Here is a 144,179-nt window from a genome sequence, read left to right as displayed (position 1 = left end):
AGTCAACCTAAAAGGCCTTGCCACATCAACTATGAAGCAAAAGCTGTGAGTGTGTGGGTGGATAGGGGGTTTAATTTGCATACGGTGCATCATGTTTGTTTCAGAATTACCAAGTGTTTTTCAAAATACATTACTGCACATGTTATCTTTTAGCTGATTGAAAAAATCCTGACTGCAAAGCCTGGAGGTGACCGTATCATGGAGGAGTATGCAAAAACAAAATCAATCACAGTTTCAACCCGAAGACGGCTCATCAACATACTTACCGCAGAAATGACGGAAACACATGGGTAAGTATGGGTCAAATGTGTTATCATGAGACATTTAAACATTATTGCAATTATTGTTTTGGTTATGTTGTTCAATGTTATCTAATAATGTTGATTATTGAATACACCAGGACCTCGCCGCCCCGGAGTGTGAAAGTGATGTATGCACAGGGGATTATCGCTCTGTTTCCATATCTTGAAGACCCATATTCACAGAATGGCTATGTAAGTAAAGGTTTTACGATATATTTGCCCTTCAAACTGTTGCTCGTATGAATGTATGTCTACATCATACTGTGCATACATTATACATAGGAACACTACTACGATCCGGAAAATGGTTCAGGATACATTGCATGGCGGTTGAAGACCATTCAATGAAAAGCTTCAGAGGAAAGAGGTCCAGCAGGTAGATCTCCTAAAGGTAATATTTATCATGAGGGTGAATTATCAACTTGTGAAATGTGTTTAAAGGAGGATATAAAACTGTGTAGTTCTAAACAGCAACAACAAAATTGTTTTGTTCTAAAGTTGGTGGGCCAGGCCATGGACGTACTAGACCCTTTACGGCCGAAGTCCTGACTGATGAGGAAGTGGAATCCGCTATCGCTGTGTTGAGACATTCTGCTGATGAGGAAACCATCCGTCAAAAGATGAAAATCACCTTCAGTTATCGCCACGCGATAGTCAATGATCCTGACAAATCAGCAGAGGTCTTCTCAGCTTTTCCACGGTTCCTGGACACACCAGGACTGGTAAGACATCTACATTCATTGAAGAGTGAGACGTATTGTACAATGTAGCACAAGGTACCAACTCCAGTTGTCCTCCTTTTTCTTTTTTTCTTTTTCAAATTACAGGTAGAGCAGGACTTCAGACTGATGTTTGGCGAGCAGACTGCCAATAAGTTCCTGGAGAGATGGCCTACCACTTTCAAAGCAAGAGTCATTAAGGAAAGCCATGGACTGGTCCCCTCCACAGACCTTCTTGATTTGATGCACAATGCTGAGACATCCACTGAAGTTGAAAATGGTAAGTCTTTGAATGTGGAGAAGTGTGTTGCTAAATATATTGAGGACGGTGGAAAATTATGGCTCAATGTTAACATGATACTTGTTGGCCTTTAGGCTGGGACAGTGACATGTCTGCCATCATACTGCTGCTACATCTGCTACCGCCATCCGCACAGGGACGAAAGAGGCCAGGGAAGATATCAGCATCTAATGCAGTAGATCACCTCATCAAATTCCAAAAGGTACACTAGACTAATATTTGATAATTAATCAACCCATCATCCATCCCACCACCCCTCCACCCTATCAACAACACTTCATACCCCATACATCACACCACCCCTCACCCCACCCTTGCCAACAACACCACATACCCTCAAACATCACCCCACTATCCCCCACCCCACCATTTAACACCACACCCTCTCAAACATCACACCACTGTACAGCCCACAGACACACCTCAAACACCACCTCACCTCACATTTATCACTCCCCCCCCAACCCACACACGCACAGCCTCAAACATTAGTCCACTATCGAGCCCACATCTTCAAACATTACTCCTCTACCCTTACACTTTCTAACATCATTTTACACCCGGTCACCCTCACTGTACTACCTCAGGCCAACACCACTCCACATCACACCCTCAAACCTGAGTCCACCGCTAGTAATTCTATGCATGTGACATAACATTCTTAAATCCTTAAATTGTTTAGAGTTGAGAGTGATGTCAATTGTTGAGAGGGATGTTATTGTTCTAATAAATAGTGTTGTTGAATGTGTTTTGTCATAGACGGGAACAAGCCTGCAGCAGCATCTAGACAACATCACTCAAAGCCGTCAGCCCTACCTCCTTGCACAGGGACCCACAAAAAGCAGCATTCACTCCTTCTTCATTGCCATCGATAAGCACGCACTTCCATGCCAAGCCAACACCTCAGTCGGAGCCCTGGATGAACTCTTCAGGGCCCACTTTGTCTTTGGTACATCTTACAGTCCTGTCTTGAACAACTTTTTCACTTTTCTCCAAACTTCCATTTACAACATTGACGTAGGGAAAACTAAGGAAACGCCAAGAATTGCAGAGTTGCGAGCTAGAATGGTGCGTTAGATTCAATTAAACAATGAGGTGCTTTCTTTGCAGTAATGATCTTGGTGAAGCAAACAATCTTGTAAAGCATCTCAAAGTAATACATGGGCTCTGTACGGGAAGGACTCTTTATCTTCAATGTGGCCAAGTGGGATGCTCACGTTTTTTCAATAGTTTTTCTGGTTTTAGGAAGCATCTGAACAAGTGCCATGTGAATAGTGCGTGTGATGTTATTGCTGATGCTGAACCACCACACTGTCAAAGTGTTTGGGATAGTGTTAATGCAAATCCAGCAGAAGAGCCATATGAGGCAGAGGTTGAGTCAGAGCCAGCATTATCCTCACAGCACCTTGTAAATAGTTGTGCCTCTGTCATTTCAGATCTAAAGGCAGCAGGTGTTGCCCAGTCTGTTGTTAATTCTGTTGTGACTTCTTTGGAGGATATTGTGCAGGACATTCATGAGCAGGCAAAAGAGTCAGTCATCCAGTGTGTATTTCGCGATCAAAGAGAAACTGAAACATGCAAAAATGTTGAGGAATGTCTTAACCAATTAGAGAATCCGTTTACAGCTCTTAATTCAGAATACAAACAGTCAAAATTGATGACCAGCAAGTGGGAAACTGTGGAACCAGTAGAGCTTGTAATTGGCTCAAGATTTGACTTGAGGCTGAACAAAAAGACAGGAACATATGACCAAGTAGTAGTTAAAGACACAGTTATGTATATTCCAATTTTATTGACATTAAAATCAATATTCAAAAGTGAACACGCCAGAGAAATGCTCAGAAGTCCACATATTAGTGATTCAAAACTCAGATATTTGTGACGGATCTTTCTTCAACACTCATCCTCTATTTTCATCAGAGAGACACACTATACAGATACAAATGTTTTATGACGACTTTGAGATTGCCAACCCCTTGGGTTCCAAGAGGGGAGTTCATAAAATGGGTGGAATTATTTTACTTTGAGGAATTTCTCACCAAAGTGGAATTCCATTTTGGCCGATATACATCTTTGTGCCTTGTTTCATGCGGCGGATGTAAAGCGTTACAGTTTTAGTGCAGTTTTAGATCCTATTGTTCGTGATCTCAAACAGTTAGAGAGTGATGGCATTGATATTCCATTGTATGGTGGTTGTGTTTGTGGCAGTGTCACTCCAAGTCACTGGAGATAATTTAGGCCTAGATAGTTTGTTTGGTCTGGTTGAGAGTTTCAGTGCAAGGTATTGCTGTAGATTTTGTTTAGCTGAAAAAGAGAACTTCCAAACTGAATTCTCTGAAGAGGCTCCAAAAATTGTGTTGCGCACCAAAGAGGCCCACAGTGCTCACTGCCAAGAAATGGCAAATAAGCCCTCTCTTCCTTATGTATTTGGTGTCAAGAGATCATGCTTACTGAATTCACTTACATATTTTCACACAACTGAGAACTACTCAGTTGATGTTATGCATGATCTGTTAGAAGGTGTCGTACAGTTTGAATTAAAGCAGCTGTTTTTGTATTTGGAAGAACATATTACACCGGCAGAACTGAATTTAAGAATATTAAGTTTTGATTATGGTTTCACCGAGAGATGTAATAGGCCAGTGGCTGTGAATTTAAGTGCAGAGTCTAATGATTTGGGACTAAACGCAATTCAGTCATGGTGCTTGCTGAGGAATGTTCCCCTTTTATTTGGAGATTTGGTAGCCTCTACAAACCAAAACTGGACCCTGCTTATTTTGTTATTACAGATAGTAAACATTGTATTCTCTCCGACGTTATCTCAAGGCCTGTGTGTGTTTTTGAAACATTTGATCGTTGAACATCACAAACTGTTTAAGGAGGTATATCCTCAGAAAAAACTTTTACCAAAGCACCATTTCCTGATACATTATCCTTGTTGCATTCAGAAAATAGGACCTGTACTCCATAGCTGGTGCATGCGTTATGAAGGTAAACACAATTTTTTCAAGAAACAGCTGAAGTCCTTTAAAAATGTCACAAAAACGTTGGCCAAAAAGCACCAAAATCATATGGCACACAAGTGGCGATCCTCAACAACCTTTATTCGCTTGGACATTGGTCCAGGAAAAAGTGTGCCTTTAAATATGATCAGTGGTGGTTCAGTGATTGCTATGCAGATGAAAATGTCCAATTGTGATAAGGTAATTAAAGTAACGTGGGCTAAGCACAATGGGTATGTATACCGCCGACACCTAGTCATTTGTGGTGAAGTTCTTAATGAAATGCCTCTGTTTTATCAGATTGAATCAGTTGTGATCATACAGGACAAACCGGTGCTGCTCACCATACCTTTATTTACAGTAGCTTTTCAAGAACATTTCTTTGCTTATGAAGTGACTCGGACAAAGCAAGATTTTGTTGCTTTTCATGTTGATGATCTTCCTTATCCAAGACCTTTTGATATACAAATGTCATGTGGAGAGAATGACACCACTATGTACATTGTCCCATATTGTTATCTCTGAGGAGTTATTAGGAAATAAATGGTGCTACAGTACTTTGATTGTCTGTATTGTCTTTTATTATAGCAGTTAAAAACATTACTATTTCAATAATATAAAATGAAATAAATATACACTATATAGTGTAATTTAAGAATGGAAACTACTCTATGTAGTGAAATAAATTTACTCTGGCAGTGTAAAGAGAAGTGTTTTTACACATTTCATTGTTAATTTTGACAATATAGAGTCAGATTAACTCTGAAAATCTTACACTATCTATAGTGTTAAATATTTTTACACACCTCATTGTTAATTTTGTTACAAAATAGAGTAAAATTAACTCTAAAAATCTTACACTGGCTATAGAATAAATTTTACACTGATTTTGAGTGGGACCAAATGTTATCTGACAGAGTTAAATTCAACTCTTAAAGAGTAAAATTGACACTATGATTTTTACTGTGCAGGAAAAGGAAAATACTTGTATACTTAACTCGTACATAAAACATACGTAAACACTTACAACATGTTGTGATATTGTCCATTGTAAGTGCTGTACAAACTAAATGTGTTGAGTTACAAAATGTGTGTGAGTGAGAGAAAGTGTTACACTGATGTAACACATGACATAGATGAGGTGTAGTGCATGAGTGGTGTGTGAGAGAGAGAGAGAGGGGGAAAGTATGTGCACTGCATATAGATATAGATGAGCTGTCGTCAGGGCCGGAGTGGGCCCTGTTTTCAGTCCGGGAGTTTAATTCACATTCAGGTCACTTTGAAATGGAGGAGGAATTTGAGTGCATTAAAAAAGATAAAACAAATAACTGTTCTTTCAGGCGGCACGGTGGTGTAGTGGTTAGCGCTGTCGCCTCACAGCAAGAAGGTCCTGGGTTCGAGCCCCGGGGCCGGCGAGGGCCTTTCTGTGTGGAGTTTGCATGTTCTCCCCGTGTCCGCGTGGGTTTCCTCCGGGTGCTCCGGTTTCCCCCACAGTCCAAAGACATGCAGGTTAGGTTAACTGGTGACTCTAAATTGAGCGTAGGTGTGAATGTGAGTGTGAATGGTTGTCTGTGTCTATGTGTCAGCCCTGTGATGACCTGGCGACTTGTCCAGGGTGAACCCCGCCTTTCGCCCGTAGTCAGCTGGGATAGGCTCCAGCTTGCCTGCGACCCTGTAGAAGGATAAAGCGGCTAGAGATAATGAGATGAGATGAACTGTTCTTTCACAATGCTTTTATTTGGTTTAAATTCAGGTAGTGACAGTATGTTGTTCGTCGTTCTCTGCATTACTTTAGGGTTAATAAAACTTCCATTACGCAGTAGTTTAATGACCACAAACGTAATGCAGAGACCGACGAACGATTTCATCTCGTATGAGACGGGGCTCCACTTAAAATTGGATGGTGTGTGGCCGCGTGTCTAATCCGCATATACATTTATCTGTGTCACCAACATGTCCCAAAGTTCCTTAGTGAAAATATTTGAAAACACATCCAAAGGACATGCATCTTCAGAAATCGGCATCTTCGGCCCGGGTGTGGGAATGAACTTTTACGTCGGGGGCGAAATCCAGCTGACTGCCACTCCAAATAGCAAAGCAGCGAGTATGGCTGATTGTTTCGCGTTATTTAAGACGAATTACACAACACATTTTTAGTCACATAGTCTTAAAATAACGAAAGCACCCATCTCGCGTGCATTTGAACCAATGCTTGTGCATTACATGCCGCATACGCCTCGAAATTAATGGCAAATCAACAATGCTGGGTACTCAGCAACCGGCAGATAAAGCGTGAGGGCGCATTAAGCAACTCAAAAATGGTTAAATGAAATGTAGGCTAAAGCAAGTGTTCGATTCTGCTTAGAATATTGGCATACGCATACACCTCTTCTAAGTTATATATTTAACAACAATTACACACACTATCTCTAGCCGCTTTATCCTTCTACAGGGTCGCAGGCAAGCTGGAGCCTATCCCAGCTGACTACGGGCGAAAGGCGGGGTACACCCTGGACAAGTCGCCAGGTCATCACAGGGCTGACACATAGACACAGACAACCATTCACACTCACATTCACACCTACGCTCAATTTAGAGTCACCAGTTAACCTAACCTGCATGTCTTTGGACTGTGGGGGAAACCGGAGCACCCGGAGGAAACCCACGCGGACACGGGGAGAACATGCAAACTCCGCACAGAAAGGCCCTCGCCGGCCCCGGGGCTCGAACCCAGGACCTTCTTGCTGTGAGGCGACAGCGCTAACCACTACACCACCGTGCCGCCTAACAACAATTATTTAACATCAAATATGACTTCTAGGCCTATGTGTTCATAACCACAATGTGCGCACGCCTGTGGAAATGCACGGTGTGACAGCAAGATGAAATAGGCTGGATGAGGAAATAACGCGCAACAGCACATTTGGGACCTGTTCATCTAAAATTGTTAATAACTGGGATGTAAAGCAATGTCCAGTTCTTCTTAGAATTAAGACATACACCACATCTATACCGTGTAAATTGCGAGATTTCACATGACATCAAAAAGCTGAATTGACATCGCAAACTATCGACACATTATAGGCCTAGCATAGACTGATAAAATCGACAAACAGGGTTATCATACTCCATATCTTTCGTAACCTACCAGCTGGTCTTGAGAACATATCTGTCAATTTGGTACATTTTGCTGCCACCCCACCTCCTTCCTTTTTTTAAGCTTCGCCCTTTCAGTTCCACCTGACCTCTTTCTGCCCTCCATCACTGACGCGCGCTGTTTCGCGCCAATGTTGTTTAAGTTCCCTGCAATACAGAAGAGGAGTCTTGGACCAAACCAACTGCAATAGAGGGGAGGGGAGAATTTCCTTATTTGGTAGCGCCTATTTAATCTGCTGCGATGCTGTCGGCGTCTGGGCTGCCATGTGAAAATGCAGAGTGCAGTTGAATTGATGATTAATGCAAGAATAAGATCAGTGACCAAAATTAGTGAAAATTATTTTCCCCATGCTCCAAGCAGGCCACCATTGATGGTTTGGGCCGGGGATGGTCCCGACTAAATATAGGGCCACCCCGGCATTGGCTGTAGTAGACAAATTGTGTGTGTGTGTGTGTGGGTGTGTGTGTGTGTGTGTGTGTGTGTGTGTGTGTGTGTGTGTGTGTGTGTGTGTGTGTGTGAGAGAGAGAGTGTATGTTCAGAGTGCATGAGTGTTGTGTGTGTTATATGTGAATATAGAAATGTAGTGCATGAGTGGTGTGTGTGTGCGTGTGTGTGTAAGAGAGGATGTGTGTTGAGAGTGCATGAGTTGTATCTTATAGTGAGTGAGAGAAAGACAGTGTGTTAAGAGAGTGAAGTACGTGTTCATATATGAGTGAGAGAGAGAGAGTTAAGAAAGTGCATGAGTGTTACATTTAAATATAAAAATTTAGTGCATGAGTTGTGTGTGTGTGTGTGTGTGTGTGTGTGTGTGTGTGTGTGTGTGTGTGTGTGTTGAGAATGTTACATGTAAATATAGAAATGTAGTGCACAAATCGCGTGTGAGAGTGAGATAGTGTGTTAAGAGAGTGCATAAGTGTTGTGTATGAGTGAGTGTGTTACATGTACCGTAAATATAGAAATGTGGTGCATGAGTGGTGTGTGTGTGTGTGAGAGTGAGACAGACAGTGTGTTAAGAGAGTGCATAAGTGTTGTGTATGAGTGGTGTGAGAGAGAGAGGGGTAGGGGGAGAGTGTGTGTGTTGAGAGAGGGGGTGGGGGGAGAGTATGTGTGAGAGAGGGGTAGGGGAGAGTGTGTGTTGAGGGAGAGGGGTAGGGGGAGAGTGTGTGTTGAGAGAGAGGGGTAGGGGGAGAGTGTGTGTGTTGAGGGAGAGGGGTAGGGGAGAGTGTGTGTTGAGAGAGAGGGGTAGGGGGAGAGTGTGTGTGTTGAGAGAGAGGGGTAGGGGGAGAGTATGTGTGTTGAGAGAGAGGGGTAGGGGGAGAGTGTGTGTTTTGAGGGAGAGGGGTAGGGGGAGAGTGTGTGTTGAGAGAGAGGGGTAGGGGGAGAGTGTGTGTTGAGAGAGAGGGGTAGGGGGAGAGTGTGTGTGTTGAGAGAGAGGGGTAGGGGGAGAGTATGTGTGTTGAGAGAGAGGGGTAGGGGGAGAGTGTGTGTTTTGAGGGAGAGGGGTAGGGGGAGAGTGTGTGTTGAGAGAGAGGGGTAGGGGGAGAGTGTGTGTTGAGAGAGAGGGGTAGGGGGAGAGTGTGTGTGTTGAGGGAGAGGGGTAGGGGGAGAGTGTGTGTGAGAGAGGGGTAGGGGGAGAGTGTGTGTGTTGAGGGAGAGGGGTAGGGGGAGAGTGTGTGTTGAGAGAGAGGGGTAGGGGGAGAGTGTGTGTGAGAGAGGGGTAGGGGAGAGTGTGTGTTGAGGGAGAGGGGTAGGGGGAGAGTGTTTGTGTGAGAGAGGGGTAGGGGGAGAGTGTGTGTTTAGAGAGAGGGGTAGGGGGAGAGTGTGTGTTGAGAGAGAGCGGTAGGGGGAGAGTGTGTGTGTTGAGGGAGAGAGGTAGGGGAGAGTGTGTGTTGAGAGAGAGGGGTAGGGGGAGAGTGTGTGTTGAGAGAGAGGGGTAGGGGGAGAGTGTGTGTTGAGGGAGAGGGGTAGGGGGAGAGTGTGTGTTGAGAGAGAGGGGTAGGGGGAGAGTGTGTTTTGAGAGAGAGGGGTTGGGGGAGAGTGTGTGTTGAGGGAGAGGGGTAGGGGGAGAGTGTGTGTTGAGAGAGGGGTAGGGGGAGAGTGTGTGTTGAGAGAGAGGGGTAGGGGGAGAGTGTGTGTTGAGAGAGAGGGGTAGGGGGAGAGTGTGTGTGTTGAGGGAGAGGGGTAGGGGAGAGTGTGTGTTGAGAGAGGGGTAGGGGGAGAGTGTGTGTGTTGAGGGAGAGGGGTAGGGGGAGAGTGTGTGTGTTGAGGGAGAGGGGTAGGGGGAGAGTGTGTGTGTGAGAGAGGGGTAGGGGGAGAGTGTGTGTGTGTGAGAGAGAGGGGTAGGGGGAGAGTGTGTGTGTGTGTGTGTGTGTGAGAGAGGGGTAGGGGGAGAGTGTGTGTTGAGAGAGAGAGAGGGGTAGGGGGAGAGTGTGTGTTGAGAGAGAGAGAGGGGTAGGGGGAGAGTGTGTGTTGAGAGAGAGAGAGGGGTAGGGGGAGAGTGTGTGTGTGTTGAGAGAGAGGGGTAGGGGGAGAGTGTGTGTTGAGAGAGAGGGGTAGGGGGAGAGTGTGTGTGTGTGAGAGAGAGGGGTAGGGGGAGAGTGTGTGTTGAGAGAGAGGGGTAGGGGGAGAGTGTGTGTTGAGAGAGAGGGGGTAGGGGGAGAGTGTGTGTGTTGAGAGAGAGGGGTAGGGGGAGAGTGTGTGTGTTGAGGGAGAGGGGTAGGGGGAGAGTGTGTGTGAGAGAGGGGTAGGGGGAGAGTGTGTGTGTTGAGGGAGAGGGGTAGGGGGAGAGTGTGTGTTGAGAGAGAGGGGTAGGGGGAGAGTGTGTGTGAGAGAGGGGTAGGGGGAGAGTGTGTGTTGAGGGAGAGAGGTAGGGGGAGAGTGTATGTGTTGAGGGAGAGGGGTAGGGGAGAGTGTGTGTTGAGAGAGAGGGGTAGGGGGAGAGTGTGTGTTGAGAGAGAGGGGTAGGGGGAGAGTGTGTGTTGAGGGAGAGGGGTAGGGGAGAGTGTGTGTTGAGAGAGAGGGGTAGGGGGAGAGTGTGTGTTGAGAGAGAGGGGTAGGGGGAGAGTGTGTGTTGAGGGAGAGGGGTAGGGGGAGAGTGTGTGTTGAGAGAGAGGGGTAGGGGGAGAGTGTGTGTTGAGAGAGAGGGGTAGGGGCAGAGTGTGTGTTGAGAGAGAGCAGTAGGGGGAGAGTGTGTGTGTTGAGGGAGAGGGGTAGGGGAGAGGGTGTGTGAGAGAGGGGTAGGGGGAGAGTTTGTGTTGAGGGAGAGGGGTAGGGGGAGAGTGTGTGTGAGAGAGGGGTAGGGGGAGAGTGTGTGTTGAGGGATAGGGGTAGGGGGAGAGTGTGTGTTGAGGGAGAGGGGTAGGGGGAGAGTGTGTGTTGAGAGAGAGGGGTAGGGGGAGAGTGTGTGTTGAGAGAGAGGGGTAGGGGGAGAGTGTGTGTGTTGAGGGAGAGGGGTAGGGGAGAGTGTGTGTTGAGAGAGAGGGGTAGGGGGAGAGTGTGTGTGTTGAGGGAGAGGGGTAGGGGAGAGTGTGTGTTGAGAGAGAGGGGTAGGGGGAGAGTGTGTGTTGAGAGAGAGGGGTAGGGGGAGAGTGTGTGTTGAGGGAGAGGGGTAGGGGGAGAGTGTGTGTTGAGAGAGAGGGATAGGGGGAGAGTGTGTGTTGAGAGAGGGGTAGGGGGAGAGTGTGTGTTGAGAGAGGGGTAGGGGGAGAGTGTGTGTGTTGAGGGAGAGGGGTAGGGGAGAGTGTGTGTTGAGAGAGAGGGGTAGGGGGAGAGTGTGTGTGTTGAGGGAGAGGGGTAGGGGGAGAGTGTGTGTGTTGAGGGAGAGGGGTAGGGGGAGAGTGTGTGTGAGAGAGGGGTAAGGGGAGAGTGTGTGTGTGTGTGAGAGAGGGGTAGGGGGAGAGTGTGTGTGTTGAGGGAGAGGGGTAGGAGGAGAGTGTGTGTTGAGAGAGAGGGGTAGGGGGAGAGTGTGTGTGTTGAGAGAGAGGGGTAGGGGGAGAGTATGTGTGTTGAGAGAGAGGGGTAGGGGGAGAGTGTGTGTGTTGAGGAAGAGGGGTAGGGGGAGAGTGTGTGTGAGAGGGGTAGGGGGAGAGTGTGTGTTGAGGGAGAGGGGTAGGGGGAGAGTGTGTGTTGAGAGAGAGGGGTAGGGGGAGAGTGTGTGTGTTGAGGGAGAGGGGTAGGGGAGAGTGTGTGTGAGAGAGGGGTAGGGGAGAGTGTGTGTTGAGGGAGAGGGGTAGGGGGAGAGTGTGTGTGTTGAGGGAGAGGGGTAGGGGGAGAGTGTGTGTGTTGAGGGAGAGGGGTAGGGGGAGAGTGTGTGTGTGAGAGAGGGGTAGGGGGAGAGTGTGTGTGTGTGTGTGAGAGAGGGGTAGGGGGAGAGTGTGTGTGTTGAGGGAGAGGGGTAGGGGGAGAGTGTGTGTTGAGAGAGAGGGGTAGGGGGAGAGTGTGTGTTGAGAGAGAGGGGTAGGGGGAGAGTGTGTGTTGAGAGAGAGGGGTAGGGGGAGAGTGTGTGTGTGTGAGAGAGGGGTAGGGGGAGAGTGTGTGTTGAGGGAGAGGGGTAGGGGGAGAGTGTGTGTTGAGAGAGAGGGGTAGGGGGAGAGTGTGTGTGTGCGAGAGAGGGGTAGGGGGAGTGTGTGTGTGTGTGTGTGTGTGTGTGTGTGTGTGTGTGTGTGTGTGTGTGTGTGTGTGTGTGAGAGAGAGGGGTAGGGGGAGAGTGTGTGTTGAGAGAGAGGGGTAGGGGGAGAGTGTGTGTTGAGAGAGAGAGGGGGGTAGGGGGAGAGTGTGTGTGTGTTGAGAGAGGGGTAGGGGGAGAGTGTGTGTTGAGAGAGAGGGGTAGGGGGAGAGTGTGTGTGTGTGAGAGAGAGGGGTAGGGGGAGAGTGTGTGTTGAGAGAGAGGGGTAGGGGGAGAGTGTGTGTTGAGAGAGAGAGGGGGGTAGGGGGAGAGTGTGTGTGTGTTGAGAGAGAGGGGTAGGGGGAGAGTGTGTGTTGAGAGAGAGGGGTAGGGGGAGAGTGTGTGTGTGTGAGAGAGAGGGGTCGGGGGAGAGTGTGTGTTGAGAGAGAGGGGTAGGGGGAGAGTGTGTGTTGAGGGAGAGGGGTAGGGGGAGAGTGTGTGTTGAGAGAGAGGGGTAGGGGGAGAGTGTGTGTGTGAGAGAGGGGTAGGGGGAGAGTGTGTGTTGAGGGAGAGGGGTAGGGCGAGAGTGTGTGTTGAGAGAGAGGGGTAGGGGGAGAGTGTCTGTTGAGAGAGAGGGGTAGGGGGAGAGTGTGTGTTGAGAGAGAGGCGTAGGGGGAGAGTGTGTGTTGAGAGAGAGGGGTAGGGGGAGAGTGTGTGTGTGTGTGTGTGTGTGTGTGTGTGTGTGTGTGTGTGTGAGAGAGACAGAAGGGTAGGGGGAGAGTGTGTGTTGAGAGAGAGGGGTAGGGGGAGAGTGTGTGTGTTGAGAGAGAGGGGTAGGGGGAGAGTGTGTGTGTTGAGAGAGAGGGGTAGGCGGAGAGTGTGTGTGTTGAGAGAGAGGGGTAGGGGGAGAGTGTGTGTTGAGAGAGAAGGGTAGGGGGACAGTGTGTGTTGAGAGAGAGGGGTAGGGGGAGAGTGTGTGTTGAGAGAATGCATGAGTGTTGTGTATGTATGAGTGTGACAATTATTAATCAATGTGTACTCCCACCAGTAACACACAACATCTCACACACATTAATATAAACATCACACAACATCTCTATATTTTCTCTCTGTCTATCTAGTATCTATCTATGTGTGCACACAGCACAAATCCCACTGTAGCCAGATATCTATAAAGACGCATATTTATCTATACGGTTGCATTTACATGTAAACGAAGGTTTCAGTCACTGAAAACGGATACTTTCGAAAACCCCGGGCAGAGTGGAGATTTCTGGAAACTCGGGAGATTTCTGGAAACTCTGAATTGTCTGAGGACAGAATTGTAACTGTATGTCTACAAAGTGAGAAAACTTGAAGAGAGTATAAGAGATGAATAACTTACATCCCAAATTAATCGCACGTTCACGTAGTTCGTAGGTTGTTCTGTTGTCGGACAAGAGCATGACTATCTGATACCACCACCGTCACGACAACCTGCTCATCCACCTGCTGCTTGAACGCGCCAAATGTTTGTGTGCTACGGTAATATGCATCCCCGCAGAAACCAAATAGGCGGAACAAAAATCCAGAGGGCGGAACTAACATTTCGTGGGACATATTGGCAGTGTTGGGCACGTTACTTTCAAAAAGTAATTAGTTATAGTTACTAGTTACTTTTCCCAAAAAGTAACTGAGTTAGTAACGGAGTTACTTTGTCATAAAAGTAACTAATTACCAGGGAAAGTAATTATTCCGTTACATTTTGTTCCCCCTCAAAAAAAAAATCAAATTCAATTAGTGTAATCATAATAAAAGTGAATGTTAAATGTGTTTAATGACTGAAATGGACACTTAACAGAACCAATTAGCAATGTTATCTACACTATATTAATATTTTTGTGGGACAATGTGAGATAAGACATCTATCAAATGTAATATATTTTTGTAGTTATTAAAATTATGTTACTAATTACTGGCCACTGACGAGGACAAACGCTTTGTTCCTCGACATAATGTGCATTGCACGTAAACACTCTTGCCTTTTATTTCAAGTAATGAAAAGTAATGGCTGTATTTCAAATGTGAAAGCGCAGTGCTGGGCTGACCGCTCGCCATCGCTGTGTCTTCCGATTGAAAGAGCGCGCAGTAGTGCAGTAGGCGTGGCCTACCTACATATGTTGTCCAAATCTACTCTGATTGGCTTACTGTGCCGTTGTCTCGCGTCTCCCCGCCCCACACGAAAGCAGAGTAAAGAAAGGCTGAACGAGCAGCGTGCCAGATGAGAACAGCTTTAATAAAGTAACGCATAGTATTTTATTATAAGTAACGGGAACGGCGTTATAACGATGTAAAAAGTAATTAGTTAGATTACTCGTTACTAAAAAAAGTAACACCGTTAGTAACGCCGTTTATTTCTAACGCCGTTATTCCCATCACTGCATATTGGTTTTATAAATTTTATTGTCCGGCCCTGGGGTGGCCAGGGCAGGGCGAAGCCGTGCCCTGGGGTGGTCACGCCCCCCCCCCCGGCCACCCCTTAGCTCCGCCCCTGCAAACCATTCATTAACTGCTTCCACAAATGATCACATTTTAAACAGATAATATGAAATTGTACCTTCTCAAAGTCTTTCAGAGGATTTTTCATGTTAAAATGAAACAAGTTCCCGAATATAGGAATAGGTTGTGGTCCAGGAGGGAAGTTCTTGGGTCTCTGGATCCTGATGAAGAGGAAAAGGAGGCAGACACAAACAACAGCCAGAATCCAGGAACCCAGCATGATGACTGCTGTACTGCTGCTCTATACTCTACAAACCTCTGGAATGACAGGTCCTTATAGCAAAGAGAGTTTGTTAATCATTTACAGAGCAATGTAACAGAACAAGGCAGCACGGTGGTGTAGTGGTTGGCACTGTTGCCTCACAGCAAGAAGGTTCTGGGTTTGACCCCAGTGGCCAATGGGGGCCTTTCTGTGTGGAGTTTGCAGATTAGATTAGATTAGATTAGATTAGATTAGATTAGATTAGATTAGATTAGATTAGATTAGATTAGATTAGATTAGATTAGATTAGATTAGATTAGATTAGATTAGATTAGATTCAACTTTCTCATTGCACATGTGACAGGCACAAAGCAACGAAATGTAGATTGCATCTAACCAGAAGTGCATAGCAGTAAATAACAAGTGTAATATACATAAATATAAATGTACAGGAATTACAAGGTATGGAATGGTATAATGAAAGCGGCTAGAGATAATGAGAATGAGATGAGATATTTACAGTATGTTCAAAATGTGCAATATGAATGAATTATAGTGCAATAGTATGATATATCGATATTTGCAGTATACAAAACAGGGTATGAATAAACAGTAGTGCAAATAGTGATAGTACAGTGAAATCAGTTCAAGTAAATTCAGTTTGCTCGGGGGGGTTGAGCATGTGTGTGTGGAGGGGGGGACCGTGGTGGGGTGGAGTTCAGCAGTGAGACAGCTGAAGGAAAAAAACTGTTCCTGAACCTGGTGGTTTTGGTCCGAAGACTCCTGTAGCACCTTCCAGAGGGCAGGAGAGTGAACAGTTTGTGTGCTGGATGGCAGGAGTCTTTATTGATGTTTATGGCTCCCCTGAGACATCGCTTCCTGTAGACATCCTCAAAAGCAGGAAGTGAGGCTCCCACGACACGCTGGGCGATTTTCACCACCCTCTGCAGTGCTTTCTGGTCCGAGACAGGGCAGTTCCCATACCAGACTGTAATACAGTTGATTAGGATGCTCTCGATGGTACAGCAGTAGAAGTTCACCAGGATGTCTGAAGAGAGGTGGTTTTTCTTCAGAGTCCTCAAGAAAAAGAGATGCTGGTGAGCCTTCTTGACCAAGTTGGAGCAGTTGGTTGTCCAGGTGAGGTCCTGCGAGATGTGGATCCCCAGGAATTTGAAGCTGGTCACATGCTCCACTGCTGCATCATTGATGTGGATGGGTGTGTGTGTCAGCATTCCTCCTGAAGTCCACAATGAGCTCCTTGGTCTTATTGGTGTTGAGCAGCAGGTTGTTCTCGCTGCACCACACAGCCAGGTGGTCCACCTCCTCCCTGTAGGCTGACTCATCATTGTCCTTGATGAGGCTTATCACTGTGGTGTCATCAGCAAACTTGATGATGGTGTTAGTGCAATGTACAGGTCTGCAGTCATGAGTAAAAAGGGAGTAGAGGAACGGGCTCATCACACAGTCTTGTGGTATGCCGGTGTTTAGGATGAGGATGGAGGAGCAGTGATGGTCTAAACGAACATGTTGGGGCCTGTTGGTTAGAAAATCCAACAATCAATTGCAGATGGGAGCACTGATGCCCAGATCTGTGAGTTTGGTGATGAGCTTAGAGGGGATGACAGTGTTAAATGCTGAACTGAAGTCTATGAACAGCATTCTGGCAAATGTGATTGCCATTATCCAGGTGTGAGAGGACAGAGTGTAGGGCTATGGAGACTGCATCTTCTGTGCTCCTGTTCTTGCAGTAGGCAAATTGGTGGGGGTCCAGGGTGGGGGGAAGACAGGATTTGAGATGTGCTAGGACCAGCTGCTCTAAACACTTTGTAATGATGGGGGTGAGTGCTACTGGACGGTAGTCATTGAAACATGCTGGAGTGTAGTGTTTTGGTAGTGGCATGATGGAGGTAGTCTTGAAGCAGGTTGGAACAACAGCATGGGCCAAAGACATGTTGAATAAGTTTGTCAGGACCCCCGCCAGCTCCTCAGCACATGCTCTGAGCACACATCCAGGGATGCCATCAGGGCCTGCAGCTTTATGTGGACTGATCCTGCTCAGCACTGCTTTGACATCAGTGGGGGAGAGTGTTAGGGGTTGGTGGTCTGTAGTCAGCCTTGCCCTGGATGCAGACTCCTGGTTGTCCTTCTCAGAGCGAGCATAGAAATTGTTGAGCTCGTTGAGAAAGGAGATATCAGAGGATGGGAGGGAAGGGTTGTTGGACTTGTAGTCGCTGATGACCTGAATGCCTTGCCACATACATTGGGGGTTGGAGTTGGAGAAATGCTCCTCAACTTTCTGTTTCTAGCAGTGCTTGGCCTTCCTGATGCCACACTTCAGGTCAGCTCTGGCTGTACTGTAGGCTTGTACATCTCCTGATCTGAAGGCAGTGTTGCAGGCTTTCAGCAGTAGACGGACATCTCTGTTCATCCAGGGTTTCTGATTTGGGTACAAGTTGATCAATTTCTGGGTGGTGACGCTGTCTCTGGTGGTGGTGATGTAGTCCAGTACAGAGGAAGCATAGCTCTCAATTGCCGCTTTTCCACTACCAACGCGGCTGAGCCATGCCGTGCTGAGTCAGGCTGAGTCGAGCCGAGTCGAGCCGAGTGGGGCTGTTGGAGTTGCATTTCGACTACAACCGCGCTGAACCGTGCTGGCTGGAAGTGGGTGGACACATTGGGTGGAGTTAGCGAAAGTGGGTGGACGTCAGGTGATGTCGTTATGCGGCGCAAACAGTGACATCAGTGACCTTTTAAGCGGTAGTCTCACAACCCGGATAGTAAACAATAAACATGGAGGACATGGAGTCGTTAGTGTTGCTGGTCTTGGTGCTGTGGCTTGTTGTCACCGACAACGCCAACAGATACTGGCAAGAGCGTATAGATGAGGCGAGGCGCATAAGGTTTCATAATTCTCGTAATTCGTAATTCTTCTTCCAGGTTTACGGTGTTTACAGATCCCAGCGTGCTCGTGGGGCGTGTGTGGGCATGTGAGGACACTCCTCCTCACCAATCAGCGCGCAGGGGAGTGTCTCCTCACGCCCCTAGCCTCACTAAGCTCGGTTTGGCTCGCTTCAGCCCCACTCCAAAACCGTGCGAGTTTTGGGGGCTAAGCAGGGCTGAAGCGAGCTGAGTCGTGCTGTTTTTGGATAGTCGAAACGTGAGCCGTGTCGGGCTGAAGTGAGCTGAAGCGAGCTGAAGTGAGCTGAAAAAGGGTAGTGGAAAAGGGCCAAATGTCTGTGTGGGAATGACAGGTTGCTTGAATGGCAAACATATTCCAGTCTGTGTGTTTGAATTGGTCCTGCAGCACAGAGTCTGTCCCTTCTGGCCACACTTTTATTGTCTTCATGATGGGTTTCAAATGTTGGATGAGTGGTGAGTACTTAGGGGTGAGAAACAGAGAAAGGTGATCTGATTGTCCTATATGGAGGAGGGGTGTAACTTATGTTGGAGTAAACATGGTCCAGTGTCTTATTTCCTCGTATGTGGCAGGTAATATGTTGATGCAGTCTGGGAAGTACTGTCTTCAAGTTGGAGTGATTAAAGTCACCCACAAAAATAAAGGCAGCCTCTGGGTGCATTTCCTACTGTTTGCTAATGGCTGCATGCAATTCTCCCATTGCAAGCTTAGCATTAACATCTGGTGGTGTATATACAGCAGTAACTATAACTGATGTGAGTTCTCTTGGGAGATAAAAAGGTCTACATTTAACCATGAGAAACTCCACATTAGGTGAGCAGTGTCTCTTGGCAATAACAGAGTTTGTACACCAAGCTCTCATCTCATCTCATTATCTCTAGCCGCTTTATCCTGTTCTACAGGGTCGCAGGCAAGCTGGAGCCTATCCCAGCAGACTACGGGTGAAAGGCGGGGTACACCCTGGGCAAGTCGCCAGGTCATCACAGGGCTGACACATAGACACAGACAACCATTCACACTCACATTCACACCTACAGTCAATTGAGAGTCACCAGTTAACCTAACCTGCATGTCTTTGGACTGTGGGGGAAACCGGAGCACCTGGAGGAAACCCATGCGGACACAGGGAGAACATGCAAACCCCGCACAGGCCCTCGCCGGCCCCAGGGCTCGAACCCAGACCTTCTTGCTGTGAGGCGACAGCGCTAACCACTACACCACTGTGCCGCCCAGAAATAAGTATTTTCAACAAAAACATGTGCCACTATTATTGGCACCCCTGCTTTTAATACTTTGTACAACCTCCTTTGGCAGTAAAACAGCACAGAGTTTCACCGACAACATTTTATAAGGTTGGAGATACAGAGCAGGGCATCTCAGAGAATTCCTCTTTACACAATCTCTCCAGATCATCCAGGGTCCTCGGCCCTATCTTGTGCTCTCTCCTCTTCAGCTTAGCCCACAGGTTTTCACTAGGGTTCAGCTCAGGGGACTGAGATGGCCATGGCGGAAGCTTCATTCTGTGCTCAGTGAACCATTTTTGTGTTGATTTGGACATTGGATCATTATCCTGCTAGAAGATCCAATGACAACTCAGTTTTAGTTTCACCCAGATTCTGATATAAAATGTCCTAGTATTTCATGGAGTTCATGATGCCATGGACCCTAACAAGGTTTCCAGGGTCTTTGGAAGAAAAACAGCCCTTCTGAAGGCCCTGGAATCCTTGGAGGCCTGGAACCACCATATTTTACAGGTGGTATTGGGTTCTTTTCATTATAGCCATTCTTCTTTTTTTACACCAAACCCACCACGAATGTTTATCGCCAAAAAGCTCCATTTCTCTTACCATAGAACATGATTCAATTGAAAGTTGTAGTGGTGTTTCACAAACTTCAGGTGCTTATGTTTGTGGTTAAATGACAGAAAAGGCTTTTTTCTGGAGTCTGATGGTGGTTTTGGAGACTTGGAAACCCCAAGATTTAACTTTTTCATCTAATTCACTAACAGTGATCCTTGAGGATTTCTTTTTGGCTCTCTTACCCTCCTCCTCACTGTACGTGGGGGCAAAATAAACTCAGGTCCTCTTCCAGGCGAGTTTGTAACAGTTCCAGTTGGTGTCTACTTTTTATTATTTTATCCATCATCTGTAGCCGCTTATCCTGTCCTACAGGGTCGCAGGCAAGCTGGAGCCTATCCCAGCTGACTATGGGCGAGAGGCGGGGCACACCCTGGACAAGTCGCCAGGTCATCGCAGGGCACTTATTATTATTATTATTATTATTGGGGCGGCATGGTGGTGTAGTTGGTTAGCACTGTCGCCTCACAGCAAGAAGGTCCAGGTTCGAGCCCCATGGCCGCCGAAGGCCTTTCTGTGCGGAGTTTGCATGTTCTCTCCATGTCCACGTGGGTTTCCTCCGGGTGCTCCGGTTTCCCCCACAGTCCAAAGACATGCAGGTTAGGTTAACTGGTGACTCTAAATTGACCGTAGGTGTGAATGTGAGTGTGAATGGTTGTCTGTGTCTATGTGTCAGCCTTGTGATGACCTGGAGACTTTTCCAGGGTGTACCCCACCTTTCGCCCGTAGTCAGCTGGGATAAGCTCCAGCTTGCCTGCAACCCTGTAGAACAGGATAAAGCAGCTAGAGATAATGAGATGAGATTATTATTATTATTATTTCATCTCATCTCATTATCTCTAGCCACTTTATCCTGTTCTACAGGGTCGCAGGCAAGCTGGAGCCTATCCCAGCTGACTACGGGCGAAAGGCAGGGTACACCCTGGACAAGTCGCCAGGTCATCACAGGGCATTATTATTATTATTATTATTATTATTATTATTATTATTTCTCTAACAGTAGAAATAGACATTTTCAAGCGAGTAGCTTATGAAAGTCAACAAACTTCTCCCTCATTTGGTTTGTGTGTTCACTTATCGTTCCCTTGTTGATGAATGACAAATGGAATTTGGCCTCTGTCACCTCATATGTACAGCCAATAAACCAGGATGTCATAGATTACAGCTTAAAAGTTCCTGTACTCTCCAAACAACTCAAAGACGTTCAACTTAAATGGGAAACATGCTTCAGTTACATTGTTTTCACTATAAGTTCCAGGGGTACCAATAATGGTGGCACATGTGTTTTTGTTGAAAATAAGTATTTCTTGATGAGGAATTTGTTTTTCTCATTATTTCACTGAGATGAAGCAACTTCACCAAAAGGTGGATTTTTTGTAACCTTTTACTTTTTTAAACAAATTTTTAGGAAGGGTACCAATTATTATAGAGGGCACTGTATATTTGCATTGGTTACATAACAAGCCTTGGGTTAAATCAGTAATCAGGACAGAGTCCCATTTCATTGCCATCTTTGTCATTTTGTAGTAAATGAGGACACTATACCATAGTTTTGTTTACTGAGTATTTGATGTGCTCTATTTTACTCTTTTTTTTTTTAAATAACATGAATAAAATTTATTTGTTATTTCAATCATTTTCAACACAGCATTAAACGCTGTAACAGTCATGCCTGCAAAGCTCATGGAATTGAATTATTCACCGTACAACAAATTTTAACTGTCTCTATCAAATGTACCTATCTTTATAAAATTATCATGGAAGATACTATAGACTACAGCCAACTGACCGTCACACACACACATATATGCGCTTGTTGAACATCTTGTTCCAGATTTATTCCCCCTTTGCTGTTATAATGACCTCCACTCTTCTGGGAAGGCTTTCCATTCAATTTTGGTTGTGGGGATTTGTGTTAATTCAGCCACAAGAGCATTAGTAAGGCCAGGTACTGATGTCAGGTGAGGGTGCAGTTGGGGTTCCTGTTTATCCCAAAGGTGTTCAGTGGGGATGAGGTCAGGCCTCTGGTTTCTGAAAACCATGTCAGCTTGCTTTTGTCATGCTGGAACAAGGTTTGGGCCTCTTAGACCCTGTTTACCCTTGGTTTTAAAATGCATCTTGAATGATTAGATCAGAAGTGGACTGCCGAGACACATCTCTGATGACACCTCTGTCTATCATGGATCTCCAAGGTGTCCAGCTGCCCCCTTGTGTTCAGGTTTCGTTACTGCCTTGACACCCTGTGCAATTATGTGCTTCCAAGGTTGTGGCAACTGTGGACAAGGCCTACATATGAGTGTGATGGTCAGGCATCCAGATACTTTTGATCATATAGTGTAAGTACTTTGTGAGTAAAGCTAAGGTCTCACATAGATGCTCAGAATCACTTCACGGTAGACGATTTTGAGCCTTCCAAGGGACAACCTGCACACATTCAGAATACTTGAGAGCCGGAGAGCTACCTTAACAACCAGGAGGGTGTGGATTCCATCCCCAGAAAGTTTTGTCATCTTGAAAATTGCTGTGGGTGAAGCATCCTTGAGGCATACGTGAGGCTTACATGGGCTACTGGGGGTTACGATAGTATTCTGTCACAACCATCGAGCTCAAAATGTTCATGGAACAACATTCTGCAGAAAGTGAAAAGTTTGCCGAGTGGGCATGGCTTATTTTGCTTTGCCATAGCTATGCTGTAATGCAGCCATGAAAACTGTACACACTGTTATCATTGCCATAAGGCCTTACATCACTATACGTCACTGCAGCCATTGGTTTTACGGGCATCTTCTGTCACTACCATTGTGGCTACTGTGGCTTCATTTGCATATTTACTCTGTTCAAATTCCTGCGATGGATCACCTCCAAAATCTGCTGGAATGGCCACGGTCGCCCCAGCCACGGTTCTCATTGATCAGCCGGCTATGTGTGATCTTCGCATAAATTTTCCACAATGACTTTGCTGAAGAAATATAGGAATATCTTTTGTTATCTTCTATTTAACAGTTATTCCACAAAATTGAGTCGTACATGAGCTGATAGCCGATGAGGCGTGTAGCACCGAGTTGGCTATAAGCCATGTACGACGAGATTAAGTGGAATAACTGTTTTATTCTGTCCACATTCACTGGATTTTGAGAAACAGATCATTTTTATTTTTGCAAATTCGATAAATAAAACTTTATACAAAATGTCTGACAAAATCATTTCCACTTCGAACCCAAACAAACTGGTAAAATGCCAGTAGCAATTTGTGAAAAATGTGATAATAATAATCCTTGAAAATTTTTTAAAAAGATACGCTCTTACCACCAAATACTTTTATTCCATATTTTGTTGCTTTGGGGTTTTTTTTGGGGGGGGTTGTTTTCGAGTAGAGTTTTTATTTCGTCCTCGGTTGGTTCAGCAACATGCTCTGCCATTTTGTTTTTCTCTACTCATGGTATATGAGATAATATCCTAGTCATAGAGTAGCCAATCAGAGCGCGTGATTGCTAATATTCAGTGACTGTGAATAGAATAAAATATATTATTATACATGCAGGACACTTTTTTGATGGAATAAAAATATGTTTTCTGTTTCCTTCTAGCGGGTTTCATTCATTTGGTTTGATAGCATGCAATATTGTTAGCATATTACTTATCCTATGTGTATTACGTCACTCTACCCAATGGAGAATGAGTGTTCAGGGGCGTAGCTGGGGGGGGGGGGGGTCCTGGGGTGCCCGTGACCCCCCCTTTGTCAGACCATACATTTTTTCAATAGCCACATAAGAATATTAAAAAGCGCCCACTGCAATTTTTCTAACATTTTCTTTTTTAAAACGAGATTGTCACCTCAGCCTCATTAGGGTTTCTATAACCTTGTTTGGACTTCCTGTGGTTTGGGCATGAAAACCCAGTTTGTCAGAGTGTGTGTGCGGGAGAGGCAGATGTAAGTGCAGATATGTTAAATAATACACAGTGCGATATGAGCATAAAGTGCATGAAACACACACAACAGGCAAACAGTCCGAAACATCAGGGAAAGTCATAATCGAGGAAACAGGCAGGAGGTCAATTGAGGCACGGACAGAATAACAGAGGCAAAACTATACAAGATCAAGGGACAAGAAACAGGAGTTGAAAAACCATGAGGTCAGCGAGGACAGGGAACAAGGTTCAGTAAAGTACACTAGACGCGGCGTAATACTTTGCATCGTCCTTGCATGGGCGCAGTCCTTAAATAGTCCAAACATAGTTCACTGATTAAAGACAGGTGTTCTTTGTTAATGGCGCCCGTGCCGGAGCCTTTGTTAATTGCATGCGTGCCTTCAGGTGCACGAGCCAAGGCGTGCAGGACTGACAGTTCTGCGCAAGCGCAACACAATCACACTAGAAAGCATAGTCAAGCTGCCAGTGTAGCTGCAGTCTCTTTAGTTGCGAACTACGAGTATTACCTCCTGTATTTTTGCCACATCAAAACAAGCGAAACTTTCCTCCTTCTTTCAACGTTTAGAGAGGTAAGCAATTTATTATATTTTTTTTCTATCAAAGTTGCATTTTGTGGCTTCAAAGCGAAGTTTTAGTGTGCCGTTTCTACAACACAACATCAAGAAAACGTGGAAGAAACAGCAATAATGAAAGAGCTGGTTTCTAAGCTACCTAAAACTAGCAATGTTAACTATTTTTTTGTTACATAATGTACTCAGGCTGCCAGTCAGTGTGTGACCCCCCCCCCTTTGAAAAATCCTAGCTACGCCCCTGGTGTTGAATATGGTTTACAATATTGCATGGTTGTCAAGACAACATGACGTCAAAAGTTGGAGACGTAAAATTTCCGCGCTAGCAAGTGACAGAAACAATTTGTAAACAAACATGGCTGCCAGGTTTGCATCATTATATATGGAAGATTTTGAGAGAATTTTGAAAGAGAAAGACATGGTTGAACACCTGAAGGGAATGTGTATGTATAATAATAATAATAATGATAATAATAATATTCGCTTTCGGGGCGGCACGGTGGTGTAGTGGTTAGCACTGTCGCCTCACAGCAAAAAGGTCCGGGTTCGAGCCCTGTGGCCGACGAGGGCCTTTCTGTGCGGAGTTTGCATCTTCTCCCTGTGTCCGCATGGGTTTCCTCCGGGTGCTCCGGTTTCCCCCACAGTCCAAAGACATGCAGGTTAGGTTAACTGGTGACTCTAAATTGACCATAGGTGTGAATGTGAGTGTGAATGGTTGTCTGTGTCTATGTGTCAGCCCTGTGATGACCTGGCGACTTGTCCAGGGTGTAACCCGCCTTTCGCCCATCGTCAGCTGGGATAGGCTCCAGCTTGCCTGCGACCCTGTAGAAGGATAAAGCGGCTAGAGATAATACAGAAAAAAACTGATTGTTATGGGAATCTTGTTCTTTCAGGATAAATGTGGTTATTACTCTGCTCCACTCTGAAGGGATGGCTTGAGTCTTCCAGGCAACAATCAGCAGCTTCCACAATAATTTCAGCAACATGGGGCAGTTCTTGTATACCCTGTATGGAACACCATTTGGTCCTGGTGATGAGGCAGATCTTGCCCTGCCTACCACCTGCTGAATCTTCGTCCATTTGGGTGTTGTTGTATTGAAGTGGGAACTTGGTTCAGCAGGATCGGGCACGTACCCTGGCGGGCCAAGTGGGACGTTCCTCTTACTGTCGCCTAGCTGATGTTTGATGTTCTCCTTGAGTTTCTGCTCCATGGCTTCCAGCTTTCCACTCTTTTTTTTTTTTCAAAAAACAATAAAACTTCTCAGTTTCAACATTTGATGTTTCTTTATACTATTTTCAATGAAATATGGGGTTTCCATGATTTGCAAATATTCACATTGTTTTTATTCATGTTTTTCACAGTGTCCCAACTTTTTGGGAATTGGGGTTCTAGTCATTATTATTTCTGCACCCCAAAAATATTATTTCTTTCACTTTTCCTTTTATGAGTATTTCATGATATTTACATGCATGACACTGGCACTAGGAAATAAAATGTAATGCATATATTTGTTTTTATATATTTACAATCATGGCATTTGGCATTTATATGCCAAACAAACATTTTGTGATGAATGCAACTTTTTAATCATTGTCAAACACTGAAAACAAGATCCAGATTTACTACTGGCAGTTTAATTTAACATGGGTTAAATAGCTGGAATTTGACTTGATTAAACCTCTTACATCCCTTTTTTACATCCTTTTTTTCACAGAATTACAGAAAAAATAAGGCACAATTTTAGATACAAGGCCATGAGGAAGAAAGTAATTAAATGTGAAACAGCCAATCACCATGTTAATTATAACGTAACATTAACACTAGAACAACTGTCACATGCTCATGAGGACAGGCTCATTTCTTCAATAGCCATAAAGATATTTTCAGTATACAGATATACTGTATACTGGGTCTACATTTCTCTTGCTGGTTCTCTCAGCCTGACTTCCATCCTGTACGGTTTGGGTGTTATTGTTAGCCCAAACAGGAGTGAAATCTGGTTCTCTTGCATCTTCAGGCCAAATGAACTGAAAGCGGCGCAGCAGAGTAACCAAGAAGAGGAAGAGCTCCATGCGAGCCAGACTTTCACCGAGACATACACGAGGCCCTACACATAGACAGAATAGATAAATGCAGATTTGCTTTCTGTCAAATTAATTCATCTCTGGTTTGGTTAAATAAGGTTTAAATGAAGTTTGCAGTGTCTTTTCACTCCCATGTTCTCACCAGACGAAAAAGGTAAGAAGGCCTCAGGCTTCTCAAACTGTCCTGCTCATTTAGGAAGTTTGATGGATTAAAATCACGAGGAAACTTCCACTGGCCTTCTTCGCTCAGCACTGAGGACAGGTTGGGAATGATCAGAGTTCCCTGGAACACAGGGAAATAAAAAAACAGAGATTAACGTGTAGCAGAACGGTGAAGCCAATGCAATTAAAATCGTCACCTTTGGGATGGTATAGTTCATCAGTTCAGTATCTCTTGTGGTACAGTGCAACACACTCAGAGGCACAGTGTTGGCAACACGTTGACACTCATGAATCACAGCTTGTATGTACGGCATGTTGTGTCTGTCCTCGAACGATACCTCAGATTTTCCCTCCAGAACCTCATCTATCTCTTGCTGGCATCTCTCTAGAAACAAAGCATGTATGGCACTATTATGAGATTCATTCAACCTGCCAATTTGGGCAATAATATCAAAAGTTCAACATTGATTTAATAAACAGGTTTAGAAGATAATGCAATGGACAATTTTAAAGTTCACACTCTGGATGTCCGGATGAACCATGAGGTAGAGAATTGCTGTAAGTAGTGTGTTGGATGTGGTATCAGTTCCAGCCACATGCAGATTCATAACAAATGCCACAAGTTGTCCGTCACTGAAAGTGGATTCACTGTCTCTCTGTTACAAACAAGACATAAAATAACACACATTAGCATGATTTGTCATCAGGCAAAACTGAATTGACTTAAATCACAAATACAAACCTTATCAAGCTCATCCAAATAGCAGTCGACAAAGTCTCTTGGTTTTCCTGGGACTCTTGTTGTCTTGTGCTTGTTGATCATGATTGCTGTCAAGCTTTTAAGTCTCCTGTAGTTATCAAAGGCTTTTTTAAAGGGAAGGGGCAAGGACCTCACCACAGGAAGTCCATCATAGAGCTATAAGAATACAGAAGATTTAGCTCTTGTAGTACATGCATTCAAAACCCCCCCAATCACATTTTCAGTTCATGTGATACATGTCCTTCATAGATGCATCTGTATTAATGAAATATCTCTAGCTGAAACTATTACATTCTCTGGATAGATGTAATAAACATTATTTAACAATGTCCCCATATTCATCTGATCGTTTCTACCACTGAGCATTAGGACTGTCCACTGTACATGGAGCATAGCAAAGGAGTAGATGTACCTGACTTCATCTCTACTGCACAGACTCTGGCTCCAAATTTTGACAACATGGTTCATTGGTTTCATTTCTGTAGAGTAGGAGGCAATGGAATCAAGCCGTCCATGTTTTCTCCAGTTGATGCCAATTCCCACCCACCAGTGTGTGTGTGTGGGGGGGGTGTTGTTATTTTAAAAATTTTGACTTTTCCATGTTTTGCCCCCCTAGAAATATGGAGATGGTCCATCTATGTAGGAAAATGTCAAATTTTATTAAATTGAACCTTGCTAACCCCCCTGTACGTACATACCCTCTGAAAGTTTCCATTCTTACAATATGACAAAATTACATTACAGTGCTCTTTGATATTAGAATGCTGCTTTTTTTAATGTGTTTTAAAGTTATAGATGAATGTGAACCTCTTCAGGTATGCCACTAGGTATGACTACAACATTTTCAGTGCAGATGATCATTATTTTAAGGTAATAAGCTTAGTGGTAAGTAACCTTACATTCAAGTAAATTAAACATATAGTAATTCTGCTCTTTTTCAGCAAGTTTTAAAGTTATTGTTGAATGTCACACTCTTCAGTAATACCTCAAATATGAAATATTTTTAAGCACAGAGGATCATTACTTAAGGTTACTAATTTAGTTTTAAGAACCAGTATGCACAAATGATTCATATCTGAATTATATCTCCCAATGTATTAAATAGTCATTATTTGTAATCTTGCAGGTAAATAATCACTGACAAATCAGTGCAAACTATGTAATTCTCTACTGATTGTCAAAATGGACATTTCAGACACAATTTCTGCCACTTAGCCTTATCTGTTGCATCTGAAACATTTCCAGTGCCTTAAACAACTCTTTTTGTGAGAAATAAATGTTATTACTGTGATTTTTTGATGTTATAGTATTTAAGAGTTATTTCCATTAAGGAATGCTTATATTAGTGAAAAAGGCAGTTTTTGACTATTTGGAGGGGTTATTAACTTCAGAGGGTATGTACAGGGGGGTTAGCATTTTTCAGTTGGCCAAATATTGGTATTTCCATACTTAGATAGATCATCTCCATATTTTGGAGGGGGTAGAAAAACATTTTTGGTCTAACACCCCACCACCACCAACACCACCACCAACACCACCACCAGCCAGTTCTTCCCATGATTTTATTATAGCAGCTACTCACTGGGGAAAGTGGTGCAAACACATGCTTCCTCAGAGACACATGAAGCCGTTCAACTACGTATTTTTTGAACCGCTACTCATGCTTGGTCATAGGGTAGTGTCACAAACTTGAAGGAAATTGATATCTTCCCTCTTTCATGTACATTAGCTCACAGATACCCATGATTGGTTCATGTTACTCTTCAATAGCATAGCCAGCTTTGTTCTCTTGTTCCTCTGTCGCATTGTTGCATTATGTTTTCGAAATAATTTTACTTTCCTCTTAGATGTTGCACAATTGTTAACCTTTACACTAAAAATGGAATATTTAAGAGACCAGATTATGTGTAGTTTAGGTAAAAAGACTTAGTTTCTCATGAAAATGTGATTTCATGAATTCTATATAATTAAATCAAGTTCCTAATTACTAGTTTGAATTATGTAGAGTATGATCAAGTGACATTGTATTAACACGATCCAATTATGGCCGGGTTCGATTTTGAGCTTGGGTGAGTGTGGCAGCAGGGGCATGGTCAAGCATTGGTCTGTGACCGGAGGGCGGAGTCAGGGAAGGTAAGTGGCAGAATCACTACACCTGATGTCAATTAACTTGTGTTTGTGTGTCTTCCCAGTGACCATGCCCAATATAAGGAGAGAGGGAGCAGAGGAAGAGAGCTCTCTCCCCAACCAGATGGCTGATGTGTGTGTGTGTGTCTGGGAGAGTGAAAGATGCAGAAAAGTGTTAAAGAGTTTTGGAAACTCAGTTCTGGCCTGCCGTACTTCTGTGCTCCACCCACACATGCAAAGTTCTACAGTGGTGCCGAAACCCGGGATCGGAGCACAGAGGAGAACAGCCCCATGGAGTCCTCCCCCTTCGTAGACCTGGTCCACGCCCTCGCCACGGCCCAACAGAGCCAGCACCAGGCGCTGCTCGTCCTCCAAAAGGAGCAAGAACAACGGTTCGAGGCCCTGGTGCTGGCGCAACAGGAAGATCGTCAGGCATTCCGGCACCTCCTCGCGTCGGCGGGGTCCACCACCTCCACCGCCGCGGGCCCACCCCACCTCACCCTAACGAAGATGGGCCCTCACGATGACCCCGAGGCCTTCCTCACACGATTTGAACAAGCAGCAGAGGCCTCGGGCTGGCCGGTGGAACAACGCGCGATGTGCCTCCTCCCCCTGCTAACGGGCGAGGCGCAGCTGGCCGCGCTACAGCTCCTCGCCGACAGCCGGCTGGTCTACGTGGACCTGCACCAGGCCGTCCTCCAGTGTGTGGGGCACACCCCCGAACAACAACGCCAGCGCTTTCGCGCTCTACGCCTAGAGGAGGTCAGCTGGCCGTTCGCATTTGGCCAGCAACTCCAGGATGCCTGCCAGCAGTGGCTGAGGGCTGACAACCGTGACGCTGAAGGAGTCATCGATCTGGTGGCACTGGAGCAGTTCATCGTCCGGCTTCCCGAAGGAACAGCCGAGTGGGTCAAGCACCATCGCCCGGCGTCGCTGGATCAGGCCATTGAGTTGGCGGAGGATCATTTGGCGGCTGTTCCCAGGCAGGACAGCAGATCTCCTCTTCTCCTCTCTCCTCTCTCTCTCCCCTTCCCCTTCTGTGTCTTGTCCTTGCCCCATTCCCACACCGCGGAGGCAGGGGCTGGCTCCACCCCAGCTGGCCCGCCACACCCGCAGTGCCCTCCCGTTTCCCGCTTCCGTGTCTGTCTCCCCCCCCTCAGGTGAGTGAGCCCCAGAGCGCCGGTGCAGAGAGAAAGCCCAGGCCGGTTTGCTGGCACTGTGGGGAGCCAGGGCACCTCCAGCATCAGTGCTCGGTAATGGAGGTGGGCGCAGTGGTCCGGATCTCTAACGCGCCAGGAACCACCCTCGATCAGGCCGGAGTGTATCGCATACCGGTGAGTGTCCAAGGGGATGCATATCAGGCTTTGGTGGATTCTGGTTGTAATCAGACCTCAATACACCAAAGCCTGGTGCAAGACGAGGCATTGGGGGGAGCACCATTCGTGAAGGTGTTGTGTGTGCATGGGGATGTTCACAACTACCCTTTAGTATTGGTCCACATTCTATTTCGAGGGGAGAAATCTAGTGGAAAGGCAGCGGTTAATCCTCGCCTTACCCACTCGATAATTTTGGGGACTGATTGGCCGGGATTTCGGGAATTAATGACTCATTTAGTAAAGAGTGGGTCCTGCCGTAGTTCAGCAGGGGGAGGTCCCGGAGTGGCATTGGCGGGAGCAGCTGTCACAGAGCCATCTAAGTCATCTTTGCGTCAGAGTGAGGAGCAGCAGGCTCCTCCTCCCTCTCTCGGGGAATCCCTTGCAGATTTCCCATTAGAGCAGTCGCGAGACGAGACTCTGCGGCACGCGTTTGACCAAGTGAGAGTAATCGATGGTCAAACGCTCCAACCAAATGCCACCCCATCCTTCCCCTATTTCTCCATTATGAGAGATAGATTATACCGAGTGATGCAGGACACTCAGACTAAGGAGACGGTCTCACAACTTTTGATCCCAAAGAGCTGCCGGGAATTGGTATTCCAAGCGGCTCACTTTAATCCCATGGCTGGACACTTGGGGCAGGATAAGACACTAGCCCAAATAATGGCCCGGTTCTATTGGCCAGGGATTCGCGGCGATGTCCGTAGGTGGTGTATGGCATGCCGCGAATGCCTGTAAGTAAATCCAACAGCCATTCCAAAAGTGCCTTTGCACCCTCTACCATTAATCGAGACCTCGTTCGAAAGAATTGGGATGGATCTCATCGGCCCATTAGATCGGTCAACATGAGGGTATCGCTTTATTTTAGTCCTGGTGGACTATGCAACGTGATACCCAGAAACAGTGCCTCTTCGCAATATCTCAGCACACAGTATTGCGGAAGCACTCTTCCACGTCATCTCCCGAGTCGGAATCCCCAAAGAGATTCTGACTGATCAAAGCACTTCGTTTATGTCATGCACACTGCGCGAACTGTATGGGTTATTGGGAATTAAGCCGATCCGCACCAGCGTTTATCACCCACAAATGGACGGTTTAGTCGAACGGTTCAATCGCACCTTCAAGAATATAATTTAAAAATTCATAAGCGAGGACACACGCAATTGGGATAAATGGCTCGAACCCCTGTTATTCGCAGTGCGAGAGGTCCCACAAGCCTCCACGGGGTTCTCCCCATTCGAATTATTATATAGGCATAAGCCGCACGGCATCCTGGATGTACTGCGGGAAAATTGGGAGGAGGGACCTTCACTGAGCAAAAATGAAATTCAATACTTTATTGACCTGCGCACAAAACTCCACACACACACACACACACACACACACACACACACACACACACACACCTAACCCAGGAGAATTTGTGGCAGGCTCAAGAATGGCAAATCCGCCTGTACGACAGGGGTACTTGCCTTAGGGAGTTCGCACCGGGAGATAAAGTACTTGTACTGTTGCCCACGTCAAGCTCCAAATTGATCGCCAAGTGGCAAGAACCCTTTGAGGTCACACGGCGAGTCAGGGACGTTGACTATGAGGTGAGGCAAACGGACAGGGGTGGGGCGCTACAGATTTACCACCTCAATCTGCTTAAACTCTGGAATGAGGTGGTCCCCGTGGCGTTGGTGTCGGTGGTTCCGGAGAAGGCGGAGCTGGGGTCCGGAGGTTCAAAAAGGAACATTGACATCGCTTACCTCTCTGGTCCCCTGTGGAGACCACCTCTCCCCGACCCAACTCATGGAGGTTGCCCAGTTGCAGACCGAATTTTTGGACGTGTTCTAGCCCCTGCCCGGCTGCACCTGCCTCATAGAACACCACATTGAGATGCCGTCAGGTGGTAGTGCATAGCCGCCCTTACAGGCTACCCGAACACAAGAAAAAGGTGGTTCGGGAAGAACTCAAGGCCATGCTCGAAATGGGCATCGTCGAGGAGTCCCACAGTGACTGGAGCAGCCCGGTGGTCTTGGTACCCAAGGCTGATGGGTCAGTCCGGTTCTGTGTGGACTATAGAAAAGTCAATGCGGTGTCTAAATTCGACGCGTACCCAATGCCTCGCATTGACGAGTTGTTGGATCAACTAGGCATGGCTCGCTTTTATTCGACACTGGATTTGACAAAGGGTTATTGGCAGATCCCCTTGACTCTATTATCCCAAGAAAAAAACGGCCTTTTCTACACCGTTTGGCTTACACCAATTTGTCACACTTCCTTTTGGGCTGTTTGGGGCACCCGCTACGTTCCAGCGGCTCATGGACAGGGTCCTCCGCCCCCACGCCACCTACGCGGCCGCATACTTGGACGACATTATAATCTATAGTAATGACTGGCCGCGGCATCTGCAGCACCTGAGGGCCGTCCTTGGGTCGCTGAGGCGAGCGGGTCTCACGGCCAACCTGAAGAAGTGTGCGATTGGGCGGGTGGAAGTACAGTATCTTGGCTTCCACTTGGGCAATGGGCAGGTGCGTCCCCAAATTAATAAGACGGCAGCGATTGCGGCCTGTCCGAGGCCCAAGACCAAAAAGGGGGTGAGACAGTTCCTGTGGCTGGCTGGCTACTATTGTAGGTTTATACCTAATTATTCAGATGTCACCAGCCTGCTGACTGATCTCACTAAAAAGGGGGCACCAGATCCGGTCCAGTGGACGGAGCAATGTCAGCGGGTTTTCTCTGAGGTGAAAGCTGCATTGTGTGGGGGGCCACTGTTACACTCACCTGACTTTTCTCTCCCCTTTATGTTGCAGACAGACGCGTCTTTGGCATCCACCCAGGCAATGCTGGTGAGTCTTGGTAACTTAATACAGGAGGTGGAAAATGCTAGCTCGGAGTATGACTGCTGTCTCTTGCTCGTTGATCAGAAATGTACAAAAATGCAGTCAGAAAATGAAGCACTTCATCTGAAAGTAACGGACCTGGAGGCTCACTCCCGGCGGCAGAATATTAAAATCATTGGCTTGCCTGAGAAAATCGAGAACGGACACCCAACAGAGTTTTTGGCAAAGTTCATCCCTGAGCTGCTGGGTGCTGATAACTTTCCCAGACTGCTGGAGGTGGACTGGGCTCATCGGCTGGGAAGATGGCTCTCTGGGGACGATGCGTGTCTGCGCGTAATGATAGCATGGATTCATCACTTCCAACTGAAGGAGAAAATATTACAGCTGGCCCACCAGCAGTTTCCAATGCGCTACAATGGTAAAGCGGTTCACTTCTTTCCTGATTACCCAGCAGAGGTGATGAAGCAACGGCAGGCATTTGATCCCGTCCATAAGCGACTCCGAGATGCAGGTGTGAGGTGCGGTTTCGTCTACCCGGCATGGCTGCGGGTCTCCAGTGGCACCATGGACAGAGTTTTTTTGTCCCCGCAGGATGCCGAGATGTTTGCAGAGACACTGTCTTGAATACTATCTGCCGACATGGCATATTTCAGTATACGATTCTTAAGTTGTTTGTGCACCTACCAGGACATTTATATGACAGCTTGTAAGGTATGTGTGTATGTATGTTAAAAAATATATTTATCGCTGTTGATTTTCACAAGCACTTGTCCTCATTAGTGGAGAGGGCGCAGGGTCCTTGGGTTAACTTAGTGGCTGGTTAGTTGTTCCTGTATGGTCTGGCAGCCCCTAAGAGAGTAGTACTGTAGGGTTTACAATCTCACTTTGTTTGGAAAACTGGGAGGGGGGAGGAGGGGGATGTTCTTGTTTGTTTTCATGTGTTCCTCTTGTCTTTACCATTATGAGTATCCTCTTCATTTTTATTGTACTGTCGCTTTCCTTTTTGTACTTTTCACTTTTGCTTTCCTTTTTCCATTTTTTTTCTTTCTCTCTCTTTTTTCAGAAGAACACCGAGACCGGAAGCTTTCTTTTTCTCTCCTCCTGTGTAAAGACCACAAGCGGAGGCCATCCACATCAGATCTGCTTTAATATAAACAGATATTCGATTAAGGTACGTAAATCTTTTCATCATGGCACACCTTCAGCCTGTTCAGTGTGCTGAGTGCAGGATGTTTAGTAATTCTTCCTCTGTCACTAGTGATAGCTTTATTAGCTTTATTTGTGATAAGTGCAGATTAGTTAGCTCTCTGACGGAGAAGATTACAATGCTAGAAGCGCATGTCCAGGCTTTAGAGAAGGTTAGTGAGCGTGAGAACAGTGTAGTTTCTGTAGGGGAAAGTCTGGATGCCCTAGGTGGAGTTAGTAATCCCCCAACTCCGGCATTAGAGCCCTTACAGCGGGGCGAATGGGTGACGGCTGGGCGGCATAAGCGTAGAGACAAAGCTACCACTGAGGCTCGCCCACAGGAGCACCACTCCTCTCCGTGTCACGTGCCGAACAGGTTTGCTCTCCTTAGTGATGCACCCACTGAGAAACCTGAAAGAGCTCTGGTTATAGGGGACTCTATCATACGGCACGTGAAATTAGCTCAGCCTTTAGGGGCACCAGCAGCTTTAGTCAGGTGTATACCGGGAGCCAGGGTGCCGGACATAGCAGGTAATCTTAGGGTCCTAGGCAAGCACAGGTTCTCAAAGATAGTTATCCATGCAGGAGCTAATGATATACGCCTTTGTCAGTCTGAGGTTACTAAGAGTAACTTTGTAGAGGTGTTTAAATTAGCGAAGGCGATGTCCAATGCTGTAGTATGCTCTGGCCCCATCCCAATGCGGCGTGGCGATGTAGCTTACAGCAGGTTATGGTCGCTGAACTGCTGGTTGTCCAGGTGGTGCTCTGAAAACAGTGTGGGCTTTATAGATAATTGGGCACTGCTGGCCTGTTAGGGCAGGACGGTATCCATCCCACTCGGGAAGGTGCTGCTCTCATTTCCTGCAGCGTAGGTCATAGTCTCAGAACAGGCCTAGTTAATTTCTGACAATCCAGAGCCAAGGCCAGGGAGCAGACGAACAGGCTAAACTGACTGTCTGCTAGCTGCACAGAGTTGTCACTCAGGGTCCACTACACTGAGACTGTGTCTGTTCCCCGAGCTCAACAAAAAGGTAGAAATTTTCAAAGAGTTTGTTCCAGTAACCTAATCAATATAAAATTAGATCATACTGACTGTACAGCTGCTGCCAGCACCTGTGATCTAAAGGTGGGGCTATTAAATATTAGATCTCTTACATCTAAAGTGCTAATGGTTAATGAACTCATTACTGATCAGGAGTTTAATGTACTTTGTTTAACTGAAACATGGATTAAGCCAAATGAATATATAGCATTAAATGAAGTGAGTCCTCCTGGATACAGTTATATACACCAGCCTCGTCTAACTGGCAGAGGAGGAGGTGTTGCGGTTATTTATAACGATTATCTAGGTGTAACACAAAAACCTGGTTATAAATTTAATACATTTGAAGTTCTTCATACTCATAATGTATGTAGCCCCGAAAAATAAGTCTACCCAGTTAATTCCATTGCTTATTATTTACAGGCCCCTGGGGCTATAGTCTGAGTTTCTTTCTGAATTTGCAGACTTTATCTCAGATCTGGTTATTTCTTTAGACAAAGCATTAGTTGTCGGAGATTTTAATATTCACTTCGATAACCCAGAAGACCCTTTAAAAACAGCATTTGTGTCCATCTTAGATTCAGTAGGGATTAATCAGAATGTCATAGGACTGACCCATAATGGTGGTCACACCCTTGATCTAATACTAACATTCAGATTAAACGTAGACAATATAGTCATACTTCCACAGTCTGAAGTTATCTCAGATCATTATCTCATCTCATTCAAACTATGTCTGAGTAATAATATATGCACCTCACCACGCTACTGTATTAAACGTACTTTCACGTCAACTACTGCACAGAGCTTTATAAATGATCTCCCAGAGTTATCAACTTTGATTGGGTCACTGTCAGCCCCTGCAGAACTTGATCAGGCAACTGAATGCTTAGAGTCAACATTCCGCCATACCTTAGATAATGTAGCTCCTCTAAAAAAGAAAATGGTCAGAGACAAAAAATTAGCACCCTGGTATAATGATGACACTTGCACTTTAAAACAGACCACTCGAAAATTGGAACGCAAATGGCATCAAACAAAATTGGTAGTGTTCAAATTAGCGTGGAAGGAGAGCTTCCTGAAGTATAGAAAAGCTCTTAGTGCTGCGAGATCAACATATTTCTCCTCCCTAATAGAAGATAACAAAAATAATCCTAGATTCCTATTTAATACTGTAGCAAAATTAATGAGGAATAAGTCCACTATAGACACATGCACACCTGCAGTATGTAGTAGCAACGACTTCATTAATTTTTTTAATGACAAAATTGAGAATATCCGACAAAAAATTCAAACTACTAATTTAAGGTCAGACAATGAAAGTGACCTTGTAGTTAACTATATAACTGTATCAGATCATCAGTTAGAATGTTTTACTCCCCTTAAAGAAACTGAATTACTTTCATTAATATCTGCATCAAAAGCCTCAGCTTGCGTACTAGATCCCTTACCTACACATCTATTCAAACAGATAATACCTGAAGTAATTGAACCACTTCTAAAAATAATAAATTCTTCTCTTTCGATTGGCTATATACCCAAATCCTTTAAACTAGCAGTTATCAAACCCCTGATTAAAAAACCTAACCTTGATCCCTGTCAGCTGTCCAATTATTGGCCAATATCAAACCTCCCCTTTATCTCCAAGATCCTTGAAAAAGCTGTGGCACAACAGTTATGCTCATATTTACATAGGAATAACATCCATGAAATGTATCAGTCAGGATTTAGACCTCATCATAGCACAGCGACAGCACTGGTTAAAGTAGTAAACGACCTACTGTTGGCGTCTGATCAGGGCTGTGTCTCGCTACTTGTGTTGCTTGACCTTAGTGCAGCATTTGATACCATTGATCATTCCATTCTTCTGGATAGACTAGAAAATGTTGTGGGAGTTAAGGGAACGGCCCTCTCCTGGCTCAGGTCTTATCTAACTGATCGTTATCAGTATGTTGATATAAATGGTGATATTTCTAGACGTACTGAAGTAAAGTTTGGTGTTCCACAAGGTTCTGTCTTGGGTCCACTGCTTTTTTTCTCTATATATGTTACCTCTGGGTGATATTATTCGTAAACATTGTATTAGTTTCCACTGTTATGCTGATGACACACAGTTGTATGTTTCTGCAAAACCTGATGAGAGACACCAGCTTAATAGAATTGAGGAATGTGTTAAGGACATTAGACACTGGATGCTTATTAATTTCCTTCTGCTTAACTCTGACAAGACTGAAGTACTTGTACTAGGACCACATAAATCTAGAAGCAAATTTTCTGATTACACAGTGACTCTAGATGGCCTTTCTGTTTCTTCACGTGCAGCAGTAAAAGACCTCGGAGTGATTATTGACCCCAGTCTTTCATTCGAAACTCACATTGATAACATTACCCGGATAGCTTTCTTTCATCTCAGAAATGTTGCAAAGATAAGAAATTTAATTTCATTGCATGACGCGGAAAAACTAGTCCATGCTTTCATTACCTCCAGGTTGGATTATTGTAATGCCTTACTGTCTGGATGTTCCAATAAGTGCATAAACAAGCTCCAGTTAATTCAAAATGCAGCAGCAAGAGTCCTTACTAGAACTAGAAAATATGACCACATCACGCCTGTCTTATCCACACTGCATTGGCTCCCAATCAAATTTCGTATTGATTATAAAATACTACTATTGACCTTTAAGGCACTAAATGGTCTCGCACCACAGTACCTGAGTGAACTTCTGCTCCTCTATGACCCGCCATGCCTACTTAGATCAAAAGGTGCAGGCTATCTGCTGGTACCTCGTATAGTGAAGGCTACATCAGGGGGCAGAGCCTTTTCTTACAAAGCTCCACAGTTATGGAACAGCCTTCCAAGTAATGTTCGGGAATCAGACACAGTCTCAGCGTTTAAGTCTCGGCTGAAAACATATTTGTTTAGTCAAGCCTTTTGTTAATGGTGTTTATGAGGTAAAGGTGTAGATCTAGATGGTCCTCAGACAGAGTGTTTTGGTAAACTGGGATGTATGGATGCTGTCAGTCCCCACTCGTTTGCTCACTCGAGTTTGTTGATGGTGTAGTGGCTGGCTGCTTTATGTCCCGGGGCTCCCTCATGCCTGTGTTACCTTCTGGCTCTCCCCTTTTAGCTATGCTGTCATAGTTAGTTGCCGGAGTCCCTGCTTGTACTCAGTACAATATGTATACTGTTCCTACTTATTCAGGTGACATTGGGCATACCTTACCACCTGCTTTTTCTTTCCCTCCCCCCAAAAAAAAATCTGTCCCTCTGAGTTACATGGAGTCAACAGAAAATCTTTTGGTGGAGAGGGTGGAGACCTCGACTGGCTCTTGTAGCCTGCAGGGAATTGGCCGTCAGACATTCTGTCGCATGTCCCAGACCCGGTGAAATGTAACTGAATTGTCTTGGCCAGCCCTAAGGGTCCCATCTGCATCTCATCATTGCTGAGGAGTGTTCTCCCATCACCCAATCAAGCATCCAGCCAGAGCAGGTCATGATATGTTTTAACCATCTTTTTAATTTTTAATTAAAGAATGAATCATATTATGGATGCTATTGCTCCTTTAAAAACCAAAAGAGTCATAAACAAAGGAAAAGCACCCTGGAAACTAAATCCAACAGTTAAAATGTTAAAGAGGGAATGTAGAAAGTCTGAAAGAAAATGGCGTAAATCTAAACTCCAGATTCATTATCAAATCTACAAAGGGATGTTATGTAAATACAACTTAGAAATTTCTAAAGCAAGACAGTCTTTTTTTGCTGACATTATTAATAGGAATATCAACAATACCCATGTGCTATTTTCTACAGTTGAAAAGCTAACAAACCCATCAAAACAAATGCCTTCTGAATTTCTCTCAGTTAATACATGCAACGACTTTACATCTTTTTTCAAAGGAAAGATTGATAAAATACGTATGAATATAGCCACACAGGTGCAAACACTTCAAAATCTGGAACCATTGGATAAAGAGAGAGAGGGTCGTAATACAATGTCAACATTTAGTTTAATTGATGTTGAGACTCTGAGAAAAACAGTACAAAGTCTCAGCTCCTCCACATCTGAACTGGACATTTTACCTACAGTCTTTTTCAAATCTGTTCTTCACCTAATATCAGACGAGGTACTTCAGATTATCAACACCTCCTTATGAACTGGCATGTTTCCCTCATCTCTGAAAAAAGCGGTTGTAAAACCCCTACTGAAAAAGAATAACCTAGATGTCTCAGTACTCAACAACTACAGGCCCATATCCAATTTGCCATTCGTTGGTAAAATAATTGAAAAAATTGTTTTTAATCAATTAACTGCCTTCCTGACATTAAACGGATGTTTTGATAAGTTTCAGTCAGGTTTTCGTGCCAATTATAGCACTGAAACAGCTCTTACTAAAGTCATGAATGACCTACGTCTTAATTCTGATGCTGGTAAAACATCAGTCTTGGTGCTTTTAGACTTAAGTGCTGCATTTGACATGGTAGATCATTCTATACTGTTACATCGACTGGAGCATTGGGTTGGATTTACTGGTATAGTAATCAACTGGTTAAAATCTTACCTACAACAAAGATTTTTTTATGTGGCCATTGGAGGCCACAGTTCATCACCCGTGTCCTTGAACTGTGGGGTTCCCCAGGGCTCAATCCTGGGACCATTACTATTCAACCTTTATATGCTCCCACTTGGACAAGTTATTAAGAATAACTCAATAAACATCCATAGCTATGCAGATGACACTCAGCTTTACTTAGCTATGTCACCTAATGACTATGCCCCTCTTGAGTCTCTTCATAGATGCATTGACCAAATTAACAAATGGATGTCTCACAATTTTCTTCAGCTGAACGCAGATAAAACTGAAGCAATTATATTTGGCAAAAAGGAGGAAAGGCTTAGGATTGCCACTGTTCTTGAAACTAATGCCACTTTTCCACTACAAACGCGGCTGAGCCGTGCCGTGCTGAGTCGAGCTGAGTCGAGCTGAGCGGGGCTGTTGGAGTTGCATTTCGACTACAACCGCGCTGAACCGTGCTGGCTGGAAGTGGGTGGACACATTGGGTGGAGTTAGCGAAAGTGGGTGGACGTCACGTGATGTCGTTAAGCAGCGCAAACAGTGACATCAGTGACAGTGGCGGAACAAGTCAGAGCCGGGCCGGGGGCGGGGCAAATGACCGGGCCCTTTATTAAAGCTTATCATAACATCATTTTAGGCTACAAAATGTCCGCAACTGCGGTGTTTACCAATTTCAACACTACCGGGTGCAACTATGTTATTTAGTACATCAAGTCCTTCAAACGAACATGTAACTCAGAAACAAAAAAACATTAGGATACTGTACATGGCTCATAATAAAACATCAATAGCCTATACTGCGCACATTATTTGAAGGGCATACGAATGAGCGCTCAGAGGTTGCAACGGTGACAGGAAGAGTCAGAAATAAAAGGAGGGCGGTGCAAACCTCACTGAATGCACTGTGTTTACCAATTTCAACACTACGGGGTGCAACTATGTTATTTTGTACATTAAGTCCTTCAAACGAACATGTAACTCAGAAACAAAAAAACATTAGGCGGCATACTGTACATGGCTCATAATAAAACATCAATAGCCTACTGCGCGCATTATTTGAAGGGCATACGACGAGCCTTGCACTCCGCGAACTCGTCCACGATGCTCTGTATGTCACTGATTCAGTGATCTTTTAAGCGGTAGTCTCATGACCCGAATAGTAAACAATAAACATGGAGGACATGGAGTCGTTAGTGTTGCTGGTCTTGGTGCTGTGGCTTGTTGTCACCGACAACGCCAACAGATACTGGCAAGAGTGTATAGATGAGGCAAGGCGCATAAGGCTTCAGAAATTCTCGTAATTCGTAATTATTCTTCTTCCGGGTTTACAGTGTTTACAGATCCCAGCGCGCTCGCGGGGCGTGTGTGGGCATGTGAGGACACTCCTCCTCACCAATCAGTGCACAGGGGAGTGTCTGCTCACGCCCCCAGCCTCACTCGGCACGGCTTGGCTCGCTTCAGCCCCACTCCAAAACCGTGCGAGTTTTAGGGGCTAAGCAGGGCTGAAACGAGCTGAGTCGTGCTGGTTTTTGGTAGTCGAAACGCGAGCCGTGTCGGGCTGAAGTGAGCTGAAGCGAGCTGAAGTGAGCTGAAAAAGGGTAGTGGAAAAGGGCCATAAGGGGCTTAAAGCAAAGGATACTGTCAAAAACCTTGGTGTCCTTATTGACAGCGAACTTAACTTCAACAGTCATATGAAAGTGGTAAAAAAGTCTGCATTCTATCACCTAAAAAACATTTTTAAACTCAAGGGTCTCATGTCAAAACATGATCTAGAAAAACTTATTCATGCTTTCATCTCCAGTAGGGTTGATTACTGCAATAGCCTTTTCACAGGTCTTCCAAAAAAGACCATCAAAGAGCTTCAACTAATCCAAAATGCAGCAGCAAGGGTTCTTACAAGAACAAAAAGGGTAGTCCATATCACTCCAATCCTAAGGTCTCTGCACTGGCTCCCAGTGAGCTATAGAATTGACTTTAAAGCGTTACTTCTTCTATTTAAAACATTACATGGGACGGGACCCAGCTACCTACTGGATATGTTTCAATTATATGCACCAACTAGGTCTCTAAGATCACAAGAGAAAAACTTGCTAGTAATACCAGCTGTCAAAACGAAGTGTGGTGAAGCAGCCTTTAGTTGCTATGCTGCTAAGCTTTGGAACCAACTTCCAGATGATATTAAAAATGCTCCTACTGTTGTTAGTTTTAAATCCAGGCTCAAGACAAAGCTGTTTTAAGATGCTTTCACTTGATTAATTTTTACCTAAAGTGTAATTAATTTCCTTTAATATAATTTCTTTTAATTTTGATTTTAATGATTTTACTTTATTTTAATTTCTTTTTAATCTTGGATTTTAATGATCTACTTTTACTTTAATTCTTTGTTACTGTTCTTATGCTTTTATTTTTTGTGAAGCACACTGAATTGCCTGTGTGTATGAAACGCGCTATACAAATAAACTTGCCTTGCCATATTAACATGCCATTGTTGTGTGTTATGCCTGATGTCAAGAGACTCGTCTCTGCGAGCCTACCACACAGATTTAATACTTGTGTCATTTTTAGGGCATACCTAACAACCTGTGTTTTCTTTCTCTCTCTTTCTCTCCCCCCATCTGTCCCTCTGAGTTACATGTTGGTCCTGGGATTGAGATGCTGGCCTCTTCTGCCCCTCGGACTTGCTTGATCCATCCTGGTGCCCTGTGTCTGGTTGGGGTTTTATCGCATCGCTCCTGTGGAGGACGGCCCCATGAGGACAGTTGAGGGTTATACCTGGAGAATGCTCTGGATTCTTACAGTAATGCTTTTATGGCTGAGGTCTACAGTTGACTTGCTAACTTTAGGACTGCAGTTGTCATGAACAGTTTTGCACTCAAGTTTCCATCAATGAAGAGTTATAACATCAATGAAACTGACTTCATGTTAAAACTGTTAATGTTATAGTCATGCTGTCTGTTGTTGCCCAAATGAGGATGGGTTCCCTTTTGAGTCTGGTTCCTCTCGAGGTTTCTTCCTCATGTCATCTGAGGGAGTTTTTCCTTGCCACCGTCGCCACAGGCTTGCTCATTGGGGATAGATTAGGGACAAAATTAGCTCATGTTTTAAGTCGTTCAAATTCTGTAAAGCTGCTTTGCGACAATGTTTATTGTTAAAAGTGCTATACAAATAAACTTGACTTGACTTATTTTATTAGGGCATTATGTTTGCACGCTGCTACTATGCAAAATCCATATGCATCCTAGTATGGACCCTTTTCACGTGACGTCACGACAAACGCGGCCGCCATTTTGGACATGTACTACCAGTAGTTTACCACAGCCAACATTGAGGAACGGCAGCAAAGAAAGTTTTTACTTTCAGCAAGACTTCCATCATGCCACTATATTGTTGTGCACCTGGATGTAGTAACCATCAACAAACAAGGCAAGGTTTATCATTTTATCGGATCCCGACGGAGAAGATGGATAGCGGCCATTAACAGGAAAGATTGGCAGCCCTCAGCATACCAACGCTTGTGTAGTGACCACTTTGTTGGAGGTAAGACGAATAAAATTAGCCAGAAAAGGCATTACATTGCTGTTAACATTCTGTGGCGGCGAGTGTGTAACCAAATAGGTTAAAATAACCCATTGTAACCTCTTTGTTCTTCTGTAGTAGCTATTGTTGACTAGCTAATGTCAACAACATAGTAGCTAGTATGTTACTGTAGCAATGTTTACATTCAGTCATTTGGATGACTGTTAAAACCTTTCAGTCTCAAGTTTTTCCTTTACTGTATTTACTAGTTTACTGTAATTATGATCCAGCAGCTATTTACACCGGATCCAGTGTAAATAGCTGCCGAAGTCAACGTCCGAGGTTCCGGAACTCGCTCCGGCTTGCTCCCCCTCAAATTAAGCAGCACGCTCGGCTTGCTCCTGGAGTGCTCCGGCCGAGGTTCCAGAGCGCGCTCCGGCTTGCTCCCCCTCAAATTAAGCAGCGCACTCCGGCTTCTGGAGCGCGCTGCTTAATTTGAGGGGGAGCAAGCCGGAGCACGCTGCTTAATTTGAGGGGTAGCAAGCCGGAGCGTACGTCAGTGAACAATCCTGGTGGAAGCAGGTAAACGTCATTCTCTAAGCCTGCTAACCTCAATTTTTGCAAATACCTCTCCCTCTGCTCGCCCTGTAAATGCCCTATGTCGCTGGATAGTGAAGGTGTTTTCTGCATCTTGCTCCTTTTTCTTTTATGTTTTTTGTTTGTCGCCTTCCTCGCATTCAAACTGATTCGAGCCGAAGTCCACTACATGTCCAAAATGGTGGTCATATTTATGAAGGTCACGTGACTGAAAAGGGTCTATACCTTCACCAGGTGGTGGCATCACTTTTACTAGTTGGAATGTGTGTGGGCTGGGTCATGTGCTCAAGAGAGCTAAAGTGTTCTCTCACTTAAAATCTCTGTCTGCTGATATAGTGTTGTGGCAGCGGGGGCGTGGCCAAGCAGCAGTCTGTGAATGGAGGGCAGGGTCGGGGAAGGTAAGTGGCTAGGTCATTACACCTGGTGTCAATTAATGTGTGTGTGTTAGTTTGTTTGTTGCAGGGATGGAGTATAAAAGGAGGGGGAGAGCAGAGAAGAATCTCTCCCCTGACCAGAACACATGTGTGTTGCGTGTGTGAGTGAGGAAAGCTGAAAAGCTAATGGAAACAGCACAATAAAGTGTCTGTGTGAACACTAACTCACGCCTGCCATGTTTCTGTGCCCTGCCCACATCAGGGATTACTACAGTGGTACCGAAACCCGGGACACAGAAGAGAACCACCCCATGGAGTCCTCCCCATTCGAAGGGCTCATCCTTGCCCTTGCTACCACCCAGCAGAACCAGCATCAAGCACTGATCACCCTCCGGAAGGAGCAGCAGCAGCGCTTTGAAGCCTTGATGTTGGCCCAGCAGGAAGATCGCCAGGCGTTCCGGCACCTGCTCATGCCAGCCGGGCCGTCGGCCACCACTGCCGCCACCCTCATGAAGATGGGACCGCAGGACGATCCGGAAGCATTCCTCGCTCTCTTTGAGCAAGCAGCCGAGGCATTGGGGTGGCCGCTGGAGCAGCGCACAGTGCGCCTCCTCCCGCTCCTGACTGGCGAGGCACAGCTCGCAGCGCAGCAGCTCCCTGCTGACAGCCAGCTGGTCTATGTGGGCCTAAAGAAAGCCATTCTGCAGCGGCTCGGCCGCTCGCTGAAGCAACGCCATCAGCGCTTCCGGATGCTGACACTGGAGGAGGTCGGCCAGCCGTTTGCATTCGGCCAGCAACTCCGGGATGCCTGCTGGCGGTGGCTGAGGGCGGAAGACCGCGACACCAAGGAGATCATCGATCTGGTGGCACTGGAGCAGTTTATCTCTCAACTTCCGGAAGGAATGGCAGAATGGGTCCAGTGTCACCGCCCAGCGTCGCTGGAACGAGCCATTGAGCTGGCAGAGGACCATCTGGAGGCGGCTCTGACGACAGGCATACGAGGCGTCTCCCCTCACTTCTCTTCCCTGTCTCTCTCTCTACCTCTCTCCCTCCTGTCTCTTGTCCCCCTCTCCACCCCGTTCCCCTGCCACGAAGGCGGCGGCTGGCTCCTCCCCAGCCGGCCCATCGCACCCGTGGTGCCCTCCCATCTCCCTCTTCTGTGTCTGTGTTGTCTCCCCCTCAGGTGAGTGACACCCATAACACCAGTGCAGAGGGAAAGCCCGGGCCGGTGTGCTGGCGCAGCGGGGAATCGGAGTGTCTCCAGAGTCAGAGCTCCGCAAGGGAGGTGGGTGCTGTCATCCGGATCCCCGACGCACCAGAAACCGCCCCCGATCAGGCCGGAACGTATCGCATACTGGTGAGTATTCAAGGGGATACATATCATGCTTTCGTGGATTCCGGTTGTAATCAGACCTCAATTCACCAATGCCTGTGCAAGGTGAGGCATTGGGGGGAGCACAAGCGGTGAAGGTGTTGTGTGTGCATGGGGATGTTCACCATTACCCACTAGTATCTGTCCATATTCTATTCCGGGGCCAAACGCATAGAATAAAGGCGGCGGTTAGTCCTCGTCTTACCCACTCATTGATTTTGGGAACTGATTGGCCGGGATTTAAAGCATTAATGGAGTATTTAACACGTAGTGGGTCCTGCCTTAGTAGGTCATGGGAAGATCCCGGTGTGGCATTGGCTGGAGAAGCTGTCGCAGAGCCGTCCACGTCGATACCATGTCAGAGTGAGGAGCAGCCCGCTCATCATCCCTCTCTTGGGGAGTCCCTTGGGGAGTTCCCGTTAGAGCAGTCACAGGACGAGACTCTGCGGCATGCATTTGACCAAGTGAGAGTAATCGATGGTCAAACTCTTCAGTCAAGCGCGGCACCGACCTTCCCCTATTTTGCCATTATTAGAGATAGATTGTACCAAGTGATGCAGGACACTCAAACTAAGGAACAAGTAACCCAGTTGTTAATCCCAAAGAGCCATAGGGAACTTGTATTCCATGCAGCTCACTTTAATCCCATGGCTGGACACTTGGGGCAAGACAAAACACTAGCCTGAATAATGGCCCAGTTCTATTGGCCAGGGATTCACGGGGATGTCCGTCGGTGGTATGCGGTGTGCCGTGAATGCCAATTAGTCAATCCTGCGGCCACTCCAAAAGCGCCATTGTGCCCTCTTCCTCTAATTGCGACCCCGTTTGAGCGAATCGGAATGGATCTCGTCGGGCCATTAGATCGGTCAGCACAGGGATATCGCTTTATTTTAGTTCTAGTGGACTACGCAATGTGATATCTGGAAGCAGTGCCTCTCCGCAATATCTCAGCACGCAATATTGCAGAGGCACTCTTCTGCTTTATCTCCCGGGTCAGGATTCTGAAAGAAATCCTGACAGAGCAAGGCACCTCATTTATGCCATGCACATTGCGCAAACTGTATGGGTTACTGGGGATTAAGTCTATCCGCACCAGTGTCTATCACCCACAAATGGATGGATTAGTAGAGTGATTTAACCAGACACTCAAAAACATAATCCGGAAATTCGTAAGTGAAGACGCGCGTAATTGGGATAAGTGGCTCGAGCCCCTGTTATTCGCAGTACGAGAGGTCCCACAAGCCTCCACAGGGTTTTCTCCCTTTGACTTATTATATGGGCATAAGCGGCGTGGCATTCTGGATGTGCTGCGGGAAAATTGGGAGGAGGGACCTTCACCAAGTAAAAATGAAATCCAGTATGTTCTTGACCTGCACGCAAAACTCCACACCCTCACGCACCTAACCCAGGAGAATTTACGGCAAGCACAAGAATGTCAAAGCCGGCTGTAATGACAGGGGCACGCACCTTAGAGAGTTCACACCGGGAGACAAAGTACTCATATTATTGCCCACGTCGAGTTCTAAATTAGTCGCCAAGTGGCAAGGGCCCTTCGAGGTCACACGGTGAGTCAGGGATGTTGACTATGAGGTGAAACAAACGGATGGGGTGGGGCACTGCAAGTCTACCACCTCAACCTTTTAAAATGCTGGAATGAGGGGGTCCCCGTGGTGTTGGCATCGGTAGTCCCAAAGAAGTCGGAGCTGGGGCCAGAGGTAAAAAAGATAACATCTCGGACCACTCCGGTCCCTTGTGGAGACCACCTCTCGCCGACCCAACTTACGGAGGTAGCCAAGCCACAGAAGGAATTTTCTGACGTGTTCTCACCCCTTCTGGGTCATACCCACCTCATAGAACACCACATCAAAACGCCCCCGGGGGTGGTAGTGCGTAGCCGCCCTTACCGCTTGCCCGAACACAAGAAAAAGGTGGTTCAGGATGAACTCAAGGCCATGCTCGAAATGGGCATAATCGAGGAGTCCCACAGTGACTGGAGCAGCCCAGTGGTCCTGGTTCCCAAAACCGATGAGTCGGTCCGGTTCTGTGTGGACTATAGAAAGGTCAATGCCGTGTCTAAATTTGATGCATAGCCAATGCCTTGCATTGATGAGTTGCTTGATCGGTTAGGTGCTGCTCGCTTTTATTCGACACTGGATCTAACCAAGGGATATTGGCAGATCCCCTTGACTCCTCTATCCCGAGAGAAAATGGCCTTTTCCACACTGTTTGGTTTACACCAATTTGTTACGCTCCCTTTTGGGTTGTTTGGGGCGCCCGCTACGTTCCAGCGGCTTATGGACAGGGTCCTCTGCCCTCATGGTGCCTCCGTGGCCGCCTATCTAGATGACATAATAATCTACAGTCATGATTGGCCACGGTACTTGGAACACCTGAGGGCTGTTCTAAAGTCGCTGAGGCGAGCGGGCCTCACAGCCAACCCAAAAAAGTGTGCGATTGGGTGGGTGGAAGTACGGTATCTGGGGTTCCACTTGGGTCATGGGCAGGTGCGTCCCCAAATTAACAAGATTGCACCGATTGCGGCCTGTCCGAGGCCCAAGACCAAAAAGGAGGTGAGGCGGTTCTTGGGGCTGGCTGGCTATTATCGTAGGTTTCTGCCTAACTATTCAGACGTCACCAGCCCACTAACTGACCTCACTAAAAAGGGGGCTCCAGATCCGGTCCAGTGGATGGAGTAATGCCAACAGGCCTTCTCGGAGGTAAAAGCTGCATTGTGTGGGGGGCCACTTTTACACTCCCCTGACTTCTCTCCCCTTTATTTTGCAGACTGATGCATCAGACAGGGGTCTGGGGGCCGTTTTGTCCCACGAGGTGGAGGGTGAGGAGCGCCCGGTGCTGTACATCAGCCGAAAGCTGTTGATGCAATGCAAGTACAGCACAATTGAAAAGGAGTGTCTCGCCATCAAGTGGGTGGTCCTCGCCCTCCGATACTACCTGCTGGGGTGCCCTTTCACTCTCTGTTCAGACCACGTGCCCCTCCAGTGGCTCCACCGCATGAAGGATGCCAATGTGCGGATCACCCGTTGGTATCTCACTCTCCAGCCATTTAAGTTCGAGGTGATCCACAGGCCGGGGATGCAGATGGTGGTGGCAGACTTCCTGTCCCTTCAGGGGGGGAGTCAGCTTCAGGCTGGACAGCTCCCCGGCCCGAGTCGGGTGGTGGGGGTATGTGGCAGTGGGGGTGTGGCCAAGCAGCAGTCTGTGAATGGAGGGCGGGGTCAGGGAAGGTAAGTGGCTAGGTCATTACACCTGGTGTCAATTAATGTGTGCGTGTTTGTTTGTTGCAGGGATGGAGTATAAAAGGAGGGGGAGAGCAGAGAAGAATCTCTCCCCTGACCAGAACATGTGTGTGTTGCGTGTGTGAGTGAGAAAAGCTGAAAAGCTAATGGAAACAGCAAAATAAAGTGTCTGTGTGAACACTAACTCTCACCTGCTGTGCTTCTGTGCCCCACCCACATCAGGGATTACTACAAGTGTATTTGCAAGAAATGCATATCAGACCCACAAAGGAAAAGTTACTTAGATGTAGCTGGGCCAATCAGATTTTTCATTCCACGTTTTCCAGTAAAGCCAGAGGAGTGGCAATTATGATCCGTAAGACTGTGCCTTTTAGACATTTTTCTACTGTGAGTGATCCAAATGGCCGGTTTATTTTGGTAACTGGCTACACTCACTCATTTCATGTTACGCTCCTTAATGTATATGGTCCAAATTTTGATGACCCAGCTTTTTTCCATAAGATATTTAACTCACTGCCTCATCTCTCGGATACATATTTAATTGTAGGTGGTGACTTCAACTGTGTGCTTGATAGCCATTTGGATAGGTCAGTCCAGCCAAATCAGTCATCTACCTCCTCCACGGTTTTAAATAACTTGATGTCTTCCATGAATCTAGTTGATATTTGGAGGCTTGGACATCCTACAGATAGAGATTATTCTTTTTTTTCACAAATGCACAAGTCCTTTTCAAGAATAGATTATTTTTTAATTGAATCTAAATTGACACCAAATGTGATTGCCTCAAAATATCATATTTTAATTTCTGACCACTCTCCAATTTCATTGGTGCTAGATCTTAATCACAAAAAACAGCAGTTTAACTGGTGTCTCCACCCTTCACTGTTTTCCGATGCATCATTCTGTCAATATATATCCACTAAGATCTCAGAATTCCTGGAGAGCAATGACAATTTGGAAGTCACAGACTCCATTTTATGGGAAACTTTTAAAGTAGTGATTCGGTGTCACATAATCTCTTTTGAATCTTCTCTGAAAAAGGAAAGGCGGAAGCGACTGTCAGAAATTGAAACTGAACTATTGCAGTTGGAACTTGCCTACAGGAGTTCCTCCAACCCTTCCACCTTACAAAATATTCTTAAACTAAAATATGAATATAACACTATCCTATCCAGTCAGGTATGCGATCAACTGTTTAAGATCAGGCAGAAACACTTCGAGTTGGGGGATAAGCTCCATAAATTACTGGCCCAACAGTTAAGAGGCTTGCAAGTTAGTAGAGCCATACACAAGATTAAATCAAAGACTGGAGAACTAATTACTGATCCTAAAAGTATAAACGATCACTTTAGGGAATATTATGCAGAGTTATACATGCCAAATGGAAAAGGGAATGTTTCTGATTGGTTGGACCGTCTAAAACTTCCTAAATTAAGTGAGGCTTCCCGTGAAGCTTTGAATTCTGTCATCGCCACGCTAGAGATTCTGGATGCTATAAAATCATTTCCCAATGGCAAGGCCGCTGGCCCAGATGGTTTCGGAATCGAACTGTATAAAAAAATTCTCTGAAGATTGCTCCCCTCCTTTTGAGGATGTTCAATCATTCATTTGGAACCCAGGAATTTCCGTCCACATTATATGAAGCCAATATTTCATTATTATTAAAAGAAGGTCGGGATGAAACTGAGCCTTCATCTTTCCGTCCTATAGCACTGTTGAATTCAGACATGAAAATTTTAACCAAGTTACTAGCAAATTGGTTAAATAAATACATATCATCCATCATTCACGCTGATCAAACTGGCTTTGTCCCAAATAGATTTTCCTTTTTTAATGTCAGAAGATTGATGAATATAAATCAAATCAAGTTTATTTGTATAGCGCTTTTAACAATAAACATTGTCGCAAAGCAGCTTTACAGAATTTGAACGACTTAAAACATGAGCTAATTTTATCCCTAATCTATCCCCAATGAGCAAGCCTGTGGCGACGGTGGCAAGGAAAAACTCCCTCAGACGACATGAGGAAGAAACCTCGAGAGGAACCAGACTCAAAAGGGAACCCATCCTCATTTGGGCAACAACAGACAGCCTGACTATAATATTAACAGTTTTAACAGGTATAACCCTCAACTGTCCTCATGGGGCCGTCCTTCACAGGAGCGGTGCGATAAAACTCCGACCAGACACAGGGCACCAGGATGGATCAAGCAGGTCCGAGGGGCAGAAGAGGCCAGCATCTCAATCCCAGGATCAACATGTAACTCAGAGGGACAGATTGGGGGGGGGGGGGAAGAGAGAGAGAAAGAAAAGACAGGTTGTTAGGTATGCCCTAAAAATGACGAGTATTAAATCTGTGTGGGAGGCTCGCAGAGACGAGAGTCTTTACATTAGGCATAACACACAACAATGGCATGTTAATATGGTAAAAAATATCATGACCTGCTCTGGCTGGATGCTTGATTGGGTGATGGGAGCACACTCCTCAGCAATGATGAGATGCAGATGGGACCCTTAGGGCTGGCCAAGACAATTCAGTTACATTTCACCGGGTCTGGGACATGCGACAGAATGTCTGACGGCCGATTCCCTGCAGGCTATGATAGCCAGTCGAGGTCTCCACCCTCTCTACCAAAAGATTTCCTGTTGACTCCATGTAACTCAGAGGGACAGATTTGGGGTGGGGGGGAGGGAAAGAAAACACAGGTTGTTAGGTATGCCCAATGTCACCTGAATAAGTAGGAGCAGTATACATATTGCACTGAGTACAAGCAGGGACTCCGGCAACTAACTATGACAGCATAACTAAAAGGAGAGAGCCAGAAGGTAACACAGGCATGAGGGAGCCCCGGGACATAAAGCAGCCAGCCACTACACCGTCAACAAACTCGAGTGAGCAAGCGAGTGGGGACTGACAGCATCCATACATCCCAGTTTACCAAAACACTCTGTCTGAGGACCCTCCAGATCTACTCCTTTACCTCATAAACACCATTAACAAAAGGCTTGACTAAACAGATATGTTTTCAGCCTAGACTTAAATGCTGAGACTGTGTCTGATTCCCGAACATTACTTGGAAGGCTGTTCCATAACTGTGGGGCTTTGTAAGAAAAGGCTCTGCCCCCTGATGTAGCCTTCACTATACGAGGTACCAGCAGATAGCCTGCACCTTTTGATCTAAGTAGGTGTGGTGGGTCATAGAGGAGCAGAAGTTCACTCAGGTACTGTGGTGCGAGACCATTTAGTGCTTTAAAGGTCAATAGTAGTATTTTATAATCAATACAAAATTTGATTGGGAGCCAATGCAGTGTGGATAAGACAGGCGTGATGTGGTCATATTTTCTAGTTCTAGTAAGGACTCTTGCTGCTGCATTTTGAACTAACTGGAGCTTGTTTATGCACTTATTGGAACATCCAGACAGTAAGGCATTACAATAATCCAACCTGGAGGTAATGAAAGCATGGACTAGTTTTTCTGCATCATGCAATGACATTAAATTTCTTATCTTTGCAATATTTCTGAGATGAAAGAAAGCTATCCGGGTGATGTTATCAATGTGAGTTTCGAATGAAAGACTGGGGTCAATAATCACTCCGAGGTCTTTTACTGCTGCACGTGAAGAAACAGAAAGGCCGTCCAGAGTCACTGTGTAATCAGAAAACTTACTTCTAGCTGTATGTGGTCCTAGCACAAGTACTTCAGTCTTGTCACAGTTAAGCAGAAGGAAATTAATAAGCATCCAGTGTCTAATGTCCTTAACACATTCCTCAATTCTATTAAGCTGGTGTCTCTCATCAGGTTTTGCAGAGACATACAACTGTGTGTCATCAGCATAACAGTGGAAACTAATACAATGTTTACGAATAATATTGCCCAGAGGTAACATATATAGAGAAAAAAGCAGTGGACCCAAGACAGAACCTTGTGGAACACCAAACTTTACCTCGGTACGTCTAGAAATATCACCATTTATGTCAACATACTGATAACAATCAGTTAGATAAGACCTGAGCCAGGAGAGGGCCATTCCCTTAACTCCCACAACATTTTCTAGTCTATCCAGAAGAATGGAATGATCAATGGTATCAAATGCTGCACTAAGGTCAAGCAAGACAAGTAGCGAGACACAGCCCTGATCAGACGCCAACAGTAGGTTGTTTACTACTTTAACCAGTGCTGTCTCTGTGCTATGATGAGGTCTAAATCCTGACTGATACATTTCATGGATGTTATTCCTATGTAAATATGAGCATAACTGCTGTGCCACAGCTTTTTCAAGAATCTTAGAGATAAAGGGGAGGTTTGATATTGGCCAATAATTGGACAGCTGACAGGGATCAAGGTCAGGTTTTTTAATCAGGGGTTTGATAACTGCTAGTTTAAAGGATTTGGGTACATAGCCAATCATAAGAGAAGAATATTATTATTTTTAGAAGCGGTTCAATTATTCCAGGCATTAACTGTTTGAATAGATGTGTCGGTAAGGGATCTAGTATGCAAGTTGAAGCTTTTTATGTAGAGATTAATGAATGTAATTCAGTTTCTTTTAGGGGAGTAAAACATTCTAACTGATGATCTGATACAGTTATATTGTTAACTACAAGGTCAGTTTCATTGTCTAACCTTAAATTAGAAGGTTTGAATTTGTCGGGTATTCTCAATTTTGTCATTAAAAAAATTCATGAAGTCGTTGCTACTACATACTGCAGGTGTGCATGTGTTGATAGTGGACTTATTCCTGGTTAATTTTGCTACAGTATTAAATAGGAATCTAGGATTATTTTTATCTTCTATTAGGGAGGAGAAATATGTTGATCTCGCAGCACTAAGAGCTTTTCTATACTTCAGGAAGCTCTCCTTCCAAGCTAATTTGAACACTACCAATTTTGTTTGATGCCATTTACGTTCCAATTTTCGAGTGGTCTGTTTTAATGTGCGAGTGTCATCATTATACCAGGGTGCTAATTTTTTGTCTCTGACCATTTTCCTTTTTAGAGGAGCTACATTATCTAAGGTATGGCGGAATGTTGACTCTAAGCATTCAGTTGCCTGATCAAGTTCTGCAGGGGCTGACAGTGACCCAATCAAAGTTGACAGCTCTGGGAGATCATTTATAAAGCTCTGTGCAGTAGTTGACGTGAAAGTACGTTTAATACAGTAGCGTGGTGAGGTGCATATATTATTACTCAGACATATTTTGAATGAGATGAGACAATGATCTGAGATAACTTCAGACTGTGGAAGTATGACTATATTGTCTACGTTTAATCTGAATGTTAGTATTAGATCAAGGGTGTGACCACCATTATGGGTCGATCCTATGACATTCTGCTTAATCCCGACTGAATCTAAGATGGACACAAATGCTGTTTTTAAAGGGTCTTCTGGGTTATCGAAGTGAGTATTAAAATCTCCGACAACTAAAGCTTTGTCTAAGGAAATAACCAGATCTGAGATAAAATCTGCAAATTCAGAAAGAAACTCAGAATATGGCCCCAGGGGCCTGTAAATAATAAGCAATGGAATTAACTGGGTAGACTTATTTTTCGAGGCTACATACATTATATGAGTGTGGCAGCGGGGGCGTGGTCAAGTGCCAGTCTGTGACAGGAGGGCGGAGTCAGGGAAGGTGAGTGGCAGAATCACTACACCTGAGAGCAATTAACCTGTGTTTGTGTCTTCCCAGTGACCGTGCCCTACTTAAGGAGGGAGAGCGAGAGCAGAGGGTCTCTTGCTGAACCAGACGCTGAGTGTGTGTGTCTGAAAAGTGCATACATAATTGTTAACCTGAAAAGTGTGGCAATAAAACGTGCTGTCAAACTGATCTCTGTCCTGCCGTCCTCTGTGCTCCACCCACGAACACTGAACCGTTACAGTGGTGCTGAAACCCGGAACCTAGAGCACAGCAGCCTCACAGCCCCATGGAGTCCTCCCCGTTTGCTGAGCTGATCCACGCCCTCGCCACGGCCCAGCAAAGCCAGCACCAGGCGCTACTCACCCTCCGAAAGGAGCAAGAAGAGCGGTTCGAGGCCCTGGTGTTAGCCCAACAAGAAGATCACCAGGCGTTCCGGCACCTCCTCGCGTCGGTGGGGCCCACCAGCGCTCCCACCGATGGCCCGTCTCCCCTCACCGTCACCAAGATGGGCCCGCAGGATGACCCCGAGGCATTCATCACGCTCTTTGAGCAAGTCGATGAAGCCTCGGGGTGGCCGATGGAGCAGCGCGCGGCGCACCTCCTCCCCCTGCTCACGGGAGAAGCACAGCTGGCCGCGCTACAGCTCCCCGCCGACTGCCGGCTGGCCTACGCGGACCTCCGCCGGGCCGTCCTCCAGCGAGTGGGGCACACTCCAGGACAGCAGCGCCAGCGCTTCTGCGCGCTGCGCTTGGAGGAAGTTGGCCGGCCGTTCGCATTTGGCCAGCAGCTCCGGGACGCCTGCTGGCGGTGGCTGAGGGCCAACAACCATGATGCCAAAAGAATCCTTGACCAGGTGGCACTGGAACAGTTCATCGCTCGCTTGCCAGCAGGAACTGCGAAGTGGGTCCGGTGCCACCGCCCGGAGTCGCTGGATCAAGCAGTCGAGCTGGCGGAGGACCATTTGGCGGCTGTACTGGCGGCAGGACAGCAGATGGCATCATCTCTTCTCTCCTCTTCTCTCTCTCTCTCCCCCTCCTCCTGTGTCCCGTCCTCGCCCCATTCCCCCTCCGCGGAGGCAGGGGCCGGCACCACCCCAGCCGGCCCGCCGCACCCGCGGTGCCCTCCCGTTTCTCCCTTCTGTGTCTGTCTCTCCCCCACCTCAGGTGAGTGAGCCCCAGATCACCGGGGCAGAGGGAAAGCCCGGGCCGGTTTGCTGGCGCTGTGGGGAGCCGGGCCACCTTCAACAGCAGTGCACGGCAATGGAAGTGGGCGCGGTGGTTCGGATCCCCGACGCGCCAGAGGCCGCCCTTGATCGGGCCGGAGCGTATCGCATACCGGTGAGTATCCAAGGGGCTACATATCAGGCGTTGGTGGATTCTGGTTGTAATCAGACCTCAATTCGCCAAAGCCTGGTTCAAAATGAGGCATTGGGGGGAGCACAAGGGGTGAAGGTGTTGTGTGTGCACGGGGATGTTCACAGCTACCCTTTGGTGTCGGTCCACATTATTTTCAGAGGGGAAAAATTTATAGTGAAGGCGGCGGTTAATCCCCACCTTACCCACTCTCTAATTTTGGGGACTGATTGGCCGGGATTTCGGGGTTTAATGACATGCCTAATAAAGAGTGGGTCCTGCCATTTAACAGGGGGAGGTCCCGGTGCTGCTTTGGCGGGAGCAGCTGTCGCAGAGCCATCTACGTCATCTCCGCGTCAGAGTGAGGAGCCACCGGTTCCTCCTCTCTCTATTGGGGAATCCCTTGCAGATTTCCCATTAGAACAATCACGAGACGAGACTCTGCGACATGCTTTTGACCAAGTGAGAGTAATCGATGGTCAAACGCTCCAGCTGAACGCCACCCCGTCCTTCCCCTACTTCGCAATTATGAAGGATAGGTTATACCGAGTGACACAGGACACTCAAACTAAAGAGCGTGTCACGCAGCTTTTAATTCCGAAGAGCCGCCGGGAATTGGTATTCTGGGCGGCTCACTTTAATCCCATGGCTGGACACTTAGGGCAGGATAAAACACTAGCCCGAATAATGGCCCGATTCTATTGGCCGGGGATTCGCGGCGATGTTCGTAGGTAGTGTACGGCATGCCGCGAATGCCAGTTAGTAAATTCAGCAGCCATTCCAAAAGCGCCTTTGCGCCCTCTTCCATTAATCGAGACCCCGTTTGAGAGAATTGGGATGGATCTCGTTGGGCCATTAGATCAGTCAGCATGAGGGTACCGCTTTATATTAGTTCTGGTGGACTATGCAACGCGATACCCAGAAGCAGTGCCTCTGCGCAATATCTCAGCACGCAGTATTGCAGAGGCGCTCTTCCGTGTCATCTCCCGAGTTGGAATCCCGAAAGAGATTCTGACTGATCAAGGCACTACGTTTATGTCACAGACACTGCGCGAACTGTATGGGTTATTGGGGATTAAGCCGATCCGCACCAGCGTGCATCACCCACAAATGGACGGTTTAGTAGAACGGTTCAACCGCACCCTCAAAAATATTATTAAAAAATTCGTAAGTGAGAGCACACGTAATTGGGATAAGTGGCTCGAACCCTTGCTGTTCTCAGTGTGAGAGGTTCCCCAAGCCTCCACGGGGTTCTCCCCATTCGAATTATTATATAGGCGTAAGCCGCGCGGCATCCTAGATGTGCTGCGGGAAAATTGGGAGGAGGGACCTTCACAAAGCAAAAACAAAATTCAGTACGTTATGGACCTGCGCGCAAAACTCCACACGCTCACCCACCTAACTCAGGAGAATTTGCGGCAGGCCCAGGAATGGCAAGCCCGCCTGTACAACAAGGGTACGTGCCTTAGAGAGTTCACTCCGGGAGATAAAGTACTCGTACTGCTGCCCACGTCGAGCTCCAAATTGATCGCCAAGTGGCAAGGACCCTTTGAGGTCACATGGTGAGTCGGGGACGTCGACTATGAGGTGAGGTGAACGGACAGGGGTGGGGCGCTACAGATTTACCACCTCAATCTGCTTAAACTCTGGAACGAGGAGGTCCCCGTGGCATTGGTGTTGGTGGTTCCGGAGAAGGCGGAGCTGGGGCCGGTGGTTCAAAAAGGGACATTGGCATCACGTACCTCTCCGGTCCCCTGTGGAGACCACCTCTCCCCGACCCAACTCACGGAGGTCGCCCAGTTGCAGACCGAGTTTTCGGATGTGTTCTCGCCCCTGCCCGGTCACACTAACCTCATAGAGCACCACATTGAGATGCCCCCAGGGGTGGTAGTGCGTAGCCGCCCTTACAGGCTACCCGAACACAAAAAAAAGGTGGTTCGGGAAGAACTTCAGCCCATGCTCGAAATGGGCATCGTCGAGGAGTCCCACAGTAACTGGAGCAGCCCGGTGGTCTTGGTACCCAAGGCCAACGGGTCGGTCCGGTTTTGTGTGGACTATAGGAAAGTCAACGCAGTGTCTAAATTTGATGTGTACCCAATGCCTCGTATTGACAAGCTGCTCGATCGACTAGGCACGGCTCGCTTTTATTCGACACTGGATTTGATGAATGGATATTGGCAGATCCCCTTGACTCCACTAGCCCGAGAAAAAAAATGGCCTTTTCCACACCATTTGGCTTACACCAATTCGTCACACTTCCATTTGGGCTGAATGGGGTGCCCGCTACATTTCAGCGGCTGATGGATAGGGTCCTCCGCCCCCACGCCACCTATGCGGCCGCCTATCTTGAGGACATCATCATATATAGTAATGACTGGCCGAGGCACTTGGAACACCTAAGGGCCGTCCTTAGGTCACTGAGGTGAGTGGGTCTCCCAGCCAACCCAAAGAAGTGTGCGATTGGGCGGGTGGAAGTACGGTCTCTGGGCTTCCACTTGGGCAACAGGCAGATGCGTCCCCAAATTAATAAGACCACAGCGATTGCAGCCTGCCCGAGGCCCAAGACCAAAAAGGGGGTGAGACAGTTCCTGGGGCTGGCTGGCTATTATCGTAGGTTTATACCTAATTATTCGGACGTCACCAGCCCACTGACTGATCTCACTAAAAAGGGGGCACCAGATCCGGTCCAGTGGACGGAGCAATGCCAGCGGGCTTTTTCAGAGGTAAAGGCTGCACTGTGTGGGGGGCCACTTCTACACTCCCCTGACTTTTCTCTCCCCTTTATGTTGCAGACCGATGCGTCGGACAGAGGGCTGGGGGCGGTTTTCAATCAATCAATCAATCAATCAAGTTTATTTGTACAGCGCTTTTAACAATAAATATTGTCGCAAAGCAGCTTTACAGAATTTGAACGACTTAAAACATGAGCTAATTTTATCCCTAATCTATCCCCAATGAGCAAGCCTGTGGCGACGGTGGCAAGGAAAAACTCCCTCAGACGACATGAGGAAGAAACCTCGAGAGGAACCAGACTCAAAAGGGAACCCATCCTCATTTGGGCAACAACAGACAGCCTGACTATAATATTAACAGTTTTAACAGGTATAACCCTCAACTGTCCTCATGGGGCCGTCCTTCACAGGAGTGGGGCGATAAAACTCCGACCAGACACAGGGCACCAGGATGGATCAAGCAGGTCTGAGGGGCAGAAGAGGCCAGCATCTCAATCCCAGGATCAACATGTAACTCAGAGGGACAGATTGGGGGGGGGGGGGGGAAGAGAGAGAGAGAAAGAAAACATGTTGTTAGGTATGCCCTAAAAATGACAAGTATTAAATCTGTGTGGTAGGCTCGCAGAGACAAGAGTCTTTACATCAGGCATGACACACAATGGCATGTTAATATGGTAAAAAAATATATCATGACCTGCTCTGGCTGGATGCTAGATTGGGTGATGGGAGCACACTCCTCAGCAATGATGAGATGCAGATGGGACCCTTAGGCCTGGCCAAGACAATTCAGTTACATTTCACCAGGTCTGGGACATGCGACAGAATGTCTGACGGCCGATTCCCTGCAGGCTACGATAGCCAGTCGAGGTCCCCACCGTCTCCACCAAAAGATTTCCTGTTGACTCCATGTAACTCAGAGGGACAGATTTGGAGTGGGGGGGGGGGGAGAAAGAAAACACAGGTGGTTAGGTATGCCCAATGTCACCTGAATAAGTAGGAACAGTATACATATTGCACCGAGTACAAGCAGGGACTCCGGCAACTAACTATGACAGCATAACTAAAAGGAGAGAGCCAGAAGGTAACACAGGCATGAGGGAGCCCCGGGACATAAAGCAGCCAGCCACTGCACCGTCAACAAACTCGAGTGAGCAAGCGAGTGGGGACTGACAGCATCCATACATCCCAGTTTACCAAAACACTCTATGTCTGAGGACCCTCCAGACCTACTCCTTTACCTCATAAACACCATTAACAAAAGGCTTGACTAAATAGATATGTTTTCAGCCTAGACTTAAATGCTGAGACTGTGTCTGATTCCTGGTTTTGTCCCAGGAGGTGGAGGGGGAGGACCGCCCCGTCCTGTATATAAGCAGGAAGCTGTCAGTGCGTGAGGGGCGCTGCAGCACCATAGAGAAAGAGTGTCTGGCCATCAAGTGGGCGGTCCTCGCCCTCCGGTACTACCTGCTGGGGCGCCCTTTCACCCTCTGTTCAGACCACGCGCCCCTCCAGTGGCTCCACCGCATGAAAGATGCCAACGCGTGGATCACCCGTTGGTATCTGGCACTCCAACCCTTTAATTTCAAGGTGGTCCACAGGCCGGGGGCGCAGATGGTCGTGGCGGACTTCCTCTACCGCCAAGGGGGGGGGGGGGGAGTCGGCTGCAGGCCGGACGGCCGCCCGGCCTGAGTCAGGCGGTGGGGGTATGTGGCAGCGGGGGCGTGGTCAAGCACCGGTCTGTGACAGGAGGGCGGAGTCAGGGAAGGTGAGTGGCAGAATCACTACACCTGAGAGCAATTAACCTGTGTTTGTGTCTTCCCAGTGACCGCGCCCTACTTAAGGAGGAAGAGCGAGAGCAGAGGGTCTCTTGCTGAACCAGACGCTGAGTGTGTGTGTCTGAAAAGTGCATACATAATTGTTAACCTGAAAAGTGTGGCAATAAAACGTGCTGTCAAACTGATCTCTGTCCTGCCGTCCTCTGTGCTCCACCCACGAACACTGAACCGTTACAATGAGTATGAAGAACTTCAAATGTATTAAATTTATAACCAGGTTTTTGTGTTACACCTAGATAATCATTATAAATAACCGCGACGCCTCCTCCTCTGCCAGTTAGACGAGGCTGGTGTATATAATTGTATCCAGGAGGACTCGCTTCATTTAATGCTATATATTCATTTGGCTTAATCCATGTTTCTGTTAAACACAGTACATTAAACTCCTGATCAGTAATGAGTTCATTAACCATTAGCGCTTTAGATGTAAGAGATCTAATATTTAATAGCCCCACCTTTAGATCAAAGGTGCTGGCAGCAGCTGTACAGTCAGTATGATCTAATTTTATATTGATTAGGTTACTGGAACAAACTCTCTGAAAATTTCTACCTTTTTGTTGAGCTCGGGGAACAGACACAGTCTCGATGTAGTGGACAATGTATCATAGGTACAGTAAGGGCTCGAGGGTGGCTGCCCTCTGCCTAGATGCAGAAAAGGCATTTGACCAAGTGGAATGGGGATACATGGTAAAGGCCTTGGAGGAGTTTGGATTTGGTAGTCAATTTGTATCGTGGATGACAATGTTATATGCTCATCCATCTTCCTCCATTCTCACAAATCAAGAAAGATCAGTGCCGTTCCGATTACACCGCGGGACATGCCAGGGCTGCCCTCTCAGCCCATTGCTCTTTGCCATTAGTATCAGGAATCACCCTTCTGTTGAACCCATCCAGCTGGGTAAAGTGGATCACCATATTTCTCTATATGCGGACGATGTTGTTCTTTTCATATCACAACCAGAGAAATCAGTTCCTGTTTTGCTGGATCTAATCAGAACATTTGGTGAAGTTTCATGTTACACAATTAACTGGCAGAAGAGTGAATTCATGTCACTGGGTGCGGATCTCAACACTGAATTTCTGCATAATCTCCCGTTCAAAATTACCAACAGGCTGAAGTATCTTGGTGTAGTTTTGTCAAAAGACCCTAAACTAATTTTTAAGCTGAACTTTCTTGAGAAAGTTGAGAAACTGAGGAGGGACATTGAAAAATGGAGGAATCTTCCTCTCTCTATGGTGGGTCGAATAAATGCCATCAAGATGGTTTCCCTGCCGAGGTTCTTGTATCTCTTTCAAAATGTACCTATTTTTTTGGCAAGATCTTTTTTCAAATCTCTGGATTCAATAGTTCTATCTTTTATTTGAGCTTTAAAGCTCACAGAATTTCAAAAGCTCATTTACATAAACCAGGGGAAATGGGTGGGTTCGGGTTGCCATATTTCCTGCATTACTACTGGGCAGCGAATGCTAGAGCCCTTGTCTATTAGCAGGAAGGATATAATATGGAGGTATCTGTTGAGACTCCCCCTTGGGTTGCCATTGAAATGAGTGATGTCAAAAATAGTTCACTTCCAGCACTTCTCTTCTCAACACCCAGACCTCCTGCAACTGTTAAGATGGATAATATGATCATTTTCAATTGCTTAAAAATATGGCAGCAAATTAGGAAGGGCTGCAGACTACCAGACACTTCTATCCATGCCCCAGTATATCACAATTATGCATTCTCTCCATCCCTCTCGGATGGGTCTTTTGACAGTTGGAGGCTAAAGGGTTTGGTCACTCTGAAAGATCTCTATATTAATAAACAATTTGCTACATTTGCTTAGTTACAAAACAAGTTTTCTCTTCTCACAACACATTTTTCTGATATTTGCAGATTAGGAATTATGTCCGTCAATGTGTGCCTAACTTTGAGTCTCTTCCGGAAGATAAATTGATTTATAAGCTTTTGTTGGGTCCACCTGAATCTAGAAAATTGGTCTCTGGCTTTGTAAATATATGTTCTGAACAAACAATTTCTGCTACGCACTCTTTGAAAAACTCCTGGGAGGAGGAGTTGGGAATGCAGATTGGAGATGATGTTTGGAGGGAGGGCCTTGGTAGGACCCGATCTTGCTCTATCAACACCAGGTACCAGTTAATCCAATTTAAGGTGATGCACAGGCTTCATAATTCAAAAACCAATCTGCACAGAATCTTTCCCACCATCTCATCGCAATGTGACCGATGTAAATCTGCAGAGGGCTCTCTGACTCACCTCTTTTGGACATGTCCGAAACTGTATAATTTTTGGTGTAACATATTTAAGTGGTTTTCTGACATGTATGGCTGTGTGTTTGAACCTGATCCAATGATTGCATTATTTGGGGTTTCTCCTTCTCTACTTAAACATGGGGTTACGGTGCAAAGCACAATTATGTATGGAATGGTAATTGCAAAGAAAATTATTTTAAAACTCTGGAAGTCAAATACTGTGCCTCAGTTTAAGATCTGGTTACGTGAGCTCATTGGTATATTGCATATGGAGAAGGTTCGATATGGCATGATGGACAATCTTAATAAATTTTCAGATATATGGCAGCCATTTTTGGCTCACCTTGATAAATATAACACTGATCTTGACCAGCAAGGGAGTTCATAGAGTGCCATCCACCTTTACCATCTCTGTTTAGTACTTGTGTTAAGATTCTAGTGTCAGTGATGCAGCAGTGTACACAATTATTGTTTTTAAATATGCCCTGTTTTGTTTTGGGGTTTTTTTGCTTTTTTTTTTGTGTGTGTGTGTGTGTGTGTGTGTGTGTTCTGTTTTACTTGTTGTTTCTACTCTCTTTTCTGTGTTTGTTTTCTGTAACTTGTACAAAATTCTAATAATATAATTAAAAAAAGTGTTAAAGAATTTTGGAAACTCAGTTCTGGCCTGCTGTACTTCTGTGCTCCACCCACCCGTGCAAAGTTCTACAGTGAGAATACAGGGTTTGACTTTTTTCAGGACTTTGAAAATGTATGATCAAAACATGTTGGAGATACAAAGACTAATTGTTGTAATGTACCTCAATTCATTCACATGGAACTGATGTATGCACTTGAATTAATTTAAATTAATGAGATTTTTTCACTGTACAGTCAACCAGGAATTCAAAAAGTGTTTTATGATATTGCTGTTGTTAGACTATTTTATGAGTGCAGTTAAAGGCATATAAACATCAAATAACACAGCAAACTGCACTTCAATTAACTATTCCTTGGAGCACATCAAGGTTCGGTCCTAGGAACTCTTTTTTTTATCGTGTTTATCAATGATCTCCCAAAGTCAATTCATCATTGCAAGGTTGTTCTGTATGCAGACAATACAGCCCTGTTCTTTGCTGGTAAGGATGTCCATTCTATGGAGTTACAGTTGTGGTCAGAGGTTTACATACAGTGACATGAATGCCATCTTGGATTTGAATGTCATGGCAGTATTTGGGCTTTCAGTAATTTCTTTGAACTGTTCTTTTTTTTTGTGCCAAACTGATTGTACAGCATACATCTTTTATTTAAAAAAAAAACACTAGATCTTGATGCACAAGTTTTAATTTTCTTTGGGTTTTCTGAAATCAACACAGGGTCAAAATTATACATACAGGGTCAAAAATTTACATACGCTCACAATATTAACTCACAAGTGCTAAAACTTCCAAAATGTCTCTTATATTGCCAAGGCTGAGGTCTCGTAACTTCCTGTTAGTGATCATGATTGACTACAGCTGGTAGCTTCTCTGTGCCTTCATAAAAAGGGTTTGTTTACAGCACTCATTGGATTGACCAACACACAGTAAAATGGGAAAGTCCAAGGAGCTCAGTGCAGATCTGAGAAAGAGGATTGCAGATATACGGTACACAACTCCGGAATGTCTCTTGGAGACATTTCTAAACAACTGCAAATTCCAAGACCAGGTCAAACAATTGTATCCAAGTTATCATGAGGTATAGTCACTTTGCCAAACCACTTTGCTTCAAGAAAACCCAAACTGTCACCCTCAGCTGAAAGGAAGTTGGTTTGGACGGTCAGGAACAACCTGAGAACCACCATGACACAGCCCTGCCATGAACTGGAAGCTGATCACTGTCTACAGTTCAGATCACCATGGACTAAGACCATGAAGAGTCATGAAATATCCAACCAGAATTCTGCCACAAGCTTGTTCATGGTAAACAAAAATGTTTGGTCAAGGTCAATCTTGTGAAGAGGTATTTTACCCAAATATTAGATGTGCTGTATATATATTTTTGACCCTGTATGTATAATTTTGACCCTCTGTTGATTTCAGAAAACCCAAAGAAAATTAAAACTTGTGCACCAAATTCTAGTGTTTTTTTAATTAAAAGATGTATGCTGTACATTCTGCCACAGAAAAAGAACAGTTCAAAGAAATGACTGAAAGCCCAAATACTGCCATGACATTCATATCTACGATGAATTGTAATTCACAGGAACTGACCTAGAAGTTACAGATTCTTTCAAGTCCCTAGGACTGACCTTTAATCCTACTATGACCTGGTGTAATCATCTTGACGATCTGTCTGGAAACGTAGCTAAAAGATTAAATCTTTTGAGGAGGAGTAGAAAGTATCTCACTGTGGACACATGCAATGACTCTTTGGTCCAGGCTCTTTACGAATACTGTGATGTGGTCTGGTCTAATGCTGACAAGACAAGCCTTGACAGATTACTAAGGTTGCAGAAGAGAGGTGCCTGCATTATTCTACAAAAGAAGACCAGAGAAGAACGATCTGAAAACTTCTTTAGAGAGTTGAGTTGAATCCCTTTGACTAATTGTTGGACTTTCCATAAATGCCTATTTGTATTCAAATGCTTGAAAGGACTTTGCCCCTCACAACCTCAGGAACATATTTACCTGCAATTCTGAAGTACATAACACTAGAAACAAAATATCATCCAAGCCTGGTTATAGCTCATTCAAATATTCTGCTGCTAAATTATTCAACAGTCTGGATTCTACAGTTAGAAACTCTAAGTGTGTTAAATCATTTTGCTCAAACTATTGATTATGTATATAACAAAAAATGTTCGAGATTAACTCTAAATTGTCCAGTGTACTCAAACCTCTAAGTTATTATAATTTTCACACTTTTTCATAAAGGTTCCATTGTCAATATAAATCACCATAACTTAATATTTTTATCCACATCATTATATTTTTATTTATTCTATTTGTTATTCTATATTTGCCATTAATTACCTCACTCGGGACAGAGTACACCAGGGGGTGAGGTATTGTTTTTGGTCGGGTTTCTTTGTTTTTTTGTTAAGGATATTACAAGAAAATGGCTAGACCAATCTTCATGAAACGTTAAGGATAGATGGGTATTGGTCTCAAATAAAACCTCCAACATTTTGAGGGTCATCCAGTCAAGGTCACCAAAAAGGTCAAAATCATTTTTGTTGTGTCTACTGCCTTATATAGAGGCGCTAGCCACTATGTCATCGTGCTGTAAGAATGTAACAATTGCGAACTGCGCATGCACATACTGTACATGTGTTCCAATTAAAATGTCTGGTGAGTGTATACAATTTGGTTTGCCATTCGAAATAAATGGATTAGACTAAAGAAATTGCTTTCAGACATGTTTATGCTTGTAACAGAGGGAAAGTGTGTTCCACTGAGCTCTAGCGCCAGGCCATTTCCAGGAAATAAGAGTTTGGGTCATGGAGACAGCGTGTGTATGTCAGCCTCGTTTCGGAGGTTTCAGTTTTGAAAACTAAGAGGTAAGAGTAGATTAATATAAAGTACAGATACTTGGTATATTTTACTTCTGTGATTTTTAAATTGTTCATTTTTGGATTATGCTTCATTTTTGTGGCTACTGCCTCATAGAGGAAATATATATTGTCATACTCCACCCTGGACTTCCACTCCGGAGATTTATTATCTCCCAGTTAGATTAGATTAGATTAGATAAAACTTTATTGATCCCTTTGGGAGGGTTCCCTCAGGGAAATTAAGATTCCAGCAGCATCATTACAGATAAACAGAGAAAAGAAATAGAGAAAAACTTCTAGATAAATTAAATTAAGTATTCACATATACAAATATAAAAAGAATAAGATATGGGGAAGAGAGGAAGGGGGAGAGAGAGGAGGAAAAAAGGGAAAGGGGGGCAGCAGGAGAGATATTGCACTTTATATTGCACATTATATTGCTCATTGTCCAGTATTGCTTATTGTTAGGCTAGGCTACTGCTCCTTCCCGTCCTCTGTCCTCCTGTTACCCCTCCTCCCCCCAGAGATGAGTTGTACAGTCTGATGGCATGAGGGACAAAGGAGTTTTTGAGTTCAGTGCTAATCCGGATCCAGGACGGGACTTTCATCTTGCCGGCATTCACTTCCTGGTTTGCTCTGCTGTGTATAAATAGGCCATTCTCAGAAGGGGACTTTGCCAGAATGTCTTGTTGTTTTTTCACGTCGTCTCTGCGCCCTTATTACTTCTTGGATTTTTGTTCTCCGTTTTGCCTGTTCCTTGTCACAGTTTTTTGTGCTATGTTTTTTGTCTTTTTTCATGTTTGTTGTGCTATGTTTTTGTCTCAAGTTTTTTGTCTGGACTATTTTTTATGCTAGCATTTTTTGTCCTTGCCTGCCTTGATTTTGTCCCTAGTTTTTTCTGGATTATTTTTGGTTTATTTTTACTCCTATTAAATCTTTTTTATTATTGGATTTACTGGTCTGTGTTCTGCTCTTGGATTCTACTCACCACATCTCACCACCCATAACAGTACGTTCTGGCCAACATGGATCCAGCAGAACTGAACCATCTGAAAACGGCTATGCAGCAGCAAGGAGCCCTCCTTGGGACCCACCAACAGGAACTCAAGCAGATCACCCAGAGCCTAGCCACCCTGTCCAACTCACTCAACCTTCTAGCCACACAACTCCAGCACTCCCATGCCATGCCTACCCCTGCCCAGCTGCCTCCTTCTTCACCTCCCGCCACTGCCACTCGCCACGAACCAAGACTTCCTTCACCTCAGCCCTACAGCGGGGAACCAGGTACCTGCAGATCTTTTCTGTCTCAGTGTTCATTGATCTTGGAGCTACAACCCATAGCTTTCCCCACAGAATGCTCCTGGGTAACTTATGTCATCATGCTCCTCACCAGCAAGGCCAGAGAATGGGGAACAGCAGTCTGGCACGCTGACGTGTCCTTTTGTTCCAGCTTCAAGGACTTCTCTGAGGAAATGAGGTGAACATTCAACCACTCTCTGTCCAGTTGGGAAGTGACTAGGGAGCTCATGGAGCTGCGGCAGGGGCCCCGATCTACCTCGGACTATGCCATTGAGTTCCGGACGTTGGCAGCATCATGCGACTGGAACGAGAGCGTCCAGGTCGACGCGTTCCTACATGGTTTGTCCAGCATCATCAAGGACGAAATGGTATCTCGGGAACTGCTGTCAGACCTCACCACTCTCATGGACCTCACCAATTGTATCAACGCTCAGGTCCTACAACATAGGAAAAAGAAGAGCCGCCTCAGCTGCAACTTCTCCCCACCTCCCGCCCCGTCCGTCGAACCCATGCATGGTAGATCAGGTACAGGTGTCAGTGGAGGAATGACTGCATCGGCGGAACACGGGGGCCTGCTTCTACTATGGTCAGCAAGGACACATCTGCCAAGCCTGCCCGCTAAAAAGGATGAGCCCACCAGTTAATCAAGGGGCCCTGGCGGGCAATGCTTGGAACCAGTCCCCTGCTGACCGACCGTTGATCCCCATTATCATCATGCACAACAACCAGCATCACCATCTTCAGGCACTCATCAACTCGGGGGTGGACAGGAACCTGATCTGCTCTGCCACCACCAAGGATCTTGGAATCCCATTGCGAGCCCTCGAGGTCCTTCTCACCATCCTGCGACTCAATGGCACTGGCTTGACCACTGTCACTCACCTCACCACCCCGCTCACCCTAAGGCTTTCAGGCAATCACTCCGAAATGATACATCTTCACGTCTTGAACAACCCTCACGTTCCCATTATTCTTGGACTATCCTGGTTGATGCAGCACAACCCCCACTTACACTGGACTGATCACACCATCTTAGGCTGGAGTCCTTCCTGCCTGGCCTCCTGCCTGAACTCCGCTCTGCCTCCCGCCAAACCACCACAGCCCTCAGCCAGTGAGTTTCCTGACCTCTCTCACATGCCTCCGGAATATCTGGACCTCAAGCCAGTTTTTAGTAAAACCCAAGCAGTGTCCCTCCCTCTTCACAGGCCTTACGATTATGGGATTGACCTCCTGCCCGGGACGGCACCACCCAAGGGACGTCTCTACTCACTCTCACCCACCGAACGACAGGCCATGGAGAAGTACATCACGGAGTCACTGGCAGCTGGGATTATCTACCCTTCCTCATCTCCATCAGGGGCAGGGTTCTTCTTTGAAAAGGACAAGTGACTCCATCCCTGCATTGACTATCAAGGTCTCAACGCCATCACAGTCAAGAACTGCTACCCACTATCACTCATGACCACAGCCTTCAAACTACTCCAGGGAGCTAAGGTGTTCACTAAAGTTACACAATGCCTATCACCTAGTTAGGATCAGGGAAGGGGATCAGTGGAAGATGGCCTTCAACACCACCACAGGCCACTATGAGTACCTCATAGTCCCTTTCGGCCTGACCAATGCACCAGTTAATGATGTCTTAAGGGACTTAATTAACATCTTTGTCTTCATATACCTGGATGACATCTTGATTTTCTCTTGCTCCCTGGAGGAACATCGGAGTCATGTCTGGCAGGTCCTCCAATGCCTGCTAGAAAATAAACTGTTCATTAAGGCAGAGAAAAGTGAGTTCCACCAAAGCTCCATTTCATTCCTGGGGTTCATCATCGCTCTGGCAAAGATTCAAATGGATCCCCTCAAGCTGGAGGCAGTTGCTGACTGGCCCACCCCATCTTCGAGACGAAAGCTCCAGCACTTCCTAGGATTCACCAACTTCTACAGGCGCTTCATTCGCAACTTCAGCATGGTGGCTGGACTTCTCGCAGCTCTGACCTCGACCAAGACCCAATTCAAGTGGGGGAAGAAGCAGAGAAAGCCTTTTCCATGCTCAAGCACAGTTTTACCACAGCACCTGTTCTCACCATACCCGATCCAACCAAGCAGTTTATTGTCAAGGTCAATGCTTCCGAGTCAGGAGTCAGAGCTATACTATCCCAGAGGTCCAGTGATGACAAGATCCACCCATGTTCCTTCTTCTCCCACTGCCTATCCCCAACCGAATGGAATTACAACATCAGTGACTGAGAACTACTGGCTGTTAAACTAGCCTTGGAGGAGTGGAGGCACTGGCTCGAGGGGTCAGAGCTCCCCTTCCTAGTCTGGACTGACCATAAGAATCTGGAGTACCTCAAGTCTGCCAAACACCTGAATTCCTGTCAAGCCCGTTGGTCTCTCTTCTTCTCCTGGTTCAACTTCACGCTCTCCTACTGCCCAGGCTCCAAGAACGGCAAACCTGAAGCCCTGTCCAGGATGTTCTCTTCCCACCAAGAGGAGTCCAAGCCACCTGAGACCATCCTTCCTCCACACTGCCTGGTGGGAGCCGCCGTTCTAGAGGTTGAGACGCTTGTGCAGAAGGCCCTGGAGCAGAACCCCGATGAAGGAAACCTCAACAACACTCCTCCTAACCATCTGTTTGTTCCCTGTCCTGTGCAAACCCAGGTGCTGCAGTGGGGTCATGGTTCCAAGCTGGCCTGTCATCCGGGAGCTGCCCGAACCCTGGCACGCATTCAGCAGCGCTTTTGGTGGCCATCCATCAAGGAGGATGTCCAGGAGTTTGTGGCAGCCTGCGACACATGCTCCTGGAGCAAGACAGCCAATCAACCCCCTGCTGACTTGCTAAGACCCCTCCCAACTCCACATCAACCTTGGTCTCACATCGCCCTGGACTTCAGAATGGGCGAGCCAGGTTTTGGAGGTTGCACTCAGGTGCATGGCGTCCAGGGATGCCAGTTCTTGGAGCAGGTACCTATCCTGGATTGAATATGCACATAACACTCTCCCTTCCTCTGCCACAGGTCTCTCTCCATTCCAGTGTGCACTAGGTTACCAACCACCACTGTTCCCCAGCCAAGAGGAGGAGGCCACTGTACCCTCAGCCCAGTTCTTTATACACCACTGCAGGAGGACATGGGCATTGGCCTGGAAAAGGCTCATTCGCTCTGCACTCGCATCCGAGAGGCAGGCCGACAAACATCACTCCAAGGCACCCACCTACCAAGTAGGTCAACGAGTTATGCTCTCAATGCACCAACTGCCACTTAGGACCATCTATCGCAAGCTAGCACCCAGGTTCCTTGGACCCTTCCTCATCAAGAAGGTAATCAACCAATGATCTGTTAGACTCGCATTACCACTCACCATGTGACATGTTCACCCTACCTTTCATGTATCTCAGCTTAAACCTCTGGTCTCCAGTCCTTTGCTACCGGGTGAGGTTTGTTTGCCTGGCAAAAAAACCTCGCCCGGTTTATTTGCCATGCGCAGCTTTCATGTAAATAAGTGCCAGCTTTTGAAACCCTGTGTCTAATAAAGTTTATTATTCATTCTCATTATCTTTAGCTGCTTTATCCTGTTCTACAGGGTTGCAGGCAAGCTGGAGCCTATCCCAGCTGACTACAGGCGAAAGGCAGGGTACACCCTGGACAAGTCACCAGGTCATCACAGGGCTGACACAGACAGCCATTCACACTCACATTCACACCTATGGTCAATTTAGAGTCACCAGTTAACCTAACCTGCATGTCTTTGGACTGTGGGGGAAACCAGTTATTATTATTATTATTATTATTATTATTACAAATATATACAGGCTACAGATTACATTTCCAGTTTCACTGTTTTATGGCTACACTGTTAATGATGGAAATAAACAAAGCAGTGTATTATATTACACTATTTAAGGACATACAATTTATTAAAATGTGTGGATTTGTGTTGATATGGTGTCTCAGTTGAAATACTTGATTCTGGAACTGTGAGTGTGCAGCGTTGAAGCTCATGTCCATCAACACAAACCTCCTTATAACTCAGTGACTGTTCTGAAATGCTGAAACAGCTGACACGAAACCTGACAGCTTTCTTCAAAAGTGGCTCAAGGGGATTTGAAAGCAGATAACAAGTAATCCTCTGAAGGTGCTCGAATTTGAATTTAATTGATTTTATTTATCTTTAAAGAGCAACATACACCTCGACACTTCATGCAAATTGATATCAAACTGAAGAATATCTACAGTAACTAAAGCAAGCAAAAAAAAAATGTATTCTTTTAAGCATAAACTTTCTTCAAAGGTTCACACTTTTTACAGCCAGGGACCCCGTAACTGAAAATTCACTCTACTGGCTAACTGATTTTTGAAAATATTCCAACTATACAAATATTTGAGTCATTGCTTAAATGCATTTAAAAAAAACATTGAAGGAATATATCAGGTCCAAAATTATATTATTTGGAAGACATTGCTTATTGCTCTCATTTGCACTGACAGTAATAACTCAATAATAAATATAATAACTTTTCTTGTGATTTCCCCAACACTAATATGGAATTAAAAGCCATTAGCATTAATCTTAGTCCAAATAACAGTGGTCAGGCAATGTTGAAGTAACAACTGGTTATTTGTAACTATTTATGATCACAGTGTTTATAATCTGGTGTCGCCCAGATGAGTACGGGTTCTGTTTTGAGACTAGTTTCTCTCAAGGCCTTTTCCTCACATTGTCTCAGGGTTTTTTGTTTGTTTTTTTGTTTTTCTTGTCACTGATGCCACTTGCCCACTATGGATCTAAATCTACAAATTTCTCTAAACTTGTTTTGTGACAATGTCTATTATTAACAGTGTTACACAGTTAAAATAGAGTTGATTTGAGCTTACCATTGCCCAAGGTCCATTAGCGATCTTTACATATTCAGTAAACAGCCGAACGTAGACTTTAAGGGTTTCATCGCCATAGTCATAGCGAGTACCAAACAAAACCAGGTAGATGATATTTGATGCTGCATCATGGAACAGAGTCTGAGGATACATGGAGTTTCCTACAAATAGATAAGCTTTGTTGATGTGTTTTTACTTGCTTTGTAAAATACTTTATTGGGCAGCTATAATCAACAGAAACATGATTAATAAAGTAACATGTTGATACCAGTATGCTTGTCCAATTTTGCAACAACATGTTCAATTTCACCAAGAATCCTCTTCTCCATAGACTGTTTCCCCAAGCCAAAGTTCCTTAAGGTCATGAGAGCAAAGCGCCGATGCTCCTTCCATTGAAGACCATAATCAGCTATTACGACTCCTGTTTCATTTTACTCATATTAGTAACACACATTAGCATTGCACTAACAATACATTTGTAAAAGAAATTTAATACAGTCTGGTGATGAGGGATGAGTAATTGTTTGTCACAGAGCTCACCTTTTCCTTCAGTCATATCCTTAATCATGGAGTCTGGGCGTCCTGAAAAGTCTGCAGATTTGGTCACCAGAGCTTCTTTTATGGCTTTTAAACCATGAAGAACAACAGCTGGTTTTGTCCCAATATACAGACTGTAAATGTTTCCATATTGCTCAGCCAACTAAACATACAACATTCACCAAATATTATTTCAGCAAAACATACACACATTGCAAATGTGTCATGAGGTAACATGCCTGCTGTTCTGTCATAAGCTGGTTTACATTGTGAGATTTTCAACACGATTTTGTTGTCATGGACAAAACTTCGTAAACCAATTCGATTGTGACAAAAGATGGCCAACGACAAAGTTCTTGCAGTGTTATAAATTCAAACCTCAGAGTGACAGTGCTGCTACAAAACTCATCTGACAACCACCAGTAGGGGGACCCCACTAGCAGACACTGTTGGGTGACTGCACCCTTAGGTGCCCACATCTCATCTCATTATCTCTAGCTGCTTTATCCTGTTCTACAGAGTTGCAGGCAAGCTGGAGCCTATCCCAGCTGACTACGGGCGAAAGGCGGGGTACACCCTGGACAAGTCGCCAGGTCATCACAGGGCTGACACATAGACACAGACAACCATTCACACTCACATTCACACCTACGGTCAATTTAGAGTCGGTGCCCACATGGTTATTTAAAAAAAAAAGCAAACACACCTTCTAGGGTGCCCCTATGGTAGATAACACCTATTTTCTGCACAAGTCTGGATCAAACTGAACATAATAATTTTCTTTAATCATAGATGTATCATCTATCATCTCTGTACAAAAGACCCAAACATGTTTTTAACTAAGATCTTTACAGAGATTATTAATGTTAAGGGTGTCACATCTATGCCAGAAACCACACCAAACTCCACTTAACAGAACACACTGCAGCCTATAAACATAGCAACGACAGATTACAACACCCACACTCCTTCACATTCACAGTCACCGGATTTTTAACCATGCACACCTGTTCATTACTTCACATAATCACAGCTCGCAATATATAGGACTCTCGCTACACAATCAGTTCTGAAGTAAACACTCTGTGTCATTGCCAGACTTTACCAAGACTTGACTGTTAATATTTCAGTACTCTGGTAGGACTTGACTTTGGTTGTTTCCTGGTTTTTATGCTTTCATCTTGCCCTTGATGTATATATTACAGATCCAAAAATTTCAACCAAGGTGATTTTTTTTTTACCTGGGTTAAAACACCATCTCCTTTGTGAAAGCTGGACAACTTCCTGGGAAACCATCTAAAAGGATGGAGTCAGCCCTCCTGGAAACTGCTCGGGACTGGAAAAATGCAGGTTGACTGAAGCCAAAGTCTCATCTTTCCACCAGAAATAATCATAACTAACCTCAGGCCAGACATGATCCTATGGTCAACCTCACAGAAGTCCCTATACATTCTAGAGTTAACTGTGCCATGGGAGCCTGCGGTTGATGAAGCATATGAATGTAAGAGACTGAAATATGCTGGCCTAGCAGCAGAGGCAGAACAATGAGGCTGGCGGACCAAGGTCCTCCTGGTAGAGGTCAGCTGTAGAGGGTTCATAGTCACCTCAACATCTAAGCTTCTGAAGAGGATGGGAGTTCAAGGCCAGGCCCTCAGACAAGCAGTCAGGTCATTGTCAGAGGCTGCAGAATGAAGTAACATTTGAATCTGCCTAAAAAAAAAAAGGATCCCATCTGGGCTGCAAAATGACCAGCAAGAGGGATGAAAGTGGAGGGGAGCACACCTGGGACACTGGGTGTCACTGTTGAGCCTTCTGGAGGTGTTGTGTGCCAATCAGTGAAACATCAGTGAAGGAGGGTGCCCACCTGATGACCCGAAAGAAGTGATTAGCCCCTTCTCCACTCAAGATTCCAGAGTGCTGAGTTATCCGAGGGATTGAAACATCAAGTCCTATGAGCTCAACTAACAAGCTGGAGAATTTCAGTGGCTGCTATGAAAGTACAGCTGACAACAAAGGAAAGACCATGTGACAGCATGGAAAGACAGCTGACATGAGGGAAAGATCCCAGCAGGGTTGTCATGGAATAGCTATCCATGATGGCAGGCTCCGTCACTCCGATAAGTGAATAGGAGTCACCCCCCATGACTACAAAAATTCAAAAGAAGAAGAGTCTGCGAAAAGCGGGGGCACAAGATGACTCATTGACTGACAACCCAGTAACTGACTCTGCCATGAATACAGCTTTTTAATTATATGAATTATCGGTATGACATCAGCAGCTGCAAGACAAGAGCTCTGAATATGTAGCTGTGGCTGGTCCAAGGTAACATCCATGAAAGGCCTCAAAATACATCAAGGGCGGATGAAGTGTGTGAAGGAGGTGAGGTCGGGACCTCGCATAGACCATTATCTCTTGAGAGAAAGGTAAAGTAAGTTGAGTGAGCCTCAGTGGCAGGATGCAACCCACAGTCCACTGAGCATCAGTATCCCAACATCAGAAGAGAATAATTCAAGCACATGATTTGAGAATCTAGAACCCAGCTAGATGCAGCCTGCTTTGGAGAAGAACATTCAAGGTCACAGACCTCAAGTGAAGTGGCCAAAGTCCAGCAGCAAGAAAGAGTGGACAACAATTGACACAGACCTGACAAAGATCCTGCACAGTCTCCAAGGAGCAGCGGAGAAGAAACTGGAGAAAATGGGCAAACTGATCTACTCCTATGGTGCAGACAGGTTTGGAATCAAAGAGCTAGGAAAGAAAGCCACAACAACAACCCCTTCTAAGTCCAGAAGGCAGTAGGAAATCAAGTGCCTTATCAAGAAGAGAAAGGAGTTGAGAAAATGCTGGAGGAAATACTCACTGGAGGAGAGGGAGGGCATCAATGTCCTGCAAGCAGACCTAAAGAAGCACTTGGGAAGGTTGTGGAGAGAAGAAAACCTAAGAATCTGACACAAGAGGAAGGAGTGGACAAGAACATCCTTTTACAAGGATCCCTTCAGATTGGTAAAGTGACTCTTTGCAAAAGAAAAGCGTGGGTCACTTAAGGTGCCAAAGAGGGAACTGGAGGATCACCTGAAAGCAACGCACAGACAACCAAAGATGGGAGAAAAGGGAATTACCTCTAGACATGCCATCCATGCCTCGACCAGAACATCAGTTGGATGACAGCCCCCCCCCCCAAAGACGGAGCGAGGTCAAAAAAGCTGTGGGGAAAGCAAGGGCAGATTCAGCTCCAGGGGCAAATGGAGTCCCATACGGGCTGTATAAAAATGTTCCAAATGTCCTACAGTTCCTGTGGAGGCAAATGAAGGTGGTTTGGAAGAAAGGAACCATCTCAAAAGCATGGTGAAGAGCTGGAGGAGTGGTAATCCAAAACCTCAACATCTAAGCTCCTGAAGAGGATGGGAGTTTGAGACCAGGCCCTCAGACAAGCTGTCAGGTCACTGTCAGAAGGCTGCAGAATGAAGTAGCAGCTGGACCTGCCTAAAAAGAAAGGATCCCATCTGGGCTGCGAAATGACCAGCAAGAGGGGTGAAAGCGGAAGGGAGCACACCTGGGATGGGTGTCGCTGTTGAGCCTTCTGGAGGTGTCATGGGCCTATCAATGAAATATCAATGAAGGAGGTGCCCACCTGATGACCCCAAGGAAGTGATTAGCCCCTTTTCCACTCAAGATTTCAGAGTGCTGATTTATCTGAGGGGTTGAAACATCAAGTCCTATGAGCTCACCTTTAACTGAGTTCATAATTTCCAATCTAGGTAAAATTTTGGATTATCTTAGATAACTTGAGATTTTCCATCATTTCTTTTGCCTCTCTTTCTTCCATCCATTGCCTCTCTGTGTACACCTACCAAGTATTTCCTCTTGTCTGTCTGTCTACCTACTCAGCATTTTTTTACATTTATTTTTTCATACTTAAAGGTAGACTGCCTTTCAGATTTTTCAAGTGGAGGTCATAAAAAGAATTTTCCCTGACACCCAATTATTTTTGTTTAGTGGACCAAAAGCTACTGAATTCGAATCACAGACATCCAATTTTATTCGTTTTTTTTTACATGGAACAATTAATGAATTTGAAGCCATGTGGCCCTAAATTCTCCACTATTATTTCTTGCTTCACCATGACCCAATACAAGAAACTACATCATGCATCACATGGTGGGCTTTCCCCGTTCGCACAAGGCATTGTGGGACACAAATTTGAAACGGGAGAGAAAAATGGAGGACGCGAATGAAATGTGAAAGACCGGCTACAGTAAAGAAAAGCAAGAAGAAAAGATGTTATGTTGCAAAGGAAAGGAAACGCAGGACCAAACTAATAAATATCGGCAGTCAGAGAGCACCTCGGTGTGATCAGCTGTTCGTTCAGTGACAGAATAATGTAACTGTCAGTGCACAGTCAAGGTAAACCTGTAGATGGCAGTAATGCAACACTGTGGATGCCAGCTGCCATAAAACACAAAAGAAGGTGACCCTGAACATGCGCACATGGACTTCCTCTGTCTGCTTGACTGCCTGAAGTGAGTGATTTCATGCACATTATTTGCTAGGGAATGCCCTCAAATTAAATAACTTCCCACCCACAGAATGGCCTGATATTTTGTGAGATATTACAGAAATAAACATATATCACAATGATCAAATTTCACGAAATCAGAAGGCCATCTAGCTTTAACCAGGATTCAAAATCAGAACCTCCTGATTCTTTACCTAACACCTTAACCACTAGACCAGCAACAACTGTGATGGAAAGTGTGATATATATTTTGAATTTATTAATGAGTCCAGTCTTATTACATCAAGTAGTTTAACCCTTTGGTGACTGACCCCTTGAAAATGGTTCCTCCAGGAACCATGACGTTTCAGTTGTCAAGACAACAGAAAAACTAAAATACAAATACAAGAGCATTTTGTTTTGTGCACAAGAGCATTGTGACGTATCTTTCTGTTTTTGTATTTTAGTTTTTCCGTTGTCTTGACAACTGAAACGTCATCGTTCCTGGAGGAACCATTTTCAAGGGGTCAGTCACCAAAGGGTTAAAATACAAAGTCTTCTCAAATCCTAACCCTAAACCTAACCCAAGATAGAATAAGTCTCCCTAATACAAGGAGCAAAATATGCACTTAATTAAAAATTCTAACCTAGGTTCAACAATTCCTCCTGACCTACAATTCTGACCTGTAACATATACCTCTGTTAGTTCATCATCATGTGATCCTTTCCTGATATTGACCTTGCCATTCATTAATGTTTTGGATTTGTCTGTTTTTAATCTTAATTTAAACACACACAATCATGCATCTGTATCTGTAACAGATTGTTCTCCAAATAAAGTAAAGTTACATAATTATGTAATGATATAAAAATGATTAGAAAAGAAAATAATTATTAGAAGGTGTGGCTGCGGGGGCATGGTCAAGCATCTGTGAATGGAGAGCAAGGCCAGAGGAGGGGAGTAGCAAAATTGATCACACCTGAGTTTGTGTTACATTACGTGGCATTTAGCAGATGGTCCTATCCAGAGCGACATACAATGAGTGCAAAAGCCAGGTACATGAAGTGCTGAACTTGTAGACAAGAAATTTCTAGTGCCAACTGTACAAATGACGGCAATACCTCGTGTAATATGCTGTTGAAATACCAATACTCAAACAGCCAAGGAAACAAACCAACCATATAAAATATAACTAAATAGAGAACTCAAAAACAGCTAACCCCAGGCTAGACCATACACAGCCTGGGTTGGTCTAGACCAAAGCGCAGTTAAACAGTGGACAGGGAAGAAGGGGAGAGGTGCAGCCTGAAGAGGTGAGTCTTCAGTCTGCGTTTGAAGGTGGTCAGGGAGTCGGCAGTTCTGACCTCAATGGAAAGGTCATTCCACCAATGGGGCGCTGTTACAACCAGCTAACCAGCGTAACACATGAATGACCAAAAAATTTAAAGGTTGCAAGATCAGACTCCATCGCATCAGACGCTGATTGGCATTACGCATGCGATGGAGAAACTTCAAAGGGTCATGATCACTGAACACGATAATTTTCTCTGAGGCACCCAAATACACCTCGAAGTGTTGCACAGTGAGAACAAGTGCCAAAGCTTCCTTTTCGATGGTGGAGTACCTCTGTTGCTGATCATTAAACTTTTTTGAAAAGTAGCAAACAGGGTGTTGGACACATTCTGAACCAGTCTGCAAAAGGACAGCTCCAGCACCAGAGTCGCTGGCATCAACTGCCAAATGAAAAGGTTTGTCAAAGTCAGGGGTAGCCAAAACAGGCGCAGAAATTAATAGGGCTTTAACATTTTCAAAAGCGCTTTGGCAATGATCAGACCAAACAAAAGGAACCTTCGGGCTAAGTAAATCAGTCAGTGAAGCAACTACCGCAGAAAAATTCTTGCAGAACCCACGATAGTAGCCCACCATTCCAAGAAAACGGCGCAACTCTCGACGATCAACAGGGGCAGGAAAACTAGTGATGGCAACTTTGCATCCAATGGACGCACCTGACCATGACCCACGACTCGTCCAAGATACGTCACCGTGGCTTTTCCGAACTCGCACTTAGCCAGATTTATAGTAAGTCTGGCAGCCGAAAGTCTGAGGAAAAGCTCACGAATCTGATCAACATGAGAAGACCATGAACCACTATGAAGGACGACATCACCCAAATAGGCTTCACAGCCTAGTAAACCAGACAAAACATTATTAATAAGACGTTGAAACGATGCTGGTGCGTTGCGCATCCCAAACGCCATGACGCGATAAGAAAGAAAATCATCAGGCATAACAAATGCAGAGATCTCCATAGCCCTAGGAGTTAACGGGATCTGCCAATACCCTTTCAGCAGATCGAATTTGCTGACAAAGGTTGCAGATCCAACGCGGTCAACACAGTCATCAAGCCTGGGGAGTGGATAACAATCAGGCTTGGTGACTGCATTGACGCGCCTGTAATCAGTACAAAAATGATAAATGCCGTCCAGCTTTCCAACAAGAATGCATGGAGAGCTCCATGCACTCGAACTAGGCTCAGCAATATTATTTTTGAGCATATATGCCACCTCCTTCTTTAATATCGCTCGCTTTACGGGGTTAACGCGATACGGATGCTGCTTAATTGGAGCTGCAGAGCCAACATCAGTGTCATGTTGCATGACATGTGTTTGAGTGGGAATGTCATTAAACAGCTCCGGGAACTGGTGTATTACTTCCAGCAAATCAGCTTTTTGGGGCTCAGATAGATGTGGAAAATGATTGCCTAAAACCGAGAGCGTTTCCGAATTGTGTAACTGCCCAACAACTACAGCACGAGATGGGCTACTCTCAAGGTCTTCACGCTCCTCCACCAAAGCAGACATCAGCACCACCCCATCAGTGGACAGCGAACGATCACTGACAGAACCAGCTGACGCCGACTCGACACTTGGAGGATTCTCCTCGCGCTGATAAAAAGGCTTGAGCATATTAATGTGACAGACACGCCTCTGCTGACGACGGTCTGGTGTGGCAATTACATAATCACGGTCGGACACTTTGTGCTCCATCACATAAGGCCCACTAAAACGAGCCTGAAGCGCAGATCCTAAAACAGGAAGCAGCACAAGAACTTTATCGCCAACGTTGAAGTGGCAATCAACAGCCTTCCTATCATACCACTGCTTCATTTTACTCTGAGCTTGCGCTAAATTTTCACGAGCCAACTCATGGGCACGATGTAGACGAGCACGAAAACTTGATACATGTCAAAATGTCTTGTGCAGAGTTGTCACAACAAAACTGATCTTTTAAAACAGCCAAGGGGCCCTCGTGGTGTGTGTGCAAAAACAAGATCAGCTGGGCTAAATCCAAGTGATTCCTGCCTCACCTCTCTACAAGCAAAGAGTAACCAAGGCACTGCATCTGCCCAATCCTTTCCCGTTTCTAAGCAATACGCACGCAACATACTCTTAATTGTCTGGTGTTGGCGTTCCAACGCACCCTGACTAGCTGGATGGTAGGCAGAGGAAATGTTGTGCTGTATATTCAATTGCTTTAAAACATGGGTAAAAATTCAAGACATAAAATTGGACCCACAGTCAGTCTGGATGATCCTAGGAAGACCGAACAGAGAGAGAAATTTAAGCAGTTCCTTCAAGACGCAATTAGCTGTAACTTTACGTAGAGGAACAGCCTCTAGAAATCGTGTAGCTGAACACAACATTGTAAGCAGATATTGAGAACCACTCCTTGATTTCGCGAGTGGCCCAACAATGTCAACAATGACATGATCAAAAGGCTGGCCAATGGCTGGAATTGGGTACAAGGTAGCGGGAGGAATCGTTTGATTCGGTTTACCAATAAGTTGGCAGGTTTTACAAGTTTTACAAGAACGAACCACATCCCTTTTCAGACCGGGCCAATAAAAATGCTGACTAATCCGGTTATGTGTTTTTGCAATACCCAAATGTCCGGCAATGCCATCATGAGCTACACGCAATATTTCACCTCTGTACACAAAAGGAATCACAATCTGATGGGCAGAATTCCACTGGTCAGGTACATTATAAGGCCTCCATTTCCTCATCAAAATACCATCCTGAAAATAAAAGCATTATGGCTCTTTATCAAGATCGATATCTGACGAGGCACGAGACACAAGAGGGGCAAGAGACATATCTGCTTTTTGAGCAGTGATCAACTCAGTGTGAGACAAACGAAGAAAAGCTTTACTGGTTATCTTTAACTCAGACACTTCTCCATCTAGTTTTGACATCTCACCAGGATTACACAAAAAAGAATCTGACAAATCAATATCAGGAGAGACATGCTCTTTTCTCTCCGGGGGAGTAGAAGCATTTTTAGACATGGCGCGCGTAACCGCACAGGCAGGAAAAACGTCGGGGTACTTGCGCACACAATCATGACTTGCTGGCTTATCTGGCACAGCAACCACTTGAGGTAGCACTTCCCCCCACACAGAATTTCCGGCAATGTCATTTCCAAGAATAAAAGACACACTTTGAACAGGCAGAGATGGACAAACACCCACAGCAACAGTACCAGTAATGACATTAGATTTCAAGTTAATGTAATGAAGTGGCACGACAGTACATCCCATTTCAAAGCCATGGACCAACACACTTGCACCAGTTTTAGTTGCATCAGACAATGGCAAAATGCCTTGCAAAATAAACGATTGCGCTGCACCGGTGTCCCGCAAAATACGAACATGCGTCTGCTCTTTATCACCGGGCAGAGACACAAAACCGTCACTGAGAAAAGGCTCATACCCTGTCTGAACATCACATGCAAGTTCACGAGGTGGAGAAATGGGTGACCTTAAAACTGTTTTAATTAAACCAAAACCTTTTGCAGCATTTTTCTTTTTCAAAACCCCGCAATCGGCCAAAACGTGCCCTGGTCGTTTACAATAATAACAAGAAACCTGTTCAGATTTATTAGATGACTGGACTTTATCAGTAGTGGGCGAAGACCCGTCAGATCTGTGTCTGTCTTTAGAAGGAACATGATGAGTTAGAACATTCATCGGCCATTACAGCAGCTTCACACAGCGTATCAACCTGGCGCTCATTAAGGTAGACTGAAACAGCACTGGGCGAGTAGTTTTTAAACTCTTCGAGCAGAATCAACTCGCGCAGTTTACCCAGGCTATCTACCCCTTTTGAAGCGCACCAACGGTCAAAAAGCGTTTCTTTTTCCCGAGCAAACTCTAGATAAGTCTGCTGGTCAATCTTCTTATAACGCCTAAAGCGCTGCCTATACGCTTCAGGGACGAGCTGATAGCCCCGCAAAATAGCTGCTTTCACTTCATCATAATTAGAACTCTGTTCCAAAGTCAGTGATGCATAAATCTCTTGCACACGGCCAATTAAGGTTGACTGAATCAGAAGAGGCCAAAAAGCTTTTGGCCATTTGAGTGTTATAGCAACCTTCTCAAAATGTGGAAAATAACTTTCAACATCCTTCTCAGCAAAGGGTGGAACAAGTTTTATATGCTTACCGATATCAAAACTAGTAGACGGAAAAAAATCTAGGTTTTCCCCCACAGCCTTTGCTTCAAGCCATCGCAAGTCCAGTTTATTTTCGGAGGCTCTAAGGCGCAACTGTTCTCTCTGATAATCTAATTCTTTTTCACGAATGGACAATTATTTTAAATGAATAGCCTCTTTTAAATCAACAGGTGGCAGGATTCCTTTTTCAACTAGATAGGGTAGGATGACAGACTTAACAGTATTTTTCAAACGTTTCTCACTACTACTTAATTCGATCTGCAATAAAGACGCTACCTCTATCAACTGCTCTTTGGTAAGGCGATGAAAACCTTCCACTGATGGATTTTCAACGAAATCCTGCGCTACCGCAGACATGATTAACAAGATCAAAAAAAAAAAAATCAAAGCAAATGGCTGCAATATACAAACTTCAAACAAAGTGGCCACAAAAATACCCCCCCCAAAAAAAAATGACCACGAAAACGTTCAGGTGTTGCCAAATACCACACCAGCACAAATTACTACAGGAGGATAAGTGATTAGACGATCAAAGGGTCGAAACCTGGAAATCACAGCAGCCCAAAGTCTAATCCCTAACAAATATCAACCTGCACTACACTACAATCGCAGTACACAAAAATCTCAAGGCATCAAAACAAAAGAGCACGTTAACTGGGTGGTTCACTGCTGCACCACAACCCCTACTTACCTAACCAAAAGAAAACTAACTCAAACTCTCTAGTCTTCAGTGGTTCCCCTAAAAGGCAAAGTTTAACCGCGAACTCGGGTGAAGGATGTCACCCCTGAAGCAGACCAACTAAGGGCTACCACCAAAAACAATAACTAAAATAAAAAAGTGGCGGACTCTAGTGTCCACCCGACGGCTACCTGATTATGGTGCACGCTAGACACCCAGAAAACGTGCTCTTTTGTTTTGATGCCTTGAGATTTTTCTGTACTGGACGAGCCCCCATTATGTTACAACCAGCTAACCAGCGTAACACACGAATGACCAAAAAAACCAACAGGCTCAAGTCTAGGGGGTTTATTACCAATAAGGGGTTTACAATATAAGAAAACAGTAAATAAAAATAAAGACAATAAAAAAATATGATAAAGGTAAATAACGGCATCAGCTGCTGGCGTGAAGACAACCCCTCTTGCTCCTGGTCACAGCTCCCATTTATAGTGCGCAACATGCCAGGTAGACCAATTGGAGACGTCCCACCAACAGGGAACACCTGGAAGACAATCAACAGGCAAAACACAAGGAAATACGGGAGAACCTACAGCCACCTAGAGGTAGAAGAGGGACATAACAGGTGCCAAAACAGACAGCAGTCTTGAGCGGGCTGAGCAGGAGCAGAGAGGAAAGGCCAGGTGACCAGTAGTAGTGGAGCATAGGGATCTGGTTGGCATGTAGGGACAGATCAGTCTCAGGAGGTATGTTGGCCCTAACCCCTTGAGAGCCTGGTAAGCAGGGGTGCAGATAGGATTTTAGAACTGGGGGGACCAAGCTGTCAGCATTTCAACTGTACCTCAATTAGGCTAGTACTTAATTACTTTAGCATTAACTTAGGCCTAGTATTTAATTACTTTAACTTTAATCTTAACTGGTGCTCGATTAGTTATTTTGTGTCATTTGAGCCAGTGGTTTGCAATAAAAACAATAAAAATTAGATACTTATTTGAAACTATGGTGCAGCAATGACTGTCAGAGGCTTACCTGATCAGCACTACCCATACATGATAGATGTTTCATTTGTCTAGTGTGCCAATCAATTACCACCCAAAACCTCATGCCTTCTGCAAAATATGTTTTATTTAAACATTTCACCATACTAATTCTTTGAGAAAACAGAAAAAGCCCTATGAACAAAAAAATTAAATAAAATTGAAATTATTTGTTTCCCACTTAGGGTGCCTTGCAAACACTTTAACAGCACTTTTACATAAAATAAAATAGTAGCCTAAAAAAGTAGTCTACATGACAGTTTTAAATTAATTCCCTCCAGTGCAAACTTTACAACAAATTTACTGTCCAGAAACAGATTAGCTTATGTAAAGGACCCAAAAACCTCTCTCCTCCTTTCATTTCCCTGAACATACCGTACTGCTGGCCACTGCCACCAAGATGAAGCACAATCTTCGTCGTTTGTAGGCTTATTTCTTGCCACATATGGGAAATGAAAGTTGACACGTTAAAATGTTAACTTGTCACATTAAAATGTTAAATGTTAAAATGTCCCTCAAAATGTTACTTGTTTTAACACCGTTTTGTATTTGTTGAGTTCCAATTATTCCTGCTTAGCGGGCTGGGAGACCTGAAGCTTTGCCCTAACTTTCCTGCCTGCCTGTTGTGTGTGGGAGCAGCAGCCAGCCAGCAGCCCTGGACGTCTCTTCGCATTCTTTGCCTCACTTTCCAGCAATGTTGACTAATGAAACGACGCATCACTTACTGGAATTATGTCAGGAAGAGCTAAATTAATCTGCATGAAACCTACCTTAACACATTGACATTGACAGCTAATTTTAAAGGTCCCATGGCATGGTGGTTTGTTGATGCTTTAAACGGGCTCGTGGAGGCTTCCGGATGTTATATCCGCAGCCTTTCTCGAAATGAACCCTCGGCACGTAAATATAGCCTCCTGGGAGAAAGCTCCATTTCAGCGCTTTTCCCAGTGCGTCGTTTTGCTAATGAGAAGCAGGAGGCGGGGAAGGGTAGAGGGTGGGGGCGGGCCATGGGGGGAGGGGGAGGGGCTTGACCAAGCTGCGGCCATGCTAGCTGTGTGTGAACAGTAGCAATGGCAGGTCAAGCAAATAAGGGAGTAGGAAAATGTGTGTACAACACTAGTAGTATAGTATAGTAGTATAGTGTTTGCATGCGCACACATACTCGCTGCTATCAGCGCCTGTAGCCACGCTGCTAAGACAAAACCCCATTCTCCCTCGGACTCCTTTCGTAAACTCAACATGACACAGAGAACAGAGAGTGAGAGTGTTTGGAGTGGTAGTTTACGAACGTATAATACCCTAGGCTTGAACACGCACTCCATAACCAAAGAGGATAGAAGCAGCAACTACAGCAACATATCGCTTATCCAACAGAAGACATGCATTGTGGAGCAATAGTCAAACATAAGCTCATAAGTTACAGTCAATTTCCAGACTAAACTCAGTTTAACAGAGCATGCTGCATGCTCTTTAGTTTTGTAGCGCAGATTACCTGGCTAACTGCAGGAAGCGGTTAGCTGCACAGCTAATGTAGCCATTGCTAGGCTAATGCACCGATTTTAAAACACGGCAAAACGACCAGTTATACACTTACTTGTTTGGTGCTTGTTGCTGATGCGGCAGGGATGCTTGGTACGGACCCAGGCTTCAGTGACAGTTGATGTGCAAAACCTGCCCTGTACTGTCCCAAGTTGTGGAAACATTCCTCAGGAAAATGCTTCCGACAAACATACACCATCTTAGGTAGACACGACGGTGTATTATTGAAGTAAATAAAATTAAGCCACTGCGTCTTCAGGGGCTCTCCCGTCGGCAGTAAAAACAGACTCTTTTCTGTGTTGTCACATCCATGTACAGCACAATTTCCATGTTTCGCTCACTTGGGTGATGCCATGTTGTTGTGTCCTCTATGGTCTCCTCACTACAACTGGGCGGGCAATCCATACAGTGGGTGGGAATCCAGAGGGGGGGCGTGGGGATCATCTCCCTTGCTGACGTAGTAAAGGGAAGAGCTTATCAACGAGCCGTTTTGACGCGCCATTCTCAAATGTTGGGCATAGTTTGGTTTACACATTATGAAACTTCTAGCCACTGGGGTGACTTAAGAAGGTCAGAGGAACTCATTTTAACATTAAAAAAACTCAGAAAGTGAAAATTTCATGCCATGGGACCTTTAACATTAGCATAATATGGATACACATACACTAAAGAAGATCATTTTACATTACCATAGCCTGTTAGCTGCTCCCCATTACAAACGAACATGGCTCTGACACATTATGGGAACTGTATACAGTCAACAGACAATATGTAAGGGATTGGATAGCCTACTTACATGATTTGGTTTTTGAAAAAATGCTGTAATAGCTTTTTGTTTTTTCATTGGCTTCATAGTTCACACGCAGTTGTTAGGCTACTACTGAGAATAGGCATAATCATTAAAGTCAGTCAGTCAGATAGATTAGTGGTCACTATGGTTACCGCTATCACTGTCACAGGCGCCAATGAGGCAGTTCCTTCAGGACCCCTGAACCAGAGACGGTTGGTGCCTAACTAATTTGACATATTATGTCAGAGTGAGAGCTCGACTCTGGTCTGCATATAATACAACACGCAATGTAACGAACATTTGCACCTCTCGCTCCGCTTTTACCCTCTCTGCCCTGAACAATAACACAAGATGTGGTTTAAGTTTTTTTTGCCCTGTAAAAGTGTGTGTGTGGGGGGGGCAGATTGACGTCCCCATGACTCTGGGGGGGACACATTCCCCCCCCCCAAGGGTCCCAACTGCGCCCCTGCTGGTAAGCTAGCACCAATGTCTTAAATTTGATGTGAGTTGTGACAGGTAGCTAGTGCAGTTCAACAAGCAGAGGGGTGACATGGGAGGGCTGACATCAGTGTTAGACTGATGAGTGGGTGTGGTCCCTCCTTCTCTCTGCTTCTGCCCAGCCTGTTCAAGACTGCTGTCTGTCCTGGTTCCCCGTTGGTGGAATGACCTTCCCACTGAGGTAAGAACTGCCAACTCCCTGACTACCTTCATGCACAGACTGAAGACTCACCTCTTCAGGCTGCACCTCTCTCCCACTTCCCTGCCCACTGTGTAATTGTGTATCGGTCTCAACCAACCGAGGCTGTGTACTGTCAAGCCTGGGGTTAGCTATTTTAGTTTTTTTTCTCTTTGTCAGTTGATATGTATGGTTGGTTTTGTTTCCTTGGATGTTTGCTGAGTATTTGTACTTCAACAGAATATTATACTAAGTGTTATTCAGTCACTTGTTCAGTTGGCAGTAGAACTTTCTTGTCTAGAAGTTCAGCGCTTCTTGTATCTGACTTTTGCACTTGTTGTGCATTGCCCTGGATAGGACTTTCTGCTAAATGACATGTAATGTAATGTGTGGCTGTTTGTCTCCTCTTTTTCAGTGATAACGGGAGAGGAGAGGGAGAGTTGATGAGCAGAGCAGTGTGTATGTGCATCTCAGTGTGTTTTGTGTGCATAAGCTGAAAAGCAAAATAAGAAAAATAAAATGTCAACTAAAATATCCTGCCTGTCCCAACTACAAACCATTCATTAACTGCTTCCACAAATGATCACATTTTTAACAGATAATATGAAATTGTACCTTCTCAAAGTCTTTCAGAGGATTTTTCATGTTAAAATGAAACAAGTTCCCGAATATAGGAATAGGTTGTGGTCCAGGAGGGAAGTTCTTGGGTCTCTGGATCCTGATGAAGAGGAAGAGGAGGCAGACACAAACAACAGCCAGAATCCAGGAACCCAGCATGATGACTGCTGTACTGCTGCTCTATACTCTACAAACCTCTGGAATGACAGGTCCTTATAGCAAAGAGAGTTTGTTAATCATTTACAGAACAAGGCAGTATGGTGGTGTAGTGGTTGGCACTGTTGCCTCACAGCAAGAAGGTTCTGGGTTTGACCCCAGTGGCTGATGGGGGCCTTTCTGTGTGGAGTTTGCAGATTAGATTAGATTAGATTCAACTTTGTCATTGCACATGTCACAGGTACAAGGCAACAAAAAGCAGATTGCATCTAACCAGAAGTGCATAGCAGTAAATAACATAAGTGTAATATACATAAATGTACAGGAATTACAGGGTATGGAATGGTATAATGATATGATAGATATTTACTGTCATGGTCCTACCTGTGGGCTTCTCTCTTCAGGTAACATCTCCACTCAGCATTACCGGCCACGCCCGCACTCACTCATTTCCTCTTATTATCTTTCAGTGACTGTCATTGGCTGTTGCCGATCACCTGCTCTCCGTGTGTATTTAAGCTGCAGTTCTCCCTAGCTCCTGTGTCAGATCGTCTTCAATTCTCAGCCTTATAACCTGCTCTGTGTTCCTATTACTCTGATTCCTGAAGATTTCCTGTTCTGTCTAACTCTGTCTGTTCTCCAGTCCCAGTAACCTGATCTGCCTTCTGTTCTGTCAACTCTGCCTCTTGCCTGCCCCTCCTGTACCTTCGCCTGATCTCCAGCTCGCCCAGTCCTGCTGCTTGCCTGCCTCTCTATCTGCCTGGTGTGAGCTACCCTGCCTGGAGCCCTACTCTTCTGCCCTGGTAACCTGACCCTGCATTTCTGCCTCCTATCTTGCTACCTGATTTGTGCTACCTGATTTGTGATTTGTACCTAGCCTGCTCTCTATCTCCTGCCTGCTGAGGAACTGTTTGCTGGGAGACTGCCTGTAACCCTAGCGCTGTCAGCCCTACAGACACACCTCTCTGACTACACCTGGTCCTGTTTTGTCTCTGAAGCTAAGCAGGGTCGGGCCTGGTCAGTACTTGGATGGGAGACCTCAGATGTCACCACCAGCCATCCCTGTCTCTTGGTTTTCCTGCCACTGGACTTCACCCACACACATTCTTCCAACTCCCCTTTCCCCTATTATTAATAAACTGTGGTTTGAGCGCATTTGATCTCCTCTCCTGTCTGTTCTGTGACATTTACAGTATGTTCAAAATGTGCAATATGAATGAACTATAGTGCAATAGGCAAGTTTATTTATATAGCACATTTCATACACAGTGGCAGTTCAATGTGCTTTACAGAAGTAAAAGCAAAACAGTAAACAATAGAAAATAAAATTACATAAAATAAATGGGGAAGAAAATTAATAAGAATTAAACAATAGTAGAAATAAAATGAGAAGTTCAAGTTAAAAAAAACAGCAGAATAAAAGTTAAGTAAAATTTAAAACATGGAGAGACTGTAAAAGTAAAGAGTTTAAAACATGTAGAGATGGCAATATTAATAATTTACCAGAAAGCATCTGAAAACAGCTTGGTCTTTAGTCTAGATTTGAAGCTGCCAACAGCAGGAGCATTTTTGATGTCCTCTGGCAGTTGGTTCCATAGCTGTACTGCATAGTAGCTAAAAGCTGCTTCACCGCACTTTGTTTTAACAACAGGTTTTAACAGTACATTTTGCTGCTGCGATCTGGTAGATCTGATTGGGTTAGGCTGCTGCAACATATCAGAGAGGTAATTGGGCCCTGTACCATTTAGAGATTTGTACACCAGCAGCAATCCTTTAAAGTCAATTCTGTAGCTTACTGGAAGCCAGTGAAGGGACCTTAAAATTGGAGTAATGTGTTCTGTTCTTTTTGTTCATGTGAGAACCCTAGCTGCTGCATTTTGAACCAGCTGAAGTCATTTGACGGGTTTTTTTGGCAGGCCTGTGAAAAGGCCATTGCAGTAATCAACCTTACTAGAGATGAAGGCATGTATAAGTTTTTCCAGATCATTTTTTGACATAAGTCCTCTTAGTTTGGAAATGTTTTTTAGGTGATAAAATGCCGTTTTAGTGATTGCTTTCATATGCCTCTCAAAGTTTAGCTCGCTGTCAATGAAAACACCAAGATTTTTAACCATTTCTTTTGTTTTAATCCCCTTTGTGTCAAGAATAGTGGTAATCCTGAGTCTTTCATCTTTTTTTCCAAATAGAATTACTTCTGTTTTATCTGTGTTCAGCTGAAGAAAATTTTGTGACATCCAGTTGTTGATTTGATTGATACACTGGTAGAGACATTCAAGGGGGGCATAATCATTAGGTGATAGAGCAAAATAAATTTGGGTATCATCTGCATAGCAGTGATATAAAATTGAACTGTTCTTGATAATTTGCCCAAGTGGGAGCATATAAAGGTTGAATAGTAATGGTCCAAGAATCGACCCCTGGGGGACACCACAGGTCAAGGACATTGACGCTGAGGTACAATTTCCCATGGTAACAAAGAAGCTTCTATCTTTTAAGTATGATTTTAACCAATTGATAACTTTACCAGTCAACCCAACCCAATGTTCAAGTCGATATAGCAGTATGTTGTGATCAACAGTATCAAAAGCTGCACTGAGGTCCAGTAATACCAGGACCGATGTTTTGCCTGCATCAGTATTAAGACATATGTCATTTATAACTTTAATCAGCGCTGTTTCAGTGCTATGATTGGCACGAAATCCTGATTGAAAGTTATCAAAACAGCTGTTTGATATCAAGAAGGCAGTTAATTGATTGAAGACAATTTTTTCAAGGATTTTCCCAATGAATGGTAGATTTGATATTGGCCTGTAGTTATTTAATACTGAAGCATCCAGATTATTCTTTTTAAGTAGGGGCTTTACAATGGCTTTTTTCAAGGACACAGGAACAATGCCAGTCTCTAGGGATGTATTTATGATTTGAAGCACATCTGTAATTATAAGATGTAGAACAGACTTAAAAAAGTTGGTGGGCAGAATGTCCAATTCAAATGTTGAGGAACTGAGATTTTGTACAGTTTTTTCAAGAGTCTCATAATCAATTAAACAAAATTCTGACATTGTGTTGAAGTTATCTGTCTGTGTCACTGGTGATTGCAGTTTTTCAATTATTTGCAACTGAGATATATTATGAGCAATATTATGTCGTATTTTATCAATTTTACCTTTAAAGAAGGATGCAAACTCATTGCATTTATTAACTGAGAGAAGTTCAGGTGCTAATTGTGGTGGGGGATTTGTTAGCTTCTCTACTGTTGAAAATAGCACACGGGCATTGTTCATATTCCTGTTGATGATGTTGGAGAAGAAAGTCTGTCTTGCTTTACGAATTTCATAATTATATTTACAAAGCATCTCTTTATGGATTTGATAATGGATGTGAAGTTTAGTTTTGCGCCATTTTCTTTCAGTCTTTCTACATTCTCTCTTTAACAGTTTAACAGCTGGGTATTGCTTCCATGGTGCTTTCTGCTTATCATTGACTCTTTTGATTTTGAATGGAGCAATATCATCCATAATTTGGGTCATATTTAAATTAAAAATTTCCAGTAAATCATCTACAGAGTCTGACATTTTGGTTGAGATCCGAGAGAGAGCTTGCTCAAAGAGAACACATGTGTTGTCGTTTATGACTCTCCTACCCATAGTCATTGAGCTGTTCTGAATGTGAGGAGACATAGAAACATCAGAGAAAACACAAAAATGATCAGATAAGGCCAGGTCAACAACAGTAGTAGAAACAGTAAGACCCTTTGTGATGACGAGGTCAAGGGTATGACCACGAGAGTGGGTCGGCCCCTGTACATGTTGTACAAGGTTGAAGTTGTCAATAAGTGCAAGTAGTTCATTGGCATAGGTGTTTTCAGGATTATCTACATGCAAGTTAAAATCCCCAGATATAATAAGACAGTCAAACTCTAAGCAAATGACTGACAATAGTATGATATATAGATATTTGCAGTATATACAAAACATGGTATGAATAAACAGTAGTGCAAATAGTGATAGTGCAGTGAAGTCAATTCAGTTTGTTCGGGGGGGGGGGTGTTGATGAGTATGTGTGTGGAGGGGGGGACCGTGGTAGGGCGGAGTTCAACAGTGAGACAGCTGAAGGAAAAAAAATGTTCCTGAACATGGTGGTTTTGGTCCGAAGGCTCCTGTAGCACCTTCCAGAGGGCAGGAGAGTGAACAGTTTGTGTGCTGGATGGCAAGAGTCTTTAATGATATTTATGGCTCTCCTGAGACATTGCTTCCTGTAGCCGTCCTCAATGGCAGGAAGTGAGGCTCCCATGACATGCTGGGTGATTTTCACCACCCTCTGCAGTGCCTTCCGGTCCAAGACAGAGCAGTTCCCATACAGACTGTAATATAGCTGGTTAGGATGCTCTCGATGGTACAGCAGTAGAAGTTCACCAGGATGTCTGAAGAGAGGTGGTTTTTCTTCAGATTCCTCAAGAAAAAGAGATGCTGGTGAGCCTTCTTGACCAAGTTGGAGCAGTTGGTTGTCCAGGTGAGGTCCTGCATGATGTGGATCCCCAGGAATTTGAAGCTGGTCACATGCTCCACTGCTGCACCATTGATGTGGATGGGTGTGTGTGTGTGTCAGCATTCCTCCTGAAGTCCACGAGGAGCTCTTTGGTCTTATTGGTGTTGAGCAGCAGGTTGTTCTCACTGCACCACACAGCCAGGTGGTCCACCTCCTCCCTGTAGGCTGACTCATCGTTGTCCTCCATGAGGCCTATCACTGTGGTGTCATCCGCAAACTTGATGATGTTAGTGTAATGTACAGGTCTGCAGTCATGAGTAAAAAGGGAGTAGAGGAACGGGCTCATCACACAGTCTTGTGGTACGCCAGTGTTTAGGATGATGGTGGAGGAGCAGTGATGGTCTAAACGAACATGTTGGGGCCTGTTGATTAGAAAATCCAACAACCAGTTGCAGATGGGAGCACTGATGCCCAGAACTGTGAGTTTGGTGATGAGCTTAGAGGGGATGACAGAGTTAAATGGTGAACTGAAGTCTATGAACAGCATTCTGGCATATGTGTTTGCCATTATCCAGGTGCGAGAGGACAGAGTGTAGTGCTATGGAGACTGCATCTTCTGTGCTCCTGTTCTTGCGGTAGGCAAATTGGTGGGGGTCCAGGGTGGGGGGAAGACAGGATTTGAGATGTGCTAGGACCAGCTGCTCTAAACACTTTGTAATGATGGGGGTGAGTGCTACTGAACAGTAGTCGTTTAAACATGCTGGAGTGGAGTGTTTTGATACTGGCATGATGGAGGTGGTCTTGAAGCAGGTTAGAACAACAGCATGGGCCAAAGACATGTTGAATAAGTTTGTTAGGACCCCCACCAGCTCCCAGCACATGTTCTGAGCACACGTCCGGAGATGCCATCAGGGCCTGCAGCTTTATGTAGATTGATCCTGCTCAGCACTGCTTTTATACCAGTGGGGGAGAGTGTTAGGGATTGGTGGTCTGTAGTCAGCCTTGCCCTGGATGCAGACTCCTGGTTGTCCTTCTCAAACCGAGCATAGAAATTGTTGATCTCGTTGAGAAAGGAGATATCAGAGGATGGGAGGGAAGGGCTGTTGGACTTGTTGTCGCTGATGACCTGAATGTCTTGCCAAATACATTGGCGGTTGGAGTTGGAGAAATGCTCCTCAACCTTCTGTTTGTAGCAGTGCTTGGCCTTCCTGATGCCATGCTTCATGTCAGCTCTGGCTGTACTGTAGGCTTGTACATCTCCTGATCTGAAGGCAGTGTTGTGGGCTTTCAGCAGTAGACGGACATCTCTGTTCATCCAGGGTTTCTGATTTGGGTACAAGGTGATCAATTTTTGGGTGGTGACGCTGTCTATGGTGGTGGTGATGTAGTCCAGTACAGAGGAAGCGTAGCTCTCAATGTCTGTGTGGGAGTGACAGGTTGAGTGAATGGCAAACATCTTCTAGTCTGTGTGTTTGAATTGGTCCTGCAGCACAGAGTCTGTCCCCTCTGGCCACACTTTTATTGCCTTCATTATGGGTTTCACATGTTGGATGAGTGGTGAGTACTTAGGGGTGAGAAACAGAGAAAGGTGATCTGACTGTCCTATATGGGGGAGGGGTGTAACTTTGTAAGCTCCAGCTATGTTGGAGTAAAGATGGTCCAGTGTCTTTTTTCCTCTTGTGTGGCAGGTACCATGTTGATGCAGTCTGGGAAGTACTGTCTTCAAGTTGGAGTGTGTAGTATGTTGAGCGGGTGAGTGGAGCACAGAAGTATGGCAGGCCAGAACTGAGTTTCCACACACTCTTTATTTTAAGCTTTTCAGCTATTTCAGCCGCCCATTCACACAGACACGCACACACACATCAGTCATCTGGTTGGGGAGAGAGCTCCCTTCCTCTGCTCTCTCTCCTTATATAGGGCGTGGTCACTGGGGAAGACACACAAACACAGGTTAACAGACATTAGGTGCAGTGATTCTGCCACTTACCTTCCCTGACTCCGCCCTCTGGTCACAGACCGAAGCTTGACCATGCCCCCACTGCCACATACCCCCACCGCCCGTCTCAGGGCGGGCAGCCATCAGGCATGCAGCTGAATCCCCCCACTCTTGATGGGAGAGGAAGTCTGCCACAACCATCTGCGCCCCCGGCCAGTGGACCACCTTGAAAGTAAAGGGCTGGAGTGTCAGATACCAATGGGTGATCTGTGCGTTGGCATCCTTCATGCGGTGGAGCCACTGGAGGGGTGCATGGTCCGAACAGAGGGTGAAAGGGCGCCCCAGCAGGTAATAGCGGAGGGTGAGGACCGCCCACTTGATGGCTAGGCACTCCTTCTCTATGGTGCTGTAGCACCCCTCACGCACCGACAGCTTCTTGCTGGTGTACAGCACAGGGTGATCCTCCCCCTCCACCTCCTGGGACAGAACGGCCCCCAGCCCTCTGTCTGACGCATCCGTCTGCAACATAAAGGGGAGAGAAAAGTCAGGGGAGTGTAACAGTGGCCCCCCACAAAGTGCAGCCTTCACCTCAGAGAAAGCCTGCTGGCATTGCTCCTCAGCAACCCCAGGATGGCCCTCAGGTGTTGCAGATGCCGCAGCCAGTTGTTACTATAGATGATAATGTCGTCTAAGTATGCGGCAGCATAGGTGGCGTGGGGGCGGAGGACCCTGTCCATAAGCCACTGGAACATAGTGGGCGCCCCAAACAGCCCAAAAGGAAGTATGACAAATTGATGTAAGCCAAACGGTGTGGAAAAGGCCGTTTTTTCTCAGGATAGTGGAGTCAAGGGGATCTGCCAATCACCCTTTGTCAAATCCAGTGTCGAATAAAAGCGAGCCGTGCCTAGTCGATCCAGCAACTCATCAATGCGAGGCATTGGGTACGCATCGAATTTAGACACTGCGTTGACTTTTCTATAATCCACATAGAACCGGACCGACCTGTCGGCCTTGGGAACCAAGACCACCGGGCTGCTCCAGTCACTATGGGACTACTCGACAATGCCCATTTCGAGCATGGCCTTGAGTTTTTCCTGAACCACCTTTTTCTTGTGTTTGGCCAGCCTGTAAGGGTGGCTGCGCACTACCACCCCTGGGGGCGTCTCAATGTGGTGTTCTATGAGGCAGGTGTGGCCGGGCAGGGGCGAGAAGACGTCCAAAAATTCGGTCTGCAACTGGGCAACCTCTGTGAGTTGGGTCGGGGAGAGGTGGTCTCCACAGGGGACCGGAGAGGTAAGCGATGTCAATGTTCTCTTTTGAACCTCCGGCCCCAGCTCCGCCTTCTCCGGAACCAATGACACCAACGCCATGGGGACCTCCTCGTTCCAGAGTTTAAGCAGATTGAGGTGGTAAATCTGTAGCGCCCCACCCTTGTCCGTTCGCCTCATCTCATAGTCAATGTTCCCGACTCGCCATGTGACCCCAAAGGGTCCTTGCCACTTGGCGATCAATTTGGAGCTCAACGTGGGCAACAGTATGAGTACTTTATCTCCCGGTGCGAACTCCCTGAGATGCATACCCCTGTCATACAGGTGGATTTGCTGTTCTTGGGCCTGCCACAAATTCTCCTGGGTTAGGTGAGTGAGTGTGTGGAGTTTTGCGCACAGGTCGATAACATATTGAATTTCATTTTTGCTCGGTGAAGGTCCCTCCTCCCAATTTTCCCACAGTACATCTAGGATGCCACACTGCTTATGCCCATATAATAATTCGAATGGGGAGAATCCCGTGGAAGCTTGTGGGACCTCTAGCACTGCGAATAACAGGGGTTCGAGCCATTTATCCCAATCGCGTGTGTCCTCATGTACAAACTTTTTAATGATGTTCTTGAGGGTGCGATTGAACCGTTCGACTAAACCGTCCATTTGTGGGTGATAAACGCTGGTGCGGATCAGCTTAATTCCCAGTAACCCATACAGTTTGCGCAGTGTGCGTGGCATAAATGAAGTGCTTTGATCAGTCAGAATCTCTTTGGGGATTCCGACTCGGGAGATGACGTGGAAGAGCGCGTCCGCAATACTACATGATGAGAAATTGTGAAGAGGCACTGCTTCCGGGTATCGTGTTGCATAGTCCACCAGAACTAAGATAAAGTGATACCCTCATGTTGACCGATCTAATGGCCCAACGAGATCCATCCCAATTCTTTCAAACGGGGTCTTGATTAATGGTAGAGGGCGCAAAGGGGCTTTTGGAATGGCCGCTGGATTTACTAACTGGCATTCGTGGCATGAAGTACACCACCTACGGACATCGCTGCGAATCCCTGGCCAATAGAATCGGGCCATTTTTTGGGCTAGTGTCTTATCCTGCCCCAAGTGTCCAGCCATGGGATTAAAGTGAGCCGCCTGGAATACCAATTTTTATCCTTTGGGATCAAAAGCTGCGTGATCGGCTCCTTAGCCTGAGTGTCCTGCATCACTTGGTATAATCTATCTGTCATAATGGAGAAATAGGGGAAGTACGGGGTGGCGTTTGGCTGGAGTGTGTGACCATCGATTACTCTCACTTGGTCAAATGCATGCCGCAGAGTCTTGCCTCGCGACTGCTCTAACGGGAAATCCACAAGGGATTCCCCGAGAGAGGGAGGAGGAGCCTGTGGCTCCTCACTCTGAAGCGGAGATGATGTAGATGGCTCTGTGACAGCTGCTCCCACCAATGCCACATCGGGACCTCCCCCTGATGAACTACGGTAGGACCCACTCTTCACTAAATGAGTCATTAACTCCCAAAATCCCGGCCAATCAATCCCCAATATTATCGAGTGGGTAAGGCGAGGATTAACTGCTGCCTTTACACTAAATTTCTCCCCTCAAAATAGAATGTGGACCGACAGTAAAGGGTAGTTGTGAACATCCCCATGTACACACAACACCTTCACCAATTGTGCTCTCCCCAATGCCTCGTCTTGCACCAGGCTTTGGTGGATTGAGGTCTGATTACAGCCGGAGTCCACCAAAGCCTAATATGTATCCCCTTGGACACTCACCAGTATGCAATACGCTCCAGCCTGATCGAGGGCGGTTCCTGGCGCATCGGGTATCCGGACCACCGCATCCACCTCCATTGCCGAGCACTGATGGTGGAGGTGAAGATTGGCGATAAAACTGTCGGAATTTTGTGATCCAATGTCCAAGAGCTCCTGTCTGCTGTAAGATGTTAAAGCAGTGCCATACTGAATGAACAGTCCAGTAAGGAGCAGATAAAACACCGCTAATTCACAAAATCTGGAGAGATGCTGAGCCTCATGTTGTTCACGCGCTACCATCTTGGTCAGTGTGGGTTTTTATTCTGTGTGGGTTTGTTCCAGTTTCCCCCACAGTCCAAAGACATGCAGGTTAGGCTAATTGGTGGCTCTAAATTGACCGTAGGTGTGAATGCGAATGGTTGTTTGTCTCTGTGTCAGCCCTGTGATGACCTGGCAACTTGTCCAGGGTGTACCCTGCCCCTCGCCCATAGTCAGCTGGGATCAGCTCCAGCTTGCCTGTGGCCCTGTACAGTATAAATGGCTACAGATAATGGATGGATGTAACAGAACAAACAGGTTCACTCCCAATTTTTTTGTTTATTGGAGATAATTCAATCATATTGTGTTACAAGCAAGTGGGCTTTTTGTATATGACTATAAATCTTTTTTTAAGTCCATGTCTGAGTTAAGTCATGGCCTATTTGTGTTCAATATTGTTCCTTCTGCAAGAATTCATACTGCTTTGTAATCTCTCTAAAAACAATCTCTCATTACTAGTCAGTAAACCAAATTATATCCATCCATCCATTATCTGTAACCACTTATCCTGCACAGGGTTGCCAGCAAGCTGGAGCCTATCCCAGATGACTATGGGTGAAAAGCGGGTTACACCCTGGGCAAGTCGGCAGGTCATCGCAGGGCTGACACATAGAGACAAACAACCATTCACACCTATGGTCAATTTATCCATCCATCCATCCATCCATCCATCCATTATCTGTAGCCACTTATCCTGTTCTACAGGGTCACAGGCAAGCTGGAGCCTATCCTAGCTGCAGGGCCGGTTCTGGAGGGGTAGCAACGGTAGCATTTGCACCCAGGACTGGTGTGGAGAGGGGCCCCAAAAAATAAGACAAAATAAAGAGTTCTCTCTGTTCCTGAATAAGTGCATTACTGAGTGTCTCTGAGCAAAGGAGAGCCTGAACGTTGCAGCCTCCCTATTGGCTGTTTATTGGCTCTTTGTAAAAATGTATCAATTGTTGCCCCTCCCACGGGAATCATCGCGGGCTCGAGAGACAAGACCTGACGAGTTAGTTCGTTGGTAGCAGAACAAAATGTCTGGACACAAATTGGGTTTTCAGAAAAGGAAAGAAAATAAACGGAGGGTTGAAAATACAAAAAAGGAGGCAGAAAATGCAAAACGAGTTTTAAGGTAGGACAAATGGTTATTTTTTAAGGCAGCCCGCCGTGGCTGCAGGCTCATTTATTATAGCCCATTTAGTTAAAATAGTTGATGTAAAATGTTTATAGTTACAGTTATGTGATGGTTGTCCTGATTTAGACTGGTGTGTGTGTGTTGTTTTTTTTTTTGGGGGGGGGGTTGTGCGATGTTGCACCCGGGTCCATATTCGGGCAGAACCGGCCCTGCCTAGCTGACTATGGGCGAGAGGCGGGGTACACCCTGGACAAGTTGCCAGGTTATCGCAGGGCTGACACAGAGGCAAACAACCACTCACAGTCACACCTAAGGTCAATTTAGAGCCACCAATTTGCCTAAACTGCATATCTTTGGACTCTCGGGGAAACTGGAGCAAATCCACGCAGACACAGGGAGAATATGCAAATACCACATAGAAAGGCCCCCGTTGGCCACTGGGCTCAAATGCAGAATGTTCTAGTTATTAAACCAAATTATAATATCCATCCATCTATAACCACTTATCCTGCGCAGGGTCGCCGGCAAGCTGGAGCCTATCCCAGCTGACTATGGGCGAAAGGCTGGGTACACCCTGGGCGAGTCGCCAGGTCATCTCAGGGCTGACACATAGAGACAAACAACCATTCACACCTCTGGTCAATTTATCCATCCATCCATTATCTGTAGCTGTTTATCCTGTTCTACAAGGTCATAGTCAAGCTGGAGCCTATCCTAGCTGACTATGGGCAAGAGGCGGGGTACACCCTGGACAAGTCGCCAGGTCATCGCAGGGCTGACACAGAGATAAACAACCATTCACACTCACATTCACACCTACAGTCAATTTAGAGCCACCAATTAGCCTAACCTGCATGTCTTTGGACTGTGGGGGAAATTGGAGCAAATCCACACAGACACGAAGAGAACATGCAAACTCCACACAGAAAGGCCACCATCGGCCGCCCCAAATGATAAGATTCTGTGATTAATGCTGAGTCACTCTAGACACATCAGCTCCCAGCATCTAAAACTCTAATGTATATCTGCATTAACTCTACACACAGAGCCCTTTACAATTATCGCCACCCCTTGTAAAGATTAATAAAATGGATTAGAAAAAATCCACCTTTTGGTGAAGTCACTTCATCTCACACTGAAAAAAATTAGAAAAATCCAACCTTTCATTGAAATTAATTTATTCAGAGAAAAATAAATCCCTCATCAGAAATAATTATTTTCAACAAAAACATGTGTCGGGTGGCACGGTGGTGTAGTGGTTAGCGCTGTCGCCTCACAGCAAGAAGGTCCGGGTTTGAGCCCCGTGGCCAGCCTTTCTGTGTGGAGTTTGCATGTTCTCCCCGTGTCCGCGTGGGTTTCCTCCGGGTGCTGCAGTTTCCCCCACAGTCCAAAGACTTGCAGGTTAGGTTAACTGGTGACTCTAAATTAACCGTAGGTGTGAATGTGAGTGTGAATGGTTGTCTGTGTCTATGTGTCAGCCCTGTGATGACCTGGCAACTTGTCCAGGGTGTACCCCGCCTTTCGCCCGTAGTCAGCTGGGATAGGCTCCAGCTTGCCTGCGACCCTGTAGAACAGGATAAAGCGGCTAGAGATAATGAGATGAGATGAGAAAAACATGTGTCACTGTTATTGGCACCCCTGCATTTAATACTTTGTACAACCTCCTTTGGCAGTAAAACAGCACCGAGTTTCTCCTATAACATTTTATAGGAGACTGAAAGTGACTGAAAGATGGCAGCGCATACAGACGCAGCGGCCCCTCTCTCTCCGCATTTAGTGTTTAAAAGTGCGTGTTCTAGTGTATGTCTGTGCGTTTTATGTCTACGTACATGTGTGAGTAGTGCACTGGCAATGTCGGTCACAAGAAATTGTTGCCACTGCCTTCTAGCTATAGGAAATATGACAAAACATCTTGTCTTGCACCAGAAAGTCATTGAGGAACTTCGAGGCCTGGGTCTTCTTCGCCGGACTACAACATCACCTGACTCGCCTGTTGTATATCACCCAGAGAGGAGGCGCCGGAAGCGGTGTGAGAGGAAACAAAACTGTGGCAAGTGCAGAGGTATCCACGCTAGGCTAGCCGCTAGCCCACACAGACCCACGATACCATCCCTCATTCTGGCCAATGTATGCTCACTAGACAACAAAATAGATCACATAGAACTCATGAGATCTGCGCTATGTGATGCGAGGAATTTCTGTGTTTTCATCTTTACGGAATCCTGGCTGAATAACAACATCCTGGACTCTGCTATCCAGCTAGCTGGGATAACATGCTACTGCGCTGACCGAGCCTTTATAGAAGATGGCAAGACTCGCAGCGGGGGAGTGTGTGTTTACATCAAAGATACTTGGTGCCGGAATGCTACTGTTGTGCACAAGCACTGTTCTCCACTGGCGGAGTTTATCATCATCAAGTGCCGAACCCTTCTACTTACCGAGGGAGTTTACATTGACTCTGCTTGTCGCTGTTTACATCCCTCCCACTGCTAACACCAACATTAGGAGCGAGGCACTCACTGAACTCTACCAGGCCATCAGTGAACAACAGACAGTGCACCCAGATGGATTCCTCATCACAGCAGGTGATTTCAATCATGCAGATTTAAAGGTTTTACTGCCCAAATTACATCAGCATGTGAACTTTCCAACAAGAGGTGACAATTTACTGGACTTGGCATACACAACTCAAAAAGGAGCTTACAAGGCCTCCCCCCTCCCCCATCTGGGTCTCTCTGGTCACATCACCATCATGCTGAGACCTGCATATAGACCCAGAGTGAGAGCCATCAGACCAACACAAAAGGAGGTACGCGTGTGGCCAGAGGGGGCCTCCTATGCTCTGAAAGACTGTTTTAGCACTACACACTGGGACATTTTCAAAGAAGCAGCCACTTACAATGATCACATAGACTTAGAGGAATACACTGAGGCCGTCACATCATGCATCGCTAAATGCACTGATGTCACTCACAGCAAAACCATCACTATTCATGCTAACCAGAAGCCTTGGCTGACAGGACAGGTTCACAGGCTCCTGCGGGCTTGGGACACAGCCTTTAGGGCCGGTGACACCGGAGGTCTAACAACAGCCAGAGCCAGCCTGTCCCGTGGCATCAGGGAGGCAAAACGTCAGTACAGCAATAAAATATCTGGACACTTCAGCAACACCAGAGAGGCACAGTCTCTCTGGTGTGGCATTCAAACCCTCACAAATTACATCTATCACTCCCGTCTCACCCGCAGAGCCATCAGCATTGCTGTTGACACCTTCCACCCTTCACACTCACTCTTCAGCCTCCTGCCCTCAGGGTAAAGGTATCAGAGCCTCCGGGCCCACTCCACAAGACTGCTAAACAGCTTCATCCACCAGGCTGTCTGGTTGCTGAACTCTATCCACTACCTACCCCCTACCCCTGTTCTGTAACACATTCATTCACACAAGAAAATTACCTCATCCGTTTGCACTTCACACCACAAACATTAGCATTACTGCTGTATTTGCTGCTATTGCTCATTTGCACTAATGTCATATACACCTCATAAGCTGCTCTTCTAGCACCTTCTCCATTATTGCACTGTATTGCGCTACTACTATTTTGTACATTGTTTGATTTTAGAGTGTATTTTTATCCATATTATCTATATATATACTGTTAATTTTTTATCTACGTATATTATCTATATTTATTGTTTTTCATAATTTTTTTTTTTTTTTGTGTGTGTGTGTGTGTGTGTGTGTAAAACCTTTATCTGTTTTTTACAAGTAAGGTGAGAGAGAAACGGCATTCCGATTCTCCTATATGTCCTGGATATATAGTGAATTGACAATAAAGAATCTTTGAATCTTATAAGGTTGGAGATACAGAGCAGGGCATCTGAGACCATTCCTCTTTACACAATCTCTCCTGATCATCCAGGGTCCTCGGCCCTCTCTTGTGCTCTCTCCTCTTCAGCTCAGCCCACAGGTTTTCACTGGGGTTCAGCTCAGGGGACTGAGATGCCCATGGCAGAAGCTTCATTCTGTGCTCAGTGAACCATTTTTGTGTTGATTTGGACATTGGATCATTATCCTGCTAGAAGATCCAATGACGACTCAGTTTTAGTTTCAGCCAGATTCTGATTTAAAATGTCCTAGTATTTCATGGAGTCCATGATGCCATGGACCCTAACAAGGTTTCCAGGGTCTTTGGAAGAAAAACAGCCCCTCCAAAGGCCCTGGAAACCTTGGAGGCCTGGAACCTCCACCATATTTTACAGTTGGTATCTGGTTCTTTCATTATAGCCATTCTTCTTTTTATTTTTACACAAGACCCACCGCGAGTGATTATCGCCAAAAAGCTCCATTTTTCTTCCCATAGAACATGATTCAAGTGAAAGTTGTAGTGGTGTTTCACAAACTTCAGGTGCTTATGTTTGTTGTTAACTGACAGAAAAGGCTTTTTTCTGGAACCTTCCAAATAATCTGTTGGCATGGACGTGGAGTCTGATGGTGGTTTTGGAGACTTGGAAACCCCAAGATTTAACTTTTTCTTCTAATTCACTAACAGTGATCCTTGAGGATTTTTTTTTTTTTTTTTTGCCTCTCTTACCCTCCTCCACACTGTATGTGGGGGCAAAATAAATTCAGGTCCTCTTCCAGGTGAGTTTGTCACAGTTCCAGTTGGTGTTTACTTTTTATTATTCCATCTATCCATCCATTATCTGTAGCCGCTTATCCTGTCCTACAGGGTCACAGGCAAGCTGGAGCCTATCCCAGCTGACTATGGGCGAGAGGTGTGGTACACCCTGGACAAGTCACCAGGTCATCGCAGGGCACTTTTTATTATTATTTATTTATTTTTAATTTATTATTATTATTATTATTATTATCATTTCCCTAACAGGGCGACACGGCGGTGTAGTGGTTAGCGCTGTCACCTCACAGCCAGAAGGTCTGGGTTCGAGCCCCATGGCTGACGAGGGCCTTTCTGTGCGGAGTTTGCATGTTCTCCCCATGTCCGCGTGGGTTTCCTCCGGGTGCTCCAGTTTCCCCCACAGTCCAAAGACATGCAGGTTAGGTTAACTGGTGACTCTAAATTGACCGTAGGTGTGAATGTGAGAGTGAATGGTTGTCTGTGTCTATGTGTCAGCCCTGTGATGACCTGGCGACTTGTCCAGGGTGTACCCTGCCTTTCGCCCGTAGTCAGCTGGGATAGGCTCCAGCTTGCCTGCAACCCTGTAGAACAGGATAAAGTGGCTAGAGATAATGAGATGAGATGAGATGAGATGAGATTTCCCTAACAGTAGAAATGGACATTTTCAAGCAAGTAGCTTATGAAAGTCAACAAACTTCTCCCTCATTTGGTTTGTGTGTTCACTTACCTTTCCCATGTTGATGGATGACAAATGGAATTTGGCCTCTGTCACCTCATATGTACAGCCAGTTAAGCAGGAGGTCATAGATTACAGCTTAAAAGTTCCTATACACTCCAAACAACTCAAAGACATACAACTTAAATGGGAAACATGATTCAGTTACATTGTGTTCACTATAATTTCCAGGGGTACCAATAATTGTAACACATACGTTTTTGGTGAAAATAAGTATTTCTTGATGAGGAATTTGTTTTTCTCATTTTTTCACTGTGAGATGAAGCAACTTCACCAAAAGGTGGATTTTTTGTAACCTTTTTCTTTTTTAAACTAATTTTTAGAAAGGGTGCCAGTTATTATAGAGGGTACTGCATATTTGCATTGGTTACATAACAAACCTTGGGTTAAATCAGTAATCAGGACAAAGTCCCATTTCATTGCCATCTTTGTCATTTTGTAGTAAATGAAGACACTATACCATAGTTTTGTTTACTGAGTATTTGATGTGCCCTATTTTACTCTTTTTTTTAAATAACATGAATAAAATTTGTCATTTCAGTCCTTTTCAACACAGCATTAAACGCTGTAACAGTCATGCCTGCAAAGCTCATGGAATTGAATTATTCACTGTACAACTAATTTAACCCTTTGATGCAAAACATATGCACACCCCTTCTAATGCACTACATGGGTCAAAAGTGACCCGCATTCATTTTCCAGGTTATTTCATGCTGACTGAGTTTTTCTTTGCTCTATCTTTTGAAATCAATTTATTTTATGATTGAATATTCCAAGTATTCTTGAAATATCTTTTTAATTACCACAAATCATTAATTTTTTCTTTCCTACTTTATAAACAAAAATACTTTTTATATTACTACACATGGGTCATCCAAGTGTGATTTAAAATTAAAGGTCTTAATACTATAATAATAATTTGTTTCAAGTAATTACTTTAGCAGTGAATGGGGCCAGTTATTTATTAACTATGTCGTTAGCTAAGCCAACTACAATAAAATTAGCTAACTAAAGTAGAATATGTCCACAGCTCGGTAGCTAATAGTAATTACTTGTAACTTTCTGACAGGTAATCTACTCACTCTCAAGGTAACCTAAACATAATAAATTTTTTTCGAAGGTAATGTTAGAACAATTGAAAAACATTACTTACATGTATGAGATGGGCAAAGGGCGCTGTGCTGAGCTGTGAAATGTCTGACACAAGCACAATTCACAGTTCCTACCAAATGCTGGAGTAAATGCATGCGGGTTGTTTCTGACCCATGTGTGTAAACATGTAGAATTACAAAAGCTGTGCTTGTTCATAACTTAAGAAAGGAAAAATAAAAATGATGATTTGTGCTAAAGAAAAACAAGATATTTACTGCATATTTGGAAAAGTAAATGACAAAATGAATTTATTTCAAAAGTATATCATAGAAACAGCCATACATGAAATAACCTGGAAAATGAATGCAGGTCATTTTTGACCCATGTTGTGCATTAGAAGGATAGTGATACAAAAAGGGGTTTTCAAACCCTCACAAATTACATCTATCACTCCCGTCTCACCCGCAGAGCCATCAGCATTGCTGTTGACACCTTCCACCCTTCACACTCACTCTTCAGCCTCCTGCCCTCAGGGTAAAGGTATCAGAGCCTCCGGGCCCACTCCACAAGACTGCTAAACAGCTTCATCCACCAGGCTGTCTGGTTGCTGAACTCTATCCACTACCTACCCCCTACCCCTGGTCTGTAACACATTCATTCACACAAGAAAATTACCTCATCCGTTTGCACTTCACACCACAAACATTAGCATTACTGCTGTATTTGCTGCTATTGCTCATTTGCACTAATGTCATATACACCTCATAAGCTGCTCTTCTAGCACCTTCTCCATTATTGCACTGTATTGCGCTACTGCTATTTTGTACATTGTTTGATTTTAGAGTGTATTTTTATCCATATTATCTATATATATATTGTTAATTTTTTATCTACGTATATTATCTATATTTATTGTTTTTCATAATTTTTTTATTTATTTATTTATTTTGTGTGTGTGTGTGTGTGTGTGTGTGTGTGTGTGTGTGTGTGTGTGTAAAACCTTTATCTGTTTTTTACAAGTAAGGTGAGAGAGAAACGGCATTTCGATTCTCCTATATGTCCTGGATATATAGTAAATTGACAATAAAGAATCTTTGAATCTTATAAGGTTGGAGATACAGAGCAGGGCATCTGAGACCATTCCTCTTTACACAATCTCTCCTGATCATCCAGGGTCCTCGGCCCTCTCTTGTGCTCTCTCCTCTTCAGCTCAGCCCACAGGTTTTCACTGGGGTTCAGCTCAGGGGACTGAGATGGCCATGGCAGAAGCTTCATTCTGTGCTCATTGAACCATTTTTGTGTTGATTTGGACATCAGATCATTATCCTGCTAGAAGATCCAATGATGACTCAGTTTTAGTTTCAGCCAGATTCTGATTTAAAACGTCCTAGTATTTCATGGAGTCCATGATGCCATGGACGCTAACAAGGTTTCCAGGGTCTTTGGAGGAAAAACAGCCCCTCCAAAGGCCCTGGAAACCTTGGAGGCCTGGAACCTCCACCATATTTTACAGTTGGTATCTGGTTCTTTTCATTATAGCCATTCTTCTTTTTATTTTTACACAAGACCCACCGCGAGTGATTATCACCAAAAAGCTCCATTTTTCTTACCATAGAACATGATTCAAGTGAAAGTTGTAGTGGTGTTTCACAAACTTCAGGTGCTTATGTTTGTCGTTAACTGACAGAAAAGGCTTTTTTCTGGAACCTTCCAAATAATCTGTTGGCATGGACGTGGAGTCTGATGATGGTTTTGGAGACTTGGAAACCCCAAGATTTAACTTTTTCTTCTAATTCACTAACAGTGATCCTTGAGGATTTTTTTTTTTTGCCTCTCTTACCCTCCTCCACACTGTATGAGGGGGCAAAATAAATTCAGGTCCTCTTCCAGGTGAGTTTGTCACAGTTCCAGTTGGTGTTTACTTTTTATTATTCCATCTATCCATCCATTATCTGTAGCCGCTTATCCTGTCCTACAGGGTCACAGGCAAGCTGGAGCTTATCCCAGCTGACTATGGGCGAGAGGTGTGGTACACCCTGGACAAGTCACCAGGTCATCGCAGGGCACTTTTTATTATTATTTATTTATTTTTAATTTATTATTATTATTATTATTATTATTATCATTTCCCTAACAGGGCGACACGGCGGTGTAGTGGTTAGCGCTCTCGCCTCACAGCAAGAAGGTATGGGTTCGAGCCCCATGGCTGACGAGGGCCTTTCTGTGCGGAGTTTGCATGTTCTCCCCGTGTCCGCGTGGGTTTCCTCCGGGTGCTCCGGTTTCCCCCACAGTCCAAAGACATGCAGGTTAGGTTAACTGGTGACTCTAAATTGACCGTAGGTGTGAATGTGAGTGTGAATGGTTGTCTGTGTCTATGTGTCAGCCCTGTGATGACCTGGTGACTTGTCCAGGGTGTACCCTGCCTTTCGCCCGTAGTCAGCTGGGATAGGCTCCAGCTTGCCTGCAACCCTGTAGAACAGGATAAAGCGGCTAGAGATAATGAGATGAGATGAGATTTCCCTAACAGTAGAAATGGACATTTTCAAGCAAGTAGCTTATGAAAGTCAACAAACTTCTCCCTCATTTGGTTTGTGTGTTCACTTACCTTTCCCATGTTGATGGATGACAAATGGAATTTGGCCTCTGTCACCTCATATGTACAGCCAGTTAAGCAGGAGGTCATAGATTACAGCTTAAAAGTTCCTATACACTCCAAACAACTCAAAGACGTACAACTTAAATGGGAAACATGCTTCAGTTACATTGTGTTCACTATAATTTCCAGGGGTACCAGTAATTGTAACACATATGTTTTTGTTGAAAATAAGTATTTCTTGATGAGGAATTTGTTTTTCTCATTTTTTCACTGTGAGATGAAGCAACTTCACCAAAAGGTGGATTTTTTGTAACCTTTTTCTTTTTTAAACTAATTTTTAGAAAGGGTGCCAATTATTATAGAGGGTACTGCATATTTGCATTGGTTACATAACAAACCTTGGGTTAAATCAGTAATCAGGACAAAGTCCCATTTCATTGCCATCTTCGTCATTTTGTAGTAAATGAAGACACTATACCATAGTTTAGTTTACTGAGTATTTGATGTGCTCTATTTTACTCTTTTTTTTAAATAACATGAATAAAATTTATTTGTCATTTCAGTCCTTTTCAACACAACATTAAACGCTGTAACAGTCATGCCTGCAAAGCTCATGGAATTGAATTATTCACTGTACAACTAATTTAACTGTCCCTATCAAATGTGCCTATCTTTCTAAAATTATTATGGAAGATACTCTATAGACTACAGCCACCTGACTGTCACACACACGCATATGCGCTTGTTGAACATCTTGTTCCAGATTTATTCCCCCTTTGCTGTTATAATGACCTCCACTCTTCTGGGAAGGCTTCCCATTCAATTTTGGCTGTGGGGATTTGTGCTCATTCAGCCACAAGAGCATTAGTAAGGCCAGGTACTGATGTCAGGTGAGGGTGCAGTCGGGGTTCCTGTTTATCCCAAAGGTGTTCAGTGGGGATGAGGTCAGGCCTCTGTTTTCTGAAAACCATGTCAGCTTGCTTTTGTCATGCTGGAACAAGGTTTGGGCCTCTTAGACCCTGTTTACCCTTGGTTTTAAAATGCATCTTGAATGATTAGATCAGAGGTGGACTGCCAAGACACATCTCCGATGACACGGTCTATCATGCCTCTCCAAGGTGTCCAGCTGCCCCCTTGTGTTCAGGTTTCATTACTGCCTTGACACCCTGTGCAATTACTGCCTTGACACCCTGTGCACACCCTGTGCTTCAAAGGTTGTGGCAACAGTGTGGACAAGGCCTACATATGAGCGTGATGGTCAGGCATCCAGATACTTTTGATCATATAGTGTAAGTACTTTGTGAGTAAAGCTAAGGTCTCACATAGACGCTCAGAATCATTTCATGGTAGACGCCGGTAGACGATTTTGAGCCTTCCAGAGGACAACCTGCACACGTTCAGAATACGTGAGAGCCGGAGAGCTACCTTAACAACCAGGAGGGCGTGGCTTCCATCCCCAGAAAGTTTTGTCATGTTGAAAATTGCTGTGGGTGAAGCATCCTTGAGGCATACGTGAGGCTTACATGGGCTACTGGGGGTTACCATAGCATTCTGTCACAACCATTGAGCTCAAAATGTTCATGGAACAACATTCTGCAGAAAGTGAAAAGTTTGCAGAGGGGGCGTGGCTTATTTTGTTTTGCCATAGCTATGCCGTAATGCAGCCATGAAAACTGTACACACTGTTATCATTGCCATAAGGCCATACATCACTATACGTCACTGCAGCCATTGGTTTCAATTTCCCCCCAAAATTATAGCCCCCCTCTCTATCCGAGAACATTGTTTGGATATTCCTTGGTACTTTATAATTCCTTACTTTGTACATTATTAAGGCAGTTTTATATTCGATAATATCCCTGAATTTTAAACATTTTGAATTTAAAAATAGTGAATTAGTATGATCTCGGTAACCAGCACTATGAATTATTCTTATAACTATTTTTTGAAATATAGTTATTGCATGAAGTGAACATTTATATGTATTTCCCCACACCACTGAGCAGTAATTTAAGTACGGTAAAACCAGGGAACAGTAAAGAATGCGGAGTGAATTATAATCCAGGACGTGCTTAGCTATACTCAACACAGATATGCTTCTTGATAGTTTAAATAGTATGTATTTTATATGTGATTTCCAAGTAGTTCTATCATCTATTATTACCCCAAGAAATGTATTATTAGAAACTCTTTCAATGTCAACACCATCTACCTGTACATTTATTGCCTTATTTATTTTATAATTATGAAATAACATTTGTTTTAGGCAGCACGGTGGTGTAGTGGTTAGCGCTGTCACCTCACAGCAAGAAGGTCCTGGGTTCGAGCCCCGGGGCCGGCGAGGGCCTTTCTGTGTGGAGTTTGCATGTTCTCCGCGTGGGTTTCCTCCAGGTGCTCCGGTTTCCCCCACAGTCCAAAGACATGCAGGTTAGGTTAACTGGTGACTCTAAATTGACCCTAGGTGTGAATGTGAATGGTTGTCTGTGTCTATGTGTCAGCCCTGTGATGACCTGGCGACTTGTCCAGGGTGTACCCCGCCTTTCGCCCGTAGTCAGCTGGGATAGGCTCCAGCTTGCCTGCGACCCTGGAGAAGGATAAAGCGGCTAGAGATGATGAGATGAGACATTGCACATATCATTTATATAAAGAATGAACAGTTTAGGACCCAATACTGACCCCTGGGGAACACCACAATCAATATTCAAATAAAGTGCTCAAGGTCAAATTTGATGAGTTGGTGAGGGACTGAGCCATAGGCATTTTCTAGATCCAGCCAGACTACACAGAGATCCAACTTGTCATGCTTGGCTCTCTGGATCTGCTCCTAGATCATGGTTGAGTGTTCTACACAGCCAGGGAATGCTGGGATACCTGCCTTCTGGCAGCTGGTGTCAATATAGTTATTGTTCAAGAGGTAGTTGTCCATCTGTTCTCCCACCACTGAAAAGAATATCTTCCCTTCTACATTTAATGGGGCAATGCCTCTAAACTGATTGTTATGGGAATCTTGTTCTTTCAGGATAAATGTGGTTATTACTCTGTTCCACTCTGAAGGGATGGCTTGAGTCTTCCAGGCAATCAGCAGCTTCCACAATAACTTCAGCAACATGGGGCAGTTCTTGTATACCCTGTATGGATCACCATTTGGTCCTGGTGATGAGGCAGATCTTGCCCTGCCTACCACCTGCTGAATCTTCATCCATTTGGGTGTTGTTGTATTGAAGTGGGAACTTGGTTCAGCAGGCTCGGGCACATACCCTGGCGGGCCAAGTGGGATGTTCCACTTACTGTCGCCTAGCTGATGTTTGATGTTCTCTTTGAGCTTCTGCTCCATGGCTTCCAGCTTTCCACTCTTTTTTTTTTTTTCAAAAAAAAAAAAACTTCTCAGTTTCAACATTTGATGTTTCTTTATACTATTTTCAATGAAATATGGGGTTTCCATGATTTGCAAATCTTCACATTCTGTTTTTATTTATGTTTTACACAGTGTCCCAATTTTTATGGAATTGGGGTTCTAGTCATTATTATTATTTCTGCACCCCAAAAAGATTATTTCTTTCACTTTTCCTTTTATGAGTATTTCATGATGTTTACATGCATATCACTGGCACTAGGAAATAAAATATACTGCATATATTTGTTTTTATATATTTACAATCACGGCATTTGGCATTTATATGCACAAACAAATTTTGTTATGAATGCAACTTTTTAATCATTGTCAAACATTGAAAACAAGATCCAGATTTACTACTGGCAGTTTAATTTAACATGGGTTAAATAGCTGGAATTTGACTTGATTAAACCTCTTACATCCCTTTTTTTACATCCTTTTTTTCACAGAATCACAGAAAAAAATAAGGCACAATTTTAGATACAAGGCCATGAGGAAGAAAGTAATTAAATGTGAAACAGCCAATCACCATGTTAATTATAACATAACATTAACACTAGAACAACTGTCACATGCCCATGAGGACAGGCTCATTTCTTCAATAGTCATAAAGATATTTTCAGTATACAGATATATACTGGGTCTACATTTCTCTAGCTGGTTCTCTCAGCCTGACTTCCATCCTGTACGGTTTGGGTGTTATTGTTAGCCCAAACACAGGAGTGAAATCTGGTTCTCTTGCATCTTCAGGCCAAATGAACTGAAAGCGGCGCAGCAGAGTAACCAAGAAGAGGAAGAGCTCCATGCGAGCCAGACTTTTACCGAGACATACACGAGGCCCTACACATAGACAGAATACATAAATGTAGATTTGCTTTTTGTCAAATGAATTAATCTCTGGTTTGGTTAAATGAGGTTTAAATGAAGTTTGCAGTGTCTTTTCACTCCTGAGTTCTCACCACACGAAAAAGGTAAGAAGGCCTCAGGCTTCTCAAACTGTCCCTGTTCATTTAGGAAGTTTGATGGATTAAAATCACGAGGAAACTTCCACTGGCCTTCTTCACTCAACACTGAGGACAGGTTGGGAATGATCAGAGTTCTCTGGAACACAGGGAAATAAAAAACAGAGATTAACATGTGTAGCGGAACGGTGAAGTCAAAGCAATTAAAATCGTCACCTTTGGGATGGTATAGTTCATCAGTTCAGTATCTCTTGTGGTACAGTGCAACACACTCAGAGGCACTGTGTTGGCAACACGTTGACACTCATGAATCACAGCTTGTATGTACGGCATGTTGTGTCTGTCCTCGAATGATACCTCAGATTTTCCCTCCAGAACCTCATCAATCTCTTGCTGGCATCTCTCTAGAAACAAAGCATGTATGGCACTATTATGAGATTCATTCAACCTGCCAATTTGGGCAAAAATATCAAAAGTTCAACACTGATTTAATAAACAGGTTTAGAAGATAATGCAATGGACAATTTTAAAGTTCACACTCTGGATGTCCGGATGAACCATGAGGTAGAGAAATACTGAAAGTAGTGTGTTGGATGTGGTCTCAGTTCCAGCCACATGCAGATTTATAACATACGCCACAAGTTGTTCTTCACTGAAAGTGGATTCACTGTCTCTCTGTTACAAACAAGACATAAAATAACACACATTAGCATGATTTGTCATCAGGCAAAACTGAATTGACTTAAATCACACAAATACAAACCTTATCAAGCTCATCCAAATAGCAGTCGACAAAGTCTCTTGGTTTTCCTGGGACTCTTGTTGTCTTGTGCTTGTTGATCATGTTTGCTGTCAAGCTTTTAAGTCTGATGTGGTTATCAAAGGCTTTTTTAAAGGGAAGGGGCAAGGACCTCACCACAGGAAGTGCATCATAGAGCTATAAGAAAATGGGAGATTTGGCTCTTGTAGTACATGCATTCAAACCCCCCCCCCAATCGCATTTTCAGTTCATGTGATACATGTCCTTCATAGATGCATCTGTATTAATGAAATATCTCCAGCTGAAACTATTACATTCTCTGGATAGGTGTAATAAACATTATTTAACAATGTCCCCATATTCATCAGATCATTTCTACCACTGAGCATTAGGACTGTCCACTGTACATGGAGCATAGCAAAGGAGTAGATGTACCTGACTTCATCTCTACTGCACAGACTCTGGCTCCAAATTTTGACAACATGGTTCATTGGCTTCATTTCTGTAGAGTGGGAGGCAATGGAATCAAGCCGTCCATGTTTTCTACAGTTGATGCCAATTCCCACCCACCAGCCAGTTCTTCCCATGATTTTATTATAGCAGCTACTCACTGGGGAAAGTGGTGCAAACACATGCTTCCTCAGAGACATGTGAAGCCGTTCAACTGCATATTTTTTGAACCGCTACTCATGCTTGGTCATAGGGTAGTGTGACAAACTTGGAGGACATTGATATCTTCCCTCTTCCACGTACATTAGCTCACAGATACCCATGATTGGTTCATGTTACTCTTCAATAGCATAGCCAGCTTTGTTCTCTTGTTCCTCTTTCGCATTGTTGCATTATGTTTTCGAAATAATTTTACTTTCCTCTTAGATGTTACACAATTGTTAACCTTTACACTTAAAATGGAATATTTAAGAGAGCAGATTATGTGTAGTTTACGTAAAAAGACTTAGTTTCTCATCAAAATGTGATTTCATGAATTCTATATAATTAAATCAAGTTCCTAATTACTAGTTTGAATTATATAGAGTATGATCAAGTGACACAGTATTAACACGATCCAATTATGGCCCGGTTCGATTTTGAGCTCGGGTGAGAATACAGGGTTTGACTTTTTTCAGGACTTTGAAAATGTATGATCAAAACATGTTGGAGATACAAAGACTAATTGTTATAATGTACCTCAATTCATTCACATGGAACTGATGTATGCACTTGAATTAATTTAAATTAATGAGATTTTTTTCACTGTACAGTCAACCAGGAATTCAAAAAGTGTTTTATGATATTGCTGTTGTTAGACTATTTTATGAGTGCAGTTAAAGGCATATAAACAACATCAAATAACACAGCAAACTGCACTTCAATTAACTATTCCTTGGAGCACATCAAGGTTCGGTCCTAGGAACTCTTATTTTTATCGTGTTTATCAATGATCTCCCAAAGCCAATTCATCATTGCAAGGTTGTGCTGTATGCAGACAAGACAGCCCTGTTCTTTGCTGGTCAGGACGTCCATTCTATGGAGTTACAGTTGTGGTCAGAAGTTTACATACAGTGACATGAATGCCATTTTGGATATGAATGTCATGGCAGTATTTGGGCTTTCAGTAATTTCTTTGAACTGTTCTTTTTTTTTGTGGCAGACTGATTGTACAGCATACATCTTTAATTAAAAAAAACCCACTCGACTTTGGTGCACAAGTTTTAATTTTCTTTGGGTTTTCTGAAATCAACACAGGGTCAAAATTGTATATACAGGTTCAAAAATGTACATACGCTCACAGTGCTCAGCGTAAATGAGTACAACCCCTTTAAAAAGTAACATTTTAAACAATATCTCAATGAACACAAGCAATTTCCAAAATGTTGACAAGACAAAGTTTAATATAACATCTGTTTAACTTATAACGTGAAAGTAAGGTTAATAATATTACTTAGATTACACATTGTTTCAGTTTTACTCAAATTAGGGTGGTGCAAAAATGAGTACACCCATAGGCGGTTTTAAACGGGGGCCGGGGGGGGCAGTGCCCCTGTAAAATTGCTCCTGGCCCCTGTTGTGGCCCCTGTGCTGAACAGGTAACAAGATTTATTAATTTTGACGTGCGCTGGCTCGAAGATCGGAACTGACATGACGGAGTGTTCTACACGGACTCCTTAAAGCGCTACACGCACACTGTTACCTGCAGCAGAAAGACCCGCAGCAGCGCGAATTGTAAACTTCGGACGTGAGAGATAACAGCTGCAGCCCTGCAAGGACTAGGCTACTGCAAAGAGGCGAAGGTAAGGAAAATTATTCAATTTAGTAACGTCAGTATTTGCACATATCCGTGTTTTACTGTTGTTGTTCACTACAATAATAAATCCGTTTTATTGCGCTTTCTTAAAAGTGTGTTGCACAGCAATAAGTAGCCTAACTTAATATTTTTGGGAAATGGGTAAAATAACCGACAGTGTTTAACCTTCTTGTAAAACTTTAATGGCCTTTTGATATGTAGAGGCTACATTCCTCTCCGTTTACTTTTTAGTATAGACCTACTGTAGGCTATCATCATGGAAAGGAGCAAGAAGGACATTATGTCCTTTTTTGCCCCTGTTGGCAAAAAGCAACATAAAGAGAGTAAGGAAGATGAAGATTATGAAAGAGGAGAGAGAGCCAGAGGTGGAGAGAGAGCCAGAGGTGGTGGTTGGAGAGGTGGAAAGTGAGGCATCTGAAAGGCAATCTGAGAGTGAGGATGAAGACATTCAGGATCAGATTGAGGGACAGAATGAGGGACAACCCAACAAGTCATTGGGACAACCAGATTCACCATGCATATCAAGTACAGCACCATCAGGTTTGTGATGTTGAACAAATGTATGTGTGTGAGCGGTGTCGACCTACAATTCATATAGCCTACCCTGAAAGTGTGAAGTCTGAATAATAATTAATAAATATAAAATACAAATAATAGATATAATAATAAATTAATAAATGAATAATGATAAATAAATGTTGTTCTCAGTCGCACTCTCATATTTACTGTATTCATCTTTCTCCAGATATCAGCAAGTGCTTGGACAACACTCCAGTGCAGCCACGTCTGAAGAAAAGGTTCATTGTATGCAAAAATAGAAATCTTATTTTACAAAAAAAGAGAAACATGGTTTTAAGATTTACTGAGCACAATTTATTTTATGTTTAGGCTATTGAGACAGAATGTTTATCTCATTGTATTTATGCTCAATGTATTTTGTTTTGGTTTTAAATAAACTAAACAAAACATTTTGAACGCTTAAATATTGCCATGTTTTGCCCATATGTGCCCCCCTGAAAAAACACTGGCCCCACCTCGGCCCCCCTAGTAATTTTGGTCTAGAACCGCCACTGAGTACACCCCACAACAAAAATGACTACATCTAGTACTTTGTATGTCCTCCATGATTTTTAATGACAGCACCAAGTCTTCTAGGCATGGAATGAACAAGTTGGCGACATTTTGCAACATCAATCTTTTTCCGTTCTTCAACAATGACCTCTTTTAGTGGCTGGATGCTGGATGGAGACTGATGCTCAACTTGTCTCATCAGAATTCCCCATAGGTGTTCAATTGGGTTCAGATCAGGAGATATACTTGGCCACTGAATCACTTTCACCCTGTTCTTCTTCAGAAATCCAACAGTGGCCTTAGATGTGCGTTTAGTCATGTTGGAAAAGTGCACGACGACCAAGGGCATGGAGTGATGGTAGCATCTTCTCTTTCAGTATAGAGCAATAGATCTGTGAATTCATGATGCCATCAATAAAATGCAGCTCCCCGACACCAGCAGCACTCACTGCCACCACCACGTTTCACTGTAGGCACCATGCATTTTTCTTTGTATTCCTCACCTTTGTGATGCCATACAGTTTTGAAGACATCAGTTCCAAAAATATTTATCTTGGTCTCATCACTCCAGAGTCTAGAGTCCCAGTAGTCTACATCTTTGTCAGCATGGGCCCTGGCAAACTCTAGGCGGGCTTTTTTGTGTCTGGGCTTTAAGAGAGGCTTCTTTTGTGGACGGCGTCCAAGCATGTCATTTCTCTGCAGTGTCCACCGTATTGTGTCATGGGAAATAGTCACCCCAGTTTGGCTTTCTACTTCTTTAGATAACTGCAGTGAATTTGCATGCCGATTTTCTTCAACCCTTCTCATCAGAAGACATTCCTGTCGAGGTGTTAACTTCCATGGATGACCTGGATGTCTCTGTGAGATGGTTGCAGTTCCAGCTTTCTTAAATTTTTGTACCACTTTTGCTACAGTATTCTGAGTGATAAGTAAAGCTTTGCTGATCTTCTTGTAGCCTTCACCTTTGTGGTGGAAAGAAATTATTTTCCTTGGGGAATTCTGAAGAGACAAGTTGAGCATCAGTCTCCATCCAGCATCCAGTCACTAAAAGAGGTCATTGTTGAAGAAGGGAAAAAGATTGATGTTGCAAAATGTCGCCAACTTGTTCATTCCATGCCTAGAAGACTTGGTGCTGTCATTAAAAATCATGGAGGCCATACAAAGTACTAGATGTATGGTAGTAGTTTTTGTTGTGGGGTGTACTCATTTTTGCACCACCTTAATTTGAGTAAAACTGAAAAATGTGTAATCTAAGTTTATATTATTAACCTTACTTTCATGTTATAAGTTAAACAGATGTTATATTAAACTTGTCAACATTTTGGAAATTGTGTTCATTGAGATATTATTTAAAATGTTACTTTTCAAAGGGGGTGGACTAATTTATGCTGAGCACTGTACATTATTAATTCCGAAGTGCTGAAACTTCCAAAATGTCTCTTATCTTGCCAAGGCTGAGGTCTCTTAACTTCCTGTTAGTGATTATGATTGACAATAGCTGGTAGCTTCTCTGTGCCTTCATAAAAAGGGTTTGTTTAAAGCACTCATTGGATTGACCAACATACAGTAAAATGGGAAAGTCCAAGGAGCTCAGTGCAGATCTGAGAAAGAGGATCGCAGATATACACAACTCCGGAATGTCTCTTGGAGCCATTTCTAAACAACTGCAAATTCCAAGATTAGTTCAAACAATTGTATCCAAGTTATCATGAGGTGTAGTCACTTTGCCAAGCCATTTTGCTTCAGGAAAACCCAAACTGTCACCCTCAGCTGAAAGGAAGTCAGTTTGGATGGTTAGGAACAACCTGGGAACCACCATGGCACAACCCTGCCATGAACTGGAAGCTGATCACTGTCTACAGTTCAGATCACCATGGACTAAGACCATGAAGAGTCATGAAATATCCAACCAGAATTCTGCCACAAGCTTCATCATGGTTGTGGCAGCGGGGGCGTGGTCAAGCGCCTGTCTGTGACAGGAGGGCGGAGTCAGGGAAGGTAAGTGGCAGAATCACTACACCTGAGAGCAATTAACCTGTGTTTGTGTGTCTTCCCAGTGACCGCACCAGATTTAAAGAGGGAGAGCTGAGAGCAGAGTGGAGCTGATCCCTGAACGAGACGCTAGTGCGTGTGTGTCTCTGTATTAAAAGTATACAGATTGTTAGACTGAAAAGTTTGGCAATAAAGCTGCTATTTACCCCTGATCTCTGTCCTGCCGTCCTCTGTGCTCCACCCACACGTAGGGAACGTTACAATGGTAAACAAAAATGTTTGGTCAAGGTCAATCTTGTGAAGAGGCATTTTACCCAAATATTAGGTGTGCTGTATATATATATTTTTTTGACCCTGTATGTATAATTTTGACCCTGTGTTGATTTCAGAAAACCCAAAGAAAATTAAAACTTGAGCATCAAATTCTAGTGTTTTTTTAAATTAAAGATGTATGCTGTACGTTCTGCCAGAGAAAAAGAACAGTTCAAAAAAATGACTGAAAGCCCAAATACTGCCATGACATTTATATCCAAGATGACATTCATGTCACTGTATGTAAACTTCTGATCACAACTGTATTTCTTGAGGAAAATCTTCATGCCTTCAATAACTGGTTCTCTCTTAACAAGCTAATCGTAAATTTTACCAAAACAAAAGTCATGTTTTTTGGTTCTAACCAATGACTTAAAAGATGTCCAAAGTCAGTATTGTCATTCGCAGGAACTGACCTAGAAGTTACAGATTATTTCAAGTACCTCGGTCTGACCTTTGATCCTACTATGACCTGTTGTAATCATCTTGACGATCTGTCTGGAAAAGTAGCTAAAAGATTAAATCTTTTGAGGAGGAGTAGAAAGTATCTCACTGCGGACACGTGCAAATATCTTCACGGCTCTTTGGTCCAGGCTCTTTACAAATACTGTGATGTGGTCTGGTCTAATGCTGACAAGACAAGCCTTGACAGATTACTAAGGTTGCAGAAGAGAGGTGCCTGCATTATTCTACAAAAGAAGACCAGAGAAGAACGATCTGAAAACTTGTTTAGAGAGTTGAGTTGAATCTGTTTGACTGATTGTTGGACTTTCCATAAATGCCTATTTGTATTCAAATGCTTGAAAGAAATTTGCCCCTCATACCTCAGGAACATATTTACCTGCAATTCTGAAGTACATACAGTGCCTTGCAAAAGTATTCATACCCCCTGAACTTTTTCACATTTTTCCACCTTACAACCACAAACCTAAAAGTTTTTTATTGAGATTTTATGTGATAGACCAACACAGAGTAGCACATGATTGTGAAGTGAAATGAAAATGATAAATGGTCTTCAAAATTTTAAACAAATAAAAATCTGAAAAATGTGGTGTGCATTAGTATTCAGCCCCCTGTCCTCTGATACCTCTAAATACAATCCAGTGCATTCAATTGCCTTCAGAAGTCATCTAATTAGTTAATAGAGTCCTACTGTGTGTAATTTACTCTCAGCATAAATACACTTGTTCTGTGAAGGCCTCAGTGGTTTGTTAGAGAACACTGAAGAAAAAACAGGATCATGAAGACCAAAGAACTCACCAGACAGGTCAGGGATAAAGTTCTGGAGAAGTTTAAAGGAGGGTTAGGTTATAAAAAAAATATCCCAAGCTCTGAACATCTCAAAAAGCACTGTTCAATCCATCATTCAAAAATGGAAAAAGTATGGCACAACTGCAAACCTACCAAGACATGGCCGTCCACCTAAACTGACAGAGCGAGCAAGGAGAGCACTGGTCAAAGAAGCAGTCAAGAAGCCCATGATCACTCTGGAGGAGCTGCAGAAATCCACAGCTCATGTGGGAGAATCTGTGCACAGGACAACTATAAGTTGTACACTCCACAAATCTGGCCTTTTTGGAAGAGTGGCAAGAAGAAAGCCATTGTTGAAAGACAGGCATAAGAAGCCATGCAGGGGACACAGCAAACATGTGGAAGGTGCTTTGGTCAGATGAGACCAAAGTTGAATTTTGGCCTAAATGCAAAGCGCTATGTGTGGCGGAAAACTAACACTGCTCATCACCCTGCACACACCATCCCCACTGTGAAACATGGTGGTGCCAGCATCATGCTATGGGGATGCTTTTCTTCAGCAGGGACAGGGAAGCTGGTCAGAGTTGATGGGAAGATGGATGGAGCTAAATACAGGGCAATCCTGGAAGAAAGCCTGTTGGAGGCTGCAAAAGACTTGAGACTGGGAAGGAGATTCACCTTCCGGCAAGACAATGACCCTAAACATACAGCCAGAGCTACAATGGAATGGTTTAGATCAAAGAATATTCATGTGTTAGAATGGCCCAGTCAAAGTCCAGACCTAAATTCCATTGAGCATCTGTGGCAAGACTTGAAAATTGCTGTTTACAGATGCTCTCCATCCAATCTGGCTGAGCTTGAGCTATTTTGCAAAGAAGAATGGGCAAAAATTTCAGTGTCTAGATGTGCAAAGCTGGTAGAGACATACCACAAAAGACTTCTCATCTCATCTCATTATCTCTAGCCGCTTTATCCTTCTACAGGGTTGCAGGCAAGCTGGAGCCTATCCCAGCTGACTACGGGCGAAAGGCGGGGTACACCCTGGACAAGTCGCCAGGTCATCACAGGGCTGACACATAGACACAGACAACCATTCACACCTACAGTCAATTTAGAGTCACCAGTTAACCTAACCTGCATGTCTTTGGACTGTGGGGGAAACCGGAGCACCCGGAGGAAACCCACGCGGACACGGGGAGAACATGCAAACTCCAGACAGAAAGGCCCTCGCCGGCCACGGGGCTCGAACCCGGACCTTCTTGCTGTGAGGTGACAGCGCTAACCACTACACCACTGTGCCGCCACCACAAAAGACTTGCAGCTGTAATTTCAGCAAAAGGTGGCTCTACAAAGTATTAACACAGGGGGCTGAATACTAATGCACACCACATTTTTCAGATGATGATGATGCCCTTTATTGTCACTAGTCACACGTACTAGCGAAATTAGCCGTCAACCTGTCCGTACATATGCAACATGCAATTGACATAGGGTAGACAGGACAGGAAGACAGGGATAAAGATAAAAAGGAAACACAACATGAGGAGAGATATGGAAAAAAAAGAACACCCCCCCCACTATGCTCCTGTCAGGAGTACAGTGTGGGAACATTTAAAAAAACCTTTGCATAAGCACAACTACAACACAGGTACACTTTAAACACGGGACTTGAGGGGGGGAATCAGGGGTAAGGGAGGGGAGGAGGTAATCCAGCGCAAGCAAGCAGCCATCCGCTCCTGCAGCCATGAAGGCGCTGGTCACGCACCCGCTTGTCACACTGGGGGTAAAAATGGCGACCGCGGAGAGTTAGAGAGGAATGCGAGGAATGAGAGTGTCTCCCGGCATTGACCTTCAGGGGGAAATGTTTTCTCAGCAACGGCCTGAAACAAGGCCGGTTCTGTCTCAGGGTGCCGAATGTCGATAAGATATGAATTGTTTGGTCTTTCCAGATGCAGTCTTTGCACGTCCTCACCGCTTGTCCATATCTGTCCATTCTATTCAAATTGATCTCCGAAAAACGTATTCCTTGCAAAGCTGAAAGCTGCTCTGAGATAACCATTTTGTGGTTAAAGTTCTGAATGTCCACAGTCCAAGTGCCAACAGCTTTGCCCACCACTCCAATCATATCGGGCAGCTTTGTGGGGCTTTGAACAGCTGTCACCGTTGTCTGATTTCCTCGATATACCAGGGCAATGCCTATTCCAATCAGCAAAAGTCCTGTAATCATGGTTCCGAATAGGTAGATATCTTCAATGTCCTCCACAGAAAGAATCGCCAGGCACACGACCCGCCACTGCTCCCACACGTCCATCGTGTAACCAGCCGCAAACGTTCCGGCAGGACAAACGGGTTCCCCCGAACCCAAAACTGTGTCAATTTCGTTAGGAGACCAGTTTATCAATTCCATGCTTTTTAGTTTAGAAAGTAATGCAGGAAGAGTCTCTTCAAAAAGTACAGCAGACGAGACAAGACACAGAAGCACAAGCAGGGGAAAAAAGGAGGGAGAGGGAGAGCAGAATGCGATCACCTTCCATGGAAGCAGATTTTTATTTGTTTAAAATTTCGAAGACCATTTATCATTTTCGTTTCACTTCACAATTATGTGCTACTCTGTGTTGGTCTATCACATAAAATCTCAATAAAAAACTTTTAAGTTTGTGATTGTAAGGTGGAAAAATGTGAAAAAGTTCAAGGGGTATGAATACTTTTGCAAGGCACTGTAACAACAACACTAGAAACAAAATATCATCCAAGTCTGGTTATAGCTCCTTCAAATATTCTGCTGCTAAATTATTCAATAGTCTGGATTCTATAGTTAGCAATCATTTTGCTCAAACTATTATGTAGATAACAAAAAATGTTCGAGATTAACTCTAAATTGTCCAGTGTACTCAAGCCTCTAAGTTATTATAATTTTCACACTATTTCATAAAGGTTCCATTGTCAATATAAATCGCCATAACTTTTAATATTTTTATCCACATTATTATATTTTTATTTATTCTATTTGTTATTCTATATTTGCCATTAATTACCTCGCTCGGGACAGAGTCCACCAGGGGGTGAGGTATTGTTTTTGGTCGGGTTTCTTTGTTTTTTTGTTAAGGATATTACAGGAAAACGGCTAGACCAATCTTCATGAAACTTTCAGGATAGATGGCCATTGGTCTCAAATAGAACCTCCAACATGTTGAGGGTCATCCGGTCAAGGTAACCAAAAAGGTCAAAATCATTTTTGTTGTGTCTACTGCCTTATATAGAGGCGCTAGCCACTATGCCATCATGCTGTAAAAATGTAAGAGTGTAACAATTGCGCACTACGCATACATGTGTTACGATTAAAATGGTCGGTGAGCATATACAATTTGGTTCACCATTCGAAATAAATGGACTAGACTAAAGAAATTGCTTTCAGACAAGTTTATGCTTATTCCAGAAGGAAAGTGTGTTCCACTGAGCTCTAGCGCCAGGCCATTTCCAGGAAATAAGAGTTTCCTGGAAATAAGGTCATGGTGACAGCTTTCGGTTCGGAGGTTTCGGTTTCGAAAACTGTAAGAGGTAAGAGTAGAATAATATAAAGTACAGACACTTGGTATATTTTACTTCTGTGATTTTTAAAATTGTTCATTTTTGGATTATGCTTCATTTTTGTGGCTACTGCCTCATAGAGGAAATTATGCTATATTTACTGTATGGACATGGTATCAAAAAATTTATTTATAAGCAGGAGCCACATGTACCCTTAGGGTACCTATTTTTTTCGCAATATCTTCCTTCATATTCATCATAAGTGCTACCTTGCCCAGTTTGTTTGCCATGCACAGCTTTCATGTAAATAAGTGTCAGCTTATGTCAGCTCCACACTTGCATCCAAGAGGCAGGCCGACAAACGTCACTCCAAGGCACCCACTTACCGAGTAGGTCAATGAGTAATGCTCTCCATGCACCACATGCCACTTAGTCTCTCGCAAGCTAGCACCCAGGTTCCTTGGACCCTTCCTCTTCAAGAAGGTAATCAACCAATGTTCTGTTAGACTCACATTACCACTCACCATGCGACGTGTTCACCCTATCGTTCATGCATCTCAGCATAAACCTCTGGTCTCCAGTCCTTTGCTACTGGGTGACGTTTGTTTTGCCTGGCAAAACAAACCTCGCCCAGTTTGTTTGCCATGCACAGCTTTCATGTAAATAAGTGTCAGCTTTTGAAACCCTGTGTCTCAAAGTTTATTATAAATATATCCAGGCTACAAATTACATTTCCAGTTTCACTGTTTTATGGCTACACTGTGAATGATGGAAATAAACAAATCAGTGTATTATATTACACTATTTAAGCACATACAATTTAGTAAAATGTGTGGATGTGTGTTGATGACACGGTGTCTCAGTTGAAATACTTGATTCTGGAACTGTGAGTGTGCAGCACTGAAGCTCATGTCCCTCAACACAAACCTCCTTATAACTCAGTGACTGTTCTGAAATGCTGAAACAGCTGATACGAAACCTGACAGCTTTCCTCCAAAGTGGCCCAAGGGGATTGGAAAGCAGATAACAAGTAATCCTCTGAATGTGCTCAAATTTGAATTTAATTTGATTTTAGTTATTTATTTTTAAAGAGCAACATACACCTTGACACTTCATACAAATTTCAAATCAAACTGAAGAATATCTACAGCAACTAAAGCAAACGAAAAAAAATGGATTCTTTTAAGCATAAACTTTCTTCAAAAGGTTCACACTTTTTTACAGCCAGGGACCCCGTAACTGAAAATTCACTCTACTGGCTAACTGATTTTTGAAAATAACCCAACTATACAAATATTTGACTCATTGTTCAAATGCATTTAAAAAAAAAACACGAAAGGAATATATCAGGTCCAAAATGATATTATTTGTAAGACATTGCTTATTGCTCTCATTTGCACTGACTGTAATAACTCAATAATAAATATAATAACTTTTCTAATGTTGAGTTGTGATTTCCCCAACACTAACATGGAATTAAAAGCCATTAGCATTAATCTTAGTCCAAATAACAGTGGTCAGGCAATGTTGAAGTGACAATTGGTTATTTGTAACTATTTATAATCGCAGTGTTTATAGTCTGGTGTCGCCCAGATGAGGATGGGTTCCGTTTTGAGACTAGTTTTCTCAAGGTCTTTTCCTCACATTGTCTCAGGGTTTTTTTTTGTTTGTTTCTTTTTCTTGTCACTTATGCCACTTGAAATTTGTAGATCTAAATCTACAAATTTCTATAAACTTGTTTTGTGACAATGTCTATTATTAACAGTGTTACACAATTAAAATAGAGTTGATTTGAGCTTACCATTGCCCAAGGTCCATTAGCCAGCTTCATGCTTTCAGTAAATAGCTGAACGTAGACTTTAAGGGTTTCATCGCCATAGTTATAGCGAGTACCAAACAAAACCAGGTAGATGATATTTGATGCTGCATCATGGAACAGAGTCTGAGGATACATGGAGCTTCCTACAAATAGACAAGCTTTGTTGATGTGTTTTTACTTGCTTTGTAAAAGACTTTTTATTGGGCAGCTATAATCAACAGAAACATGATTAATAAAGTAACATGTTGATACCAGCATGCTTGTCCAATTTTGCAACAACATGTTCAATTTCTCCAAGAATCCTCTTCTCCATAGACTGTTTCCCCAAGCCAAAGTTCCTTAAGGTCATGAGAGCAAAGCGCCGATGCTCCTTCCATTGAAGGCCATAATCAGCCGTTACGACTCCTGTTTCATTTTACTCATATTAGTAACACACATTAGCACTGCACTAACAATACATTTGTAAAATAAATTTAATACAGTCTGGTGATGAGGGATGAGTAACTGTTTGTCACAGAGCTCACCTTTATCTTCAGTTATATCCTTAATCAAGGAGTCTGGGCGTCCTGAAAAGTCTGCAGATTTGGTCACCAGAGCTTCTTTTATGGCTTTTAAACCATGAAGAACAACAGCTGGTCTTGTCCCAATATACAGACTGTAAATGTTTCCATATTGCTCAGCCAACTAAACATACAATATTCAACAAATATTATTTCAGCAAAACATACACACATTGCAAATGTGTCATGAGGTAACATGCCTGCTGTTCTGTCATAAGCTGGTTTACATTGAAGAGATTTTCAACACAATTTTGTTGTCATAGACAAATCTTCATAAACCAATTTGATTGTGACAAAAGATGGCCAACGACAAAGTTCTGGCAGTGTTATAAATTCCAACCACAGAGTGAGATTGCTGCTACAAAACTCATCTGACAACCACCAGTAGGGGGACCCCACTAGCAGACACTGTTGGGTGACTGCACCCTTAGGTGCCCATATGGTTATTTAAAAAAAAAAAAAGCAAAACACACCTTCTAGGGTGCCCCTATGGTAGATAACACCTGTTTTCTGCACAAGTCTGGATCAAACTGAACATCATAATTTTCTTTAATCATAGATGTATTGTTACAAACTGATGTAGCAGTGTAACATCTATGACAAAAGTCACAGGGCTCGATTAAGTCTAGGGGTATTTTATTGTAAAATAATAACAGAACAAACCAAGGAAGAACCAACAAAGAATTAAAGTATATACAAAAGGGGAAACCAACCACAAAGGAGAAACAAGCAGGCATCAGATAGGTGTGGAGCCAGCCCCCGAGGAGAGAGAGAGCGTGTTCAGGCTCCCACCCTAGCATTTATAGGGGAAACATCATTGGCTCTACACCAGCCACCTGTAAAACAATTAGGTGCAGCAACCATACAAAAAGGTACTGGGGGCCCCTAGTGGTAGGGGACATAACACCTCCCCACTAAGTTGGTGACATAGTCTCCAAATTACTAACACAAAAAAAAATGTCATACACCACGTTCACAGGCAGGTCGGGTGCAAGACACACAAACATAATTAAGTGCAAAAAACGTGCATGCGCACCACCACGTCCACAGAAAGAAGAGGTGTGTGGCACAAACATAGGCACAATAAGGCAAACAAAACACGTAATGGTTCATATATATATATATATATATATATATATATATATATATATATATATATATATATATATATATATATATACGTATATATATATACGTATATATACACATGAGACACATTACCAAACACCAACACAAAAAAATCATATGGGTATACCGTAGAAGACACCACTAAGGCACTCTGGACAACGCGTCCGCTATAACGTTGTCCGTACCCCGAATGTGTTTAACCTGCAAGTTGAAAGGTTGCAAGATCAAACACCACTGCATGAGCCGTTGATTTGAATTACGCATGCGCCAGATGAACTTCAACGGGTCATGGTCGGTATAAACGACGATGTTCTTTGAGGCACCCAAGTAAACCTCAAAGTGTTGTACAGCAAGGACCAGGGCTAGTGCCTCCTTCTCTATGGTCGAATACGACCGCTGCGGAAGGCTAAATTTCTTAGAGAAATAAGAGACAGGATGTTCAACGTCATCAGCACCGAGCTGGAGGAGGACAGCTCCAGCACCATAGTCACATGCATCGACAGCAAGGGAGAAGGGCTTTGAAAAATCAGGCGCACTCAAAACTGGAGCCGCAACCAAAAGCGACTTCAGATTTTCAAAAGCCCTACTGCATTGTTCCGACCAGGCATACGGGACCTTCGGACTTAACAAATCAGTTAACGGGGCTACTACTGCAGAGAAGTTCTTGCAAAATGCACGATAGTAGCCCACCATGCCAAGAAATCCACGGAGCTCGCGGCGATCAGCAGGGGCAGGAAAATTGCAGATGGCAGAGATTTTTGCATCCAACGGACGCACCTTACCCCCTCCCACCAAGCGGCCAAGATAAGTAACAGTAGCCTTTCCAAATTCGCATTTTGCCAAATTGATGGTCAAATTTGCAGACGAGAGACGCCAAAACAGTTCTCGAATTTGGACAAGGTGACTGGACCAATCAGGGCTGTGCAATACAACATCGTCAAGATAGGCCTCACAATTAGACATACCCGACAACACTGTATTGATCAGTATCTGAAAACTCGCGGGAGCGTTACGCATGCCAAACGCCATTACGCGATAAAACAGAAAATCATCCGGTGTTACAAAGGCAGAAATTTCCTTGGCTCTGGCTGTCAACAGAATTTGCCAGTAACCTTTGAGCAGATCAAATTTGCTCACAAACACAGCTGACCCCACCCTGTCAATGCAGTCATCAAGCCTCGGAAGAGGATAACAGTCAGGTACTGTGACTGCATTGACACGGCGGTAATCAGTACAAAAACGAAACGTGTGATCAGGTTTAGCTACAAGAAGACAAGGAGAACTCCAGGGACTCAAACTAGGCTCAGCAATGCCATTCGCCAACATGTACTCCACCTCCTTCCTCAAAATCGCCCTCTTTGCAGGATTAATGTGGTATGGATGCTGCTTGATGGGAACTGCAGCGCCAACATCAATATCATGCTCGAGAACTCGCGTTTGTTTTGGTACATCGCCAAAGAGCTCAGGGAACTGGTTGACTATTTCCACTATGTCAGCCCTCTGTGACGGAGATAGGTGAGGAAGGTGAGAGTCAAGCACAGAAATCATAGCAGAATTGTTCAAGCGCCCCTCTACCACTGCATGACACGGGCTACTCCCAACGTCATCGTCCCCCTCTTCCACCGCAGAGATCAGCACCGCACCACTGGACAGCGCCGGATCAGCAGTCGGTTGCGGGTCAGGTGGCACAAGAGGAAGAGCAGAGGAGTCACGCTCATGAAATGGCTTCAACATATTCACTTGACATAAGCGCTTCTGACGCCTACGATCTGGAGTCGCAATCACAGTCCCGATCAGACACTCTTTCCAAAACTTCATATGGGCCGCTAAATCGAGCCTGCAAAGCAGACCCAGGAACAGGTAGCAACATCAGCACTTTGTCGCCCACTACAAAGTGACGATCAACAGCCTTACGGTCATACCACTGCTTCATTTTACATTGAGTTTGTCTTAGATGTTCACGAGCAAACTCACATGCCCGATGTAAACGATCGCGAAAGTCAGATACATGAGAAAGTATGTTCTAGTGGGGTCATCACTAAAACACTGTCATCTCTGTACAAAAGACCCAAACATGTTTTTAACTCAGATCTTTACAGAGATTATTAATGTTAAGGGTGTCAAATCTATGCCAGAAACCACAACAAACTCCACTTAACAGAACACACTGCAGTCTACAAACATGGCCACCACAGATTACAACACCTACACACCTTCACGTTCACAGTCACCGCATTTTTAACCATGCACACCTATCCATTACTTCACATAATCACAGCTCACAATATGTAGGACTCTCGCTACACACACAATTCTGAAGTAAACACTCTGTGTCATTGCCAGACTTTACCAAGACTTGACTGTTAATATTTCAGTACTCTGGTAGTACTTGACTTTGGTTGTTTCCTGGTTTTTGTGCTTTCATCTTGCCCTTGATGTATATATTACAGATCAAAACATTTCAACCTAGGTGATTTTTTTTTTTTTTACCTGGGTTAAAACACCATCTCCTTTGTGAAAGCTGGACAACCTGGGAAACCATCTGCAAGGATGGAGTCGGCCCTCCTGGATACTGCCCGGGACTGGAAAACACAGGTTGACCTAGGCCAAAGTCTCATCTTTCCGCCAGAAATAATCACAACTAACCTCAGGACAGACATGATCCTATGGTCAATCTCACAGAAGTCCCTATACATTCTGGAGTTAACTGTGCCATGGGAGGCTGCGATTGATGAAGCATATGAATGTAAGAGACTGAAGTATGCTGGCCTAGCAGGAGAAGCAGAACAATGAGGCTGGCGGACCAAGGTCCTCCTGGTAGAGGTCGGCTGTAGAGGGTTTATAGCCACCTCAACATCTAAGCTCCTGAAGATGATGGGAGTTCAAGGCCAGGCCCTCAGACAAGCAGTCAGGTCACTGTCAGAGGCTGCAGGATGAAACAGCAGCTGGATCTGCCTAAAAAGAAAGGATCCCATCTGGGCTGTGAAATGACTAGCAAGAGGGGTGAAAGCAGAGGGGAGCACACCTGGGACGCTGGGTGTCACTGTTGAGCCTTCTGGAGGTGTCATGGGCCTATCAATGAAATATCAATGAAGGAGGTGCCCACCTGATGACCCCGAGGAAGTGATTAGCCCCTTTTCCACTCAAGATTTCAGAGTGCTGATTTATCTGAGGGATTGAAACATCAAGTCCTATGAGCTCACCTTTAACCGAGTTCATAATTTGCAACCTTGGTAAAATTTTGGATTATCTAAGACAACTTAAAAGAGATTTTCCATCATTTCTTTTGCCTCTTTTTCTTCCATCCATTTCCTCTCTGTGTACATCTACCAAGTATTTCCTCTTATCTGTCTGTCTACCTATTCAGCATTTTTTTTACATATATTTTTTCATACTTAAAGGTAGACTGCCTTTCAGATTTTTCAAGTGGAGGTCATAAAAAAATTTTCCTGACACTCAATTATTTTTGTTTAGTGGACCAAAAGCTACTGAATTCGAATCACAGACATCCAATTTTATGAGTTTTTTTTTTACATGGAACAATTCATGAATTTGAAGCCATGTGGCCCTAAATTTTCCACTATTATTTCTTGCTTCACCAGGACCCAATAAAAGATACATCATGCATCACGTGGTGGGCTTTCCCTGTTCGCACAAGGCATTGTGGGATACAAATTTGAAACGGGAGAGAAAAATGGAGGACGCAAATGAAATGTGAAAGACTGACAACAGTAACAAAAAGCAAGAAGAAAAGACATTATGTTGCAAAGGAAAGGAAACGCAGGACCAAACTAATAAATATCAGCGGTCAGAGAGCACATCGGTGTGATCAGCTGTTCGTTTAGTGACAGAATGATGTAACTGTCAGTGCATGGTCAAGGTAAACCTGTAGATGGCAGTAATGCAACACTGTGGATGTCAGCTGCCATAAAACACAAAAGAAGAAGGTGGTAAACATGCGCATGCGCGCATGGACTTCCTCTGTCTGCTTGACTGCGCAAAGTGAGCAATTTCATGCACATTAGTTGCTAAGGAATGCCCTCAAATTAAATAACTTCCCACCCACAGAATAGCCTGATATTTTGTGAGATATTACAGAAATAAACATATGTCACAATGATCAAATTTCACCAATTTTATGAAATCAACAGGCCATCTAGCTTTAACCAGAATTCAAACTCAGAACCTTCTGATTCTTTACCTAACACCTTAACCACTAGACCAGCAACGACTGTGATGGAAAGCATGATATATATTTTGAACTTATTAATGAGTCCAGTCTTATTACATCCTCAAGTAGTTTAAAATACAAAGTCTTCTCAAATCCTAACCCGAAACCTAACCCAAGATAGAGTAAGTCTCCCTAATACAAGGAGCAAAATATGCACTTAGTTAAAAATTCTAACCTAGGTTCAACAATTCCACCTGACCTACAATTCTGACCTGTAACATATACTTCTGTTAGTTCATCATCATGTGATCCTTTCCTGATATTGACCTTGCCATTCATTAATGTCTTGGATTTGTCTGTTTTGAATCTTAATTTAAACACACACACACACAAAATCATGCATCTGTAACAGATTGTTCTCCAAATAAAGTAACGTTACATAATTATGTAATGGTATAAAAAAGATTAGAAAAGAAAATAATTATTAGACAGTGTGGCTGCGGGGGCATCTGTGTATGGAGAGCAAGGCCAGAGGAGGGGAGAACCAAAATTGATCACACCTGAGTTTGTGTTACATTACGTTACATTACATGGCATTTAGCAGATGGTCCTATCCAGAGCGACATACAATGAGTGCAAAAGCCAGGTACATGAAGTGCTGAACTTGTAGACAAGAAAGTTCTCGTGCCAACTGTAAAAATAACAGCAATATCTCATGTAATATGCTGTTGAAATACCAATACTCAAACAGCCAAGGAAAAAAACCAACCATATAAAGTATAACTAAATAGAAAACTCAAAAACAGCTAACCCTAGGCTAGACCATACACAGCCTGGGTTGTTCTAGACCAAAGCGCAGTTAAACAGTGGACAAGGAAGAAGGGGAGAGGTGCAGCCTGAAGAGGTGAGTCTTCAGTCTGCGTTTGAAGGTGGTCAAGGAGTCGGCAGTTCTGACCTCTATGGGAAGCTCATTCCACCAACGGGGCACCAGGACAGACAGCAGTCTTGAGTGGGCTGGGCAGGAGCAGAGAGGAGAGGCCAGGTGACCAGTAGTAGTGGAGCATAGGGATCTGGTTGGCATGTAGGGACAGATCAGTCTCAGGAGGTATGCTGGCCCTAACCCCTTGAGAGCCTGGTAAGCTAGCACCAATGTCTTAAATTTGATGCGAGCTGTGACAGGTAGCTAGTGCAGTTCAGCAAGCAGATGGGTGACATGGGAGGGCTGACATCAGTGTTAGACTGATGAGTGGGTGTGGCCCCTCTTCCTCTCCACTCCTGCCCAGCCTGCTCAAGACTGCTATCTGTCCTGGTTCCCCACTGGTGGAATGACCTTCCCACTGAGGTAAGAACTGCCAACTCCCTGACCACCTTCATGCACAGACTGAAGACTCACCTCTTCAGGCTGCACCTCTCCCCCACTTCCCTGCCCACTGCGTAATTGCGTATTGGTCTAGGCCAACCCAGGCTGTGTACTGTCTAGCCTGGGGTTGGCTATTTGAGTTTTTTCTCTTTGTCAGTTGATTTGTATGGTTGGTTTGTTTCCTTGGATGTTTGCCGAGTATTCGTACTTCAACAGAATATTATACTGGGAGGTCCAGACCAAGGTCACAACCAGTTCTGACCGAGGGAGTCGAGGTGGAGGCTGTGGATTCCTACAAGTTCCTCGGGCTGTGGCTGGATAGCAAGCTGGACTGGACTTGCAACACCAACCACTTGTACAGGAAGGGACAGAGCAGGCTATACTTCCTGAGGAGGCTGTGATCCTTTAACATCTGCAGGAAACGCCTGTGGATGTTCTGTCAGTCCATGGTCACCAGTGTCCTGTTTTACACCATGGTATGATTGGGGGGGGGGCACATCCAAGAAGGACACATCCAGGCTGGACAAACTGATCAGGCAGGTCGGCTCTGTGGTCAGCATGAAGCTGGACTCTCTGGTGACGGTGGCAGAGAAGAGGACTATGGACAAAATACTGAACATCATGGATGATGCCAGTCACCCTCTGCAAACCGTCATCAGCAACCAGAGGAGCCTGTTCAGTGACAGAATGCTCCTTCCCAAGTGCAGGACGAACAGACTTAAAAACTCCTTTGTCCCTCACACCATCAGACTGTACATCTCCTCTCTGGTGGGGAGGAGGGGTAACAGGCAGACAGAGAATGGGAAGGAGCAGTAGCCTAGCCTGACAATAAGCAATACTGGACAACGTGCAATATAATGCGCAATACCTCTTCTGTTGGATTTTTTTTTCCTTCCCCTTCCTCATATCTTATTCTTATTCTTTTTTATACAACCAATATGCCAAAAAAGTTCGGTCAAAGTACAAATTGTAAATAAAAACAGAATGCAATAATTTTCAAATCTCAAAAACTGATATTGTATTCACATAGACGACATATCAAATATCGAAAGTGAGACATTTTGCAATTTCATCCCAAATATTAGTTCATTTGAAATTTCATGACAGCAACACATCTCAAAAAAGTTGGGACAGGGGCAATAAGAGGCTGGAAAAGTTAAAGGTACAAAAAAGGGACAGCTGGAGGACCAAATTGCAACTCATTAGGTCAATTGGCAATAGGTCATTAACATGACTGGGTATAAAAAGAGCATCTTGGAGTGGCAGCGGCTCTCAGAAGTAAAGATGGGAAGAGGATCACCAATCCCCCTAATTCTGCACCAACAAATGCACATCATTGCATTCCATTTTTATTTACAATTTGTACTGTGTCCCAACTTTTTTGGAATCAGGGTTGTAGATTAGATAGAACTTTATTGATCCCTTTGGGTGGGTTCCCTCAGAGAAATTAAAAATTCCAGTAGCATCATTACAGGACAAACAGAAAATAGAAATAGAGAAAAACTTCTAGATAAATTAAATTAAATTAAATTAAATTAAATTAAATTAAATTAAATTAGGTATTTACATATACAAATACAACCCCGATTCCAAAAAAGTTGGGACAAAGTACAAATTGTAAATAAAAATGGAATGCAATGATGTGGAAGTTTCAAAATTGCATATTTTATTCAGAATAGAACATAGATGACATATCAAATGTTTAAACTGAGAAAATGTATCATTTAAAGAGAAAAATTAGGTGATTTTAAATTTCATGACAACAACACATCTCAAAAAAGTTGGGACAAGGCCATGTTTCCCACTGTGAGACATCCCCTTTTCTCTTTACAACAGTCTGTAAACGTCTGGGGACTGAGGAGACAAGTGGCTCCAGTTTAGGGATAGGAATGTTAACCCATTCTTGTCTAATGTAGGATTCTAGTTGCTCAACTGTCTTAGGTCTTTTTTGTCATATCTTCCGTTTTATGATGCGCCAAATGTTTTCTATGGGTGAAAGATCTGGACTGCAGGCTGGCCAGTTCAGTACCCGGACCCTTCTTCTACGCAGCCATGATGCTGTAATTGATGCAGTATGTGGTTTGGCATTGTCATGTTGGAAAATGCAAGGTCTTCCCTCAAAGAGATGTCATCTGGATGGGAGCATATGCTGCTCTAGAACATGGATATACCTTTCAGCATTGATGGTGTTTTTCCAGATGTGTAAGCTGCCCATGCCACACGCACTAATGCAACCCCATACCATCAGAGATGCAGGCTTCTGAACTGAGCGCTGATAACAACTTGGGTCGTCCTTCTCCTCTTTAGTCCGAATGACACGGCGTCCCTGATTTCCATAAAGAACTTCAAGTTTTGATTCGTCTGACCACAAAACAGTTTTCCACTTTGCCACAGTCCATTTTAAATGAGCCTTGGCCCAGAGAAGATGTCTGCGCTTCTGGATCATGTTTAGATACGGCTTCTTCTTTGAACTTTAGAGTTTTAGCTGGCAACGGCGGATGGCATGGTCAATTATGTTCACAGATAATGTTCTCTGGAAATATTCCTGAGCCCATTTTGTGATTTCCAATACAGAAGCATGCCTGTATATGATGCAGTGCCGTCTAAGGGCCCGAAGATCACGGGCACCCGGTATGGTTTTCCGGCCTTGACCCTTACACACAGAGATTCTTCCAGATTCTCTGAATCTTTTGATGATATTATGCACTGTAGATGATGATATGTTCAAACTCTTTGCAATTTTACACTGTCGAACTCCTTTCTGATATTGCTCCACTATTTGTCGGCACAGAATTAGGGGGATTGGTGATCCTCTTCCCATCTTTACTTCTGAGAGCCGCTGCCACTCCAAGATGCTCTTTTTATACCCAGTCATGTTAATGACCTATTGCCAATTGACCTAATGAGTTGCAATTTGGTCCTCCAGCTGTTCCTTTTTTGTACCTTTAACTTTTCCAGCCTCTTATTGCCCCTGTCCCAACTTTTTTGAGATGTGTTGCTGTCATGAAATTTCAAATGAGCCAATATTTGGCATGAAATTTCAAAATGTCTCACTTTCGACATTTGATATGTTGTCTCTGTTCTATTGTGAATACAATATCAGTTTTTGAGATTTGTAAATTACTGCATTCTGTTTTTATTTACAATTTGTACTTTGTCCCAACTTTTTTGGAATCGGGGTTCTAACCTAATCTAATCTAATCTAATCTAATCTAATCTAATCTAATCTAATCTCATCTAGTGTTATTCTGTCACTTGTTCAGTTGGCACTAGAACTTTCTTGTCTAGAAGTTCAGCACTTCTTGTTCATGACTTTTGCAATTGTTGTACATTGCCCTGGATAGGACCGTCTGCTAAATGTCATGTAATGTAATGTGTGGCTGTTTGTCTCCTCTTATTCAGTGATGACAGGAGAGGAGAGGGAGATTTGATGAGCAGAGCAGTGTGTGCATCTCAGTGTGTTTGTGTGCATAAGCTGAAAAGCAAAATAAGAAAAATAAAATGTCAACTAAAGTATCCTGCCTGTCCCAACTACAAACCATCAGTGGCGTAGCCAGGATTTTTTACATGGGCTGGCCAAAGGGGGGCCAAGGATATACATGCTGTGACTAAATAAGTGTGTGTGTGGTGGGGGGGGTTCATATATGAGAGAGAGAGAGAGAGAGAGAGAGAGAGAGAGAGAGAGTTAAGACAGTGCATGAGTGTTACATTTAAATATAAAAATTTAGTGCATGAGTTGTGTGTGTGTGTGTGTGTGTGTGTGTGTGTGTGTGTGTGTGTTGAGAGTGTATGAATGTTACATGTAAATATAGAAATGTAGTGCACAAATTGCGTGTGAGAGTGAGATAGTGTGTTAAGAGAGTGCATAAGTGTTGTGTATGAGTGAGTGTGTTACATGTACCGTAAATATAGAAATGTGGTGCATGAGTGGTGTGTGTGTGTGTGTGAGAGAGTGAGACAGACGGTGTGTTAAAGTGCCATTCCACCATTGGATGTATTCTTTGGCATAAAATACAATATATTTGATGACAACATGACTAGACAGAGAAATCTTTTAGCTTCAAAATGAAATATCAAACATAATTTTTTGACAACGACAAGTATATTAATTTTGCGACCAAAGTCACCTACCCTTTTAATTTCCGCGCGGTAGTGAAACGTGATGTCATCGGCAGGTTCCCCTTCTTGTGTACCACGTCACGTGTGACGTGTCACAGATTATCAGCAATGGCGGATAGAACGCGATTTCCACTTGTCGATTGCTGTGCCGATATTCACCATCGACCGTCTCCTTTGGGCATCACTTGCTATTTTCCTTCGCTTCTTTTCCGAAGCTGACAATCGCGTTCTATCCGCCATTGCTGATAATCTGTGCCACGTCACACGTGACGTGGTACACAAGAAGGGCAACCTGCCGATGACATCACGTTTCACTACCGCGCGGAAATTAAAAGGGTAGGTGACTTTGGTCGCTAAATTAATATACTTGTCGTTGTCAAAAAATTATGCTTGATGACCTTAATTCGGGACCAGGATGCTAACAGAAGAGTCTCCTGATTTAAGAGGATGCATTACTGGGATACAAATATACTTGTCGTTGTCAAAAAATTATGTTTGATATATCATTTTGAAGCTAAAAGATTTCTCTGTCTAGTCATGTTGTCATAAAATATATTGTATTTTATGCCAAAAAAATACATCCAATGGTGGAATGGCACTTTAAGAGAGTGCATAAGTGTTGTGTATGAGTGGTGTGAGAGAGAGAGAAGGGTAGGGGGAGAGTGTGTGTTGAGAGAGAGGGGTAGGGGGAGAGTGTGTGTTGAGGGAGAGGGGTAGGGGGAGAGTGTGTGTTGAGAGAGAGGGGTAGGGGGAGAGTGTGTGTTGAGAGAGAGGGGTAGGGGGAGAGTGTGTGTTGAGAGAGAGGGGTAGGGGGAGAGTGTGTGTGTGTGAGAGGGGTAGGGGGAGAGTGTGTGTTGAGAGAGAGGGGTAGGGGGAGAGTGTGTGTTGAGGGAGAGGGGTAGGGGGAGAGTGTGTGTTGAGAGAGAGGGGTAGGGGAGAGTGTGTGTTGAGGGAGAGGGGTAGGGGGAGAGTGTGTGTTGAGAGAGAGGGGTAGGGGGAGAGTGTGTGTTGAGAGAGAGGGGTAGGGGGAGAGTGTGTGTTGAGAGAGAGGGGTAGGGGAGAGTGTGTGTTGAGAGAGAGGGGTAGGGGGAGAGTGTGTGTTGAGAGAGAGGGGTAGGGGGAGAGTGTGTGTTGAGGGAGAGGGGTAGGGGGAGAGTGTGTGTTGAGAGAGAGGGGTAGGGGAGAGTGTGTGTTGAGGGAGAGGGGTAGGGGGAGAGTGTGTGTTGAGAGAGAGGGGTAGGGGGAGAGTGTGTGTTGAGAGAGAGGGGTAGGGGGAGAGTGTGTGTTGAGAGAGAGGGGTAGGGGAGAGTGTGTGTTGAGGGAGAGGGGTAGGGGGAGAGTGTGTGCTGAGAGAGAGGGGTAGGGGGAGAGTGTGTGTGTTGAGAGAGAGGGGTAGGGGGAGAGTGTGTGTTGAGAGAGAGGGGTAGGGGGAGAGTGTGTGTTGAGGGAGAGGGGTAGGGGGAGAGTGTGTGTTGAGAGAGAGGGGTAGGGGGAGAGTGTGTGTGTTGAGAGAGAGGGGTAGGGGGAGAGTGTGAGAGAGAGGGGTAGGGGGAGAGTGTGTGTGTTGAGAGAGAAGGGTGGGGGAGAGTGTGTGTGTTGAGAGAGAGGGGTAGGGGGAGAGTGTGTGTTGAGAGAGAGGGGTAGGGGGAGAGTGTGTGTGTTGAGGGAGAGGGGTAGGGGGAGAGTGTGTGTTGAGAGAGAGGGGTAGGGGGAGAGTGTGTGTGTTGAGAGAGAAGGGTGGGGGAGAGTGTGTGTGTTGAGAGAGAGGGGTAGGGGGAGAGTGTGTGTTGAGAGAGGGGTAGGGGGAGAGTGTGTGTTGAGAGAATGCATGATTGTTGTGTATGTATGAGTGTGACAATTATTAATCAATGTGTACTCCCACCAGTAACACACAACATCTCACACACATTAATGTAAACATCACGCAACATCTCTATATTTTCTCTCTATCTATCTAATATCTATCTATGTGTGCACACAGCACAAATCCCACTGTAGCCGGATATCTATAAAGACGCATATTTATCTATACGGTTGCATTTACATATAAACGAAGGTTTCAGTCACTGCATCTCATCATTGCTGAGGAGTGTGCTCCCATCACCCAATCAAGCATCCAGCCAGAGCAGGTCATGATATATTTTTTACCATATTAACATGCCATTGTTGTGTGTTATGCCTGATGTAAAGACTCTCGTCTCTGCGAGCCTACCACACAGATTTAATACTTGTCATTTTTAGGGCATACCTAACAACGTGTTTTCTTTCTCTCTCTCTTCCCCCCCCCCCCCCCCCCATCTGTCCCTCTGAGTTACATGTTGATCCTGGGATTGAGATGCTGGCCTCTTCTGCCCCTCGGACCTGCTTGATCCATCCTGGTGCCCTGTGTCTGGTCGGAGTTTTATCGCCCCGCTCCTGTGAAGGACGGCCCCATGAGGACAGTTGAGGGTTATACCTGTTAAAACTGTTAATATTATAGTCAGGCTGTCTGTTGTTGCCCAAATGAGGATGGGTTCCCTTTTGAGTCTGGTTCCTCTCGAGGTTTCTTCCTCATGTCGTCTGAGGGAGTTTTTCCTTGCCACCGTCGCCACAGGCTTGCTCATTGGGGATAGATTAGGCATAAAATTAGCTCATGTTTTAAGTCGTTCAAATTCTGTAAAGCTGCTTTGCGACAATGTTTATTGTTAAAAGCGCTGTACAAATAAACTTGATTTGATTTGATTTGAAAACGGATACTTTCGAAAACCCTGGGCAGAGTGGAGATTTCTGGAAACTCGGGAGATTTCTGGAAACTCTGAATTGTCTGAGGACAGAATTGTAACTGTATGTCTACAAAGTGAGAAAACTTGAAGAGAGTATAAGAGATGAATAACTTACATCCCAAATTAATCGCACGTTCACGTAGTTCGTAGGTTGTTCTGTTGTCGGACAAGAGCATGACTATCTGATACCGCCACCGTCACGACAACCTGCTCATCCACCTGCTGCTTGAATGCGCCAAATGTTTGTGTGCTACGGTAATATGCATCCCCGCAGAAACCAAATAGGCGGAACAAAAATCCAGCAGGCGGAACTAACATTTCGTGGGACATATTGGTTTTATAAATTTTATTGTCCGGCCCTGGGGTGGCCAGGGCAGGGCGAAGGCGTGCCCTGGGGTGGTCACGGCCCCCCCGGCCACCCCTTAGCTCCGCCCCTGCAAACCATTCATTAAAGGACATGGGACATGAAACATAAATGCACGCTGTATCAGTTTCTTTCCATTAAAAATATTAAATAATTGCATCAACAAATACAAAATTATCTATTAAATTCAGCAAAATCGTTATATTCGTGATGATTATATGGCATTTCTGCTCGAGCTCCGATATGCATATTTTACAACCAGAAGAGCTGCTGTCACGTGATCATACGTCACAAAAACTTTCGGGCACAGCACAAGCGGGTAGATGAATATGGAGAAGTGAATGACAAGAAAATTGTTTTTATAGTCTTTAACATACATTAAACATCATGGTGTATTGTGCTGCTTATGGTTGCAATAATTCCAATGGGAAATGCCCTGGAGTAAGTTTTTTTGCATTCCCCAAGGACCCGAAGCTGAGGAAAGTGTGGGCTCACTACTGCCGTAGAAAAAACTTTGTACCTACTGTTTCCCACAAACTGTGTTCGGACCATTTCACTGAGGATTCTTTCAACATTAATACTCAGGTACTGAGCGATATTAATTGCCAAATTTTTAAGAGGTTACTTAAAGATGGAGCCGTTCCCAACGTCCCAATTCAGGAACAAGATGGTGGAGTGAAACCCGAAGTGCTACGGCTACCACGAGGTGCATTCGCTAAGCGACTGAAAGCCGAGGTAAGGATTAGTATTATAATTTTGGGTGTATCAATTATTGATTATCATAATTCTGACTCATCTCTTTCGCCAAACGGCGTAGTGTTGTTGGCTGTGTGATGGCGTTTCGCCATTTTGAATGTTTTCATCTCGGACTCTGGAAGCACTGTATCCAGGGTTCGAATTATAAATTTGACCCTATGGGGGTCTCTATTTAAAAAAAAAAAAAGCAATGCATACTCGCTCTCCTGGACCAGCGCACTTTTGCGCACTGCAGTGCACAGCTTTCACACACAGGTGCGCACATGCACGCGCACACACACACACACACACACATGGTGTTGCATATATATATATTGTTAAACAAATTTTATATATATATATATATATATATATATATATATATATATATATATATATATAATTATATATATTGTTAAACAAAGGAAGATCATTGTGAGATAGAGGACAAGTCTTCTTCGGACTTAACTTCACATTCGATTTCACAGGCTGCAAATTTCAGTTTGCGCGCATAGTGGTGTGGTGGTGAAGTACAGCCATACATGTTGCGGTTTAATAACACGTTCAATACAAAGTTATGGCTGCATGGTGATCAGAAATGAAACGAGTTTTATTTATATTTATATGGTGATATAGGCTATTCAAGCTTATTATGGTGATATATGACGTATTTGAGAGACTTCCACAGAAAATTAAGTTTGCTTCTTTCATGGGAGCCTGAGGGAATGGGAGCTCAGCTCCCATTGGCTCCCACGTAATTCGAACTATGATTGTATTTCAATCAATCTCGAAAAATATCAGCAAAAAACAACTAGCTTGCAACGGACTTTAGCTAGATCTATGATGAACTTTCAATGTATGATACAAAAATAATACTTCTTTCAACAGATCATTAGCCTTTGAGCAGAATTGTTTTTAACTTACCAGGAAGTGTTATTGAGCCGACCGCTTTCAGTTTGATGGGGATTGAATGAACTCTCACTCTCAGAATCATCTGACCCGTCAGAGTAAAGACAAGATCTATGTTCATGTGAATTTCCAGCTATCGGTTCGAATTGATAGGGTCTAACTTCACATCTCTGTGAAACATCGGGAATATCACTGTCGATGGTGTCCATTTCGGTAACCTGTTTACATTAGATACCCAAGCGCTGGCTCCTTGGAAAGTTTTTGTGACGTCACAGGTCACGTGACCACCTAGCTCATTAACGAATCATTGTTTTACGCTGATGTATAAAAAAGTTGAATAATGTGATGAGTTTCACATTTTTGACACCCTGCAGTGATTTAGATGGCATTTCTTATGTCCTTTATACATAATTATACCCAGAAAAAAATCCATGTCCCATGTCCTTTAACTGCTTACACAAATGATCACATTTTTAACAGATAATATGAAATTGTACCTTCTCAAAGTCTTTCAGAGGATTTTTCATGTTAAAATGAAACAAGTTTCCGAATATAGGAATAGGTTGTGGTCCAGGAGGGAAGTTCTTGGGTCTCTGGATCCTGATGAAGAGGAAGAGGAGGCAGACACAAACAGCAGCCAGAATCCAGGAACCCAGCATGATGACTGCTGTACTGCTGCTCTATACTCTACGAACCTCTGGAATGACAGGTCCTTATAGCAAAGAGAGTTTGTTAATCATTTACAGAACAAGGCAGCACGGTGGTGTAGTGGTTGGCACTGTTGCCTCACAGCAAGAAGGTTCTGGGTTTGACCCCAGTGGCCAATGGGGGCCTTTCTGTGTGGAGTTTGCAGATTCGATTAGATTCGATTAGATTAGATTCGATTAGATTAGATTAGATTAGATTAGATTAGATTAGATTAGATTAGATTAGATTAGATTAGATTAGATTAGATTAGATTCAACTTTCTCATTGCACATGTGACAGGCACAAAGCAACGAAATGTAGATTGCATCTAACCAGAAGTGCATAGCAGTAAATAACAAGTGTAATATACATAAATATAAATGTACAGGAATTACAAGGTATGGAATGGTATAATGAAAGCGGCTAGAGATAATGATAATGAGATGAGATATTTACAGTATGTTCAAAATGTGCAATATGAATGAATTATAGTGCAATAGTATGATATATAGATATTTGCAGTATACAAAACACGGTATGAATAAACAGTAGTGCAAATAGTGATAGTACAGTGAAATCAGTTCAAGTCAATTCAGTTTGCTCGGGGGGGTTGAGCATGTGTGTGTGGAGGGGGGGACCGTGGTGGGGTGGAGTTCAGCAGTGAGACAGCTGAAGGAAAAAAAACCAGTTCCTGAACCTGGTGGTTTTGGTCCGAAGACTCCTGTAGCACCTTCCAGAGGGCAGGAGAGTGAACAGTTTGTGTGCTGGATGGCAGGAGTCTTTATTGATGTTTATGGCTCTCCTGAGACATCGCTTCCTGTAGACATCCTCAATAGCAGGAAGTGAGGCTCCCATGACACGCTGGGCAATTTTCACCACCCTCTGCAGTGCTTTCCGGTCCGAGACAGAGCAGTTCCCATACCAGACTGTAATACAGTTGATTAGGATGCTCTCGATGGTACAGCAGTAGAAGTTCACCAGGATGTCTGAAGAGAGGTGGTTTTTCTTCAGAGTCCTCAAGAAAAAGAGATGCTGGTGAGCCTTCTTGACCAAGTTGGAGCAGTTGGTTGTCCAAGTGAGGTCCTGCGAGATATGGATCCCCAGGAATTTGAAGCTGGTCACACGCTCCACTGCTGCACCATTGATGTGGATGGGT

At 44.4% G+C, this 144,179-nt stretch overlaps 2 protein-coding genes and 1 pseudogene across 3 annotated transcripts in view; all 3 read right to left on the bottom strand.

Annotated features, from left to right (window-relative positions):
• The window catches only part of LOC132891015 (cytochrome P450 2D9-like), a 39,478-nt gene extending 24,744 nt beyond the window's left edge, over positions 1-14,734 (bottom strand). For both annotated transcript variants that reach the window (XM_060928450.1, XM_060928451.1), the window contains exon 1: positions 14,681-14,734. In XM_060928450.1, coding sequence (XP_060784433.1) covers positions 14,681-14,710 — 30 coding nt within the window. In that variant the 5' untranslated portion in view covers positions 14,711-14,734. The remainder of the gene's footprint in view (positions 1-14,680) is intronic.
• Positions 14,735-26,009: 11,275 nt separating this feature from the next.
• LOC132890281 (cytochrome P450 2J6-like) lies at positions 26,010-88,889 on the bottom strand (annotated as a pseudogene).
• A 23,705-nt stretch (positions 88,890-112,594) lies between these two features.
• On the bottom strand, positions 112,595-142,995 carry LOC132890280 (cytochrome P450 2J6-like). The gene is made up of 9 exons (XM_060927093.1): positions 142,834-142,995; positions 126,753-126,912; positions 126,481-126,633; positions 126,211-126,371; positions 113,954-114,127; positions 113,730-113,865; positions 113,407-113,594; positions 113,188-113,329; positions 112,595-113,068 (listed from the first exon to the last, which is right to left on the bottom strand). The coding sequence occupies exons 1-9, from the start codon at positions 142,993-142,995 to the stop codon at positions 112,872-112,874; spliced, it is 1,473 nt and encodes a 490-aa protein (XP_060783076.1). The 3' UTR covers positions 112,595-112,871.
• Between the last annotated feature and the right edge of the window lie 1,184 nt (positions 142,996-144,179).

This window comes from Neoarius graeffei, chromosome 8 (genome assembly GCF_027579695.1).
Source record: "Neoarius graeffei isolate fNeoGra1 chromosome 8, fNeoGra1.pri, whole genome shotgun sequence".
NCBI classification, from domain to species: Eukaryota; Metazoa; Chordata; class Actinopteri; order Siluriformes; family Ariidae; genus Neoarius; species Neoarius graeffei.
The sequence above is the reverse complement of the archived record's forward strand: the minus strand, read 5'-3'. Positions and strand labels throughout refer to the sequence as shown.

What these genes read in the sequence shown, in the direction of transcription:
- LOC132890280 (XM_060927093.1), bottom strand. Translation starts at nt 142,995, where the DNA reads ATGCTGGGTTCCTGGATTCTGGCTGCTGTTTGTGTCTGCCTCCTCTTC. An exon ending in CTAATGGACCTTGGGCAATG is followed by an intron (nt 114,128 to 126,210) that starts GTAAGCTCAAAT and finishes ATTTTCTTATAG; the next exon opens with CTCTATGATGCACTTCCTGT. An exon ending in GGTTCATCCGGACATCCAGA is followed by an intron (nt 113,595 to 113,729) that starts GTGTGAACTTTA and finishes CTTTGTTTCTAG; the next exon opens with AGAGATGCCAGCAAGAGATT.